The sequence below is a fragment of the Arachis ipaensis genome, chromosome B4 (genome assembly GCF_059453495.1).
Source record: "Arachis ipaensis isolate K30076 ecotype BB chromosome B4, ASM5945349v1, whole genome shotgun sequence".
NCBI lineage: Eukaryota > Viridiplantae > Streptophyta > Magnoliopsida > Fabales > Fabaceae > Arachis > Arachis ipaensis.
Genome location: NC_142439.1, coordinates 143,313,746 through 143,446,268, shown reverse-complemented (window position 1 = coordinate 143,446,268; position 132,523 = coordinate 143,313,746). Strand labels below are relative to the sequence as shown.

Genomic DNA, 132,523 nt, shown 5'->3' with positions numbered 1-132,523 from the left:
TAGCCTTATCTTAAAAGCTATGGGTTCACTTTTTACACCAAAAAATACACTTTTAAAGAGTAACATATTTATCAGATTTCAGATGCGCTTTAAAAGTGTTGTCTAACGTATGTCAAGTCAAATATCCAACATTTAATAAAAAAATTTTCAATTTTCAACAAATGATCACATACAAACACTTAGCCAAATAAAATAAAAACATAAAACCCCACCTTAATTTTTTCCTTCTTCGCGCCACCCCCAACCCAGAGAAGACTCTGCGCCATCACCACTCACTGTAACATCCCTAATTTCTAACCTTAAATTCCAAAATCCCTAAATTAACTCAGAAAAATCTAATTCCCAAAATTCCTAACCCTAACAGCCGCAACCTCACCCTCCTTCAACGTAACAAACAAAAGCAGCCACTGTAGAGAGAAGATGGATCGGGAGAAGAAGAGAGGAGAGGAAAGGCCTGCCCAGCCGTCACCACCGCAGCGCCGCTGCAGCTATTGCCACCTTCAGAGCTGCGGAAAGTCGTCCTCCCTGCCGTCGAATGCCGCCGTCGTGTCGCACATGAGAGAGAGAGAGAGAGAGAGAGAGACAAATTCGAGAGGAGCTACCCATGATCGCTGCCGTCGAAGCCAGGCTCGTCGCCGTCACCACCCACGAAGCTGCGAGGAGCCGCTGTCGTGCTCGTGTCGCTGTGCGCCGTCAAGCTTCCCTCACCCTGAGCCGTCGATCTATCGCCACCGCTACAAGGGCTTGTCGCTGGAGCCACGACTGTCACTGAGCATCTGTCGCCGCTGCCGTTCAAGCCGCTGCTGCCGTCGATTTGGAGTTGCTGCGATTGGAGCCACTAGCGGGGGTGAGTTGCTACTGCCCTGTTGCCGTCGTAATCATATTCAACGTCCACTGCCCTGAGCTGTTTCTGCCCTTGAGTTTGTTGAGTTCGGATTCCTTGTGCTACTGTAACTGTCATTACTGCTGCGGGAACCAACATTTCTGTTTGGCTGTTGCTGTAAGATAGATGTATTCTTTTCTTTTTTTATTTCTTTATTTATTACGCCTTAAATATGATTATGAGTATTCCTTGTGGTTGAAATTTTTTATGATTGATGCATTAAAAGAAAAAAAACCACAGTATATTTATTGTTATTTCCAACATTTTTGTTAAGAATCAGACATTCAGACCATATTAACTAGTCCTGCTCAGGTTCATTTTCACTAGATTGTGTCTTGTTTAGTAAGTTGTGTTGTAGCTTGTTCAGTTCATATATTATAAAATATTAATCAGTTTGCTAATTTTTTCAGAAAGTAATCAAAACTGTTTATTGATATAAAACCAGGTTCCTAAACCACTTAATCAAGTTGTTTCTCTAGTTGAACAAGATTCCAACCATCAGAGTGAGAGCCAGAATCTAAATCCTGATGAACAAAACCGTTTTTATTCTGTTGATGAATTTGAGGTTCGTATTATGGAGCCAGAATCTAAATCTGTTAGTATTTTTTTAGTGAAAAATTCCAAAACTTTAATGGTTGGGCTTTAATGTGAAAATCTATTATAATGTTGGATCAATAATAGATCATAAACTATTAATGATGAAAGTAATCTAAAAAAAATAAGAACTAAATCTTGTAATATTTATGTGAGTTTTTACTATTAATATATTTGTGGCACATGAATTATATGAGAGTATAAATTTATAAAGTATTAAAATTTTATAAAAAAATATTTTTATTTTGAATAAAAATAACTATTAAACAGTATTGTTGACGTTATTATTATTTTTGTTCTTGTTATTATTGATATTATTATTATTATTATTAAAAGATAAATTTTTGAAAATTAGTAATTTTTAGTAGTTTTGTTCATCTTTTGGTGAATATAAATACTAAATTATGTTTAATAGATAAATTTTATTAATATATTTATTAATTGTTGCAGTAATTAATGAATATTAAATAAAATAAATTTAAATTATTTTTTTGTTTTTTTAATATTAACGTTTTTTTTATATAAAATCAAGTCAACTTTAATAATAAAATGAACAAAATATTCTGTGATGTAAAAATTAAAAAATGTTTAAAGATTATGAGACTTAATTCAATTGACCAAATAAAACCCTAAATAATTATATAGTGGGCCATTTTCATTGAGTGACACATACATATAGAACACTCAACACTCAACAGTGACGACTGACGACACAAAAATAAAGAATTATTTTCGTACTTTTATATTTGTTACTAAATCATTCACGATTTATATATTAATGAATTGTGTAATTTTGCAAGAAAATCGTAACAACAAATAGTACGGTTCATGACTCACGAAAATTTTGAGTGCAAATGGTAATGATTTATGTGTGCAAAAATTTAATAAATATAAGTATAAACTATATGTTTATTATGTACAAAATTTCTATAAATATAGGTACAAATTATTATTGATTAAGTACTGATAAAAAATGATAATACTCGTTAGTCATATAGAATTGTTCTTATTAAAAATTTTCATAATAGTTTTATTGATAAGATTTACTTTTTTACTTTGTGAATCTATTAAAACTGGCATCCGTAAATCTTGAATTCATAATGTCATATCTTCTATAATTTACTTAAATACACAAGTTGAAAATCAATCATTTCAGATTGTCTTAAAATTGAATTCACTATTAAACTTTTTTTTCTCTTAATATTTATATAAAACGTGGTCCTTGTATAAAATTTTAAAGAAATAAATATAAAATTTACAAAACTACCACAATTTGTAAAGTAAATTTGTTAATTTTTATCAATATTTAAGCTTTTTTAAGATATTAATTTGTTAATTTTTATTTAACTAAAAATTTTTTGTTTTTTAATTTGTATATATATATATATAAGTTTTAAAACTAAAGAAGAAATGGGCATTGGCAACCACGAAACGTAAAAATATAAAACAAAAAGAGTCACTTGTATTTTCTAAGGATATTCATGTAAAATGATAAAAGATATTTTAATCATAATAGTGTATAAAATACTTTTGTATCAAATTATAGACAAATTTTTAATTTTTTTTTAGATTTTTTTTATTACATAAAAGCAATTTAAGAATAATATATAATTATTGAATTGATTTTATTCAAATATAAAAAAAATCTTATAAATTATTTTTTGTAATATCATTTTTGATATGACAATTACATAAAAGAGAGACAATAATATCGATAATATATTATAAAATTATAATGGACCAAAAATTTATAGTGTATTTAATTATAAAAATTATTAATTAAAAAATTATAAATTATTAATTACTTAAAAGGTATAATACTGTTATTAAATATATGATACGGATATCAAAATAAAATGATAGCTGAAATTAAATAAATTAAGATAAAAAAGTGAGGTAAATTTTTTTCTTTTAAGAATCTAAAATTAAACGAAAAACTGAGTATTTTTTTACAAAAAAATAACATCTAAGATACACAATATAATTATCAGAACATAATTCTATAAGTTATTACTAATATTTTACATAATAGTATAAATGTTAAATATGTTATTATTAAAAGAACAAACAATTTTTCTTAAAATAGATATAGAGATAAATATATAAAAACTAATTTGATAAGTACAAAAACTTGAATGTATGATAATAAATTGATTAAGTAAAAAATATTAGAGAGCTAAATAATTAAGATATATACCCATTACATAATAAAAAATTAATACATATAAAGTTACTAAATTACATAATATTTTTTATTTTCTTAGACATATATCCCATATGTAGACATAGTTCTTTAAAATTTTTAGATGGCCGAAACCACTACTGTCTCCTACATGTTATTATAAAAGATAAAAACAGAATAAAATTAATAAAAATTGAAATTCACATTTTGTATTTAATTAAAACTCAAATAAAATTACATATCTACAAACATATAAATTTAAACCATGAATTTTGTTTAATCACCAAAAAAACCATGAATTTTGTTTTCGAAAAAAATAACTTATATATAACCTTCTAATATGGCATTTCAGTATAAATTTTTTATATTTTAAATTTTAAAATAACAAATAATTATAATAAAAAATTTATAAAAGTCTAACCAGATTTATACGGTGTAATTCTAAAAATATTAAGACATAGCATTAGTAAAATTATTATTTCTCTTTTAATAATAACAATAATATAAATAATAACAAGAACAAAAATAATAATAACTATGATAATATCAATAATACTGTTTAATAGTTATTTTTATTCAAAATAAAAATATTTTTTTATAAAATTTTAACACTTTATAAATTTATACTCTCATATAATTCATGCCACAAATATATTAATAGTAAGAACTCACATAAATATTACATGATTTAATTCTTATTTTTTTTAGATTACTTTTATCATTAATAGTTCATGATCTTTTATTGATTTAACATTATAATAGATTTTCACACTAAAACCCAATCATTAAAGTTTTGAAATTATTCACTCAAAAAATACTAACAGATTTTTTTTATTTTAAAAAAAGTCCCACATTATACGAAGAACCCAAGGACGAGGTGGTGGCGGATGAAAAGGGAGGAACAAAGAAGCTTCCTAAGACGGGTAGGAGAAGAGGCAAAGTGGGATGGAAATGGAAGTGCGGAAGAGATGTGGAGGGAAATGGTAGAAGTTATTAGAAGAACAGCAAAAGAAAGCTTTGGTGAATCTAAAGGAATAGGACCAAGAGACAAGGAGTCCTGGTGGTGGAATGCCAGTGTACAAGAAAAGATAAAGATAAAAAGGGAGTGCTTTAAAGAGTGGTCTTTATGCCGCAACGCATATAACTGGGAAAAATATAAGGCAGCTAAGAAAGAGACAAAAGTGGCTGTAAGTGAAGCAAGAACAAGAGCATATGAGGGTCTCTACCAGTCTTTGGGCACAAAAGAAGGAGAAAAAGGTATATATAGAATCGCAAAGAGCTGTGAAAGAAGAATGAGAGGTTTTGATCAGGTTAAGTGCATAAAGGATAAGGATGGAGAGGTGTTGGCTCAAGAGGAGAAGATTAAGGAAAGGTAGAAGAGCTACTTCTACGAGTTATTTAATGAGGGACAGAAGACTCTTCCGAGCCTTGGTCGATTAGGCACAAGGGAAGAAGATCAAAACTTTGACTACTATCGAAGAATTCGAGACTTCGAGGTAAAAGAGGCTCTAAAGCAGATGAAAAATGGCAGGGCAATAGGACCTGATAATATCCCGATTGAGGTTTGGAAGGGTCTTGGAGAAAAAGGCATCAACTGGTTAACCAAGCTTTCTAATGAGATTTTAAGGTCAAAACAAACCAAGCAAACAGTTCAACTCTTGGGGGACTAATCCTTTCCAAATCGTCTTGGTGAAGCTATAGCTTGCTATGTCCTCCAGAAGTGTTTTCGCCTGCAACACCTGCACAAACGAGTTAGTAGAAAATACACCTTGTTTGTCGAACTTCTAGACAACTATATCCTCTCTTTCAACAGCTAGTTTAATCGGTCTCAAAGTATCATGTAACTGATTCACTAGATCCAACTCCCATTAGAATAGCTCACGTCTCCATTGGAAATTTCAAATCCATTCAAACCCATCCCAGAAACTACAATCCCCTAAAAGATCCTTTTTGGGCTGAAACCGAGAATAGCCTTGGAAACCTATCCTTCAAAGGTCCACACCTGAGCCAGATATCTTCCCAAAAGTGAATTCGTCTGCCATCACCAACCTCCATAGACAAGCCAGTTATCATCTTGTCTCTTATATGTTGCTCCTTAATCTGCAGCTGACAGATGTCCTTCCATAGACCCCCTTTAGAAGGTAACGTTTGGGAAGATAAAAGCTTATTAGGAGAGAAATTATTACACGAGCAAACCACCTTCTTCGATAGTGGGCACTCCTCTTTAGAGAATCTCCACCACCACTTAAACAGGAGTGCTGTATTCCGAACCATCGCATTTCCAACTCCTAGCCCCCCTAATTTTTTTGGGGCCTGGACTACATCCCAACTAACCAAAGCCATCCCATTCTTACAGTCCTCCTTACTCCACAGGAACCTTCTTTGTAATGAAATCAATTTCTCTGCAGCCGCTTTCGGCATCTTGTATAAGCTTAAATAATATACGGGAAGGCTGCAGAGTACTGCTTTTATGAGTACCAATTTTTCCGCTTTGTTGAGTATCTTAGCTTTTCACAAACTGAGCTTCTCCTCCACTTTATCTATAACTGGCTTCCAAGTCTTAACCAACCTCGGATTGGCTCCTAAAGGGATTCCAAGGTAACGGACTGGGAGAGTTGCCTCCTTACACCCCAACAGACTGCACGTACATTGAATCCACTGTTGGTCACAGTTGATTGGGATCAAGCTGAATTTATCGAAATTGATGGCTAATTTCGACATCAGATCAAAACATCGTAGAAGCCTCTTATAATTCTTGATAGTCTCCTCCTCCGGTGGACAGAACAACACAGTGTCATCAGCAAACTGGAGATGTGACAATTCTATATTGTCTCTCCCAACAAACAGAGGGGTTATCCGCTTGTTCCTGACTGCCTCGCCAATAATTCTATGTAAGACATCAACTACAAGCACAAACAAGAATGGGGATAGCGGATCACCTTGCCTCAGGCCTCTTTCCATCTTGAATGGCCTCGTTGGCGAACCATTTATCAACACCGACATAGAGGTTGTGCCGATACACTCCATAACCCACTCCCGCCACCGTCGCCCGAAACCCATCTTCTGCAACACAATGTCTACAAAACTCCATTTGACCCTATCATATGCCTTTTGGAAGTCAAGTTTGATTATTGCCGCTTCCTTCTTCTTCCTTTTAAGCCAATGTACCGTTTCACATGCAATAAGAGCTCCATCATGTATTTTCCGCCTTTTGACAAACGCACTCTGAGTCTCTCCAACTAGACCTGGCATAACAGCTCTTATCCTCCTGACCAGAACCTTTGAAATCACCTTATATACACAGCCAACCATACTAATTGGTCGAAGGTCCTTTATCTCCTTAGCTCCAATGAACTTAGGTGCCAACGCAACCCAAGTTGTATTAGAGTCCTTCAGTAATCTGGATGTTTGAAAGAATCCCAACACAGCTGTCGTGAACTCAGCTCCAATCTCGTCCCAGCACTTCTTGATGAAGTTCATATTGTACCCGTCGCTACCTGGAGCCCTAGATGATTCACAATCCCACACTGCCTCTCTAATCTCCTTAACCGACAGCATCACCTCTAAAGCCTCAGCATCCTCTCTAGCTATCACCTCCACCAGACCATCCCTAAATCCCACTGAAGGAGACTTCTCCTGATGATATAGATTCTTGTAAAAATCTCGGATGGCGACTTTTATTCTAGCTTTATTTCTTACCAACCTCCCATTAATAACCAAAGCATCAATCATGTTGTTCCTCCTCCTTGGTGAAGCTATATTGTGGAAGTACCTGGTATTTCTGTCCATGTCTTTCGCAAGACGGGAACGTGACATCTGTTTTCAGTGCAATTCTTTTTTCACATACCACTTCTCACAGCAAGTCACTAGCGCCTTTCTTCTAGCCTCCACTGTTCCATCATATATTCCATTACTTACCATGTCATCTATCTTCTTGATCTCTTCCTCAAACTTCATGATTTTCCTATCCATGTCACCAAAATTGTATATGTGCCATCTCCCTAGAGGAACCGTTAACGCCTTCAATTTATCTATGAAGTTCATCTCCCCTAATCCCCTCCATTCCTCTTTAAACATTCTTAGGAAGCCTTCATGTGTGAACCACGAGTCTAGGCTTCGGAACGGTCTAGGACCATATTCCAACCTTGTATCTTCAACTATCATCGGACAAAGATCTGACAAACCTCTTGGCCCTCCTCTTAGTCGAATCTCAGGAAACTCCTCAACCCATTCCAGACTAACCATCACTCTATCAATCCGACTGCAAGAGCGTCCTCTGAACCAAGTAAACTTACGGTCATAAAGCGGCAGGTCCACCAAGTTCATTTCTTGTATCCAATTCCCGAACTCTTCAGCAGATGCTGATAAGCTAGTAGTACCTTCTCTTTCCTCCGCTTGTACAATTTCATTAAAATCTCCCATAAAACAACAAGGGCGTAGCTCAACTCCTCCCACACAGCAAGTTTTTCATCTCTAGTATGAGCACCATAAACCAATACAAAAGCACAATTGAAATTATTCTTTAATATCATCCCTTCCGCACACAACCATCTCTCTCCTTTATAGCAATTATTCAACTTAAAAGTCATATCATCCCACATTAATAACAACCCACCCGATGCACCATCAGACTCAACATAATCCCACCCAACGTTATCACATCCCCAGATATTTGCTACATCAAACTTTGTCATTACTTGCCTTTTAGTCTCAATCAGACCTAGCATGTGAAGTCTAAACTTTTTCTTTAGGTCTTTAATCATTCTCAACTTTCTATCTCCCCTCAACCCCCTAACGTTTCATGAACTAAAGATCATTTTAAAGGATTAATACACACCTTTTTGTTATTCTTAGGTCTGCTCCGTCTTACTTTCGCCTTTAGTTTCGCCAATTTTCTTTTTTGAGCAATTTCTTCATTTTGCGCTTGAAGGATGGCCATGATATCATCTTCTTCGTTGTACAAGATTGCACTAGACTCCACTGCTACTTTCCATGTCCTCTTGTTTTCCAACAACTACTCTTCCAAAGTTGTACTCTGATTGTCATCGACTTCCTCCTCATTTTCTGCTCTGTAATTCCCTGTTAGCATCTCTGCAGCTTCATTCTCACCCTGCACTAGCTTCCTCTGACCTATCTTCGATCCACAGCCTCCATATCCAGCCACAGTAACAACGTCTTCCTTGTCAATCCGGCTTTGGTTCTCAGCTGCCCTTCTTGCCCTGTTCTCCCCTTTTGATCCGTTTTCCCCATCTATATCCCCGTAATTCCCGTCATCGCTTACATCCCCAATAACACCCTCCTCACCTCCGACAGCTTCCTCATGGCCTTGACCTCTACCCACCCGGAGCTCAGTGTTCTCACCCTCGTCAACCACTCTAAACCCTCCAACCTCCAGTACCGTCGGTACCATCACATGCTCCTCAAACCCCAAAGTCTCCGACTCACGGCTTTCATCATACACAGCCTTCCCACCCACAACCTTAGTATTCACCGTATCTGGCTACAACTGGTTAGTTTCAATTTGGTTTGTTACCTCGTGGTTCCCACCGTTCCACTCTCGGTCACCTCCTCCATCGCCATATCCCCCATTCACAAACTGCTCGACGACAGCCCCATTGTCCTTCATCATCCCAGCGCAAGATTGTAAGGGTGCAGCTTCTCGGTTCACGTTGCCTTGGAGGCAACCCGCACGGCATGCTCCAGGTTGGCACGCACTCCTCCCCTGGGACTGATCAGCGCCGTCACCTCCACGGATCATTCCTGGAGCTGTTACGTCTTGGGCTGGCCGGGTATCCTTCCTTTTCCTGCTTTCCACCCGACCCGGTTTCCGCTGGACCGGCCCAGCCAGCATGGATACCTCAACATTCATCCTGCTTTGGTCCGCTGAACGGCTTAGGCCCAAGGGCAATCCGTAGCCCAAAATGTATTTGAAAGTGGTATTGGCCACTTATTTTTGCTATTGTTATTATTTACTTTTTCCTTGCTTATAGCCCCTTATAGTCCACATTGTAGTTTTTCAATAATCAAAGATACCATTCTATCAGAATCTTCATAATTGCTCATCATGACACCCCTCGCAGAATCAGCTCTCTCTTCATTGGCATCATAATTTGCGTTTGGCGTTTCCAAATTTAAATGATCCTGATTTAAATCATCATAAAGCCACTCATTCAAAATACTTTCTGTAATTACCAATCCGTCCTTGGCTTCTTCGTCCTCCCGAGTCACTAACATCACCAGTTCTTCCGTCGGATCTCTGTTTTCTGGTAGGAATACTTTTATAATACCAATGTTCAGATTTACATTACACTACCAGAAACACGGTAGTTTATCACAGGAAAATACTCACGAACAAAAAGCAGTGGCAAATTTTTATGATCGTTGTAATCACTTGCAACGTTTTGCTTTTCCGTGGCTAAATTATGCGAAGGTTTCCCACGTTCTTGTTTGTTTGTGGTCAATTTGAACTGGACTCTCTCAATTGCCACAGACACAATGCTCACCGTGGCGAAATCAAACGATGTCTACTTTCAAATTATGCGCTTATAGTGTTTCCTTCCATCCCTTTCAAAAATTTTATATACAGTTTCTACTTTTTTTCAAATTTAAACCTTAATAATAAATTTCAATTTTTAAGGGTGCAGACTTATCTAGTTTGTCGATCATTTTTTTTTCTCTTCTTTCCAGCCATTTTCAATTGATAAGATATGCATTAGTTGGAATAATATAAAAAGAGTACATACTTATAACTCTAATGAATTGAGAATGAATGTTAAAAGTATAAAATTCATAATAAAAAAAGTACATTTTTTTGTCCCTAATTCACAATATGTATTAATTTTTCTAAATTTTATTTTTCTATTTTTTTATATTTTTTATTAATTTAATAAAAAAATCCAACATAAGTTAACGTAGGTTTATTTTTGAAATAGTTACAAAAATTTAATATATTTTTCTCCGGCAATCTTTTTTTATTTTTTTAAATGCGAGTCAAAATTCATAATCCTAATTAGTATGTACCGTCTTTGAAATACGATATATAATTATAATTTTATATTTTTTTATTATAGTTAACTATTAATTTAAATTAAAAATCTCAATTACTTGACTGAAATAAATTCAAATGAACGTTTACAATAACATAAGTGAAATTTTGGGCGGAAAAAAATAACTTTCATTTAGCACCAAAGTAAAGCTCACTCACTAGAAAATCGGAAGAACTCTCTCACAGGTTCAAACTATTGTTCAGTTTCTCTGTATCCTTAGTAAATTCAGCATTGAGTAACCGAAGATGCATTAATTGAAATAGTATAAAAAGAGTACATACTTATTACTTTAATTAATTGAGAATGAATGTTAAAAGTATATATAAAATTCTTGATAAAAAATAGTACATTTTTTTGTCTCTAATTCATAATATGCATTAGTTTTCTTTTTTATTTTTTTATTATCTTTTTATTAATTTAGTAAAAAAAATATCCAACATAAATTAACGTAGGTTTATTTTTGAAACAGTAATTAGTATGTACCGTCTTTAAAATATGGTATATATTATAATTCTATATTTTTTTATTATAGTTAACTATTAATTTAAATTAAAAATCTCAATTACTTGACTGAAATAAATTCAAATGAACTTTTACAATAATACAAGTGAAATTTTGGGTGGAAAACTTAAAAGTAATTTTCACTTAGCACCAAAATAAAGCCCACTCACTTGGAAAATCGGAAGAATTCCCTCACAGGTTTAGACTATTGTTCAATTTCTCTGTATCCTTAGTAAATTCAGCGTTGAGTCGCCCAAAGAAGGTCCCAAAATAGCATAAATCAAGATTTTACGGGCAATCTTAAATCACAAAAAAGATTGGAAGGAACCTAAGCAGCCCATTTTTATGTTTATCTAATATTCTCTCTTTGCTGGATCTTTACTCTTTTTTTTATTTAAAAGACTATTTTTTTTTACCATTCACTAACTCTTTTTCAATATTCCTGTGTAGGAACTAGATCTGCGTGTATCAATGCTGCAACTTTGACTCTTGTCGATGTTGGGATCCCCATGCATGTTTGTGTTTTCTTTTAAACCGTTAAACTTTTGATTTAGCTTTGTAGCTTTGTAATTATTGAAACTTGTATGAATATGGATAAATTTGAACTAGGTAAAAGACATTGCTGGAGGTCCTGATGCCAACGTTGAATAGAGTTGCACTTCTTCATGTTAATTCTTTTTTGGCATCATTTTTTTTATATTTCTTTTTTGGCATCATTTTGTTCTTCATGGCCTATTAATTTCTTAGTTTGATTACTGATCTCTGTCTTTCTTAGCAAATTTTATTGGAGCACACAAAATAACTGGAGTATCGACAGAATGTATAATTCAGTAGCTGAAGTTACATTTTTTGCATGTGGGTTGTATGTGTAACAAGAAATGCAGAGATTAATAAATTTATTTTGTCTTGGTACTTTTAGGCTTTCAACATTTTGTATCATTTTAGCAAAGTCTGATATTTATTTTGTAACAGTTATATTTGAATATTTTTTTAACATTAAACCCATGTAATCCAGGATATTTGCTTTTCAATACTAAGTATTAGTTAATTTCATATTTTTATATTATGGATATTACGTATAGGAATGTTATTATTATTATTATTATTATTATTATTATTATTATATCTGATAAAATTTTATATTAGGGAGCATTTTTATTATAATGTTTTTTTTAATTTAACCTTTATTGTTAGCCACGGAAAAAAGTGTGGCAAAAAAGTCCGATCTGGCCAATTTTGCCATGGGTAAAGTGTGGCAGAAACAATTATTTCATTATGCATCTTTTTATTTTGTCACGGAAAAGAGCGTGTCTAAACGTACTAAAGTTGTGGCTAACAAAATGTCTCCACAGGTGTTAAGACTGTGGCTAATGAAGTAAAAAGCGTGGCTAATTAAAAACGCGTCGCCCTCTTTAGCCACGGATGTTTATTTGTTACCAAAGCGTAATTGCCACAGTTTTTTTAGAGTTTAGCCACGAATTTTTTCATGGTTAAATCCTTTATTTTTGGTAGTGTTATGACCTACCCGATTTTACGGATGTCGAATACAGCGACGCAGGTCTAACCCTATTTATATATTTGAATGTATAATTAACATCTACAATTTTTTTAATAATTTAAAAAGAAGATTTCGACAACCTTCTTAATAAAAAAAATGATTATTTGTCATTAAAGATGAAACCACTTTATAAAATAATTATTAACTCATATCTACAATTATAAATATTCTAACACTTTTTAAAATATTCTTAAAATTTCAATTTATAAAATATTTATCTAAAATTCTTACTAACTTAATCATAGAAGTTTTTTACAGGTACCCCATCAACCTCTTTAAAAAAATTCGAATAGCAACCCTTTGCTGAACCTAACGTTCAGGCATAAATCTATTCGTTTTAGATAAACCTCATAATAATCCTCAAAATTATTGTTGAAAGATGATTTTTTTTATAGGAGTTAAAAGATGATGATGAACAAATAGACTTTGTTTTATGGTTTTTTTAACGTTCAGATATAAATTTTTATTTTTTAAATAATTATTAATTTAATTAATTTATAAATAAAACTACTAATTACTTTTGCCAATGCATTAGGTTATAGTCAAAGTTATACACATGTTGTCACTGTCTTGACACATATAATAGGCAGGTTAGACAGCTCAATCTATTAGAGATCATAGAACCTGTCAAGTGTCAATAGTATAAGAGCTTTAATTTGCAATAGGATTGACTTGACTTAATTATGTGAATACCATTTGCACTTTAACTAATTAGGGAGAATAGAAAATTAGTTCCAAAGATCAAGAGAGAAATTTAATAGTACTATCTCGGGTATATATATGATCAAGAAGTTTGCACGGTACATATTAATTATTGAAACAATCTATGTAATTTTTTTTTTGTAAAGAGTACATGCTTTTCATAGAAAACATTGAACCTATATATTTAAAAAGTTAGTCAGAAAAATTCAGAGAAAGAGGAATGTAAGAATTCAAAACCGTGAACACATTTGAAAATTCAACTACTTCACCTATCTATTGGTCAAAACTCAAAACCATTCTAGTTAGTAGTTACCATAAACAAACAAATTAAATCCGCGTTGCAATTAGTAAATAGTATATGCATGCAAAAAAATATATAGAAGGACAACATTAATTCAACCAACTAATTTAGAAATTAGTCAATAATTGAAAATAAATTAATATAAAAAATATAAAACTAAAAATAATAAACATATCGAAAATTTAAGGGAAAAAAAATCCTTAAAAATGAAATAAAATAAAATAAATTTATAATATAAAATTTAAAATTTAGAATTTATAATTAAGTTCTTGGATTTAAGATAATTGGAGGCGGTAAATGGTAGTGGGTAGTCGACAGTGACTAGAGGGGAGGAGCGGCAACCACTGGTGGTGGGTGGATGGTGGTTAAAATTATTGTGGTATATATGATTTTAAAAAATGATCATCATAGCTTATATATTCTATATTCATGATTTAAACTGTATGTGGTATAAGTATAGATGCCACTCTGATAAAGTTGTCAGTTTCATCTTTTTGTAAAGACGTTTTTCATTTTGTGGTTGTTATTGATTTAAAAGCGTATTACTAAAAGTGTTGCTTAAAGAGAAAGTGTTACCCTTAATCGTTAACTAAGCTCTGATACCAATTTTTTATTTTCGACTTTTCTTTTAATTCTTTTTTCAAAATTTCTACTGACTCTTCATATTTTGTTTCGAATAAGTTTATAATTTGTATAGATTCAATTGGTAGTGCTTTATTCAAAGGATTTTGATAAAAATAATTTGCAACTTTGTAATCTAAAATATTAATCATTTCCACAATTTCTCTTGTATTTATTATATGATTATTTATTACTAATCCTTGATGTATATTTATAATTCTGATTTCGTACTTATAGTTTTTTTTTAATTCTGTTCTAATTTCTATCATTATAATATTCTTTTTTACATGGATTATTATATATAAAATCTGTTTATCTTTTTCTTTAATATAATTTCTCAAATCCTCAAGAACTTCTTTTATTTCTACACTTTCTCTTGTTTCTAAATATCTTTCTAATTTTTCAATTTCATTCTTCATTTTTTCTTTCAACAGCTTTAATTCTTTTAAATCGTAATATGGTTTTCCAGGCATTTATAAATTTCTTAAATTTAATTCCAACTTGTTTATGTTTATTCTTATTTCTATCCTTTTTATTATAAGATCATCAATTTCGATCTGAAGATTATTTAATTCTCTTTTATACTCCTCTATTTTACTTTTTAATTTTCTCGCCCTTTTCCTTTTTATTTTATTTTCTGATTTTTCAATCTTTTTATGCTTTATCATAATTCCTAAAAATAGTTTTGTTTAACATTATTTATTTTAGAATTTCTGCAAACTCTATCATCGATTCATCACTATTTTCTAGAGATTCTATTAATTTTTCTAGCTCTTCAACTTCTCTTTTCAACTTGTTATAGATTATTTTTAGAGCTTCAAATGCTCTTTGATTTATTTCAGAAAACTGCAAATAATTCAAACGATTCTCTCTTTCAAAAAGCTCTTGTTTCTTATCTTGATAAGTTACATATATTTCTTCTTTATTTATTGTCATAATTTAGTATTTAGGTTTCATTTAATTTTTTGACCTTTTTTGTTAATTCTTTTATTTCAGAATTTTCTTCTTTAATCTTTAACTTAGATAAACTTAAAGGACTATTAATTTTAGATTCTCTTATTTGAAAATTCGATGAAACCGATTTTCCTGATGGTTCTTTTAATAATAGAACTGGGTTTTCAATAGCTTTATATTTTGGTATTTCTGTTTTTACAATTTTCTGAAATAATTCATCGACATAAATTCTTTCTCTATTTTTAAATATTATACTATGATGGCTATTTGTTAAAGCATAATTTATTGCATATGTAATTGAAAATGGTTCATCATCTTGTTCCATTAGATTATTTCTGTGAAATTTATAAGCCAAACTTATAGATTTTCCAAGATTTTCAGTTGATAAAGGTATATCATATCCAAGATGGGCATTAAATTTAACATTTACATTTGCCAAATTTTCATGAACAATTCCAATTATTTGATCTATTGGGTCATCAGTAATTCTTTTGTCACAGATTGCTAAACTTATTGGTGAATTAATTCCTTTCATATATGTAGATTTGATTAAGACTTGTATGGTACTAATATGAATCCATCCAATTTTAGATCTTTTTTGTTGATCCTTAATTTTCTCAATCTGTTTACTCAATTCTTCATCATTTATCAAAACTATTTCAAGTTCTTCATTGGCAGATTTTATCTTTATAGGGCTTCAAGTTGAATTTTTCCATAGTATATTATATTTTTTCTATTAAAAACTTCTTTTAAAAGACTTTGTTTATTAAAATTTTCATTTGATTTAAGATTTAATTCTGTTTTTAGAACAGCCTGTTTTTCATTATCTAATAAAGCAGTTAATCTATAATAATCAGATTCTTCCATTAATTCTAAACTTTCTAAATAATTCATGACTAAAAGACTAGGACGAAGATATACCTTTCTGGAGAAAAACTTTCTTTATTTAGTATATTTTACATAAGGTATTTTTATCTCCAGATGGGAGATTGTAGATACTAACTCCAGAGGGGAGTTTAGAACTATTTTTCCTAAGGGGATTCTTTGTCAGACTACAAAATCGCCTCGGCAGCTTCCTCCTTGCTCTCCTAGCATATGAGTACTCTTAGCCTTCTGCTTTCTGTTTTCTGATGATTTCTACAATTGCCTAAGCAACCTATTTATAATAGTTGGGTCTGATGGACAATTCCCATCCTTACCCTTCTTATGACGTCATTACTTACGTCATTGTTTATTATCTTGCACCAGCTACATTTTATGACCTAAGCGCTTACGTCATTATGCAATAATGTTGAGGGATGCTTCAGATGCACTGTCCTCTTCTTTTATCATGTGGGCTTCAGATGCACTGTCCTCTTCTTTTATCATGTGGGTTGATTCCGTTTCATTATTGCTTTCTTCAGATATTTCTGAGGCACATAGCTGGCACTTGTGGTCTTCTCTATCTTTTATCAAATAGCAGAGATTCCTCTTTATCCCTTCAGGGAGCTTTTCTAAGAGTCCAGATAAATTATAGAATGCTGATTAAAATTCCACCAAGAGTCTCATCTCTTTTTCTTCAATTTCATTTCTTTTACTGGACACAAGCAGAGTATTTCTACTTTTGTAATTAATCCTTGTGTGAGATTCCTTCGTTATTTTTTGAGTCCTTTCAAAGACCCTTGCTAATGTGCTGGCTCTTCCTTCATGACTGTAAATTGTTAAATCTTGAATTCGATCAATTGGTTGAAAATTTTCTGGAAAGACAGACATGAATATTACTTGGTGTGCTGGAACCAAGCATTCTTCTTCTTCATTAAAAATAGGTTGACTGTTTGTAAATTTTAGGGATACATCCCTTGGATTTACATTGTCAATCATATTTTTAAATCTCTTTAATACATCAACGAATCCTGCAGGAAACTCACTAATAATTTTTAGATCATTAAAAATTAAGATTGTATCAATTAATCCATACTGGAAAAACTGATAAGTGTCAGATGGGGAAGCATCTGGAAAGATAACCAGCTTTGTTAGCTGTTCTTTGGCAATAGGATAATATCCCAAAATTTTCCTTTTTTCTTCAGTCCAATTCAGGACTATATTAAGGGTTTCTCTGAGATTTGATCTACAGACCCTTTTATTTTCCTTGATCTCAGCCCTTGTAGGAATGTTTCTTATTATTCATGTTCTCTAGGTTTGAATTGGAGCTTTATCTGCTCTTTTTAGGGTTTGCTCTGGATGAAGAGCTTCATATTCCCTGAAGGATTCCTTTGCCTCTTCCAGTGTTAAAAATCCTCCTTTATAAATTATCCTTGATTGATGTGTGAATGGTGCTGCTTTTTCCCAGGCATCATATACTCCTTTCATGGGGCCATTATAAATTACATAATATTTTTTATCTTGGGTGGATTTTTTAATAATTTCAGCAATTGTTATATTTTCTGAAATTTTTTCTTCATCTATTTTGTCTACCATGCTTAGCTGGCTGAACTCTGATGGTTTCGCTTGTTGTGTTGATTTCATTGCTTCAATGGCCTTCTTGAGAGATTGGATCTGTGTCCTTATTTGCTGACAATGCTTGCATTTTTCAAGTTCTTGCTCATATTTTTGAATTTCTTGATCTAATACGTTGTAGACGAACTCCATTCTCTTGTTAATGTATCTGCAATAACATTTTTGTCACCCTTAATATATTCAATCTTTATTGGATATTGTAACAAAAATAATTGCCATCTTACCAATCGTCCATGATTATAATCAACTTTTAAATTATATCGTATGAAACCTGTTAGGTAACTTGAATCTGTCCTTAATGTAAATTCTCTGGGTAGTAAATCAATTTTTCATTTTTTAAGAGATTTAATTGCTGCTAGAGTTTCCTTTTCATGAGTAGTATATCTCTGTTCTGTTGGAATAAAAGTCTCTGAAATATACCTGCAAAGTAATTCCTTTAGGGAATATTTAGAATCTAGTGATTCTTTTTCTTGTTCCAAACTTTTTATAGCTTTCTTAGCTTTTAGACATCCTGACCAGGTTATGTCTGAAGCATCTGTTTCCACTATTAAGTAGTCGTTTTCTTCTGGAATATAAAGTTCTGGAAGTTTTTCACATAATTCTTTAACTCTTTGAATTTGCATACTATCTTTTTCTTCCCATTTCCATTCTTTTTTAGTACTTATTTTTGGAAATAAGCTTTTAGTGTATTCTGTTATATTCTTTAAACATTCTTGATCAGAAATATAATTTATACACCCTAAAAATCTTTGTAATTGTTTTCTATCTTCTATTTTATTAGGAAATAAATTTACCTTTTCTAAAACGTTTGGTTGAAGTTTTAGCTTTCCTTGAGTGGATAGAATTAATCCAAGAAACTCTATTTCTTGTTTTGCTATTCTTGCTTTCTTTTTGCTAAGAACTAATCCTTTTTCTTTATTTACATCTTTCTAAAACTATTAATAATTTTTGAAGATGATCTTCTTTATCCTGTTTTGTAAAAATTAGTATATCATCAATGTAAACTAAAACAAATTCATTTAACTCTTTTAGATTTTCTTCCATAAATCTTTGATAAATACCTGGGGCTTGTTTTAATCCGAATGGTAATACATTCCATTCATAGAGCAACACACTTGTTGATTCTTTTGTTGGGCAAGTAAAAGTAGTTAATTTCTTTGTTTCTTCATCTAAACGAAGTTGCCAATATCCTGATTTTGCATCAAGAGATGAAAACCAAGTTGCTCCTTTGATTTTTTCTAAAATAGAATCTTTTCTTGGAAGTTTATGAGCATCACCAATAGTTGCTTCATTCATCTTCTTATAATTAATTACCATTCTTCGTTTTCCCCTTTTAATTTCATTATTGTTTTCGACATAAAAGGCTGGAGTCGCATGAGAACTTTTACTTAATCTTATAATTCCTTTTTCCAAAAGATCTTTACATTCTAATGAGAACTCTTCTCTATCTCTTGCGGAATAAGGAATTTTATTTGGAACATTTATTTCTTTTGTAGGATCTTTTAATTTAATGCTTACTAATTCTTTATTTGTATTTTTAATATCTAAAGGATTTTCAGCGCAAATTTCATCCAAAAGTTCTTCTATTTTTATTTCAAGATTATTTTTTGGAATATTTATCTGAAAATATAAATTTAAATAACATGTTTCTAATATAGAAAATATTTTAAATTTAAAATCTTATCTATAGTAGTAGTTGGTATTTTTATACGTTTTGATTTTTGATTTATTGAAGAGTCGTGTGGAGCTTTTAAAACTATATATGTTAATTATTGAATGAATGGATGATATAGTTTTAAAAAGTTATTTCCTATGATAAAATTCATTCCAGAATCTAACATATATATAGATGGAACAATAAACCTATAATTTTGAATAAATATTTCAGTCATCTCTGCTTTTTGGTCAATTTTATATATTGATTTGTCAGCTATTTTAACTCTTAATGGTTTCTTTAATTTTTTTCAATCAAGTTTTATGTTTGTACTAGCAAAGCATTGTGTTGCTCCAATATTTATGAAATCATTTATAAACTTTTCTGTTACTTTTATAGTAATAAATGTGGCATTATTGCTAAGTCTCTGAGTCTGTTTCTGAGACATATTCAAAAATATAGTCTAAGCTATCATCTGATTCTTCTAATGGTTCCATGAAACAAGACTTAGCAATTTCTATTTGTTTGGTGAGGTCATTTTTATCCTTCTTTTTTGGACATTCATTTGCATAATGTCCTTCTTCCTGACAATACCAACACTTACAATTTTCTTTTTTATTTGGGCAATAGTCATTTTTTTGTCTTTTGTTTTTATTGTTATTTCTTTTTCTAAAATACCTCTTTTTTCTTCAGTTTGGATAGTATTTTCTTTTTCTAAATTGATATTTTCTTTTTCTTTGAAAATTTTTATTAAGACCATATTTTTGAGGTATATCTTCATTATCCTAACAGCAAATTCTAATTATTTTTTTAAATCTTTTTTGAGTCGTTTCTTGCATACAACGTTCTTTTATTTCCTCTCTTATTGCAGAGGTAGCTCCGCCAAAATTATTTTCAATTGTCCCTCTATTTATTTCTCTTATAAATCTTCCCATTATAAATTCATTAGCAGGATATGGAAGTTTTGTTATATACATACTAAGATAATGGTCTTTATCTTCTTCTTTTAATTTATAATAATGTATTCTATATTCACATATATAAGATTCCACGTTACATAAATCATATATCTGAATATTAGCTAAATGATTTTTTGCTTCTTGATATTCTTTATTATAGACTTCTTGTCTATGATCTATAATATTTTTTTCAAAAAATTCTTTATATAGAATCATCATTATATGCAATATCTTATCATAAACTGTTGTTTTGTTGCTAATTCTTCTATTATTTGGTTTTCTATTGATGTCATATAATCTCTTATAGTTCCTTTAGTATAAAACCCTATATAATTCCAGATATCTCTTCCAAACAATTCACTAAGTTTTGGATTAGTAAAGGCTTCTAATAAGAAGGAATTCAACCAGTTTTCGAAAATTTCTTTTTCATTCTTTTTACAGTCTAAATCGAGCATTCTTTCTCCTTCCATTTCCTGGATTTTAGGAACGTATTTTGATGGTATATTTGTGTACTTTGAATCTTTATTTATAAATTCCTTTTTAAAAGCATAATTTTCAAAACCTGTTTCCCATTTAAATTGAGATTGATTATCCTTAGATGTTCCAGCTTTATTTTTTACTTGTATTGGAATTGCTGGTTCATCACTTGAATAATCTAGGATGTGTTCTTCATTTTCTATATTTTCAGAATTTACTAATTTTTCTTCTATTTGAAATTCTTGTTCCATAATATTATTTTCTTGAGCCATTTTTAATTGTTTAAAAAGCATTGTAACTTCTTCTAATTTACTTTTTTTCATTAGGTAACGCTTTTCTTATAAAAAGCTATGGTTTTAAGTGTTTTGTAGTAAAAAGTGTGGCTTTACAATGTATGGTTTAGGTTTTGCCACGTAGGCGTTTTTAACAAAGGTTGTTTTAGGATTTTTATTTGAGTGGTGGCTATAAGTATAATGTGTTAGATAGAAAAAATGATAACCGTGACAAAAAATTGTGATAGTAGATAAAAAAAAAAAGAAATGTAATTATATAGAGTTATTGTCACGAATTCATGATGAAATAGGTCACGGTAAAAAAATAGTAACTTAAAGTTAAAAAATAATAACTATAAATCTAAAATCACGATTTTCACTTACTATAATTAAAACGTAAGGTTTAGAATTTAGAGTGATTAGAGACCGTTAAGAATGATGGATGGTGACAAGCAGTGGTCGAGCTTAACTAGGGCAATAACTAGGAGAATGGGGTCATGGCTCCCAAATTTTTTATAAAAAAATTAGTAGTAATTTTAAAAAAAATAAAGAGTAGTTCAGTTAGCTCAAATATTTTATTATAATTTAAGGTACCCAACTATAATTTAATTTCTATCTCATATTTTTATTGCATAATAATTTTTAGAGTTGATCTTTATTGGCTTCACAACATATCTAACAAAAAAAGCTGCTTTACTTCTCATTATAAACATAAGTTTTGCTTCTCATTCTAAAATTAGGTATTCTTTATTTATTTAATTTAATATTATTTATATATTATTGTTTATTTAATTTAATTTTTCATATGATAAAAAATATTAGAATATTCAATAAATATATATATTATTATATTTGTATAAATTGATGAAAAAAATCAATAAATATTATAAATTTTAATATTTATCCTTTTAATTTTTTTTTTACATATTTTACATGATATATATTCAAATTTTTATACAAAATAATGATGAAAAATCAAAGAATTGATACATTTTTTAAGAAGAAGACTAATATTCAAAAAGGAGAATATATAACTTCTATAATATCAACACTTATAAATAATTTTTTTACTTTAATAAATCACAAACAAAGTGAGATACAACCTTCAAAAATTCAAAAAGTTACATTAGATGAGTTTAACTTTAAATTTTTATATTAAATTTTTGGCCTCCCAAAATTTTGTTTTAATGTCCGCTACTGGTGACAAGTGGTTGGCAAGGGAGGGAAGACGATCACTAGTGGTGGGCGAATGGTGGTGGTGGTTAAAATTATTGTGGTATATATGTATAGGGAAAAAAGAGTAGAATTGAGAAGGGTAAAAATGTGATTTAAAAAATCGTAAAAAAATAAGTTTATGTTGTGAAATAAAAGATATATATATATATATATATATATATATATATATATATATATATATATATATATATATATATAATAGAGATGTATAAATAGAAGACTTTAGTATTAAAATAATTAGCTCAATAATAATTTATATATATATAATAATATTATATGTTGTAATGTATATATATATATATACAAAGATAGAAAGAAGTATTAAAAATAAAGAGAGAGAGAATCGCATTTGTTTATTGTTACAATCTCAATATAATAAAGATGATTAATATTGCTATTAATATTATATGTAAAGAGTAATAGAAAATAGAATTTAAAATACTTATAAAATAAAAGAAGAGAAAGAATTGTAGTAGAAATATAAGGAGAAGAGTATTTGATTGCAGCATAAAAGAGAGAAGTGATTTTATTATTACTTGCTTGTGTATGAAAAGAAAGGGAGAATGGTATTTTTTTTGTTGTGTTACATTTCCTCCTATTTATAGACTTATGGAAGGAAGATTGTCAACCTTCATTTATTTCATTCTCTTTTGAGAATGTAAACTTTATATAGGAAATGGGCATCACGTCCCATTTCTATCACAACAGTTTATTTGTTTGTTATTTAAAATCTTAAAATTGACTAATTCTTAATAGGATGTTGACTCCATAATTGCGTTGATGCATGCATGCAGCTTGGGTTTATTGTAGGGTTCCAGATCCACAGTAAAAATGGTCCACATAATTAGCCTTGACTACTGAGATGACTCTAGTATTGACCAATAAAAGAACAAAGAGAAAAAATTGAACTTGTTTCCATGAGGACCATGACACGGAAAATCTAGTAGCGGAATGAATTGAACTTTAATTTACTGTAGGATTGGATGCTAAAAGAAAGAGGAAGCAAAAGTAATATGAAATTATAAACTATTAGTCTATTATTACTTTATTAGCACTTAAACCAAAACGCACTTCACGTTTGCACTTTATTTTTTGCTATATTCGCATAGTTTCTACTTTCACAAACTCTCTCTCCGTGTCCTTTAATATTATTTTATATTATCATAGCATTTTATTTATTTCTTTTTGAAAAATATTATTGTAATATCATCTTTTAATTTAATTAGGTTGACACTTATTTTAATATCTATCAAAAATTTAATTTTAATGTTTTATCTGTAATATTCTATCGCACAAAATTTTACATTATAATTATGAATCAACAATGGTAACGAAGCATTAGGACATTTAAAAAAAATATACATATAAAATTATAGAAGAATAATATTATAATTAAGAGTTTGTAAAAAAAAATTTAACATCATCAGCTGCTAATCACACACGAACACATTAAAACAATAAATATCATATACATAAGCAGATATATAAATTTAAGTGAAGATACATAATAGTCACTAGTTTCGACCCGCAAAAAAAATATCGACTAAAATTATACATTATTAGAGACAATACAATATATAAACTTATTTCTCTAAATAAAAGCCTCTAAGAAGAATTTAAATTATACAACAATATACTTTTAAAAGGGGAGAGAATATACTTTTAAAAGGGGAGAGAATTTCTAGTGCCAAAATAACAACAGCGGAAAAGAATCCGAAAATTCCCAATAGGATAAGAGTTCTAAATAAAAACTACATAAAGAAATATAAACCCTCTAAACGATCCTGATCTCCAACTTTACAAGAATCCAAGTCTAGGATCTTAACTAATCCATACAAGATTAAATTTGTTAAGGTAAAAATACTTTAATCCACTACTAGCTCATCCACTCCCAACATTTATCTTCATTGTTCTCAGACTCTATATTTCTAATAGAATGTAAACATAAGCAAGCAATCATACCAAATAATTATAAATAAGAACATTTAGAACAAGTAATACAATTAGTAGTTAAACAAAATTATCAAATTGACAAACCAAAATAATTATGTACACCCAAGCAATGGCAAATAAATGTACATGATACTTGTCTGTCCTACTAGCCATGAGCTCACGTGTTGATTAAATTTCAGACCCAACACATCTGGTAGCTAACCCGGACATTATCACTCTGTCGTGCATCCTTAGGAGGAACACACACACACACACACATATGATTAACAAGAAGGGAATCTTCAACCTAATTCGTTCCACCACAATCAGAAACTGAATCGAAGGAAATTTTCAACCTTCTATCCAATCTCCGAATGTAACAAGAGAGAATTCTCAACCTCAACCTCAACTTGTCTATCCGTGAGCAGGCAAAGCCACTATCCTCACCGTAGGCGCGACGAAACACCATTCCCATAGCATCAATAACACAAGCGAAACGAAACCCACGTTCTTGCCAATTAATAATCATATCTCATAATCACGCAAGAGGGACAAAACCTACGTCCTTGCCAATCGGTCATTATATCACATTTACAACCATAATCTTAATTTTAACCAATTTCAGAAGATACAACTCATTATAACCCCATTCATTTATTAAAGTAATCAACCTCATAAATTCGTGAGCGGGACAAAGTCACTGACTTCACCGTGGGCGAGACGAACCACCATCTCCATAACATTTATATCTCGCTTAAGAATTTTTCATCTGGTAATTATCCAGTTCAGTCCATTATACTCACCTCTAATACATTCAAAGCTTTTAAAATAGTTCTCAAATTCTATACAGAGGTTACAAGGAGTTATAAGCTCACCGGAAAGGTTTAACAGTTCAAAAACAACATTTTTAAAAAATCAGCACAATCATGTGTATGTGGGCTTCGTGCGTACGCACAAAAGTGAAAGGATACGTAAAATCAACAATTAATCATCTCAAATCCAACTTCACATACTATCTATAAGGATTTCAACCTCAACAGATACACCACAACACATCAATACATATCAAGAGATATAACTCAATATCACTCACGGCTTCTGGCCCATAATTCATTCAACATTCAAATCATCATTCAATTTCATACATTCATACTAAACCATTAACATCAACAACATCAATTCAACAATATCTTAAGGTCAACTAGTCTAGGTTTTCACATAACATTATATAGTGATTATCCAAAACCGAAATTCATACGTTAGTTGACGTCGGTTCCAACCTCTTGAACCTTTATCTCCGGCCAAACCAAGCCTCAATCAATTCCTCACAAATTCAAACTTCAACCAACTCTATTCAATCTAATTTCATTCAAATTTCACATTATTCATACTAAATATTTCACACAAATTAGAAAAAATAGGGGAAAAGAATTTTCTTACCTTATTTCATATGAACATGGGTCAAAATCTCGCTAGAATGTGACCTTGAGTTTTCCCTAAAGCATCTAAATCACAAATTCAACACCCACGCTACCTAAAACGTAAAATTAGTAAAGAATAAAGGATGAGGTAGAGTTCTCATGATTACTCACCGCAAAAGTGGTATAGAAACGTATAATGAGATGAGAGGAACACATAGCTACAAACAAATCGTCGATCGGAGCTCCAGTTTATGAAAAAAGTGAATTTAAAGAAGAGGGTGAATAGTATTTGGAGTTTCTCTTTTTCTCTTTTCTCGAGTTCTCTATCTCTCTTTTGTCAAATGTGGATGAAATTGAAAATGGAGTTACTTTTAGGACTAGTTAAGTGAGGAACATTTTTGTCCTTTCGCCTATTGGCCGACTTAGGATCAAAATTTTAAAAATATACGTTCTGCTTTTGTATTTTAAATATTTTTCCGGTTATTTTTACATTTTTATTTTTTTCATACACAGTATCAGACAGACCTAAATGTGTAAATTAATTATAATGTCGGTATGCAATTTTTTATAATTAATTATATTTTTTACTCTAAATAATTTTTTAAGTTTAAATTTTATCTGTAAATTTTTAAATTATAAAATTTAAATTTTTAATCCAAATCGAACGATTTTAAATTCTCTTAACTCAATTTTAATTATATAATTAACTAATAAATTTTTCAAATTTAATAATATTAATATAAAATAATTTTATAAATACATCTAACTATATAATGATATATTAATAAAATAAATTATTTTTTATATTGGCGATATGAATGATTATAATGATGCGATTATCTAAAACATTTTATATTGCGTCTAAAATAAACTCATCTTTAGATTCTAGTATAATTTCCAATTTATTATGTCGACTCTTTTTTAACCCTTTTTTTTTTCCCACAACACTCACTTTTTATTCGGTATTTCTTAGATATTAGTAAGCCTAAAATGTTTAATTTAAATTACACCAAAAAAAATTCCTTTTGAAACTGAGGGGCCAGAACGTGTTAACGGGGGTCACTAAATTTTCAGGTCTCGGAGTACGGTAGTGGACCAACGGCATCTGACAATGCAGTAATATAAAAAGCAATATATCGTATTATTTAATTTTTGGTGCACTATATATATTGTATTTCATAAAAAAGCCATAATTGTAATATTTTTGTTATGAAAATATAATAAAGTAAAATATTAAAATCACATTAAAATTATATATATAATTTAAATATAAATCAAATAAATATAATAAATTTATTAGTTAATAATCCTATATATATTAACATTGGTTATGTAATTATTTAAATTAATTTAGTAGTTAATTCACTAATTTACTTAAACAAGTGTTAGAGGTTCCAATAATATCTTATACGTATAGGTGTATAGCAATTTATTGGCCAGCGACAAATTCTTAAATAGAGTTTTCATTCGTAATGAATTATTAGTCCTTAACTTGTCGGATTGGAAAATACCGTGTGAAATAAAAAAAAAAGTTTAACATTGGTTATGTTTCCTTTTAATACTTTGTAGTATACTCATCACTGCTAATAAAATTATTTTTTTGGCGGTCATTTATTTTGCTTTTAACAATAAAAATAGTTATTTATATATTTACTAACAATTAGATATTAGTCGTTTTATGTTTTTTTACTAAATAATTTTAATGACAATTATACATTTTTCAACTTTGTTAATGACTACAAAAAGTATATAATTATTATAAAAACATAAATTAAATAAAATATATAATGATTGCTATCTTATTGCTACTAAAAGTAATTTTTGTTGTAGTGATAAAATAAATACTTGTTGACTGTTTTGGGAGAATTCTTTCTTTGAATTCACATTTATTTATTTTTCTTGATTATTATTCTATAAATATATAATGTTTCATTCTTAAGAAGCTAAATATAAATAAATAAATAAAAATAATTCAAAATAAAAGAAATAAAACTAGCTAGTTAGGATATGTATTATATATTAATATTAGAGAAAAAGATAAATATATTTTTGACCTTTTGATTCGTAGATATTTAAGTTATCGAGGATTTGAAAATACATTTAAGTTTCTGATTTTTTCAAAATTTAAATATATTGATCCCTTATATTCACTTGGGTCTGTTAGACTCAACAGAAAAATAAAATGTGACTCCCGTTGTGCTGACTTGGTTGATACGGATGCACATGTGGAAGAGTTTTTAAAATTGGTCAAATTTGATTCAGAGATCAATATGTCCAGATTTTGAAGATATCAGAGACTTAAATATATTTTTAAATTCTCGAGAACTTAAATGTTAAAAAAAATCGGGATGAATTTATTCTTTTCTCTTAATATTAACTAACTAGAAAGAGCGAGTGTGAAAAAAGAAATAACTAATAATCACTTTTAATTAGATAACTGGTTAGAGATGAGATTGATTTTTTTTTTTTTTTGGTTAGGAGTATGCTAAATATAATATTTAAAATTCATATACGCAAAACTAACTTTTATTACTTTAAGAATAAAGAAAATTTTTCCCGTTCATCAAACTCACTACACACGGTTGATCTAATGTAGAAAGATGAATAATAGACAAGAATATAAAGTCACATGGCTCTAAAATGAAATAATTCCTCTCAATAAATAATTCCCTATATATATAGCTTATAAGTGTGTTGAGTAACTTACGTATTATTAGTTATTCATTCATACAAAAAAAAATATATATATATATATAAGAGAAAAAGGAAGAAGAAAATTCCAATTTCCAAATTCCGAGAATCATTTGAGAAACATGGGGATCCCACACTTTCTTGCAATACCATACCCAATACTAGGACACATGAATCCCCTTCTTCAATTCTGCCATGTTCTAGCCAAAAACCATGGTTGCAAAATCACCTTCTTAAGCTCTGATGAACACTTCAACAAGCTGAAGAAAGCAGCAAGTAGTTCAGGCATGGAGTCAGAGATGATGAGGTTGGTGTCCCTGCCAGATGGTGTGGACCCTAATGATGATAGAAGTGACCAAGGCAAGGTTATACTGACCACAAGAACCACCATGGTTGACATGCTTCCAAAGCTCATAGAAGATGTGAATGCCATGGATTGTGATAACAAGATCACTTGTGTTATTGTCACTAAGAACATGGGTTGGGCCTTGCAAGTTGCTCTCAATTTGGGTATCAAAGGTGCTCTCTTCTGGCCTGCTTCTGCAACTGCTTTGGCCTCTTTTGATTCTATGCAAACCCTCATTCATCAGGGAATCATAGATTCTCAAACTGGTAAGATATATATCTTGTAACTTCTAATTACTAATTAATTTGTGTTGGTTGAATGGTCAATTTATTTGTTCATTTAAGCAAGTGTCGAGATTTCAAATTCGTTGAGGATACTATATTGTGGCAACCAAAAAAACCTTCTAATTAGTAATATGTTTGCTTGTTATTTGTTAGTCCCTTTCATAGTTTCATATAATTAGAAAGCATTCATAAGTGGTCACAAGCTATCTTTTTTTCTCAAAGTGTGTTTGATGGGTCTGTAATTATGGAATCACTTATTTAAATTTTTAATTAAGTTCATAATAAATAAAGAGAAAAGTATAGGATACCAACATATTATCTGTTAATTTATTGTTAACAATAATTAATTATTATATTTTAAACACATATATAAAGAGACACATCCACAAAATATATCTATAAAGACACTTTTATTAAACACAGCTATAAAAAGACATTTTTATTAGACACTTCCATTAAACACAATTATAAATAAGAGTTGGCAGAAGTTGACAGAAATACTGTTAGTAACATAGCGGGATTTATATATATTTTATAACGACACTTAGATTTCCACATAAAACTTTAATATGTGTATATATGTCACATGCAATTGTGATAAGTGTATGTAGGGTCTAATAGAGAATATACTTATATTGGTTTAATTGAAAATTATTATTATCAGGCCTACCAAGCAAAGAACATAAGGAGATTCATCTTTCTTCAAATCTACCAAAGATGGACCCATCAGCCATGCCATGGTACTGTTTAGACAACACTTTCTTCTTCCTTCACATGAAGCAAGAGATTCAAACTCTGAATCAAGCACAATGGTGGCTTTGTAACACAACTTCTCATCTTGAACCCGGAGCACTTTCTATTTCACCAAAGGTCCTACCAATTGGTCCATTGATGGCAGATCAAACCACAAGTTCATCATCATCATCATCATCATTGATCTTAAAAGAAGATGAAACATGTCTAGAATGGTTGGATCAACAACAACCTCGATCCGTTGTGTATGTTTCGTTTGGTAGCATGGTATCTATTAAGCCGAACCAATTCAAAGAACTAGCTCTTGGACTTGATCTTCTTAACAAGCCTTTTCTTTGGGTTGTAAGAAATGGAATTAATGGTTGCAAAAACAATAATGGAAATTATGGGCTATACCCAGATGAATTTCATGGAAGTAAAGGTAAGATTGTTAATTGGGCACCCCAGAAAAAAGTTCTAAACCACCCTGCCATAGCTTGTTTTGTTAGTCATTGCGGTTGGAATTCGACCATTGAAGGTGTTTATAGTGGTGTTCCTTTCTTGTGTTGGCCTTTTGTGAGTGACCAATTGATGAACAAGATTTACATTTGTGATGTGTGGAAGGTTGGGATTGGATTTGAGAAGGGATTGATTTTGAGGGAAGAGATAAAGAAGAAGGTGGAGATGTTACTTGGAGATGAAGGAATCAATGAGAGGTGTTTGAGACTCAAGGAGATTGTGATCAAGAACAAGCAAGAAGGTCAGAAGAATCTCAATGAGTTTATCAATTGGGCCAAGGAGTGAGTATAGTTATGTATTAGTATAAATAAAAATTGAGATGAAAAAAATTGGGAATTTTTAAAGTTATGTATTTTTATATTAATGAAAAAATAAATGGTAGTGAAATTGTAATTGGTTAGTGTGGTTTTATTATATATTAAATTTATGTTATATATGTACTCTATAAAATGAGAATTTACATTTATTAAGAGTGAATACCTACCCGATCCCTAACAATTATCTCAAACGGATAACGAGGCCAAAAAAAAAACACTCAATTCGGTCCCTGATATTTTTTTTTTGGATTGATTAGTTCCTGTGCAATAAAAAATAGCATTGACTTTTTTTTGGCACAGGGGCCTTGTTGTCCTTTCGAGATAATTGTTAGGGACGGGGTTAAATTTTTTTTTTTTTTAAGAATCTCGTTGTCTTTCGAAATAATTGTTAGGGGCTATTTTAGATTTTTCTCCATTTATATTAATGATTTGTGTTGATGTATAGTTTTATCAGAGTTGTTATTATTTAGTGATTTTTTTTCCATCAGTGAATAGTATAGACACTATCTCTAGGTGTAAAATGTACAGAGTATGTAAAAAAATAAAGTCACAAATAAATTTTTTAAAATTTATGTTTTAAAAAGATTAGTTACTGAAAAAAAATGAAGTCCTCTATCATAATAGATGTGGACAAGATACGTTCAAATTAAAATATTTTATCTTGATCATAGGAGTTAATCTATTAATAATTTTAAAGATTAATTTATTCAAAATATAAATTTTCAGACTTATTTGTCTCTTTATTCCTAAACAAAAAAAAATTCCTTAAATAATTGATTACTTTTTATTATTATCTTTAGTGTATATAGTACCAAGCGCACAGAATAAAAAATCATTGATGCATGCATAATGGACGAGAGTTGAGACATTATTTGCACCAAGTTGTTTTCCAAGTTAGACCCAAGAAAATAATTTTGATATTCCACTCTTTTTAATTTAAGATTTATATTTTATCCTAATTATTTTATACTAATTACAATAGCTATACCTTACAATGTTTACATCATCTTATATTTTCATATCAATATGTTAAATTTGTCATGACGGGTAACATCTTAATTTAGTCCATTTAACATACACTATATAAATATAAGAATATATAATTAGACGGAAAAAACTAAAATTTGTTTTTTATAATGTTTTCTCATATATATTATATTAAAAAAATTCTAATTTAACTGATTTCAAGATCTAATTCAAAAGGTAAATAAAGATTATCGGATATAAGTGATGAAGACCTTTGAGGCTGGGAATCAAAAAAGGATTTCGTTAACCATAATCTATATTATTTGTTGCCATGCTCTTTGCTGGTTTGGAACTTATTCAATTCTTATTTGATCGATTCATTTCACATGATGAATAAAAGTAATAAGAAGAAGACAATCTTCTTGTGTTTTATTTGGTATAGTCTTTCTTAAGGGTATTTAATTTATTATATGGTCAAAATAATTTTAGTCATCAGCAACTAGTTCCACTTCTTGTCTTTCCACCAAAGTTCCCGTTTTAGAATATAATAGTGATAGTGATAGTGATTATTATGTGTAAGACATGTAGAATAATAATAATATATCGTTAAATTATCATTGTTGCTTCTTCTTCTCCGATATATATATATATATATATCCGGCGGCTAGTGTTTAATTTCCACAGTTGTCGCAATGCAATTAATATGGTTGCATCAAAGGACAAATAAAAAATATGAGATCAGAGTGTTAATTTCTATATCATAGTCTAACTTTGTTTTGGTCTTGGTCTTTTCTTTCTTTTTAGTCGTTGAAGGGCATTTCAAATTTAATCGAAGATGTTAATTGTTTGCATCCACACATCTTTTGGTAACAAATTACAGAGAAAGTCTACGGGCCAACAGTTTTATTAAAAGGTAAAAATTCATGTGCAGTCGATTTCACGTGAAGTTGATAGCTGAGAGTCGTTAGATAAAAATTTAGTCAAATCAGTCAAACCATCTAACGGCTCTCAACTATCAACTTCACGTGAAGTCGACTGCTTTAATAATCTCATGTGAGTTGTTAAAACAAGAGTCGGTTGAATTTATGAAAAAAAAAAAAGTAGAGATAGCTTTTATTTTTTCTTTCACAAATGAAGGTTGCCTGAAAAGTTGTTGCAAAGTTGATGGGAAATAAAGGCGTTAGGGTAACACATTTGTGGTTCTATTATTGCCTCCAATGATGATAACTTTTCCTTTATTTTGGAGGAGCAGCTTTGAGAGAAAAGAAGTATTGGAACTGAAATTGATTGTACTTAAACCTTAAAAATTAGCTCGTTAAATAAGAGATATTTTATGTTTATAAACTATCTAGAGATTTTATTTTTAATAAATGTGAGATTTGTATTAAGAAGATTATAAGAGTGTAAGTAAATTGGTTGTTTTATATGTTTTGACCTAGAAACATGATTATATTGCAACAACAAACCATCTCTTTTGGACTAGCAGAACTTTCTCATATGAGACAATGCAAGATTATGGATCAAGATGAGTGATTTAATAAAGTGATAAAATAAAATGTTAATTATTTTTAAATTAAGACAGTGAAACTCATATATGATGAGAGTTATAAATTAGTAATTAATATTTTGCTTTATCACTTTAGCAATTTTTTTACTTTATCTAAATTTCAAAATTACATATATTTTCTCTATTTGTCAAGTACAACCTACAAATTAACACCCCAAAAAGATGAAATTAACATATGCATGAGTGCATCACATCAAGAGAAAAACATATCTCTACTGCTTTTCTTTCTTTTTGCTTATTGGTCATTACTACTTTTTTTTCTGATTTAACCCACACTACTTTTTTTTGTTGTCCATGGTATTCCTTGGTCAGGTCAAGGACTAATCCGTCGTAATCTGAGTTCTATTTAAAAATCTGCCGCTGACTAATGGATTACTGCATATACAAGATGGACTCACACTACTCTTTTTTTTTTTACTAGCTATAATCTCTAGTTTGATTTGGGCTTTGGTTTTAGCCTCCAAACCCAACATAAGCCCATTTGTACGAATTTTTATTTTATCTCCATCTATTTTTGTTGTGGTTTCAACTTTTTACGAATGAATTACTAAACAAAAACAGGGCAACTTGTCCAAAGACAACAAAAAAAAAAAAAAACAGGGCAATGGTATACCCAATATAATTTTTCATACATGACCAAAAATACTTATTGTTGTAGTTCTTGTCTCACATAAACCATTAAATATTATGAAATAATGGATGAAATATATACTTAATTACTTACTTTGAGCTAATCTACAAATGTTTAATTAGAGGCCGTCCACGTGAATTAAGTAAGCTACATAGCAATAAGTCGTTAAGTTACATTCACTCCACAAAAAAATTGATCGAAATGGTTGAAAACAAGAAACAATCCCAAGCGAATAAAAAATTGAGTCATGACAGCAAAATAAACCTTATAGGAATTTTTCCAAATGGCCAAGAACGAAGTATTGGTAATATACATATACTCGAAGCGGCATTAGATTATTTTTTAATTTTAAATTTTAAATTTCCCTTGGTAATATACATTTTAAATTTTAACTCTAAATTTTTTAGAAAATGAGTGTTAAAAATAATTTCATAATAAAAAGTTAACTAATATTAATTAATTAAAAGCTTTTTATACTTATTTTATTAATAATTATGCCACAAACGATAAGTACTTTAAATTTTAATATACTTAAATTCAAGTTCTTAGTTTCCAACTAAGAATTGTTGAGAAGGCGGGTAAGCCAAGTGTTATAGTACAAGTGAAAAAGGACAGTAGTGCAAAGGTAAAACCCAATAGATGAAACAAATGAAAAAAACCACAAAAATAATATAATAACGATAATGAGATTTGAATACATCGCCATTTATGTTAGTTTTGTCTCGTATTATTAATCTAACTTTTTTATTTATTAAAATTATTAAATATAAAATTAATAAAAATAATAAATACTTTACGTTCTAATAAATATATATAGACGAGGATACTAACAAAATGTTTTTTTTTTTAAGGAAAAAAAAGGATGTTTCACTTAATCAGTTAATCCTAATATATTGTTATTTGACTATTTTTAAAGCCTTGAGAAACAAATTAAACACCAATAATTGATATGAATTTTTATATAAATTGTTGACTAATTTTTTGTAACATAAAATGTACGTATGTATATATGCTATCTAAGGAAGTTTTATAATCTATGATGCACGGACACTGACACGGACACGGATACGACACGACATGGGATATCCCGACACGCGAATTTTAAAATCTAATAAGACACGGGGACACGCATACATATAAAATATAAAGTATTTTTTAAATAAATTGTAATAATATTTTGATATTTTATTGATATTAAATTATAATTAATTATTTTAATTATTTTAAATGTCTTATTTTAATTATATCAAGTATTTAAAATATTTTTTATTTTAGTAAATAATAATATATACTATATCTAAATTTATTTTAAAAATATATGTTAAGAATAAGACTGGACACGCTGACACGTGATGGTATTTAGGTGTGTCTAAGTGTGTCTGGAGAAGAATTTTTTTGCTTTTTATTAAGACACGGTTGGACACAGTAGACACGCGTGTCCGACGAGTGTCAGTGAGTGTCGTGTCCGAAATGTGTCCGACACGCGGACACGACAACTCAACTCAACGAAGTGTCCGTGCTTCATAGTTTATAATATATATGAGAAATTTTTTGGAGTTTTTAATTTTTAGTATTTTTTATTATTTTTTAGTTAGTATAAATATTAAATTATTTTTAATAAATAAATTTTATTAATTTGTGTGTAAACTATAAAAAATATGGATACAAATTATATTAATTTATATGTGTAAAATTTTAATAAATATTAGTGCAAACTATATACTTTTTGTATACAACACGTCTGTAAATATGAATGTAAATTATTACTGACAAAAGATGATATTTGCCTATCATATAGCATTGATATATATATAAGTGAAGAAACCCTATAGCCTTGCTCATGGTAAGTGGGAAAAAAAAAATTACAAGAGCAACAAAATGAGTGAAAAAGCACATGTTTTAGCTATACCATATCCAGCACAAGGTCATGTGATTCCTCTAATGGAACTTTCACATGAGCTTATCAAACATGGAATCAAAGTCACATTTGTGAACACTCATTTTGTTCACAACCAAATCATGAAATCTTTAGGAGAAAAAACTGCATTTGTGGGTAACAATAATGAGATTGAACTAGTCTCAATCCCAGATGGATTAGACGATGTTGATAATAGAAATGATCTGGGAAAATTGACTCAATCAATTTTTGAGGTAATGCCTAAGAAGTTGGAAATGCTCATAGAAGATATCAACAAGAAATGTGAGAGCAACAAAATAACTTGTTTGGTGGCAGATGAAACCTTTGGATGGGCACTTGAAGTTGCAAAGAACATGGGAATAAAAGCAGTTGCATTTTGGCCTGCATCAGCTTCAATATTGGCCTTGCAATTCAACATCCAAAAGCTTCTTGATGATGGACTCATTGACAATGATGGTGAGAATTTTCATCATTAGCACTAAACATTTTATATATATATACCTGCAATAATTTGTTAAGAAGTAGGTAACAATATTTGTAATTGAATTTTCCCATCTTATATAATTAATTAATGAACCTTAGGTTGCATTTGTTCATCTCTTATAATAGTTATTGTAAAAATTGTTATATGTTATATGATTTATCAATTTATGTTACATATTTCAGGAGAACCTATAAAAGATGAGACAATTAAGTTGTCACCAATGATGCCTCCTATGAGGACCAAAGAATTTGTTTGGGCATATTTGGGTGACAAGACCACAGAAAAAATTGTTTTTCACTATATGAAAGGGAACAATAAAAGTGTGAAATTTGCAGATAAAATCATTTGCAACACAACTTATGAGCATGAGTCTACAACACTTGATTTTGTCCCACAAATCATACCAATAGGTCCACTTCTAGCAACAAATTATGTTGGATCCATAGCTGGGAATTTTTGGCAAGAAGACTCAACTTGTTTGAATTGGCTTGATCAACAAGAAACCAATTCAGTAATTTATGTTGCTTTTGGAAGTTTCACTGTCTTTGATCACATTCAATTACAGGAACTTGCATTTGGACTTGAACTATCTAATAGACCTTTTCTATTGGTTATAAGGCCAGATATCAACAATGGAGAAAACCAATCTTTTCTTGAAGAATTTGAAGAAAGAGTGCGAAATCGCGGAAAAGTGATTCAATGGGCACCTCAACAGAAAGTTCTTAGCCATCCTTCGATTGCTTGTTTCATAAGTCATTGCGGATGGAACTCTACAATGGAAGCTACAACAAAAGGAGTATCATTTCTATGTTGGCCTTACTTTGCTGACCAATTTTTCAATCAAACATTAATATGTGATGTTTGGAAAGTTGGATTGAGACTTGATCCAGTTGGTGGAATCATTACTAGAGAAGAAATAATGTATAAGATCAAGAAACTGCTTCAAGGTGAAGAATTTAAAGTAAGGGCTATAGAATTAAGAAACATGGCCATCAATAATATTAAAGAAGGTGGTAGATCAAGCAAAAACTTGAATGATTTTGTTGACTGGATAAAAGCATGAACAGATATGTGCTATACTGCTCTATATATATGCTTAAGTAAATAAGTGTTCTTATGACATAATTTGTGTGATTAAGTTTGTTTGTTGTGAACTCAAGAAAGCATATAGTGTATTGTACTCATTATATTCTTTCTCCTCCTTCTGATACATACTCTAATACTTAGTAATTATAATGAAAACTTGGGAACATGAATTGGTGGTTTTCTTATTTGTATTTGGTGGAAGGATATATAGATATGAATGAAAATTCACATGCAATTGTGTTTGTATGTAAAGATATTTAAGAATAGTTAAATGATTATTTAATCAAATAATATAACCATTTTTAACTATATTAACTATGTATGAAGACAACACACATGAGTATTTATAAATTAATTCATCAATTTATTAATATGATCCAATTATCAACTAGAGGATTTGTGAACTATTATAGCTATATTACTTAATCTTTAGAGTAATGCTATCGAAATAATAATACAAAGTTATCATAATTAATTTAATATTAATAATTTTATACAAATAATATTTAAAATTATATGTTTATTACATTTAAATTTATTTATTTATTTTAATAATAATTAATAAATAACAAATAAAAAAATTGGGTTATTCGCATTAATTTTAATTTTATTCTCTACCAAGTATTTTTTATATATGTTGGTATATAATGTTTTAATTATAATAAATTTAGAGTTAATAATTAAAATGGTCTCTGAATTTTGATTATTATTGGCTCAATTTAGCTCTCCAATTTTTAATTGATCTAAATTGTACTCTAAAATTTTAAGGCGTGACTCAAGTTGGCCTTCCATCCACTTTTGTTACCGAAAAGATCGACGTGACACGATCAAACGAAGTTGTTTAATTTTACTGTTTACGCCTAAATGGTGTTTTATTCCCTCTTCTTCTTCTTTCTCCTTAATGTCTGAACTTTTCAATACCCCATTGCCATCATCCTCAATCATACCTTCTCATACGCCTAAATGGTATTGTTTTATTCACTCTTCTTCTTCTTTCTCCTTAATGTCTGAACTTTTCAACACCCCATTGTCATCATCCTCAATCATACCTTCTCAATCCCACCATCTTTACCACTATCACCACTACCTCTTAGTATAAGATCGATAAAAAAAATTCAACATAAGGCCAATAATAAAGTTTTTAAATTTTTATTATTATCTATTATTTTTATCATTATTTTAATTATTCTAAAACTATTTTGTAAAAAATTAAATTAAATTCTTAAAATAGTTATTTACTCAAATAGTCAAATATTTATAATATTAAAAACTAAGAGGAGTAAGAAAAAGGTTCCATTTGTAAATTTTTCCAATGAAAACTAATAGATAGAAACCTGCAGGTTATCTAAATGCAAGTTGGCCTTAATTTTGATTAATAGTTTCCTCTTTCTATTTTAAGATATAAGTCGTTTTCTCTATTTAAGAGTCAAATTTTACTATTTTTTTCTTTTTTGTCTTAATATGGAATTAAATTTTATTCGTAACATAAAGACAAAATATATACACAAGAAAATTTTGATAGTATATAGATAATAGTATTTGATTCGACGGTGAATGACGAAATGAAAAATTAAATTATTATAATATGTCAACATTCAAGCATCATCATAGCCATCATCCAAGTGGGTATGTATATAAATTTTTTTCAACGCGTCACCTTTTGATAAAAATACTAAAAATATTTTTTTATAAAAATATTTTATTTAAAGTATAATTTATTTATTTAATTACATTTTAAATAAAAATAACACTTTTATAACATATTAAAATATAAGGATAAACTACTAAATTGGTCCCGTACGTTTGGACGTAATCCTATTTTGGTTCTTAAGGTTTAAAGTGTCCTATTTGAATCTAAAAAAGTTTTATTTAGCTTCAATTTAGTCCCACCATGATGTCAAAGTTAAATAATTAACGAAATGTCCTACATTACAAGATCGATAATCTGGAGAATAAATACAAGCTGCAAAGCACAAAATCAACTGTAAATGCATTAATACATTTATTTATCTTTCTCCTTAGTTTTATAGAAAATGTTTCATTTAAATTGTAAAAAAATTATAAATAAATGTATTGATACATCCACGATTGATTTTGTACCTCTGGAGCTTGTACTTATTCTCCAGATTATCGATCTTGTTCTTATACTGCTGTCATGTAGGACATTTCGTTAATTATTTAACTTTGACCTCACGGTGGAACTAAATTGAAGCTAAATAAAACTTTTTTGGATTTAAATAGAACATAGCAGAATTACGCCTAAACGTAGAGGATCAATTTAATACTTTACCCAAAATTTAATCTTACAATCTATTATCTAAGGACAAAAAAAATAGTATTTTTATATAAAAATAATTATAAAATCTTCGATTATTAGAATATTTATCTTTAAATAATTAATTCTAAAAGAGTGACCATTTAATAATAAGTTGGAAAAAAGTGATATATCAATAATTGTGCCCATATAAAACCTACTAATGAGAAGCAATGATAATGCAATTGACTTCTAACCTTTTTTCTCGTGGAATTTAAAATTTAAAGAGAGGCAAGAAAATGTGTGAAGCACATATTTTGGTTATACCATTTCCAGCACAAGGCCATGTAATTCCTCTCATGAAACTTTCACATCAACTTGTGAAGCATGGAATCAAAGTCACATTTGTGAACATTGACTTTGTTCACAATCAAATCATGAAATCTTCTCTAGGAGAAGGAGTAGCAGATCATAATAATAATAATAAAGATGCAATGATTGAACTAGTTTCAATCCCAGATGGGTTAGAGGATGGTGACAATAGAAGTCTTCTGCTTGGAAAGTTGACAGAATCAACATGTAAGGTCATGCCTAAGAAGTTGGAAATGCTCATAGAAGATATCAACAAATCTAATAATAACAATAATAATAATAATGGAAATAAAATCAGTTGTTTGGTGATTGATGAAAACTTTGGATGGGGAATTGAAGTTGCAAAGAAGATGGGAATAAGAGCAGTTGCATTTTGGCCTGCATCAGCTTCATTATTGGCCTTGCATTTCAACATCCAAAAGCTTCTTGATGATGGACTCATTGTTGCCAATGATGGTGAGAATTCACACAATTTGTTTTAACATTTTTCATGCCTTAAATTAATTATTATTTCTTACATGATATAGGGAATAGATTTGTATTTAATTAGACTTGGGGAGTGCTAGTGGAACAATGAAAATTTTGAACAACATGAACAACCATCAATCAAATGAAAATACACTACATCCTAATTTAATGCTACTAATTAAATTTACTCTTTTAACCCTATTAATTTACATTGTCTACACATTGTTTAAAAATTTTGTTGGTTACCTATACTTTTCTATTAGACTTTGTTTCTCATGATAGAATTGTTTACATGTTATGAATAATAAGGTGATGGGTAATTAAGAAATTTGTCAAACCCAATTGTCATTGATGATTAGAAAATTTTATCATGCATGTAGAGTTAATCTTTTGAGTGTATATATATAGAGTGGATACTCAAGCTTTTATGGAGTAGATCATCATAAAAGTCCTCCCATCCTAAACTTCTCTCTAAATAATAAATGAATAAAAATTTTTGAGCTAGTAATTTTTAGTATTTTTTGTTATTGTTTGACTAACATAAATACTAAATTGTCTTTAATAAATAAATTTTACTAATTCATATGTATAAATTTAAAAAATATGAATGTAAATAACTGTATTTATTTATTTATGTGTGCAAATTCTGACAAATATAGATGCAAACTAAATTTTTTTGTGTGTAAAATTCTTATAAATATAAATATAATAAATTATTGTTGACCAAAAATAATAATATTTATTAGCTATATAACATTGCTCATAAATAAATTCAAAAGATAAATATATAATCAATGGCTCAAAATCTAAAACAAGGAAATCCTTTTCTTTTTAATTTAATAATTAGAAGGATATATATTTAGAGCCATGTTATCATGTAACTCTATTTCTTTAACTTCTTATTTTAAAAAACAAGTATATTATTTTAAAAAGAAGAAAAGGGATATTCAAGATGATGAATAAAGAGAAAAAATTGTTTTCTTTTATTACATTTTAGGAACACCTGCAAAAGATGAGGCAATTCAATTGGGACCAATGATGCCTATTAAGACAAGAGAGTTTCCATGGGCATGCTTGGGTGACAAGAACACACAACATACAGTTTTCAATCTTACAAAAAGGAATAATATATCTGTGAAGCTTGCAGATTGGATTATTTGCAACACTAATTATGATTATGAGCCAGCAACATTTGACTTTGCTCCACAAATAATACCAATAGGTCCACTTCTAGCAACTAATAACCATGTTGGTAGCTTTTGGCCAGAAGACTCATCTTGTTTGAATTGGCTTGATCAACAAGAAACCAATTCAGTAATCTATGTTGCTTTTGGAAGTGTCACTATCTTTGATCATTCTCAATTGCAAGAACTTGCACTTGGACTTGAACTATCCAATAGGCCTTTTCTATTGGTTATAAGGGCAGATATCAACAATGGAAAAAACCAATCTTTTCTTAAAGAATTTGAAGAAAGAGTTTTCCCTTTTGGAAAAGTGGTTCAATGGGCACCTCAAGAGAAAGTTTTGAGTCATCCTTCAATTGCTTGCTTCATAAGTCATTGTGGTTGGAACTCTACTATGGAAGGTGTAGTAAATGGTGTTCCATTTTTATGCTGGCCTTATTTTGCTGACCAATTCTTTAATCAAACATTAATTTGTGATGTTTGGAAGGTTGGATTGAGACTTGTTCCAATGGATGGAATTATAATAACTAGGGAAGAAATAGCATGCAAGATACAAAAACTGTTTCATGAGGGAGAATTTAAAGTAATGGCTATGGAGAGAAAAAATTCAACCATCAATAGTATTAAAGAAGGGGGTAGTTCAAATAGAAACTTTAATAGATTTGTTGAATGGATAAAAGCATATAACTATTAATTAGTTATGTGTTATATATATGCTCAAGTAAAATAAGCATATATATTAGTGGTGCTTCAATTCAACTTAGAAAGTGTGTCTTTAATTTGTGATATAATTTGTGTGACTTAAGAGTATATGTGACTTTAGTTGTACTTAAAGTTGTTTGTAAACTAGTTGACTATCCTGGCTAGTACTTTTGTAACTTATTGTTTCAATTTTTAAACCTATGAAATGGATGAATAACTAGAACTATGACTACAATTTTTTTTTTTTTATGTATTGAAATGACACTAATATTAGTGCAGTTTTAAAGAAGAAAAACACCTGAATAAAGTAAATTGACGGATAAGTTTATGATAAGAAATTATTTATATCCTAATGATTATAGAAATTTAAATGATGAAACGATTTTATTCTTTTTTCTTTTTTCGGGTCCAGTTTCATCTTAACATACACATATTCTCCTCCTCGTTTTTTTATCAGTTCTACTTCTATATAATTATTTTCTAATCATAGTTAGGATTTGAATTCATACACTTTTTAAACAAGATATACATAAATGTTTTTTTTTTGTATTAAAACGGAACTAAAATCCAAAGAAGAGAAAACTAATTACAAATAAGGCGGGATAAAGTAGCCCCTCTAATATCCTCCAAGAGGATAACAACTAAATCTGCAAGGAGGATTATCCCAAAACAAAAAATTCTCCTCTAACTGTATACTCATTTTTTTTAGACAATCAGCATTTCTATTACCTTCTCTATACGTATGTACAAAAAGATCTCTGCAGTTTCTTCTTTTCATTTCAGAAAATTTTCTTACATAAATGTTATTAGGCCAGTCTTGCGAAGCAAGAGTTTTTTGTTTTTGTCATATAGATTTTGTTTGGTCATATTCTTGTTTTTTAAAAGATCATCTTATCAAAAAATTGAGGTGGGCTACTCAAATCTTTGAAAGATATAGATTGGGTTGTTTGCAAGACAAATTTTGACCATGAGACTACTGCATGTGCTGGGCTCCTCCTCATCAAAGCACACCAATAGGTCCACTTCTAGCAACCCATCTTCTAACTTTGGGTCACAAATTCACAATACTTTAAGTTGCTTAAACTTTCTATCAAAGAAGAACTTGGATTAACAACCTTGAGTTGGTCCAATTATCAGCTTACTTGTTCACTTAAGTAAATGTTGAGAATTATTGAGAGTTCAAATTTCAGATTTTAGATTGTAACTCTTAAATAAAGTTCAAATCAACGACAAATCAGTTTTTAATCTGTCAAACTAAAAAATACCGCAGATAATAAAAATACTTAAATTACTAATCTGCTATTAAAAAAATTTCCTGAACAAAAAAAGGAAGAACTTTTTTCTTTAAGCATAAATTTTAAATCTAATATGAGATAAAAAAAAATAGATAGCTACATTAATAATGTATCAGTATCACAACATAATGTATTAAGGATAATAAATATCTCATGTCATAAAATCACTCATCCCAAAAGTTTAAGCTGTTGGGATTCACTGAGAATTGAACTCTTGACTTCTCGGATTTAAAACTTGACTTCTCGGATTTAAAACTCTAATACCATGTCAATATGTCATAATACCACTCATTCCAAAAACTTATACTGATAAAAAAAGGTAACACTAATAGTTATATCTTTAATATTTCCTAAATCTCCATTGTACACATTATACAAACATTTCATTAACTCCCCATACTTTTCCATAAAAAAATATTATTTAATGTTGGATTAACGAAGAAATTCTCCGTACATTTGTTAATTTACCGAATTTGCCTTTCCGTCTTACCCTTTCGCACTCTCTCTCTTTCGACACAGTCTCATGGTTTTCATTGCTCTCTGATTTTTCCTTTTCTCTCTTTTTGACTGCGATGATATCTCTTCTCACACTTCGAACCTAAACCAAATCAAGCATTGTTCCTCTTGTTGCATCTAATCTGATTTAGGGTTTCAGCATTTCCCAATCCCCACCATCAACCTCTCCCCGATCTCCATTCAGATCTTCTCACGCATTCAACGGTTTCATCTCTCTCTCTCTCTCTAACAATTTTTTTTTTATTTTGTATTCTTCAGTTTGTTTTTCCCCCTTGATTCTGATTTCGATTGTGTTGTGTTGTTTCCTTCAATTTTGTTTTTTAGGACAATTATTTGGTCATCGCAAATTTTTTTTATATGCTTGGATGCGTCTTGGTTGAAGCTGTGGTATGTGGAGTCTGAAATGCTATGTTCTACTTTGAGTCAAAGTGCTATAAAACTGAATCAAGTAGAATAAAAAATAGAGGGGAAAAAACCTTTTTTTTTTGTTCGAATTAGATTAATCAAAATAGATAGATGCTGTTGTTCATGTATGTTGATTGGTTTTGATTCTGATGTTTGTGATTCGTGGTGGCGTCATCTTTAATGACACTCTGATTAAATTACTCAATCCGTATTTGCTTGGAATTTCGCAATGGAAATCTTCAGTTAGGGCTCATGTTTCATTTGCGATTTGTCAATCATGTGTTTTGTTCAATGTTGATTCTGGTGTGCTTGTTTGATTATTTAGGAAATTTGTAGCTGAAAATAAAAATTAGACTCAATCAATTTACAGTTGCTTGGTAGAGTAACAAAATATGAGGATAAATATAGATGCTTCATTTTTGTACCAAAATGCTGATTTGTCTCTGGTTCCCACCTATGTAACCAAACATACCCTTTTTAATGGGGTTAAAAAAGGTTAGTAAAAGCTGATGCAAGATATTTGCTTTGTTTTAGAGCAATTTACTGGAATGGAGCATTATGAATTTTCTGTTACTGGAGTTGTATCTCACTTTTCCAGAGAATATACTGTCCTAGTAACTGTATTTTACTGTTCCAGATGATCCAGTCCCTCACAACTTCATTACTTTTATCTCGATTACATTGTGTTTCTAAATATACAAAGATTAAATTATTTCGTGGTAGAGTTATACTTTCAAAGTACTTAATATATACATGATTGAGCGAAGTAATGCTGTTATACTGTATACTTCAATTCGAGAGATTATTATACAGTCTTTTGGAATCCTTCAGTTGTTTATGTTTTATTGTTCATTGTAGTGAATGATCATTAATTAATTTACTCCATTTTTTAATTGCAGCTTGCAACTGTAAATGGCATTTGAGGAGGTTTTGAAGGCTGTCTTCCCGTTACTGGATGGCGCTGACCTTGCTTCTTGTATGGCTGTCTCTAAGCAGTGGAGAGACATAGCTAGCGATGATTACTTATGGAAATGTCTTTGTTCCACAAGATGGCCTTCAATGTGCAAGCGTCCTAACCCTCCATCTGTAACGTACTATAAGTTATATCAAACTTTTTGTAGGCGCCAGCACCGAAGAACTCTCCTCCCACCAAGAATTTCTTTCGATGATTTAGAGTTCTTCATTGACATTTGGGCTGAAACCACATTGCTCTTCTCAGAAGTGGTCCCCGGCTCTGTCCTTCAACCCGGGTTTAAGATTCCACCATCTGGAGTATGTGACTTGCTCAAGTTTCACCTGGAGGGTTCTGAGTACAAGATGACATTACCTGTTGAGCCTCGATTTACCATCCCTGCAGGACAAAATCAGAATGTAAGTGTCTCTGTGATGGTTGGTCGAAAGGATTCGAATAAGATTGCTCGCATCATAAACAAGTCCATGTTCGATTACATTGATCGGTCTTCATACAGAGCCTTGGCGTTCGACTACCTAGACATATCCCCTGTCTACCCTTTTCTATCCGGCATCCGGGCATGGATCTCGTTGCTGTTCATGGAAGATGGGAATGAAGAGGTTATTGATGTATTTGGGATCCAAATGGATTTCTGTGATGTGGCAAACTCAAAGGAAGAAGTCCTTTGGCTATTGGACATGCTTGATTGGAAGTGAGCGTTTATCAGTGTGATGTCCAATATTGCAACAGAAATTGAACATCATTGCTGTATGCTAATTTCTTGTCTATTGTTGATATGGGTGCCTTGCATGGATTGCCGTGTTTATATCCACTTTCTAAGTATGTTTTAGTATGTATATCCTTAACACAGTTAATTGTCGTCAAATAAAAAACTATAAGACTATATTTGATTCACTCACTGACAAGGGTACGAAGTTGAGCTAATTTTTAACGTATAATGAGTTCGAATTTTCTAAAGTGAGATGTCTATATTGGAATTAGGGCTCCAAGTTAGTCAAGGCAGTTCGAGTTTGACTAGTTAATAATTTGATGTTAATAATTTGATAAGCTAAATTCGTGAGTTCATGAGCCACGTTTGAGTCTGAAATTGAGCTTATAAATTAAATGAGTTGAGTTTGAGTTTGGATAACAATTGATTAGTTCGTGATTTGATTTGATTATATATATTAAACTATTAATACACATATCTTATATGTATTTAATCTATTTATTGTAGGTTGAATGGATGATGAAGTAGAACGCAACAAATCTAATTAAATTATTCACGATAGAAGAGAATAAGAGAAATGCATGTATATATTAATGTTCTCAATTATTTAAAATTTTATAGTCATTTTTTATATATAATTTTAATTTAGGACATAAATAAAAACTTTATAATTAATAGAAGACAATATAAAAATTGATCTTTTTTAATTTTTTTAATATATATAAATTATAAGTTATTGATATAAAATTATAAATTATGTTTTTGTTATTTTGCCACTGAGTTTTTTGTGAGCTGAACTTGAACTCAAAAAATAAGTTCAATTATTAATGAGTCGAGTCGTGAGTCAAGCTTAATTTTGTGAATAGCTCAGTTCAGCTCGACGCACTTTCCGTCTTAATTGAAATTGATTTGGTTTGTAAATTTTATGGATTTATTTTATAATTAATTGCAAATCACTTTATTTTTTTAGAGGATATTATTAGAATTATTTAGTATTTTAAAAATATATCAGGTCGTTCATTATACTCGAATCAGAAAAAAAAGGAATGAAATATCGTATAAAATCAAAGAATTAGACTGAGAAATGGCCTAGTAAATGATACACAACGCAAATTAAATGAGAGACACCTTGAATTTATTTATTTATTTGTAGTGTGGTATTCAAAGGTGATGGAGTAGAATATAGATATAGAATATACTTGATGACAGTAATTAACAACATTACATTATACTTAGGTAATGAATTGAAGAGGGCACTAAAAGTTGGTTGCGGCCTGAAAACTTTGTCCAAGTCGCCAATTGGGAGGAGCAACATTACTAAACGTCAACGTTTTGCCATCACTTGTTGTAACCATAAAAGACAATGCTTGTCCAGCCAATGGAGTACCAGTTTGCCAATTTTGCCCCCAATTACGTGTCATAGGAATCCATGCACGTGCGGTTGAACCTGATATTTTAACATTTGTAACATCACCAGCATTTGCAACATTAAAAACCAACACTAGCAACCAATGAGGGTTACCCTTCAACTCAAACCTGACACCACCATGTTTAATGCACGGAGTGCGCCTATAACGAACTGGGATTATCCCTGCTTTGTAGTTTGCTATTGTTGTGAACATTTTCATGGACAAATCGAAGTGCTTTTGTGGAGGGTTACACCATGGTGGACGACCTTTTTCGTTAGTTGGAGGACAAAAATTTGTTGCTGTTACTTTGATTGTTCCTGCACCCTTAATACACCATTGTGGATCATTCACACATTGGATCTCAAAACATGCACCACATGTTAGTCCACGGTTGAATAGAGCAGTGCTTAGTGCTGTGTTTGCAAGTCCATACCCTTGTTCAAATAAATTCCCATATCCACATGCACCATCTGGATAATCACAAAATCAAAACTTATTTATCACCGGAAAAGTCTAGGGCCAACAACTTTTGTGTTTTCTGGCCAACACTTAACTATCAAAACAAAAGTGAGTGATCGTCCACCGTTACATGTAATCTCACACCATTAAAAATACTATTGATGGCCAATTGATGATTACAAAACACCAAATTTGCTGGCCCCTAACATTCCTCTTTATCACCCCATGTGGTAAAGTTTTTACTTAAGTAGTTTATCACAGTTAATTTTTAAAAGATAAATGTCTAAAAATTGTAGTATTTATATTCGATAAATTAACCTAAAAATAATTTTTAACAAACACAAGTGATAATAAATGTATTTAATAAAATAATTTTTAAAAATTGAATAAGGCCATGTAGACATAAATATAAAATTAAATTTGAATATTTATTAAATATAAGCTAACTTTAAAAAGTACTTAATTTTATGCTTTTAAAAGCATTTTTAACTTTAATTATAAGTTTAAACGTGTGATTTTTTTTATTTAGCAAATACAAAATAAAGTATTTATTAAATTTTACCAAAAATAAAGCCTAAATATTACATGCATGTATGATGCATGCACATGAATCATGATAGTATGCTAATGATTGAGTAGCATGGTATAAAAGTGTGATTGCAATAATCCAACGTTGTAGTTACTTACTCATGGTTTCTCCACCTCGTATGTCACCATAGAATGTTGCATGAGCATCATACCAATTACCATCAATGGCACCTGAAATGGCTAAGGAATACATGAAAATGACCAAAGGAACCAAACAACGAGACGTAGCCATAGCCATACTCATAAACATATATGCCTCTTTTATAATAGAATGAAAACTATATATACGATGATATGATTATAATAAAATTAACGGTTTAATTTGTGTTGTGAATTAAGGCTATTAGTATTTCTTATAGGAGAATCAAGATAATATTTAAACCACAAATTAGATTTGTGAGAGGTTTTAGAAGTATATGATTTTTGTATGAATTACAGGCGGAATATATAGAGTTTGTTTGGGTGAGTTTTTAAAAAAAATATCTTTTTTTGATTTATTTTTTTTAGAAGATTTTATGTAAAAAGTAATTGTATGTTTGGATATTTTATACAAATTTTTTTTATTTATTAATTATATTTGGGTATAATAATATAAAAGTACTTTTTGTGTATTTATTATATAAAAAACATCTTTTTTTTGTAAAGAAAAAAGATCTTTTAAAAAAAGATGTAAATTATAGCTTCTCAAAAAAGATTTTTTTTTATTTTTCTAGTGCTTTCATTTTTATTACTAAAAATTTACCAAACACGCTAAAAAATAAAAAAAGATCTTTTTTATTGAAAAAATCTTTTTTTTATCAAAATAATAGCGCTCAAACAAGCACATAAAATGTAAGTTCCGTACTTTGAGGAGAAAATAATATTACAAAAGTAAAATTATTAAATTATAGAAAATATTCTATTTAAGTAAAGTATTTTATAGATATATCATATAGGATTATAAAAAATTTGAAAAAGATATAAAATATTTAATTTTATATATGACAAAAGCATTAACAGATTAGTGCGTCTAGTAGAACTTGCCATTTACATAAGATTCGTAATAATCTAAAATAATAAAAGAAAATAATTGGTCATTAATAGATTAGAGAAACCTAAGTTGATAGCTATGCATATGTGATAAGATCTTAGTAAGGCATGAGGTCTCAAGTTTCTCGGAATTGAATTAATTTGAATAACATTTGATTCCTTTCCAGTTTCCATTCTTTTCCATTTATGTTGAAATGAGGCATATCCTTTGGCCAATTTTGGTACTTTAAACACGACAAACCAGAGTTAATTTGTTGCAATGTCCAAGGCAAATTTCTTTTGTAAGAGTGAAGACCTCATTTTACATTTGGTAAATAAAAAGTGCTTGTACTTCTAGTTTTTAAAAGTTAAAAATATTTTTAATAACATTTAAGAAGATATTTTAAAATTAACTTGTAATTATCAAAAATTAAAAAATCTAATACTTTTAAAAAGTTATTTTTAGTTTGATTTATTAAACAAAAATATTAGAATTCTTATAAAGCTATCTTTTAAAATTAATTTTGATACGTTATACTCAAAAAATAAAAACTTTATCAAAGGAAACCTAATTATAGGAGTGGCAAACGGACTTAAATCTGCTGGGTCAGCCCATGTAACCCGTCAAAAAAGGCGGGTCGAATTAAAAAATTGAGACTGCCACACGTCAAAAGTCCGCTTAACCCGCACCGCTTAAACCGTGGGCTTTGGCGGGTGGGACGGACTTTTTCGCCGGGCTTAGAATTTTATTGAAGATGTTCTAATTTAGTATTTTGGATTATATTTTACGTTTGATTGATTATGTTCTAAATTTGTAGATGTTTAATTATATATTTTGGACAATATTTATTTTATTTTGAATAATATTAATTTTATTATTTTGTTTCAAAAAACTTAGTTTAAAATTATGTTTATTACATATTTATAATTATAAAGTCTTTCATGTTTATTAATTTAAAAATTATAAATTTACTAAAATGATTGTAAAATTATATATATTATTTAATATATTTTTTAATAATTTATATTATTTAATATTTAATAATAAAAAAATAAAATTTGTGCGAACTTAGCCCGCCAGCCCCGCTTAACAGCGGGGGAGTGAAATTTCAAAACCACCTCATCTTGACCAAAAAAAAAAAAAAAGACCGCCTCAATAACGCAGGGCGGGGCGGGCTTTTGGCGGGATGGAACTGACTTCCCCGCTTGCCACCCCTACTAATTCTATACAAGATTCAAACCTTTCACTATTTTTGTATCATAGTAATCTGTGTAAGTATAATAGTTGAATACATTAATACAAGACATCAAGTTAATGAATTGACATAAACCAATAAATAGTAAAAGAAGAAAGTGTTATTGGACAGTGATGTGGCTCTTATGTCTAAAATGTCTTTCTGAATAAACGGACAGAGTGAATTTTCCTTAAAAGTAGGAAAAAACATTATCACACAAGAAATTTCTGAACAATAATAATGAATAATTTAAATCATGTAGTGCCAGACATGTTATCTAGCAATGTAGTTTCCCACAGCTCCAACCAAATTAAGCTCTCTTTTTTCCTGGTACTCATGGTACTATTACCAAAAGAGGCTACATGGACCACAACAAACTCAGTTAGACAAATGATGTACAAAGTTCGGAGAGAGAGAGAGAGAGAGAGTGCGTGCACTTACCGTGTCGACGCTGACTGGTTTGCCATCCTCGGCAATTATCTCAGTTATTGTTCCAGATTGATCAGCCTGGGAAGCAAAGAATGAGGAGACAGAAGAATTTAAGAGTTTTGGTTATATTGGACTACATGAGTTTATGTATATATCTATGTAGAATTATATTAATCTATATAATGATTCAACAAATCTCCAGAATAAATGAGAAGCCAAACAATGATAATATTATTATTAAACACATTAGAAGAATAAAATATTCCTTCCATTTCAAAATAATCATCAATTTGAACAAAGTCATCAATTGTCCTGAACTCTTGATACACTAATTTTTCCACTTTGTTTAAATTGACAGTTATTTTGAAACAGAGCTATAAAGGGACAACACAAATACCTCAATTTCATTCATCAGTTTCATAGCCTCAACAATGCAAACAACCTGCCCTTTCTGCACCTTATCTCCCACCTGAAAGATCAAGAATGAAATGAGGCTACCAATTATGTAAACATGGTAATAATTAGTTCTAAATCTAGTAGTCTATTTGTATAATGGGCTAATGGCACCTTGAAAGAAGTGCAATATCTAAATCACATTTGTTTATACAGTCATGTTGACACATACCTTGACAAATGGCGGTTCACCAGGTGCTGGACTACGATAAAAGGTCCCAGCCATTGGACATTTCAGGGGTGGATGAGATGACCTGCTTGCTTTTGCAGGTGGTGGTAAGGCAGGTGCTGCTTTGGAAGGCGCAGCGCTTGCAGGAGCAACAGCAGCAGCAGCTGGTGGCGGTGGTGAAGGCATAGAAGGATATGTAGGATAAGGAAAAGACACCGGAGCTACCATGGCCGGTGGAGGCTCCAAAGCTTCCTTTTTCCTTATCATGAGCTCGCAGTCGGCCTGCTTAAGTTGTAGCTCAACGATATCTCTAGAATCCACAAGTCTTCCCATGAAAATAATATTATATAAGTATTTAGAAATATTGCAAAGCCTAATGTTCATAAGAGAACAAAAATGTCAACATACGAGTCTACACAGCATGTGGCGTATAGTCTTACTTTACAAGGTCTGAAACTTGATTCATGAATGCAGACATGGAAGCTGGATCTGCAAAAGTGCTTGGCCCAGAAGGTTTCCTGTTTTCGTCGTCTTTCTCTTTTGATGAAGCAGGTATAGGTCCATTGACAAGTGCAGGTGCAGAGTTTGAAGAATTTTCAAGAGTAACAACCTACAATATGCAAAGCAGCATTGGTGCTAATCGTAATTCAATCTTATATAAGAACTAATTTGCACAGATGGATTAGCACCCTCTTGTGACAATTTTCATTCGAACAGAAACTTGATCTGAACTGACCTCTTTAGGCTGTGCTTGACACTTCAAGGCAGAAAATTTCTTCGTATTAAGGCACTGCATGACATGGCATTAACAATTGAGTATTTAAATAATCAGGAGGAAAAGTATAGATACAAAACCTCTGACACTAGTTTATTGTAGTATTGAATGATTAAAAGAAAAAAATAAAACATAAAAAGTAAAAAAGCTGAAAATACTTTGGTGTATACCATTTCTTCAGTTTTAAGCACATTAGAAACTCATCACTAAACTATGTCTGTAGTGACCTATGTGCTTTCATTCACAAATGCAATCCACGTCCATCAAATATAATTGAAATAGTGTAATTCTAGTGCTAAAAAAAGAATGAAAAAAAAAAAAGCGGAACTATATTATACACATTACATAAGCATAAAAATTAATAGAAATCTACATCACAAATGTGCATATTAGAAATGTAAACCCAATAATGATGGGAAGCTTCATGATATAATGCTTTCAAATACAGGAAATAGTCTTAGCAGAAACATTTATCACCTACTAACAGAACTGTATCCTTGCATTACATATTGTTATGATTCTTTAGGTCTACAGTTTCCAAATGTGAGAGTAAGCCTTTTATGCTTAGCAATAAATTATGTGTCAAAATAAACTAGCTATATTGATATTCCTATTCCTTCATGAACATTCAGACACCTGATTTAAAGGATCATAACAATATGTCAAAATATGTTAAAAGCTTCACCCTTTAACCTTTTATATCAAAGAAAAGTTAGTTACCTTTTTTAATTTCCAAAAGTAAAGGAGTCTCAATGTGGAAAAGACACTGATAATGGGTCACACTAATTTATGCCAAACACAATAGAATTGCTAAAATGAGAACATAGACAACAAGTAACAACTGATAAATGCTAAAAAAGAAACAAGTTAACTGCACGGCACCCAAATTTCTTAATTCAGCCAATAAACTTGAAAACTATCTCTTCTTACCTTCAAATCAAGGCTTCAAACCTTCACTATTGAAATTGAAGGTGATAGAATATAATCAAAATTGAACATTCTATAGCTACATTTTCAGCTTCAAAACCATAGAATCAAAATCTCAAACATGTAATCTACATAAACCAGGCACGACAAAGGAGCAAAAAACAATCACATTTGGAATCAGAACAAATCACACATACCTGAACCCCAATTGAGTTTGAATCACAAACCAAAGATCCAAATGACTGGGATTTCTTCAATTCCAACCCAGCCACGTGCATGTTCCGTTGGGTGGTCTGAGAGTTCAATCCCAAATGTGAAAAAGAGAGACACTTGGGACAAGGGATAGTGAAAGACGCCATTTTGAACAAACCCCACAAATCAAAAACCGATTTTTTTTTAGCTGCTGAGCTCAAATGACAGTGTGATCTAGCGAAGTGGGTGAGCGAGAATATAAGGATTCTTTGTGGCGATGAGGTCGAAGAAGGAATGGAGAATGGTGTGCGAGGAAATGGAGAAAAGCTTGCAATGAATGATGGAAACTACGAAGGAGGAACACTGGTTTTAACAGTGTGTGGCTTTGGTTTCGATGATTCCAATGAAAAGGGAAGAAAACATCAGCGTCACGGTTTCAACTTTCAACTAACTTGGAACAATAAAATCCTACCTTTGCTAGCTCACTGGCTTTCGCATTTGTCGTCTCTTTTTCTTAGAGAAAGCTAGAAATCGCTAGCTTAAATTTTTATTTAATACTATCAAAAGAATTCATTAATTTCCTTAATCAAGTAGTAAAGAAAAGAGAGAACTAAAGAGACGTATCTTTATTTATACTAGTTTAATTATTGCTCATGGTGTTATTTAATTGATTTAGTTAACTTTTAATTTAAACATATTATTAAATATATTTAAGTAAGAATAATACTATATATCTAAGTCTTTTTGTTAACTAAATTTAATTAAATTAGTCTAATATAATAAAATCAATTATAACTAGCACTATTCTAATTTTCTAAGTCTTATTATTTAATTTAATTAGACTTAATTTATAAAAAAATTTAAATATATAATAATAATAGTATCAATTTATCATGCATCAAGTAACACCCATTACATTATATTATTGGTGAATTTTATGATATTTTTGTTGTGCTATTTAAATGGTTTAATTTTTTTTAAATATAAAATAAAATATTTAAAATAAAAAATTATTTTAAAATTTATCAAATATTATCTATTTATTTTTTTAATAATTTAGGCACAATATTAAAAACACTATAGCATTCACCTATATTATTTTCCATTTTTTATATGATGTTACATGTTAGATACATAGCTTTCACGTATCTATGTCTTTATAATACTTGGACAGAATCATTATCCAATTAATAACTAGGTTAAATGTATGCTAAAATTAATTATTAAAATAATAATTATTATAAAAATATATATTAAAAATAAATTAAATTATATATATTATATATATACGATCATTAATTTTTATAATGATTTTAGTATTAAATAATATTTTTTATAGCTAATAAATATTTTATATTGATCTCAGTAGTGTTTTTTCAAAATATTCTGACTATAACATATAATACTTTTTTTTTGGGTCAAACATAGTGTTTAATAAAAGAGTAAAGTATTATTTTTGTCTCCAATGTTTGGGGTAAATTTTATTTGTGTCCCTAACGTTTAAATCGTCCTATTTGTATCCCTAATATTTAAATCATGGCGCTTTAGTTTGAGTTTTAAAAATCTCTTCTTGAAGTTAGAATACAAATGTCTCGAATAAAATCGACGATCTACTCCAAAAAATAGCTCATCAAATGTTGAAACTAATTCCTACAACATTTACATAATTCACTTTTCTAGGAACATAATTGAATCTAAACATAAATAGTGGGTATAATATTAAAATCGAACACATTCAAGTGAGAATGAATACATCTAAGTGAGAATAATTGAAAAATATAATCTGATTTATTAGTATAATTGACAGTAGGATAACATTGAATCACTTTTATAAACATTAAGGATACAAATAGGACGATTTAAATGTTAGAAACACAAATAGAACTTACCCCAAACGTTAAGGACAAAAACGATACTTTACTCTTAATAAAAAAATAAATTTACACTAATCACGTAAAACAATTTTACCAAATTATCTAATATTATATTGTCACGAAATATTCTTTTCAATAATGTTTTTGCTATTAAGTAGAATTGGTGAGGCCTAAAATTGTGAACACAAGCCCAATTGTAAATACCAATTACCAAAGTGGGTCAAATACTCGAACAGAGAAAAAAAAAATAACAGAAAGTTAGGTACAATAATGAAAGGAAAACCCTAACTAACCCAATTTTGATTCATATAAATACGAATCTGAAAGAAAGGAAGAAACTTTGTTGATGCCACACACTCTGATTCGGCCATGGCAACTTCGAGGACAGTGAAGGATGTCTCTCCTCACGAGTTTGTTAAAGCTTACGCTTCTCACCTTAAGCGTTCTGGCAAGGTAAATCACACTTTTCGCTTTCTAGTTCCTAATCTACTAACAAAAACGAAACATATTTTATGCCACTTAATGGGGTCCTCGAAAGTCCTGATTTTGCTTCTTGTTATTCTCCAAAGAGTCCTTTTTTTTCTTTTTATTTCTCCAATTTTCAGTTCCTTTTTTTAGTCATTTTATTCTGGGAGAAAAAAATCTGCTTTTGTCGATAATAATTACTGCTAATGTCACTTTCAAAATCTCTCAAGACTCCTTTTTAACAAATTATGTGCTTAAATTGCACATTATCTTATAACGATGTTAGTTGAACTTAGGATGTGTACTGTGGATAACTTTGATTGGTGTAGCTGAAACTTTTGGATGTGTAATTATCCATAAGGCCTTTTATTCTCCTAGACAGAATGATCCAATTTGTGGTGCTTCTATGATGGTCAATTAACTTAATGTAGTTGCCAAAAGCATATTTTTGTTTAGATAATCCTTTTATATGTGTTGGATTGCTAGTTTAATTTAGACAATCACTCCTGTGTTTCCTCATAGAATTTTTGTATCTTGCTCTTGAACATGTACAGATGGAGCTTCCTGAATGGACAGATCTTGTAAAAACTGCTAGGTTTAAAGAGCTTGCTCCCTATGATCCTGATTGGTACTTTATTAGAGCAGGTAAGGTTCCTAGTGTACTTGATTGTACATGTGCTAGTATGAGTTTTTGTGTTTGCCTATACTGTTTCATAAACCCTGCTTTTTTTACATAGTTTTAGATTGATTTAGTTCAATTTTCATTACAGCTTCTATGGCAAGAAAGATCTATCTGAGAGGCGGTCTTGGTGTTGGTGCTTTCAAGAGGATTTATGGTGGTAGCCAGAGGAATGGAAGCCGCCCCCCACATTTCTGCGAGAGCAGTGGTGCTATTGCTAGACACATTTTGCAACAGCTGGAAAGCATGACCATTATTGAGGTTGATCCTAAAGGGTAAGTTGTGTTGCGATGCAACAGTCTGCCTCAACACTTCATTTTTTTATGTTATTTCTTCATTAAACACAAAAGAACATAAGAATGAACATATGCTTTTTGTATTTCAGGGGTAGGAGAATAACTTCAAACGGACGGAGGGATCTTGACCAAGTTGCTGGGAGAATTGTGGTTGCTCCTTGAGATGGTTGCTCCTTGAGAATGGCATCATACTATTGAGAACAGATGGTGGCCCTCTACTAGGATTTAATTTTGCTCTGGAGACAATATCTTTTTTTTTTTTTTCACCTGTCTGTATCCATTCTAGTTTGGAAGTTTTTGGTGAGGCTTTTGTTTAAAATTACCGAGTTATCCCGTGTAAGACCGAAACAGATGGAGTTATTTTGATTAAAAGAGTTGTGCATTTTGGTTTAATTTTGAAGGAATATATTACAAAAATTGGATCTTGAACTGGAGTATCAGAAGTTTGAGAAAAGAACAAAATAAATAGTAAATTTGATTGAATATCCGTGACTATCAAATTGCTCTTAAATCTATAAAGAAAAATTAAATGTCCCGAGTGTATGGTGTTGTAGTGAAATCCGTTATCATTTCTCAAATGGGAATTGATGATGATGATTCATCTTGAACTTTTATTTCCTTAAAAAAGGTTGGAGGCATATATATCAATTTAACACTGTACAAAGATAACTACAATACAGTGGACCAAGGCCAAATCAATAGGATGACTGAAAAGAATGCAACTACATTGGTTGCGCTCCGTGAAGAAAATTGAATATTGTTCACAGGACGACTGAAAAGAACACATTCAGTTATTATTATTATTAACAAAATAAAATTTGCAGATTTATGGACTCAAATCGCTCGAATAGGATAAGCTACACTTGATCTTTTTGTGGTGTGGTATGTGAAACTGGGGCTCTTTAGGTATTGTTGGATTCTTCACAGACCTTGTACAAGGCAAAACAAACTAATGTCAGAGATACATTCAAATGAGTTTTTTCGATTGTATGTCTCTTTAGATTGCTAAATCATCATAGGACTATATCAACCCTTACCTCCTTGGAATAAAAGGCCTATCAAAATAAGGCATCGGTTGTGCTTTTGGAACAAGCTCCCTCCTTAACCTTTTGATTTCTTCTTCTTCTGCCATCTGTAGTTACATACAAAGAACCATCATTTAACGAAAGGAGTTAGTTATGTCAATGGTAGATTAGCACAGGAGTTATCTGAATAGTAATAGGAGTACCTTTTGTTGCCTCTCCTTCTCCAATTTGTACTGCTCTATCAAACTCAATTTTTCTGCAACCTAAATTGTTCATGAATGGTTCAACATTTATCAAACAGTGTTCTATTGTCTACCGATTTGTATTTTTCTAAAAATGAAAGATGCTCGCAGTAGCGACAAATCTATGAAATATGGATCCAGCATTTACAATGATGCTGCTCATGACACAATATTACACTTAATGAAGCAAAATTAAACAAATGAAAATAAGAAGAGTTGGTACCTGATGATCAAACTCAGCACGATCCATTGCCCGCACATCACTGTGAAGCTGCAGGTCAATCGGCTGTGTGATTTCTTTGACAGGAGGCTTTACCAAACACTGAAATATTAGCACAGAAGATAGTTGAGTAACTCAATACAGGCTATAGCAAATGCAAGCATGTCACTGAAATGGAAAAAGTATGAGTTGTGAACTGAACACAAGATTTTGAGAGCAAAATGGCCACCACCTCAGGTTCATCTGTTGTCCATGGAAGCCCTTGGGCTATTGGTATCCTTTGCTTCTCTTCCTCTGTCATCATTTCATGTATCTTCTTCACAAATTCTTCCTCTTTCACCTTCCCTCTTTCCTGCATTGAATTACAATATCCATGTCATTATCCAATTCAAAAATCAATGGAAAAATGATTCAATCAATCAATTTGTTGCATCAGAATAGGCATTACCTCAGTTCTTAGCTTGAATGGTTTTTGGCTGGTGACTTTCAGCTGCTGCTTCTTCTTCCACCTGCTTCCCCCAAAGGTGCTAGTTGATTCCAAACTCTGAAAAAGCAAATCCATTCAATTCAAATTTAGAAAACCCTCATTTTAATCAAATCTTCATTTTTTGCTCCAGAAAAGGTAACCAACCAGAAGACTTACATTTCTTCTGCTTCTTCTACCTCCATTAGAAGTCCTGTTAGATACACTGCAGTTTGAATAAAAAGTATAACAAACATCAACACAAACAAATACATACTATTATTAAATAAGTAGTATAACATAGATACATATATATCATTTTGCACACACATCTATATATCATTTATATATCAAACAAGAATTTTGGAATTGTAGTTGTCAGTTATTGTCAAACCTTCCACGGCTGCTATCCCATGAAGACGAAACTGAAGCCTTCGGATTCAAGCCAAGGCTCTCGGATGTGAGAATCGCCTGTGGCGGGCAAAATGAAGAACAACCAGACACTTCCTGAGTTCTTTCAGTTGCATCATTAGGAAGTGGCAACCCTGGCAGTGCCCATCTCATAACCTTTCTCTTCACCTTATTCTCCTCTTTCTCTCGTGGCTCCTGTTCTTCCGCCAGCGCCGCCTCGGCCATTTGATCCTGATCCTGATCCTGATCTTTCTTTCCAGTGGTGGAAACAGTTAGAAGCTTCTCAAATGCCTTGACCAAATGCATCACCTTGCCAGGCCCAGCTTCAGGAACACTCTTCCTTGCTTCGTCCATCAACTTCTCCCTCCTCCTCTTCACAGCCAAATCAACAACACTCCCCAATCCACCACAATCCTCTCCTATGGCTTCTTCTTGTTGTCGTTGTTCTTCTTCGATGATCTCTCTCTCAATCTCAGCAGCTCCATCTTCTTGATCTTGCCCTTGTTCTTGTGCTTGCTTGTTCTTGAAGAACTCTTCCTGTGACTTCCTGAGATTCTGGTAAGCCACACAGAGACACTTGTTGTTCTTGTTGCTCTCTTTGCACTTGCAAAACGACAGCGTTGAGTTTGAACCCTTATCACCATCGCCACCACTCCCCTCGAACTTCTTGTTCTTATTCTTCTTTGCAACAACGAACTTCCTCTGCCTGATCTTGTTCTTCTGAACGGAATTCACGGAATTCACAACACCCTCCTTTGCTGCTGAGGATTGTGGCTTCCTCTGTGACTTGGAACACGATTTCTTCACAACAGGTGAAGGAGAAGGAGAAGAAGAAGAACCACAAGGATTGGATAAGGGTTTGGAAAATGGAGTGGTATTACTGTTAGGGTTGACATTTTCGGAATATTTGGAGGGTTCTTGATTCTTTGATCGGAAACCCTTGGCTGGAGTGGTTATTGGTGCGGCGGGATTATTGGTGGCTGTATCCATCGGAAAATCCACCGGAGAAGGAAGGGGTGGATTAGGGTTTAGGGTTAGGGTTGGGCGATGCAGGAAGAAGAAAATAGAGAGAGTAGTTCGTGAAATCTGTGCGTTGTGAATGTTTGTTTGTTTGGTGTTTTGTGAAGTGAAGAAGAAGAGAAACAAAAGATTGGAACGTTGAACGCAAGGCTCTCTTTGTTAACGGCTAGTTTTCCATTTTCTTTGCCAATTATTATTCATGTCATTCATATGATTTTTTTTTCCTAAAAAAAATATATGGTAAAAGAAATATATGAATTTAGTCAATTTACAAAGCAATATTGCATTACAAGTGCAAAGTTTTCAAAAAATTATCCATTAATATTGATTTATTAGACAGATAATATCATTCATACAACAAATATTCTTAATATTCGTATAAAAATATGAATATTATTAATTGCTAAAAAAAATCGATCTTAAGATAATGTCTATTATGAAAAGTATAAATATAACGAAATTATTAATAAATTATGCAATTTAGCCGGTAAAGCATTAAGATGAGAGAACAAAATAAAATTAAAAAGATCACTTTTTATTTATTTTTTGGTTTTTTAATTTATACACAAGACAATATTTGAACTCCTTATATTTGTTTAAGTAGACTAATAAGAAGTACAAAGTGAAGAATCTTTCCAAGCAAACAAGCTACATTCCTATCCAGAAGTAAGTATAGAATCTCAAAAAAATGATTAAGAGACACAGACTCTCATTTATCTTTGCCAAAAACTTGTGTTGGTTTTTATTTTTTTATTTTTAATAAGAGTAAAGTATCGTTTTTATCCTTACGTTTGGGGTAAGTCCTATTTGTGTCTCTAACGTTTAAATCGTCATATTTGTATCCTTAACGTTTATAAAAGTGATTCAATATTATCTTACTATCAATTATACTAACAAATCAGATTATATTTTTCAATTATTCTCACTTGGATGTATTCATTCTCAATTAGGTCTCACTTGAATGTGTTCGATTTTAATATTATACCCACTATTTGTGTTTAGATTCAATTATGTCCTTAGAAAAGTGAATTATATAAATGTAGGAATTAGTTTCAACATTTGATGAGCTATTTTTCGGAGTAGATCATCAAATCTATCCCAGACATTTGTATTCTAACTTCAAGAAGAGATTTTTAAAACTCAAACTAAAGCGTTTATGATGTGTAATTGATGGCAGGATAACATCGAATCACTTTTACAAACGTTAGGGATACAAATAGGACGATTTAAACGTTAAGGACACAAATAGAATTTATCCCTTAGAACAAAAACGATACTTTATTCTTTTAATAATAAAGATTACAAAGCTAATTTGATGTTTGTTTGGGTATATAGTTTTTGAAGACATTTTACACTATCAGCATTTTTTCCCCTTCCTGCCTCTCTAGTGTGGACTTGGACCATACATGCCCAATTTACTAAATAGTTGGTGATGAAGCAAGCTTATGTAGGCCTTTGGGACTTAGACCAAGAAAAAAGGGCCTTAAGTCTAAGCTAATTAGGTGATAATCATACAAATTTTCTGAACTTTTAGGCTTCATTTGTGGTCCAATTGCATATGATTACATTAATTAAGCCATGAATGTGGTCAATGGCCTAACACTTGTTGAAAATGTGAGACAAGTCCATAGATTTTATGTTTGGTCCATTACCAAATCTATCCAACAATAAAAATATCTCTGTTTATTATAAAAAGAAAAAAAGTTATATAAAAACCACGAGAATTTAGAAATGTTATAAAGACATTTCACTAAAATTGGCACATAATTTTGTATATCTTTTTCAAAGAAAAACAAAGAAAGTGGCAATAAGGAATATAAAGAATGCATTTTTCTGTTATTAAGAAAAAATAGAAAATTCATTCACTAAGACTGTTCAAACTTCAAAGATATTTTTTTTCTAAGATTTTTGTTATCGAGAAAATTGGTAATATTTTTTCTTCTTTTGTAGCTTCAATTGCACTCAAATATTTATTTCCTAACTTCTGAAGCAAAGTCCATTCTTAGATTTGAAGATTGCACCATCTACTTTAATAGCAAAGGAAGTACTATAATCATTTTGGTCAATACCTAAACGCACATGAAAAATTCTGCTCCTCTTCTCCCTCTCAATAATTATATTCAGAATTTGATGATTTAAAAACTGTTACTTTAGAATGAAATAGAAAGGAAAAGAACAAATTACAACCTATTCATATATTATTATTATAATCTTTAATTTTATAAAGGAAAAGAAAAGGACATGATATTTTGTTAAGCATTGTTTGTATAAGTGACAAATTTTCAATCACTAAATATAATTGATGGAATAGCCAAATGAAAATAATCCAAGGACTTGTATCATGTCACTAATGAATGCTTTTCATTGATTTGCCTTTAATCCTATTTCTAGAGGTATCTAAGAATATTCTTATTATTATTTTTTTTATAACATTTTTTAATTAGATAGGTTAATAATTAATTTGTTGTGAATCGAAATTTTATTTAAGTTTTTTTTGTTGATAAATAAATTATTATATATATAAGATAAAATAAAAAAAATTTATAATTATTTAACTAAATGAGTAAACTGATTATTCAATCCATTTAAAATGTTATACATGTGTGTCTTAATTTATATTTTAAAAGAAATAAAATTTGAGAGAAAATTGTGGTTAATGTAATATTTACAAGAAAATAGGCTCAACAAAATATGGATATATTTCTTGTTATGTTGAAAGAGGGGGAAATAAGACCGGTGAATATAATTCTACAAACCATTTATAATTATGCAATTTGTGATTTTTTTTTTTTTGGTGTCTTTGATGCATTTTTACACAAAAAAAAAAAAGATCCCTATGTAATTTATTTGAATGGTCAAACTCAAACCCCTTTCTACCAAAAAACAAAAAAAGTGGTCTTTCATTTCATTTCCCATCCCATCCCATACACCACAAAAGTTCTTATGATTAATTTTCCTTCTCATTTTTTGGCAATTTGATATTTTGATTTGTATTTTTTTTTTATATTATATTTGCTTTTTCCACATTTTACGAGAGACTTAAAACTTGAGATCTTTACTTGAATCTCACATTAGGTAAATCTAATGATGCATTTTCCATTATTCCTTCATTCCCTTGCTTAAGGTACAACCTTTTATTGCATATGCTTTATGCTTATGGTTCCAATTAATACAATATAATATTCAAAATCGGAATTCTAAAGTTACGTACAACTCAAAAGAGAGAAACAAAAAGATTATAGAAGTTATTAACCATCAAAGTTTCAACAATTTAAAAAGTGGAGAAATCACATGAAAGGGAATTTTATTCTGACAATAATAATATTAAGTTAAATAGAAATGAATATATAGAATAAATAGTGAAACATGATGGGAGGTTCTTCTTGGAAGGTGGCAAATGGCAAAATCGTTATTATTATTTTTTTTTTCATTTTTTGTGATGCTTGAAATTGAAGTTGACACTCAGAAAAAAAAATAAAAAATAAAAAAAACGCGTGGAACGCGCGAAGAAGCTGTAAACCCATATTTGCCAGTTGCATTACAGTTACAATATGCAAAGTAAACAATCAAATCCATGGGCTTTTCCGTAAACTCATCTAAATTTCCATATTTGCCCGTTCCCTATGACTAACAAAAAATAATATCATCATATGATTTATTTGCATAATTATATTAAACTTCTTTTCTATGAAAATTTTGGTTAAACATGTATTTAAGAATGTAATTCTAAATTTCTAATATTTGCTTTGTGTATACTTTTATTTCATTCATCAATTACAATACTATGAAATATTCTATGATGTTATATGCTATAATTTTTTTTTTATCAAAGATAGAGAAATTTAAAATTGCGATTTTTTAGGTAAATATGGTGAGACTATGTTATTTGAATTATATAATTCATTGGTTATATGCTACAAAATAATTTTGTTCACAAATATTTTAAAATGAATGGCATGCTTTATATATTTATTGTATAACTTGTAAGATATTAAAATGTTCGTATGTAAATATATAATAATATAATATAACTAAAATAATAATCCTAAAGTGTTCTACGTGAATCAAATATTGAGAATTGAATATTCAAATTCATCAAATTATATATTATATATTCAACACATTACACATGCATAAAAGGTACTTACATAATAATACTATGCACATTTTAATAATTCCAAAGATTTATTAAATTATAAGTAGTTGTTATATTAGCGAATGAGTAATAGCTTAAATGACATAGTTTCCCATACTCAATTAAGAGGTTGCAGGTTCGAGTCTCCTATCTTTGGTAAAAAAAAAAGTAGTTGTTATATTACACATAGTGATAAACATAAAAAAAAAAAATACATTTTTTTCACACCAAACAAAATAAAATATGATCCCATATCAGAAATAAATCATAGAATATATGTTCTATGTTCTAACTTCTAACTAACAAAAAATTACAGCAAAATAGAGAAAGGTTCTTGGCACCGACCGGGAAGCATGTCCTTTTTGGTAATAACACATTGGGGTCCCAGAGCCCAGATTTTCGTTGGGTATATATAAGCTTTCTCATGCTCTTCACTTCTTACACATCACCACAAAAATCGTTCTTTTTTCTTCTTCTTCCTCTTCTGCTCTGTTTCTTAGTCAAAAGGGTCCATCATTCATCTCTCAAGGTAAAATCTTGATGCCCCATTTGGTGTTTTCCTTGTGTCTTATGCCAAAGTTCGTTTTTTTATGCCCCTTCTTGTTGGATTACACATTCTTCGTTTGAAAGTTCTGTTTTTTCGTTACGTGTATGTGTGATTCTTATGTTTTGATTGGTGGGTTTATGTTTTTCACTGAAATACTTAGATCTGTTTCTGCTATATTCAGTTATCTATGTTGTTCTGTTGTTCAATTTTTGAGCTTGATTCAAATGTATCGTATGTTATTTGTCGGTGGTTTTGTGTTGTGAATTTGGTTTAAGGAAAATTAACAATGGATCTGTTGGAATTCGAGGTGGTTTGCATTGAATTCAGTAATCAAGTGCATTTAGCTCATGATTCTTCAGTTGTAGCTAGATCTGCTTTTTCTTTATTCATGCTAATTGCTTAAGCTTTACTATCAAATCACCAAGCATTCAAATTTGCATGCGTGTGTTAGATCTGGATTCTTTCATGTCATCACTTTCAAGTTTCCTCTTTTATGTGGATCTTCTCTACTCATGCTTGATCTGGTTTCTGTCTTCTTAATTTTGGTATTTACTGATCCGAATCATTGCATTTTTTAACTTCTAGCTAATTTTACGTAACATGTTATGTTGTTCATTTTTCTGTCTATTCTTAAAACAAAGGCAATCTACAATTTGAAATCACTTGTTGTTTCTGCTTAAGATTGTTAAAAATGAAGATAATCTCAGATTTCATGGAACCTCCATGATGTGAAGTTATTGATAATTGGCTTATTCTTCATGTGACTTGTTCCTAAACTTATTAAGTCTTGCACTCTTTTAAGGCATAAGCATTAAGCATGTTGTTGTCCATGTTTGTTACAGTTGAAAAGTTTTCAATAGAGTCTGTATTATGCTGCATTAGTAGAACTAGATGTGAAATGATTGCTATGAAAATTGTTAATGGCTTCTTTGGCTTGATTATGATCTTACTGATCTGTTTCGCAATCGTTATGTGGTTAGGCAATTTAGAAAGAAAGAATGGTGAAGATTTGCTGCATTGGTGCTGGATATGTTGGGGGTCCTACAATGGCAGTCATTGCACTGAAGTGCCCATCCATTGAAGTCGCTGTTGTCGATATCTCCAAACCCCGTATTGCAGCCTGGAATAGCGACCAGCTTCCCATCTATGAGCCCGGCCTTGATGCAGTTGTGAAGGAATGCCGCGGCAGGAACCTCTTCTTTAGCACTGATGTTGAAAAGCATGTGTTTGAGGCTGACATTGTGTTTGTCTCCGTCAACACCCCAACGAAAACTCAGGGTCTTGGAGCCGGCAAAGCAGCCGATTTGACCTATTGGGAGAGCGCTGCTCGCATGATTGCTGATGTCTCAAAGTCAGACAAAATCGTTGTTGAGAAATCCACTGTCCCTGTCAAGACTGCTGAGGCTATAGAGAAAATTTTGACTCACAATAGCAAGGGAATCAAGTTCCAGATCCTGTCAAACCCGGAATTCCTTGCTGAGGGAACTGCAATCGAAGACCTTTTCAAGCCAGACCGTGTCCTTATCGGTGGCCGGGAGACCCCAGAAGGCCAGAAAGCTCTCCAAACATTGAAGGAAGTTTATGCTCACTGGGTCCCTGAAGAGAGAATCCTAACCACTAACCTGTGGTCTGCTGAGCTGTCTAAGCTTGCTGCCAATGCCTTCTTGGCGCAGAGGATTTCATCTGTTAATGCAATGTCGGCGCTTTGCGAGGCTACCGGGGCAAATATCCAGCAGGTGTCCTTTGCTGTCGGTACTGACACAAGAATTGGACCCAAGTTCCTCAATGCCAGTGTTGGATTTGGTGGATCCTGCTTCCAGAAGGATATCCTGAACCTTGTCTACATCTGCGAGTGCAACGGCCTTCCTGAGGTGGCCGAGTACTGGAAGCAAGTCATCAAGATCAATGATTACCAGAAGAGCCGGTTCGTGAACCGTGTAGTCTCATCCATGTTCAACACTGTCTCAAGCAAGAAGGTTGCCATTCTTGGATTCGCCTTCAAGAAAGATACCGGTGACACAAGGGAGACCCCGGCCATTGACGTGTGCAAGGGGCTACTTGGCGACAAGGCCAACCTAAGCATATATGATCCACAGGTAACCGAGGACCAAATCCAGAGGGATCTGTCGATGAACAAGTTCGATTGGGACCATCCGATCCACTTGCAGCCGACTAGTCCTTCTACCGTGAAGAAAGTGAGTGTGGTTTGGGATGCATATGAAGCCACAAAGGATGCACATGGAATCTGCATTCTTACTGAGTGGGATGAGTTCAAGACCCTTGATTACCAGAGGATCTATGAGAACATGCAGAAGCCAGCATTTGTTTTTGATGGAAGAAACATTGTTGATGCTGATAAGTTGCGTGATATTGGATTCATTGTTTACTCAATTGGTAAGCCACTTGATGCTTGGCTCAAGGACATGCCTGCTGTGGTGGCATAGGAACAAACAAGATCATTGATCAAGTTTTACAAACACTGCAATATGGGTTAAATTTGAGGATTCTTTATTATTTTTTGTAAGATCTATTTTCCTTTTTTGGTTCTTTACACCTCCTTTGCTTTTTACCCATAGTAGTTGACATAAAAAGAGGTATAAATTATGGGAAAGTAGGAGGATCTATGTTTATTTTACAGATGTTTTGCTTTGTACTCCTATTCATTTCTACTGCTTTGGCTGTTATGAATGTAATAGGATTATCATAACTTGTTTTTGTTTTGATTAATTAGTCTGCTTCTATTATCAAATTTTCTTTTGAAACAAAAAGTTCAACCTATCAAAGTGGAGTATCAATATAAAAGTACTAGACAGATAAAATAAATTAATTTTTAATCATCTTTGACAATGCTATTAACAATCTAAAAGATTAAATATTATTTTACTCTTTGTAACTCCTAATCAATTTGTTGACTATTTTTGTAATATTTGTTCCATAATTCTTAAAAATTGTTATTTCTTTTCAAACAAGTACTCTAAATGATAGTAAAAAAATTAATCAACTATCTGTTATGTTTTTTGTTTTTTCTTTCTTACAAGTGCACCTGTCTAAATCTCAAAATGTTGCTTAATTGAATCTGAAATACACCATGGTTTATTATAGGGACACAACTAAGTACATTACACCTATCAAGTAAACTCACAACCAATAAACAAGTGGTAATCATTCTCTGTATCCTGTTTACATAAAACATAAATAGTATCATTTTTATCAATGACACTAAATTTACTTAATCTCTCTTTAGCATTGACTTTGTTCACTAACACAAATTAGGTGAACAACTCAATTCGTAGTGGGATCAAACCCTTCCAAATAGAACTAGAAAAATTGTAACTTGTAATATCTTTCGGTAATAGTTTAACCTGCAAAACCTGCACAAATAAAGTAGTAAAATAGACTCCTAATTTATCAAATTTCCACATTAGTTGGTCCTCTCTTCCATGTGTTAATATGACTCATTGAAGGACTACGTGTAGTTGATTAACTAACTCCAACTACCATTAGAATAATTGTCTTCTCCATTGAAAATTCTATATCCACTCTAATCCATCCCAGAACCCACAATCTCCTGTTACTGATCCGCTTTAGTTTGAAACTGAGAAAAGCCTTGAAAAGACTAACTTCAGCATACTACATAGTAGTCAATTATCTTCCTAAAAGCAAATTCTTTTACCTTCTCCTACTTTTAAAGATAATCCTCTGATCATATTGTCTCTCACCTGTTGCTCCTTTATCTGTAACTGGCATATATCCTTCCATGAGCCTCTTTTCTATGGCACAGGTTGACAAGAGAGAACAATGTTTGGATTCAAATCATTATAGGAGCGTACAATTTTCTTCTATAATGGATAATCTTCTTTTGAAAATCTCCACCACACTTGAATAAGAGAGCTGTATTTCGAATGACTGTATCACCCACTCCGAGACCTCCTAGCTTTTTTGGGGCTTGGATAATATCCCAACTCACCAATGGTAACACATGATTGTCATCCTCCTTACTCCACAAGAACTTTCTCTGCAAGAAAATTAACTTCTATATCACTGCTCTGGGTATCTTATATAAGATGAGGTAATAAACTGTCACACTATTCAGCAGAGATTTGATGAGGACCAATTTATCAGTTTTATTAAGCGTTTTTGTTTTTCACAAGCTGACTTCTCTTCAACTTTATCTATTATCAGTTTTCAAGTCTTGACTAACCTCGGATTCGCTCCCAAAAAAAGCTAAGATATTTAACTAGCAACGAAGCTTTTTTACACTCCAACAATCTACACATCCTTCGTGACTACTCCTACTCACAATTAATCGAAATCAAACTAGATTTATCAAAATTAATGCTCAGGCCAGACATCAGCTCAAAGCACCGCAAGAGTCGCTTGTAGTTTTTGATAGATATCTCTTCCTGAGAGCAGAATAGTATGGTATCGTCCGCGAATTGCAAATGAGACAATGCAACATTGTCCTACCCAACCAACAGAGAAGCAATCCTGCCATTTCTAACTGTCCCTCCTACCATCCTATGGAGGACATCAACAACAAGAACAAATAGGAATGGAAAAAGAGAATCGCCCTGTCGTAAGCCTCATTCCATCTTAAACGATCTAGATGGTGAGCTATTTATCAGAATCGACATTGATGTTGTGCAAACACATTCCTTAATCCACCCTCTCTAATTTTGCCCAAATCTCATCTTCTGAAGTACAATATCCACAAAGCTCCACCTTACTCTATCATAGGCTTTTTGAAAATCCAACTTAATTATCGCCGAGCTCTTCTTTTTCATCTTTAGCCACTGCACAGTTTCACACGCAATCAAAGACCCGTCATGGATTTTTCTTCCTTTCACAAAAGCACTTTGAGTCTCCCTAACCAATCCTGGCATTACCATCCTCATTCTCTGAACTAACACCTTCAATATGACCTTATACACACATCCTACCATGTTTATCGGCCGAATATCCTTAATCTCCTCAGCTCCAACAAACTTTGGAGCCAAAGCCACCCATGTGACATTAGAATCCCTTGGGAGAGTAGCAGACTGAAAGAAATCCATGACAGCTGTAGTGAAGTCTGACCCGATATCTCTTCAACACTTCTTAATGAAGTTTATATTGTACCCATCACAACCAGGAGTCTTAGACGACTCACAATCTCATACTGCATCCTTTATCTCATCAACCGATGACATCCTCTCCGATTCTGCAACCTCCTCATCCGGAATCCGATTAACTAGTCCATCCTGAAAACCTATCAATGGCGACACTTCCTGATGATACAAGCTTTTGTAAAAGTCCCGGATAACAATCTTGATTCTGACTTGATTTCTCATCAATCTTTCATTTATTACTAAAGCATCAAGCCGATTGCTCCTTCTTCTTGCTAAGGCTAAGTTATGGAAATATCTAGTATTCTTGTCCATGTGCTTAGCATGCCAAGACCTTGACATCTGCTTCCAATGTAGTTCCTTCCTAATGTACCATTTCTTACCGCAGCTAACAAGGGCCCTTCTTCTTGCTTCCAATATTCCTTGATAAGCCCCATCACTAACCAACTCATCTACTTTCCTGATTTCATCCTCCAGTTTCTAAATCCTCAACTCCATATCACTAAAATTCTCCTTATGCCATCTACTCAAAGGTATCGTCAACGCCTTTAACTTTTCAGTAAAATGAATGTCCCCTAAACCTCGCCATTCCTCCTTCACCATTCGGAGAAATCCTTCATGTGTAAACCAAGAGTCTAAACTTTGGAACGGCCTCGTACCCCCTTTCATTCTACTATTTTCCATTAACAGCGAACAATAATCAGATAAACCTCTTGGGCCACCTCTAAGCTATGTCTCAGAAAACTTCTCGACCCATTTCAAGCTCACCAACATTCTATCAATTCGACTGGATGATTGATCCCTGAACCACGTAAACTTATGGTCATTCAATTCTATATCCACTAATTCCATATCCTGTATCTGTGTTTTAAAGTTTTCTGATGTTGCTGTTAACACACTAGCCCCCTTCCTTTCTTCCAATTGCACAACCACATTGAAGTAACTCATGTAGCAAAGAGGAACTTGACACACTCCCGATAAAAAACTCAACTCTTCCCACACAGCAAATTTCTCCTCTCTTGTATGCACACCATACACCAAGCAAACTGCACAATAAAAATTATTGTTTGTCAATTTTTCTTTTATACACAACCATCTCTCCCCTTTGTAACAATTACTCAACCTAAACATCATATCATCTCACATTATTAATAAACCTCCGGAAGCACTTTTCGATCCCACAAATTCCTAACCTACTGCATCATTATCCCAAATTTGCACTACATTAAACTTAGTAATCACCGCCTTCTTTGTCTCTATCAATCCTAACATATTCACATTATTTTTACACTAATTTTTTTTTTAACATTCTCCACTTTCTAACACTCCCTAAGACCTTCACATGCCACGAACTAAAAATTATTTAAAAATTTTATTACACACCTTATTCGAGTTTTTGGGGCGGCTCCTTCTTGCTTTCTCTTTCTGTTTTGCTTGCCTTCTTTTTGTGTCAATACTTCATTCTGAGCTTTGAGAATAGCCATAATGTCTTCATCCTCGTCATATAAAATAGCTCTTGATTCGGCCACAGATCCCATCCAGCCCTGTTTTTAGCCATATCTTTATCTCAATTTCCTTCGTACTCATCTTAATTAGTTTCACCGTCTGCATCTTGCTCTGACTCCTCCGAATCTTCCAAGTTCCTTACAGACCCTTCATCCTCTAATCCAGTTTTTTCCACCACTGTATTCTCATCCTCGAAATCTGAATCATGCATTGCATCATCTTTCATTAAACATATGCCAACATGCTACATACCACTCCCGTCCAAACTAGCATGTATATCATTTACTACACTTGGTGGAATGTTTTTTTTTTTTTTGCTGTGCTGTTCGGACAATTTTCTGCACCGCCAATCTCCTTCCCGGCTTGATTCTACTTGTCGGGTGCATTAGGGGCTTCACGCTCCTCCCTACCCTCCACGCCATCAAACTCAGCGCAGACATTATCACCTCCACCGCCAGCAGCGGTCTTCCACGCTGCTTCCAGATCTGCCTCGTCAATGCTGTTCACCATGGCATCAATCCCTTCGCGAACTTCATGATCAGCCACGCCCCTCTCTTCACTGTCGTCCGCAGTAGCCAACAAGGAGGCCCTTTTAAAACGCACCACACAACCACTTCGCCGCCGCACCCCTCTAACATATTGGGCCTTATATGCTTCAACCCCAGCCCTAATTAAACTTTTATTCAACACCAAATCAGTCCCTTCTTTCCATTTATCGCTATATATCAAAGACTTCGTTCTTTCAGAGATTGTTTCGTTACTAATTATTTGAGATCCCATAAATTTCGCACTCACTATAATTGTCGGGTACACCATATAATTAGCCGTTCGCGTTTTTCAAAAAATCCTCATGCCACTCATCCAAATTCTAACGGAAATTCCCTTTCTATCCTTATCATGCTCTGTCTCCCGTAACCCGTGTGGCATCATCACCACTGCATCCCATCCCAACTCCAACGGTTCCCTCTAAACTCCTAGTTCTTCGCTTCTATGGTGTTCCAAGACAATTCTCCCTTTCTTGTTCACCTTAATATTCTTTTCTTAAATTCTTTTCTGTTTTTCATCAGGAAACTCCCTGGTATCTTCATCGTACGTAGCAATTTTTCTCCGGATATCAATCCCCTCCTATGCTTAGTCTCACCCACAAGATCTCTTTACTCCTTAATTGCAGTCCATTAATCTCGTCGATTGCCTTTAATACCCCTCATTTCGTAGTATACCTGATAAAAGTAAACAGATGACCTTTAATACCAGGATATGTTTCTTTTTTTTGAATTTTAGGTAAGTTCGCTGCATTCCCCACGAACTCCATAATATTAGTAGAGTTCTCCTAACCCCGGATTCTGACGGACTCAAATTTGTAAACTTTACAATGGTCAATGACAACCATCATCATCGTCTTCAGAGTACATATAATAAGTAGTATCTTTTTGGGGAAATAATGTTTTTTTAATTTATAATAGAAAAAAAATCCTTTTTAAGTATGGTTTATTCATGTGTATCTGTGTATTTCTAGAGACGATGATAGTGGTTGCCATTGCCGCCGGCGAGGAAGAAGTCATGCTTGTTGTCTATGTATTTTTGTGTACTCCTATGTACTCTTGGGCTAAGTTTGTTTCTAGGGACAGAACACTGAGACAGGAACACAAAGACCCAAAATCATGTTTGACAGATGAGACATGTACAGAGACATTGTGTCCAAAGATACTGAATTAGTGTATTTTGTGTCCATCTTGACAGGAAGGACACAGAGACACAACTTATTTTTTATTTTTCTTTCATTATTCTTGTTAATTTTTTATAATTATATTTTTTTATTATTATATTTTTCTTCTCAAATTTTTTGAATGAAAAAAAATGATATTTCATAATTTGTTCTAGTTTATCACCAAATAGAATACAAGAATACAAAATTTTGTGTCTCTATCCTTTGTGTCTTGTTCCTTGTCTTATCCTGGTCTCACATCCAAACGTGGCCCTAGAGACGACGATAATGGTTTAAGAATTTGAACTTCGTTCTCAGCAATTATTTATGGGAATTTGGAGTGAAGTTTGTCGGGAGGTGCGGCAAACTTATTAAGGGTGAGCATGGGTAGCGAGTACACGATTATCCGTCAGAACCAATTAAATTGGTTCGGGAATCAACGGGTAATCGAGTCCGACCCGAACGAAACTAATGCCTCTCTCTAGTAATTGGTTCGGATAACGGTTTTGGGGGTGCGGAACCCAAACCAACCCGTGGACCCGACCATATATTAATGAAATAAAAAAATTTTTAATAAAAAAAAACTTGACAAGTGAATTTTTACCTATCATTAATCCATCATACAATAATATACATATATGCTTTTTACCATAGTGGTTAAAACCGGATTAAATTAATCGATTCGACCCAAAAATCAATAAATTAAATTTTAAATTGATTTAATCTAGTATTTTGACCGTTTAAATAAAAGAATCGATCAAAATCAATGAGAATCGATATAAACCAGACAAAATTAGTTAGAACTGGTTACAATTAATAAAAATTTTTTTTCTTAAATTTAAATTTGGGTCTTCTTACGAGGAGGAGTGTTAGGAAGTCAGCAAATTTTATGATTTGTTGTCATTAATTAATTATTATTAGTGTTTTAATTATGTGAGATTTCATCTAATAGTATAAAATTACTTACTTTTCTTTCGCTCGTTAAGTGCCGACCAAATTTTATTATGAATGCAGCTGAGCTACTTTTCATTACATTTATCATTTATTTTAAATATATAATATATACAAATTAAATTATATTTATAAAATTTATATTTATTATTATAATTTAAATGGTTCAACCAATAATATATGATAGTAAAGTTGATATATAAGAATCATTAGATGATTTAACTAAATTTTTATCTAACGACTTTTCGATATCAATTTTACGTGAAGTCGATTTCCCCTTAATTTTCACCGATTAAACCAATAAATTAATAAACTAGTAGTAGTTCTATCACCGATTCGTTTTTGAGAATTATGCTTATTACTGATGATCTTGATCATGGGAAATGCTTCCTAACGTGTTTTCTAGACAACCATTTTCTACATGTTTATGTTTTCGTCCTCCATAACCAAACCCCTTACCCCTTTCTATTCTTATGCAAACGAAATTGAAATCCCTAATCATAACAAAATCCTTAGCATCATCATAGCCATAGCCATGGACTACACCACTTGGCCTGAATTTCAGCATGCCCAAACCCAAACCCCAACACTACCCTCTTCATCTTCATTATATTCATACTCATACCCTCCTCTTCCATCTTCATCATCGTACACCGCCAATTTCGTCCCTTACCCTCAAAACCCTAACCCTCCTTCTTCAATTCCTCCCAACACTGTTTTAGAACCTGTGGTCAACCCTCCGGGTGTTGATTCCTATGTTCCTCCATTGCCATTGCCAACAACCCAAGTTGTTGGTGGTCCTGAACAACTTCTTCCCCAAAATTACTCATACACCCAAACCCAAACCCAAATTGTGGGTAATGACCCTAATTCGTTGGTGGCTTCTTCTGGGTACTACTATGATCCCAATGCTCAAAATTGGGGTGATACTGCTGGAGGAGCTGTTATACAATATGGTTCTGACCCTCTTGCTTATGGAGATGTAAGTGGGTATCTCTTTTCTGCGTAAAAGTTTCAATTTTTGTGATTTTCTGTTCTTTGGTTAGTGTATTTTTTGGTAAATGACAATGGTTGTAGAAGGAAAGTTATCGGTAGTGGTGGAAACGAAATGTGATTATTGTGATACTTCATTGTCAAGCAATTTGAAATTTGAGTTAGCAATTTAAGAAGAAAAACAAAATGATTGTGATTGTGATAAAGGGATTGATGGTGTTTTGGAATGCTGTGGAAATGGTGGGAAATGTTTGTTCAGGAATCATAGAATTCCATTTGATGTTCAAAATGAAATTGAATACATCAGCTATGATGTCCTCGTTTGATGGCATTTCTGAAAGTGATTAGGTTGCAGATTATCTATTGAAATTTTATTGTAATGTATGCTTCATGGAAAGAGAAGAGAACGATGATACTGTGGAATTGTGAAATTCAGCGATAGAATGCAATGGGAAGTAGTTATATGTGTGCAACTATGCATATCATTGTTAATTGCATTGTGTATTATTATTGGTTTGAATGTAGAGATAATGCATACAACCCATTTCAGGTGATCTCTATGGCATCAAATGGCACAGAACAGTTGGCTGTTGCAAATACTAATCCCGCTGCATGGTGGACCAATACAGCTATGCAAGTTCAAGCACAACCTCTTGGCAATAATAAATGGAAGCAGCTGCTGAAGAAGAAACCTAAAACTGTGAATGTTCAACCTGCATATTGCGAAGTTTGCAAGATAGATTGCACCAGCAAAGAGGTATTGGATCAACATAAATTAGGAAAGAAGCACAAGAAGAACGTAGAGAAACTAAGAGAATTATTAAGACCACCCCAGCCACAAGTCCATCCACCGGCCGATGGGTCATCTAATCCGGTTATAGGGCCACAATTGTGGAATAAGTGTAAGAGGAAATCAATTGAAACTCCAGAGAATCTGGAGAAAAAGAAGAAGAAAGTTCTCGAAGGAGGAGCAGCGGCCGCAGCAGTTAAAGTATGTTCTATATGTAATGTGGTATGTAATAGTGAAACAGTTTATAATTTCCACCTTCGCGGACAAAAGCATGCTGCCATGTTGAAGAAAGCATCTGAAAATATACTATCCAATGGAAAATGAATTTTTGTTAGTTACTCACTGGAACATTACTTGTCTTTCTTGTGACATTATTTTACAGCGTATTCAGCATTTGAGCAATAGCCTAAAGTTTTATAGAGGTTGATCAAATACTTTGCCTTCATTGTTTGAACTATATAATCTGGAAGGTCATAATCTTTTACTGCCATTGTATATTCATCAGTAGAGCCAAATGAATAATACTTGCATGGCAATGTAAAAAGAATGTGAAAACAAAGAAAAATGATCTTAAATTTATTTAACTAAGGCCAAATTTACTGCTTCTCTTTTTAGGAAAATCAGCATCTTCTGTCCTTTTACACTTCTTTCCTGGATTCCACTGCTAGCTTGAAAGAACAAACTGGACTAGCAATATATGAGCCGGCATATCATATTCTCTTTTCTCTTCTGGTTTGTTGCTGTAGTTTGAAAACTTATGAGCAAAGTTAAACTGGATTAAGTATTGTGAACCTTTAATCCTTTCTGCAACTAAGTTGAATTAGAAGAAAATGCACTTTTACACATGATGCTGTAACTGAGAGAGTAGACCCACAGACCAAAAAGAATAGAAAAGAAAAAAGCATGAGCATTGAGTAGACACCAATTTCCCTATCATCATATCATATTCTCTCAACCATATGTAGGCATCTTTTTTCTCCAACCTCGAGATTCCACACGTCAAAAAATTATTGCCAATTTCTGTTTATCTCATCTTATTGGTATTAGTTAGCAATATGATTAAAAAACTGTTATTTTGCATTGTGTAAATCTCTAAATTGAAAAGAAACTTTTCCCTTTTAGATTAATTTTGATATAAACCACAAATAGCATAATGATTAATTTTGATAAAAACCAAAACATCATAATTTTTAAATAAATAAAAAAACCACTCATAATTTTTAAAATACTAAATGAACAAGTTATCAATTCTTAAATTATTAGACTAATTTGATTGAATTTAGTTAATAAAATAAATTAGTAATGTAGCGTTATCCAGTTTATTTATAACACTAGTTTTTTTATAAAAAAAAAGTTATTAGAGAGAATAAGAAGATATGTAGTATTATTAATTATTGGAATTGACCTAAATACCCAAATAAGGCAATGAGTGAGTGAATGACTAAAATGTCCTTATGTCCCCCCCAAAACACCTTTACACTACACCACCTCAGTCCTCAGAGAATCAGTGTCACAGCCACCTTCTGAAGCTGAAGCTGGAGGTCTCTTACTCACAACACTGAATGGCCTCTCCCTACTACAACCACCACCACCACCACCATCACCAACCTCCTCCTCCTCCTCCTCCTCCTTCTTGCACTCATTGCTGCTGCAACCCCCCCACAGCCACCTACACCTACACTTGCTGCACCACCTCACCACCACCCCCACCACCACAACCACAAGATCACCTTCTCCAAGCCATTTCTTCACTCCTCTCTCATCAACAACAACCACCCCACCACCACCCCACTATCATTCCCCACTACCGCTCCCATTTCCCCAAATCCCATAACAACATCCTCACTCACCAACCTCAACCTCAACCTCAACCTCATTCCTCCATCTCTTCTCTCCTCCACCGCATCGAGTCCCTCGAATCCTCCCTCACTCACCACTCCCTCTCTTCCTCTTCTTCTTCATCACTCTCTCTCCGACATGCTGCAGCGCGTGTCATCCAAACCCATTTCCGCTCCTACCTCGTTCGCAGATCGAGAACCCTAAGGGGCCTCAAGCGCCTCGCTCTCATCAAGTCTACCTTCACTTCCCTCGAATCCTCCCTTTCCCACAATACCCACTTCGATTTTGTTGCTCTCTCCCACAAAGTTGTCAACTTGCTTCTCCAGCTCGATTCCATTGAGGTAAACCAATCTTGGGTCTTCTTTCTGTGTTCTCTTTTTTTTTTTTTTTTGGTTAATAGTTCCCCCTTTTATGTTAATAGTAGGGATAGATTAAGATTATTGATTTTGTTGTTCTTGAAGGGTTGTGATCCGATGATTGTGGATGGGAAGAGATCAATTAGTAGGGATTTGGTTCAGTTTCTGGATTCAATCGAAGGGGTAGCAGTGAAGAAGCATACACGTTGTGTCAAGGCTGCAAAGAGCGGCAGGGGTTGTCAGAGAGTGAACAAACCTAGAGATTCAGGTGATGATGATGAGAGGAGGAAGCTCTTGCAGAATTTGAGGGGCAGGGTTGAGAGAATTAGCAGATTGTGTAAGCTTTCCGAAACCAATGAAGGAGATTTAGAGCATGATCATGGTGATGGTGTTGGTGGTAACTATGATTATAATTACGATGATGCTGATGGTTATGGTGATGGAGTTGCCAATGTTGTAGTGCCACCTAAGAAAAATGGAGTCTTTGTTGTTCAGAAACAAGGAGTCCAACCTAGGGTGAAGAAAAGTGTGAAGTTTGCAGAGAATGGGAAGATCTGTGAGGTGTATAGCGGCAGCAGTGCTTCTTACGAACCGGATCTAAGTGAAGATGTGGCTTGCTTGGATGGAAGTTCATCTAGTGATTATGACCAAGGAGAGGTTTTTGAGATTGTTGGTAATGCAGCTGAAGATGTCGCCGTGGATTCTTCTCAGGGTGCTGAGGATGATGAAGAAGAAGCAGCCTTGGTGGAAAATGGAGGACCGTCACGTAGCAGTGATGATGGCAGAAGGAACCCTAATATAAGGGGGATAAAAAATAATGGCAGAAATGTAGTGAATCAGGGGCACCAAGAGAGAATTCTGTTCTCTGCTCCAATGCCTGTTAAGATGGAAAATAAAGCTGAGTTGATGAAGAGTAAAGGTGTGAGTTTTTTTACGTGAAAGGTAACAAACAACTTGATCATGTTAGAGCCGTAAATCCAATTTGAGTGTGTACTTGTTTAATTTGTATTCTAGATTATTTGATTAGACCCAGATTGTTAGAGCTCATTTCGTTTTTGTGTAAACGATTTTTGGTTCTGTAAATGGACATGTGATGTTCAACGTCAATTTTTTTAGTTATGTAGTTTATTTAATATTATCAGTTGTTTTCTAAGGTATTCTCTTCTTTCTCAATGTTAGTGGCAGTGACATGATTCCTTCCTATTTCAAACAGGAATGGTGATTTATGCCCAAGTTTCCGATTGAGCATAAAGGGGAACTGAGTGATGAGAATGCAATTGATATTCATATAGAAATAGAATTGAACTGAACCTAAGCATGCATTTGTTTGAAAGCAAAACTGATTGTGCAGCAGCTTGGCCTAATATTTGAACTAAATGCATTATAGGTTTGGTACTTTTTCCTGGCATTATATTTCATAATGATTTCTCAGTCATAATATTATTTTGAGATTAGTAGGAATACATGGCAGGTGAAAGATACAAAGAAAATTGATCAAGGTGATGTGGTTTTATTCTTGGTTGTTTCATCCTCACAAGTTATGATTTATGACTTTATGAATGCCAATCATTTTCTTATGCGCTCGTCCTTATGAGTAACTAATACAGTTGAGTTACCAATACTCTGTCTCCATCTATTGTTCATGAAGCAAATGATAAATTAATTGTTCAAGTTAAATGGAAAATGGAACTTTCAATAGTAATAAAATTATAATTTTAGTGACAAACCAACTAATGATTTACTCATTCTAACAACTCATCAATGGTTTCACAATTATTAATAGTGAAGATTACTACCTCAACTTTATAATCACATACATAAACTTAGATACTATAGAATTCTCAAAAGATTTGCACTTCCAAAGGCAAGTAATCACACATGTCTGATGTGTCCTCTTGTCAGCAGAAAATAAGAGCCATCCTCGGAACCTGCAATAATTCCAATAGTGATGGGGTAAATACAGCATACTATCAATAATCACACTACGGTTGGGAATGTTTTAACATACAATGATAATTCATCATGATTTTTCCAAACATGTTTTGGGAAAAAAATCATCAATTGATGCAATCTGAAATGGGATCATGCTATAGGTCTATAGCTATAAGCAACCATGTATTTGACTGATTAGTGAGTACTGAGTACAATTACAAAAGACATATGAACACAAAATTCTCTTTTAGTAACCAAATCACTTAAACCCTAATCCTAAAACCTCTTCTAGGAACCAAACAAGAACTACATTCCACACATTACATAGCACATACACCCAAAAGAATAATAATTTTATATAAACAACACCAGATAATAATAAAAACTTTCAAAAAGGCACTAAATTGAGCAACAATTATTCCAAATTTATCCAGAACCAACACTAGTAAGACTCACATAGTAAGAACCCAATCAAACACCATAAAATCGAAAACCCGCGAATATTCCCAAGAAAAGCAGCAAAATTGAATTAATACAGGTTGGGATTACATACCCGTAGTGGACTAGGGTTTAAGCAGGCGTTTTAGGGTTTTGGAGCTCCATGACGCTCCTGAGTGGAGGGGCGTATAGAGAGTACACAACGGACTGTCGTTTTGCAACCTCGAGCTGAGACTTTCCGTCGGAGAAAGCAGTGGAAATGGAAGATGCGTCGGAGAGGGCGCGGTTGTCGCGAAACGCATCGATGGTGCGTCGTTTCATGTATTCCCTAATGTTATAATCTGGGAAGGTTCGAGCTACTCGTATCAGCGAACGGAAAAGAGAGAGAATTTCTTGTCGTGAAGGTGCCACACTCATCGCCACACACTCTCTTTCTCTCTCTCTCTAGCTCAGCTTTCTCTCTCTAGTTTTTCTTTCTCTCTCTGTGGGGAAGAAGGAGATAGCGTGGAAGTGTAGAGCTGCTGTAGAAAAAAACCCAAAAGAAAAGTTTTGGGTCCAAAACAATTATTGACCCAAATTATTTTAAGCCCCAGACAATTTTTTTTTAAAAAAATTACCAAAGGGTTTGTGAACCAAAAAGAGAATTTAGAAGCTGAAAATAGTAAAATACAAATACCTCTCAATTGACAACCAAAAAAAATACCTCTCAATTGTTAATTATTTTTTAATTATGTTATGTCTATAAAAAATTAGTCATTAATTAATTATATATAAATATATATTTGGCATTTGTAAATATATATTTGGTGTTTATAACTGATTTAGTGATTTTTTTTTGTTTAACTAGTAATATTTTTTTATATATATGGTCAAGTTTGGTAGCTTTATGCTTATTGCTCCTAAATTGGAGAGGCCTAAATTTGGCACTATGTGGCTTATTCAGCTACTATCCATCTTCTTATGTACATGTTTTATAAACACACAAAATTCACGTTACACCAAGTATTAAAACTACACTTTTTATCTTTTTATATTGGGTTAATAGTAATATTTTTCATAATTATGAATGATTGAAGTGTTAATCTCAAATATGACATCGTTTAATTTAGAATATAAAAATCGGATCCTTCAATTTTAGTTTCAAAAAAATTAAAAATCTTAAATACAAAAATTAAACTCTCTTATTTTATTTTTTTATAATTTTAAAAAAATATCAAAAATTATAATATTAATATATCACTTATCTCACTCTCATATGAAAAAAAAAAAAAAAAGGATTGTAAATTTGTAACAAATTAGTGCATGACGCATGTGATAGAGTTGTTGCATTCCATTTACTGTTGTAGGCAGTAAGTAACCCCAAGATTCCACTTGCACAAAAATGAATAATCCCAAAATTGTTAACCATTACATTCTCCTACATAATGCTATCCACATAATCCCTAAAGATAGGGGGGAAAACAATCTAAATTTGGCTCCAAAGATTATAATCATCATGCTTCCTACTCCCTAATCTCAAGGTCAAACCACCCACCTCATACCTCTCTCTTTCTCTCTCTATCACCAACACGCTTTTGAGTTTTGAGTCATAAGGTTTTTCCATTTTCTTTTTTATTTTTCCCATAAAATTATAAAAATGTCCCGGAAAACGAAATTATAGATCGGACCAATGAAAAGGCCACCCACAACAATCTGAGAATAATTAATTAAAAATAAATAAAAAAAACGAAGTAAACAGAAACTAAGAAATCAATCAACCAGCAAAACGAAAGAAAAAAGAAAAATAATTAAAAAAAAACACACCACAGATTTTCTCTCTCTTCCCTTTTCTCTTTCTCTCTTTCTCTCTCTCTCTCTCTCTCTCTGTTCTTTGATCCATGGGAGAGGAACTTCAACCTCATCGACAGAACCCAACACAGAAGAAGAAAACGAACCTCCCCCTTGATTATTGATTCTTCACCATCGATTCAAGGGATCGATTTGGCAACAAATACCCCCAAAACCCCCCAATGCGGTCTTCTAGAAGACCTCATAAGGAGAAGAAGAAGAAGAAAAACCCGAACTTTTCAGATTCCACCACTACCCAGATTGGGGAAGCCCCGATCCGAACCCGATCTCTCGTTCGCGGAACAGATTACATGCTTTGGCGCATTTGGGTCCTGCGGCGTTGGATCTGATGCTGTGGCGCGTTTTGACGCCATCTCAAACGGTGTCGTTTTCGTCTCTTCCTCTTTCTTCTTCTTTCGTTATTGTTTCTGCTTCTGCTTCTGCGTTTTGGCGAGGGTGTAGTAGGGTTGGTGCTGTGGTGGGGCTGCATCAGCATAGAGGACGATGCAGCTTCACTTCTCGCCTAGCATGAGAAGCATCACGATATCGAGCAGCAATGGGTTCAGTGCATTGATGAAGATCAAGGTCGCGGCTCGCCACATCTCTTATCGAACCCTTTTCCACACAATACTCATACTCGCATTCTTGTTGCCCTTTGTCTTCATTCTCACGGCTCTTGTCACCCTTGAAGGTGTCAACAAGTGCTCCTCATTTGGTACCCCTTTTAATCCTAAATCCCACCTTATTCTTATATTTCATACATTCTTAATGTTGTTTTTGTTTAGTTTGTTTTGTTTTTAATATAGATGTAGATCTTGATTTTGAGGTTTACCTGTGTTGATATATGTGTTGTCTTAATTTAATATATTGAGGGATGGATCATGGATTTAATTTGAATAAAAAAACGGTTGCCAAATATGCGGATTTAGCTCCTCTAAGGTGCACACATTCATAGAAGTTAGAGAGGGGTTAAGCATACTTGGATCAAATAAGTGATTTAGGATTTGGTTTCCTTGGATGATGGATTTATTTCAGGTTGTGTTTGGATTAAGGTTATTTTAGGTTCTGAATAGCTTGGAATGAAAATGTTCATGGAAAAAAAGAGTTGCCAAATATGCGGATTTGGATCGTTTGAAGTGCACAAATTGATCAAGTGAGTCAGTGAGGGGCTAAGCATCCTCGGATGAAATAAGTGATTTAGGATTTTGTTTCTTTTTGTAAGCAAGTGATATTTTGGGATGCTAGTTTATTTATTGAAGGTACTAGATAGTTCACGAGTGCCCCTTTGATTTAGGATCTGAAGCTGAAGTGTGGTCAGTTGATTTTTGCCATTTAGGCATTTCATATGGAGGGAATTTTTCTCCCACTTTGAATATTGATGAAATCTGTAGTGAGGTGTTGATTCTGTCATGTGAGGAATTAATATTTCCTTGTGTGTTTTTTTAGCTGAAAAACCACTAATGAATGAAAACATTGTGGGGCAATATTTGCCGTGTTTAGTCTCTGGTATTTCATGTTTGTCAGTTAGGTGATTATAGATGTTCATTATTTTCTGGTAATTTTAGAATGCTTATTTTTTCAATGTTTTGTGCTCCAGATTGTTTAGGTAGGCGGTTGGGACCAAGGCTTCTTGGTAGGGTTGATGATTCAGGGGTAATAAATTTTATCATCATGACTTCTAAAGATTTTATTAAGGCACTACTATCTGAACTCTCATGGTGATAATATTTATGGTTCTGCAGAGACTGGTTAGAGATTTTTACAAGATTCTTAACGAAGTTAAGACTGGGGAAATCCCACCTGATCTAAACCTGCCAGATTCTTTTGATCAATTGGTTGCTGATATGAAGAACAATCAATACGATGCCAATACTTTTGCATTTATGTTAAGGGGAATGGTAAGCTGCTTGTTACATTAACATAAAGTATGTCTTTCTTGGTTATGTTTAATATATACATAAGACGTTAACAAAGTGTAGGGTTCAAGGCACAGGATCTTTTAAGAGGGGTGTTACTTTTTAGATATGATGAGGTGTGAGGGTTTGGAAACTTGTTTCATGTATTATTTTGTTTGTTCTTACCTTATGTATGGAGGATCTCTTGTCCTCCTTGATCTTTTTACTATCCTCCTTTTCTTAATAAAATTTCCTCTAGGACACTTGAAAAAGACAAAAAAATTAGACTTCCTGTCATTTAATTATGAAGAAGTTAAAATTCAATGACGTGCTGTTTTCATATTAAGGTTTATACTTTATCTTATAATAATAATTGGGATGTTTTTTCCATTCTTTTTCTAACATGTGATGGTGCTCCTAAATATTTATTTGTATGCAGTTGGCAAAAATTTGTTGACCTAATTTGTCATTACTGTTTTGTAATGATGTCATTTTGCAACCTTAACTACACATGAATGATATTCATTTATGCATCTCTATCAGGAGTTCAAAAAACTATATGCGCATATCCAATATTGGTGTGTGATTTTTGCTGGGGATCTCTGCATCTTTAATTTATCTCAAATAGCTCAGTCACATTTGTTTATGTTAAATTGCTAGATATCACAGTCCTTATGCTGAAATTTATAATAAATGACATTTATATTGATTTTTTGTCACAATGTAATGCTTTTTGAGACAGATGGAGAAATTTGAGAGAGAAATCAGAGAGTCTAAATTTGCAGAGCTAATGAATAAGCATTTTGCAGCAAGTTCTATCCCTAAAGGGATCCATTGTCTCTCTTTGCGTTTGACTGATGAATATTCATCAAATGCCCATGCACGCAAGCAACTGCCTCCTCCGGAGTTGCTTCCTTTATTGTCCGACAACTCTTACCACCATTTTATTCTGTCAACTGATAACATCTTGGCTGCTTCAGTAGTTGTCACTTCTACTGTCCAGTCGTCTCTGAATCCCGAGAAGATAGTCTTCCATGTGATTACTGATAAGAAAACTTATGCGGGTATGCACTCTTGGTTTGCACTAAATCCTGCCAACCCTGCTATAGTCGAAGTCAAAGGTGTTCACCAATTCGAGTGGTTGACTAGAGAAAACATTCCAGTACTTGAAGCTGTAGAAAATCAAAATGGGATCAGGAATTACTATCATGGGAACCATGTTGCTGGAGCAAATCTCAGTGACACCAATCCGCGTAAATTTGCATCTAAACTGCAGGCTAGAAGTCCAAAATACATATCTTTGCTCAACCATCTGCGCATATACTTACCAGAGGTAAGTTGTATTGAACAATTATCCCCTTTTTTATTTTCTTTTTCTATCTTCCTATCTATCCTTCTAATTGTTCAGGAAACTTTCAACTTTTTATGTAAAGTTTTTATGTAGAATATAATATATATTTTATGAGAATGAAAGATAAAGAAGTGATAAATCGACTATAGAAATGATTGTATGCTTGATCACTCCCAATTGAATATTTATATTTAAAATTTTGCATCGTCAGTTTATGAGAATGTAATATTGATGAACTGAATTAGTTGTGGGAAAAGTGCTTCTGGGGACAGAATGCCACTTTTTTACGCAAATTAAGTACATGAAGTAAGCATTGAAACCATCAACTGAAAAATAAAAATGATGTAGAATAATTTGAAGTGAAATGTTGGTCTATCCTGCATTCCTACCCAAACAAGTTTGTGGGAATTTCTAGATGATAAAGTAAGAACATAAACCATGAAACTGTGGAGGGATGTGGACTGTTCCCACTCATACCTGCTAGTATTGCTTGGCAAGTAGTAATTGTTAATTGGACTTGTGAAGCATTTACATTGCTTTCATCAGCATTTACAGCTAAAGATTGCCAATTTTTACTCAAAACATTTGAAGATTGAGAAAACGTTCTTATTCTTGTCTCTTTTCTTTCAAAAACATAAATTGTTTTTCAATAGACTTGTGCTGATTATGTTTGTGTGTCAATCAGCTTTTCCCAAACCTCGATAAGGTGGTCTTTTTGGATGATGATGTGGTGATTCAGCGTGACTTGTCTCCACTTTGGGAAATTGACTTACAGGGAAAAGTTAACGGAGCTGTGGAAACTTGCAGAGGTGATGATGAGTGGGTAATGTCTAAGCATTTCAGAAACTACTTCAATTTTTCCCATCCCCTCATTGCGAAGAATTTGGATCCTGATGAGTGTGCATGGGCTTATGGGATGAATATCTTTGATTTGCGTGCATGGAGAAAGACAAATATAAGAGAGACATATCATTCTTGGCTGCGAGAGGTAGAAATCCATATTCCTCTAGCTAATACAACCTCAGTTTATCTAAGTTTAATTTCTTTTCATTAGTTTAAAAGTCATACTAAATTTGTGCATTTTAAATTAATGCTGTGTGGCATGAAATCGAGTGGCTTAAACATTGTGTCTAAATTGTTAAGTTAGAACATAGATGACCTTTTTCCTTATTTGGCTTTTTTGCCTTTACATCACTGATCAAAACTATGTGCCAACATGCAACCCTTCTCAAACATTTACCAAGGTTCTACCCTAATGTTCAGTGTGGCATTTTTTCCACGTTAAGGTGGATAGGCTCAAGCCAACGCAGAGTGAATGTGAAAAACTAAAATTGAAAAAATGCCTTGCTGCCGAATAGGGGAAGTACTTATGCAAAATAGTTTGAGAGGTGTGGCATATTGGTAATGGTTTCGATGGTTCTTTTGGTCTTCAAATTTTCTTTTTTTCCAAGTAAGATATTATTAAAAGTTTCCCTATGACAGAATCTGAAGTCAAACCTGACAATGTGGAAGCTTGGAACACTGCCCCCTGCTTTGATCGCATTTAAAGGTCATGTTCACCCGATTGATCCGTCTTGGCACATGCTAGGCTTGGGTTATCAGAACAATACCAATGTTGAGCATGTTAAAAAGGCTGCTGTCATTCACTATAATGGCCAGTCAAAACCATGGTTGCAAATTGGCTTTGAACATCTACGGCCGTTCTGGACCAAGTATGTCAATTATTCAAATGATTTTGTTAGGAACTGTCATATCCTGGAATCGTAATTCGTCGATAAGGAGCAATATGGTTTGTGTACAAAAGTGAAATATGAATGGGGCAAGTAATACAGGTTTCATCGAAAATTTTTGCAGCTTGAGATTTTCTTCAAGATAGAGTTTTGAGAAGACAAAATAGAAACATTTGGCTAAGAGAGCGAAACCTATCAAAAACATTATTTTGGGTGGGATTGCTGCCACCACCCCCTACCATTTTTGCAGATACAAATTTCCATCCCTGCTGCATTGGCCTTTGAATCAGTTTCGAGTTGTGAACTTGTGACATAGACATGCGTACTCTATTTTTTGTTGGTGAAAAGGATACTATTATTGGTCTTCTATGGGATTATATATAGCAAAAGATCCCATAGTTGAAAATTGCAGAATAAACTGAATGCTGGAGAAGATTAAAAGAAAAAAGGTCAGAGGCTGGTTTCATCAAATAGTTGGTGTTGAAAACAAAAGAAGTGCTATTAGGACAGTTAATTTGTGAGCCCTCCTCCAACCCAATTAGTGTTAGCCTTTTTCCCCTTCATTTTTTTAGTTTCTTAATTTTTGTTAGTACAAATTTTTACCCTTCACCTATTTTGTGATTTGATAATCATGATGATGGTGGAAAATTCTAGAATTAGTTCTTGAGATGATGATGATGGCTTTGATAAGGATCCATTGAATTGGGGAACTGTCTGTAGGATATATATTGTTATTCGTTGTGTACGATTACCAGACATTGGAAATGTGCAGAAAATTCTTTATTCCTCTTCTACTTCCTTTGCAAATTTCAATTCCTTGATCATAATCTTTCTCTCTTCATTTTGGTACCTTCTTGTTCTCACAATTTTGTTGCTCTTCATAATGGTTCAAATGTCAAAGACACATAACGAGTAAGGGTAAAAGGAAGATTGTTGTTTTTATAATAAAAAAATCAAAAGAACAAAAAAGCATATGTTCTTTACAAATTTAATGAAAATCTTTACGCTTCCTCCAAAAGGAAATCTTGAAGCAACAATTGAGTTGTTTCCGTGTGCTTTTAAAGTCATAAGTTTAAGTCGTGAAAACAGTTACTGATGTAATTATCAGGTTAGGTTATATATATTCCACTCTTTAGATGTGGTCTTTTCTCAAACTCTGCATTTCAAGTATTTGAAATTTAAAGGTAATTTTATTCGGGCATCTTCTAGCGATAGCAGCTCTATATACTAACATATGGTAGTTCGACATTGGAATGTTCAATTCGATCTTATTAAGCGTGGAGCTAACAGTGTTGCTGATTCGCTTGCCAAAGCTGGTGCAAGGATAGAAGAGATTACCTGGTGTGGTTAGAGATTAGAGACTGACGCTAGACCATCTCTTCTAGAGAGACATTGCTAAAGTTTTTTAGCTTTCTTTCTCTTATCGTCTTTTGATTCTTGTTTAATTTATCCAGACACCAACAAAATATGATAGAAAAAGCTTGGGCATTTTCTAGTTGTAAAATTTAAGAAGCTACAATTATATTGGTTAAAAATAAAGTGAGTAATACGGAGAAAAAAGAAAAATCTTAATACCATATCTTTTGTGGGTGGAATTAAAGACAATGCTTTTTTCTTTTGTCAGATGGATTAGACAATCCCCAATTCTAGGTATCTCAAATGGATTAGACAACTTCTAATTCTAGGTACAACACACATCCACACACTCTTCACATACTTACCAATATTTTTTCTCCTCAATTGCAGTTGGTAGGAGTTGAATCCAAAACCTTTGAGATAGAGAAGGAACGAAATGTCGTATGAGTTAAGGTTTATTGGCGTGACAATGCTTAAATCGCCCTTGGTGCAAGTGTAGGTGCCTTTGTTTTGTTTTGTTTTGTTTTGATTTTAGGTCAATAATAGTGGCTGATTTGTCACAATCAGTTGTTAATTATGTCAATTAGTTTTCAATATCCCATTTTTAATTTTTCCTATATGATGACTTTGCTTATAGCTTTGCTTTTCTCTTTCTTTTATTCTTGTCTCCATTTGTGATGACTATAAAGTATAAACTCATGGAAGAAGAGGTCTTCTTTTTTCCCCCTCCACATGTATTTCAAGTTTCAACCTTATTACTATTAAAATTTATAAGTATGAAAGTGAAATAATAATAGAAAATTAATTGACTGGCTTAAAAAATATAATCAGGGGATAACAAATAATTAATAACTCATTTGTGATACTGACATCAAATAATAATAGCACCGTTACATATATTTATATCTATACTTTTATATTATATATTATGAAAAGGATTTATGCTAATTTTTTCAAATACTCTTCATTATATATAATCTATAAAAAAATTTCCAAATTATAAATCACCTAGCATATCAACTAACTCTATTTCTATTATCAACTAGTGGTCATGTTGGTAGAGAGATTCTTTCTGGTAGAGATTGTACTATCTTGAATTGACATGGTTGAAATTTTAAATAATTATAAAATAAAATATGAGAGAATAATCTTGTATTCTTGTGCATTGTCTTGCTAAGTTGGTGATGACATGAATTCCATTTACAACTATTCTGATGTATTATTATTATTCATAGCACCCAACAGCAAAATTTCATCTCACTGAGTCTGTGATCTCTTCAAAGTGCATGAAGGATCTTATATCTTGAGACTTTGGGAATAAAATATTATTATGGACCTTACATTTTATTAGGGCCCCTTTTTCCATTTTTCTACTTTGGAATTTCATAATTTATCAATAATTTGGCTTAGTGATTAAAAATTAACAAGTGCTACATAGTTGTGCCCCCCTTTAATAAAGAATTTATTCTTCCGAAAATCTTAGAATAAAGTGATAAATAAATTTTTTAAATTTATATTTTGAATAGATTAATCTTCAAAAAATATTAAAAAAATATTTTATAATAATAAACGTAAATAAATTAATTTAAATTAAGATTTTTTATTTTAATTAGAGGAATTAATTTAAAAATAATGTGTTCATATTTATTATTTTAAAAAATTTTATTAATATTTTTTTAAAAAAAATATTCTATACAAAATATAAATTTTCAGAAATTTATTCATCACCTTACTCAAAATCTTAATATAAACCATATCAACAGTTTTCCGGACTTCGAAAACTTGAAATTCCAATTTCACAAGAATTTTTGTTATAAAGATTAAACATGCATGATTCTCGTAAATCAATTTTTTATTAAAAAAATTGCATGGGCTCCACACTAATTAACTCTACCCTGATTGAAATATGTCTCGTATTGATTCAATGAATATTAGTAAAATAGTTACATAATATTTTTCAGGAAGAACCTCCATAAATCATGATAGATGATATTTATAAAATGAAAAATGATAATTGCGTATTTTAAATAGGTGTTTAGTTCTTATATACTTATTTAAACACCAATCTAAATACACAACTATCATAATATAATTATGATCAAGTAAGAAGTCAAAATAAATTTCTAAATTTTAATTAATTAGTTAAATTAGTCTCCCAAATTTATACTCAATTAAATCAGTCCTTCATATTCGTCCTCATATTTTTCACTTATTTGTGGAGAATTTATTTATATTTAGAAAAAATTTTTAAACTCTACAAACTATGGTTACATTTTAAATTTATTATCATATTTTAAATCCTCACAAATAAAGCGAAATCAATGAAAAACAAACAAATTCAACAAATAAAGAATATATATATATATATATATATATATATATATATATATATATAAGAATTGTAGGCTAAAAATATATTTAGTAAAAAATTGAAAAAAAAATTTGATTGAATAAATTTAAAAAAATCAATTTAACTAACAAATAAAATACAAAAGACTATTTTATCCTTTGTCTTCCATATGAATGATCATTTCTCATAAATACTATGTAATGGACCACAAGAAATAATGTAGGATCAATGTGGTATATGAAGAATCTGTTTGATGCTGTACATTTGTAACTCTTATCTTGTAATAGGTCCCACATATTGTACAGAATTTAGAGTGTCAGCTATCATGAGATAAGGACTATTGTCTATTATTGTCCCAAAGGCCAAAGGGTTTGTCATAATTTCAAGTTTTATCATTTCATCTTTATTTGTTTGTAATAACATTGGCTGCTTTCTAACACTGTTTTTGTGTCCTTGCATTGGACTAGTCTTTTGTACACATTCACATTTCTAATATCTTACACAATATATCAAATTAGATTCTCCATATGCTCAGGGGTGAGAATAGATTCTCACATGTCAAAATTTTATTATGTGATCATTTTAATTATTAATCAAGAAAATAAATAAAAAATTTAATTATTTTATTAGTCTCTATAATTTTATCAAAATTTTAATTAAGTTTTTATATTTTTTTTAATTTTTTACACTATTTTTAATTTTGTAATTAAATTATTTTTATATAAAAAATATTAAAATTAACTGAATATTTTTTTCAAAATACATACGATCAAAGATCTAGGTAGGTTTTTAATTATGAATACCTTCAATTTGCAAAAAAATATTCAGTAAACTCTAACATTTTTTATACTATAAATAACCTAATTATAAAATTAAAAATAATATAAGAACTCAATTAAAAAAATATATATAAAGACCTAATTGAAAATTTAATAAAACTACAAGGACCAATAAAATGATTAAACCTAAATAAAATAATACCTATGCAATATCTAATTTATAGTAAAATTTGATATTACTTGTAGGAAAATAATTAAACTAAGTTAGACCAAGCTTATAACTTATTATAGGTGCCAATGAGGTATAGCTCAAATGGCATAATCTCCCCATACTCAATTAAGAGATTACGGATTCGAATCTCCTATCAGCCTGACCTTAGCCTGATTTAAGGCCTATAATTTTAAATAAGTTTTAAATTGTGACCTAAGATTCAAAATTTAAAAGAAAACAAAAATGTTTAAAATGTCAAATAAACATTATAGACCGGTGGTAATTATGTGTGCTACATATTGAAAGGTCCAAAAATTGAAAATTCACAATCCATTCCTCCTATGTTTGTACAAAATAATTATGTTTATATTATTAGATTTTAATAAGTCCAAGCCGGCCTAAATTGGCCTAATAGGCTTCTTAACAAACCTAAATATAAAGCTAATTAGGCTAATAAATAATTTGAATATGATTTTAACTTTTAGAAGGTTAAACCTAGCTAGACCCCAGATCCCAATAAGCTAAATGATCTATTTTCCAACCCTAACCATATCAGAAGATTAATTTCATTAATCATATATTAAATTCATAATCCTATATCTATTTATCTATCTCATCTCAATAGTTATAAGAATAATATTATATATCCAAATATTTTTGTTAATTAAATTTTATTAAATTAGTTTAATATTAACAAAAATTAATTATAAATAATATTATTTCAAATTTTATTATTTAATTTGATTAAACTTAATTTATAAAAAAATTAAATGTATATAACATTACTCTAATTATAATATTCACATAAATACATAATATCTATACATCTCATGTTAAAAGGGCATTATTGAATGAACAATTTATACATTATATTTTTTTTCCTTTGAAAGAAATAACTGAGATGTTCCAATTATAAATAGAACGTTTTATGTTTTTTTTCGTTAAATTATCTAAAGTTTGACTAAATGGACCAGATACGTATTTGGTGCATTGGGAAGTCAAATTTGAGTTTTAAAAAAATGGTAACCGATAAGGGTTCCTAACATTCAAATCATTCAAGAACTTGAGTTTAGATATTGGTAAATCTAATCATGCTTAATTGCTTATGTGCAAAATGATCCTTTTTCTATACAAAAAATAATCCATTAAATTAATAGCACAAACAATATGTAGTGGTAACGTCAAGTTACAATTGCTACATAATCATGCGGCAATTCTATATTTTTATATATACTTTTTGTCTAAAAAATTATTAAATGGATTAACAAGTAACAACCTAGTTTTTTTTTTTATAGTATTTTTCGGTTTGACAGGTCAAGAAATAATCTATTACAGATCTGAGTTCTATTTAAAGATTTATCGCTGATTAATGGATTGTTACATATACAAAATAGAATTTAAACCTTAAATACTTACTTAAGTAGACGAATGAGATAACTATCCGATCAATTTAAATTGGTTCAATTTAGGTTTATTTATACTAAAAGTGGCACATACATGTTTGTACTACAAGTAAATATGAACAAAAATGTTATGAAAAGAAGGAAAAAGTTAAGGAAATGCTATTAAATGTTCAGGTTTAAATCACTCTCAGCTGCGTTGCCTTTTCATGGGGATACCCATTATTGAGAAAATTTATTTATAGTAGTATTTTTATATTTTATAGCCATCACAAACATTTTGTTATATGAAAAGGAATAGTTAAAACTTGAAAAGACACCAGACTAGTTAAGATTTTTCTTTTCAGCTAAATGTAAGGACTTTAAAATTGATATCATCTAATATACTTTTTCCCTTTATTGTCCTATTTACAATTTACAATATATGTATATAAAGTTTTAATGTAAAATATTTTATATAGTACATATAATTAATTAATTATCACCGTTTCTAGTTCTATCAGAAAATTAAATAGTGGTCCAGTGACATAATTTTTGAGATTATTATACTAAAAATTGAATACTTAATAATTTCACTATATACAATTGAGCAAAATTAAGAGCCTAATTTTCATGTATCATTCAATCAAATTTATTCTATTTGATAACGTTCAAATAGAGCATGTGATCTACATAATTAGATGGTCACCCAATTGAACTTTAATGTTAGAAAATAATTTGGATTATTTTACAAAACTAAAATACCAAAAAAACGTTATTTTGACGAAATAAATAAAATAATTATTCCCATACCAAAGATTGTTAAAACTTTTCTAGATTGACATACAAAATTCAATCTCATAAAAATTAATGATATGACTCAGTTTGGAAATGAAACATTTGACCGTTCATTAATTATTAATTCCAAAATTATACGATATCTATTTTTTCTATTTATGTCTCAACAATAAACCACACAAAATCTTATTTGATCTTGTTAGATTATGTTCATGAAATATGTAATGATATGATACTAACTAACTTCTCCATTTTCATTTTCATTTTCATTTTCAATTTCCATTTCCACAGCCATCGGAAGGGACAAGGAGACATTTGACCATGGATTTATTATAAGACTTTGAAAACTCCGAAGCAGCCTCGTTCCTTGTTCTTGTTAACAAAAAAATTCACCTTTTTTTTCTTCTCAAATTTTAATGCTACTGTATTAATTATTAATATTATTAATTATAATTATTGTTGCACAAAATAAAACACAAGGCACACACTTTTTCTCAAAGAAAAGAAAGCATCCACTTTCTCTTCTTCTTCTTCCACCTGGTTCTTCTGAAAACAAAGTTTTTGTGAGTGCCTCAATTATCATCATCACCCAGATCAGTGCCGTAAGACCCTACTCATAAGCAACCATAAAGTCTTCAACTTTCAGGTTTTCTTATACCCTTTGTTGTTCTGTTCTGTTGTTCTAATCCTGACCCAGTTGAAAAATTGAAACTTTGATATGATTTTTTTAGTTTGATGCATACCCTTTTGGGGATTGGATCTATTTTTTTCTTTTTTTGCTATAACTGTTTTTGGATTCCTTCCTGTTGAATTTTTTCATGATGCTTTTCCCTTTTGAGCTTAGTTGTTGGATTTCAATCATTTTATTCTGTTTTATCTTCATTTATTTGTTTTTCTCCCTTGGATGGACCCTGCTCAATTATTGCTAATTTTTCTTCATTCATATTCTTATGCTTTGATTTTTTTATTATTTGTTTTGAACCTTCAAATTTTACTTATTTTATCTTAGTATGAGTGGTTTCCTGTATCAGATTCTGCATGTTTTGTGGTTGTGGATATGTCCCTGAGAGAACTCTCACTCAAACTTTATTTTTCCCCCTTTTGTGTCAGATTTTGCAGAGCACTCATAGACTCTTGAGTGAAATCCTGGTTATATTCATGAGTGGAACAACTCAATTGAAGTGATTCACTTAAAAGTTTCTTACCCTAGTCTCTGAGGTACTCACAACTGAAGCTATTGGATTTTTCTAGTTTCAACAAAGTTCCTTAGATCTCTTGGTCATGGCTGGGAATCAAGATCAGTTGGAGATCAAGTTTAGGTTAATTGATGGTTCTGATATTGGCCCCAAAAGTTTTCCTGCTGCCACTAGTATTGCAACATTGAAAGAAAGTATTGTTGCTCAGTGGCCAAAAGGTCAGTGTTGCGTTGTTATCTTTTTTCAAATTTTTTCGGTATTCCTGATATTATCTAACTTATCAATGGTGAGAACTGAGAAATTGTTGTACAAAGGAGGGATCAACCTGCAGATTCTTGTGTATAGATATATTGAACACACCTGTGTACTAATCTTTCATTTTGATCACTTCCTTTTATTAAAGGTAGCTTACCTTCAGAAATTATTGGAAGCTTTGAGTTACACATCATTCACTTCATAGAAAGGGGTTCTGTTGGAGTTCATGATTTGTGAAAAAGAACACATGTTTTAGGCTCTCATTTTCAGTATGTAACAATAAAACGTTGAAAATCATTTTGTATATATGCCTTGTTCAGTAGTTTCTTCTTAAAGTTTGTTTGTTCTTAACCTTATCCAATGATGTCTTGCTTGTTTCATTTAGCATTAGTACCTTTTGATTTGCCACTTACAAGGAGACATTTATATGCTATCTATTTCACTAAATTTATACACTGGCGTTTTCTCAAAAACTTTAATTGTTCTTATTATTATGTAGTAATTTTTCAAGTGTATATCTGTAGCTATTAGCTAAGTGTCCGTGCCATTGTTTACTGCGTATCTCGTTTGATGTGAGTACATTTTTATATACTACCTCTGAGATCCATGCTTACCAGTTCTGTACTGGCTCAAACTTGCTTGTAGATAAGATATGATGAAAGTTATTTGCTCTAGAATAATACCGAAGCATTAAATTTCATTTTTCTGTCATACATGCAAATGTTTATATTCTTGGTTCAATATATTATGGACTAGACGCTAAACTTTTTGCCGGACCTTTAATTGATGTGTGGAATCTGTTGTGTTTCTGTTTTTAAGATAAGGAGAACGGACCAAGGACGGTAAAAGATGTGAAGCTAATTAGTGCAGGAAAAATATTGGAGAACAACAAAACAGTTGGGGAATGCCAGAGCCCATTATGCGATGCACCCGATACAGTTACAACGATGCATGTGGTTGTGCAACCACCAACTATGGAAAAAGGTATAATATTTGTTTCGAGGCATTGGCATAAGCTACTTGTATAGATGTCTGTTTTACTAATTAACTGCTTCACCAAAATGATATGCTTTAATTTCCTTTTAATTGGAGCCGGTGGAACATGCTGTTATGTTTTTTCTTGTTGATGGACATAGCTTATTTTGGGATTTTTTACTTGTCTCTTATCACTTCATGTATGTAATTCTTTAGCTGGTAAATATTTTTGGGTTACCAAAAGTGAGATATCATTCTATGACTTAATTATCTTAGAGAAGCCATCACTTTGTGTTTGCATTAACAATTATATTATACCCCACTTTGCTACGACTATGTTTGGTCGAAGGTAAAAAGTAGGGTGAAGATTTTTATTGGTGAGAATGATGAGTAACACATGAAACTCACCCTATCAATTTTCACCTCATTTTTGTTCTCCAACCAAACAACTCTGGTGCCAAATGCTATTTAAATGGATCAAACTGCTGCTGTTCTGTTTGAGGAATTGTTAATTGATTTCATATTGGTGCCTTCTTCATTCACTTATTTCTGGTTACATCTTTTATGAAAATTAATTTTGGTGCTTTACCTAATACCTTAAATCCTAAACTCTCCACCCTCTTATACTTAATTGTTTTTTCATCTCCTGTGACAGATAAGAAACCACCAAATGACGAAAAGCAACAGAAATGTGTTTGTGTTATTTTATAGCATCCAGGTTCAACAGAAGATGTCATCTTTCTTAGGTGGTTAATTAGGACATATGCTTCATCATTACATATAATCTATGTGTGACTTTCAGAGATTTACAAATTCTTTGGTTGAATGTTTTGTTCTTACCACAGATAAAGAGTACTCAACTTGGCGACTATCGCAAAGCTACTTGTTCCAAGACTTGTCTGCATGCGGCCGACCGGCCGTAAATTTCTTACACAGTTTTCATAGGAGATGGTTTTGTATTTTTGTTGCTGGTCTCAGCATATAGGTGTTGCCTCACTCAGTCACTTGGTATAGTTGTTGATTGAAAATGAACACTCTCTACCAGCTTGTCATCGTGTCCCACACATATATATATTTTGAAATTCTTCTTTTGATGCCTGTGTCTGATGCAAAAGAAAAAATGAAAAAAAAGAAAAAGAAAAATTCAAACTTGAACTTGTTGAATATTTGAATGTGCTTTTTAATTTGGTACTCTTGTATAGCAGTTGAGACAGAAATAGTGCTTTTACTACTACAGTACTAATCCTAAAAAATATGGTGGTTTGAAGCTTGATTCCCCTTGGCCTTCAACTCTAGGGTGTTTGGTTGAGGGAGAAAAACAGGATGAAAATCTCTATTTATAAATTCCATGTATAATAGCACACGTGGAAATGGAATGGAGAGGCTTATGACTTATGAGGTGTTGCATTTGTTTTGCAATTTGTTTTTTTAGGAAGGAAAAGCTTAAGTTCTGACTACTTAAAAGATGTTTTTTTTAGAAGATGATATTATGAATTGTTAAATAGTTTGAATATATTTAATTGAATTATCTATCGGATTACAATAATATTTTTACATGAAAATATTATCTTTGTATAAAAATGTCTTTGTGGAATATAGTTCCCTTGAGAGAGTGGAGAGGATTAGAGGAAGGATAGTTTAATGAGATTACAATCTCGTTGATCCTTATTATTGAAATGTTGAAATATCATTTTTAGCCCATATCTTATTAATATATTAATAATATTTTATTATTTTAATAATAAATAGTTTGAAAACTGTTATCTTTTTTCCTTTCCTTTTGTTTACAAAATAGAATAGGTGTACTTTTTTTCTAAAAGGAATAAACAGATGTATTCTAAAGTTAAATAATTGATGTGTTTATGCACCAAAAGGACGAATTGGGAATTGAGATAATATATAATGGTGAAAAAGCATATATTGATATTTTTACATGAAATTGTTAGTTGAAAATTATTAAATAATTTGATATATTCGACTAAATTGTATCTAATGTCTTTCGACTATCAATTTTATATAAAAACAACTACATCACAATCTTTTACTATAGATAATACGTAGCCATTGATTTATGACTACTAACTGGATATGGAAAGTAACTAAATTTCTACAACTGGTTTGAAAGTAACTGAATACTAGGGGTGTTTATGGTCTGGTCCACTCCGAAGACCCGACCTGGTGTCGAACTTTTTAGGAGCTAATTTGGTGTGATTTCATCGGGTCTACGGCCGGGTAAGGGTCTCAAAAATAGACCCGGTCATTATTTCGGATCGGATCTGGGCCATAGCTCGAGTCACCTGAATTCGGTCCAGTGGCCTGGTCATCATACACAATTAGTATTTTGTGTTATTAGTGATGGACGATGGCTGTTCTTATGTGAAATTTAAGTATTGTAAACCTTAATATTTTGTGTTATTAGTCATTATAAGACTATAAGTTAATGTTTTATGTTTAAAATGCATAAGACTCTAGACTAATGCATAATATTGTGTTATTTATATTGATTTAAATATTTTCTGTTATTAGACAATATTAGTATTGATTGTGGTTGTGCTTTAGTTGTAGGGAAGGGTTGGTTCTTGTTATATTTTTCTAAGTGAATTTTACCATATCAAATAATGGTTGGAGTCTTGGAAATTTAAATATTTTCACATGTTAGCTTACAAGAAGGTAATGTTAACGGACCGGTTTCGTCCGGTTTTCACACAATTTTTACCCGGTATAATTGTGATCCAAAAGTGTGTATGTTTCATCGGGTTTAGAGCCGGATTCGGATCTAACAAATAGGCCCGATATATATTTCGGGTCGGAACTGAATCACATCAAACTCGATTTCACCCGATACATGAACACTCCTACTGAATACGTAGATTCAAGAGTTTTGGAATGATCTCAAACACATATTTTACCGAAGTGACTTGTTTCGCGTAGCAGAACTTTAAGAAGAGATGTTTGCCTTTGATGTAGGGAGATGCATATTTCACTAAACTCAAAGGAAGAGCTATTTATAACTAACATCTCAACTCAATATAAAAACTCTCAACTAAACCTAACAGAAACAGAACTAACTAACCAAATGATGCCATCTGTCAAAGCTAATAACAAATTATGACTTCTCCTAAGCTATTAACAAACACTTCTAAATACTAGCACTATATATTAACAAGAAAAATATTAGGTAGTCATTAAAATATATTATTTTTTATTACGATTTAATCATCAATTCAATTCTTTTAATTTAATAATTTAATAATATATTTTATTTTATACTTTTAAATATTAATAATTAATTAATATAAGAAAAAATTGCATTTTTATTTATGTCTGAAATGTCGCTAATACATGAGAAAACCTAACTACATATAGAAGACATTAACAATTATTACAACTAACATTTATTATCTAACTACTCTAACTATTAACTAACATAATTACTTTACCATTAGCTGTCAAATTGACTTTAGTAGATTTGGTCATTTTGTATAAGCTGAATTGAAATGATTTTATTACTAATATAGACTAATGAAGTAAAGTGGTTTGATACACTCTCACAAGTTGGACGATAAAAAATATCTAAAACACCAAGTTTGGACAGATTGAAGTGAAAAGAATGAGGAGATAGTGATTTAGTGAAGATGTCAATCAATTGTCTTGAGGAAGACATAGGAAGAAATTTCATCACTTCAGTTTGAACGTTTTGTCTTACTAAATGACAACCAGCTTTTAAATATTTGGTACGTTTATGAAAAATCGAGTTAGCCGCAATATGAAGTGCACTTTGATTATCATAATAAAGAATCGGAGGCCATCAGTGGAAATATGAAAGAACTGCAGCATGTTTAACAACCATTGAAGTTCACATGTTGAGTTGGCAAGGGCACATATTCAGTCTCGGTAGAAGAGAGAGCAACCGTGATTTGTTTCTTGGTTTTTTTAGAAAATGAGGGACTCTCCCAAAAAAAAAAACAATAGCTTGTTAACAACCGACACCCAACCCAATCAGAATCATTAAAGCCAGAAATTTGAAATGCACAATCTCTGAAAAAAAGGCCTTTTCACGGGCTGCCTTTCAAATACCGTAAGACATGAGTGGCAGCTTGAAAATATGCTCGAGTTGGAGAAGCTATAAATTGACTCAATTGTTGAGTAACATACATAATTGTCAGGTCAAGTGGTAGTTAGATAAATGAGGCGACCAACCAGTCAACAACAGTAAGCAAAAGGATCAGATAGAAGAAGACTATTATCTTGGTACAATCTGGTAGCACTGTCCATAGGCATTGAAACTGGTTTCGAACCCAATAAATCAGAATCTTCTAAGAGATCAAAGCAATAGTTTATTTGAGATAGAGAAATGCCTTTCTTAGATTGAACAACTTCAATGCCTACAAAATATTTCAAGGTGCCTAAATCTTTGATTCTAAAATATTGATGTAAAATTCATTTAATTATAGTCAATTCAGAGATAGAATTTTCAGTAAGAACAATATCATCAACATAAACCAAAAGGATAAATATTCTAACACCAATAATTTTAACAAACAGACTATAATCAAAAAGGGTCTGTTGGTATCCATGAGAGAGCAATAGGTAGGAGAGTTTTTCATACCACATACGACTTGATTGACGTAAGCCATATAAAAATTTTAACAATTTGCAGATTCGACCAATTAGGTGCAATACTATGGGGGAGAGTCATATAGACATCTTTTTAATAAATCTTCATGCAAGAAGGCATTATTGATATTTAGTTGATGTATTAGCCAATGCTTAATTGATGCCAAGGCCAAAACCAATCTGATGGTTGTAGGTTTAACAAGAAGAAAAAAATGTTTCCAAGAAATCGATTACTTCGGTCTGAGTGAATCTTTTTGCGACAAGACGGACTTTGTACTGATCGATGGAATCATCTGGTTTGCATTTGATTCGATATACCCATCGACAGCCAATAGGCTTTATTCTAGCAGGACAATCAATAAGAATACAAGTTTTGTTCAACTCAAGAGTATCAAGTTCATCTTTCATAGCACTATGCCAATTTGAGTGTTATTAGCTTCTTGGAAGAACTTTGGTTCAACCTCAAAATACAAAGACAGTAAAGTGGTGATGAAAAGGTCACAGAGAAGACAAAGACATGATAAAGGAGAGAGGATACTTACACATTGAGGAAGAAGAATTTGCATAGGTAAGAGAAGAATTGCATAAATAGTCGGTGAGGTGAATGGGTGGCCGACGGTCACGGTGGCTACGGCGGATAAGAGGAGCTAGTGAAGTTGATGACGGTGAAATGAAGGAAGAGAGCTTAATTGAAAAATTGGAAGATTTGGAAGAAGAGGAGGTAGGAGGAGTGATTGGCACTATGAATTTTGAAGACTTGGTACGATGGTGTTCGAAGATTGAGGTGAGGACGACAGAGACATGTTGTTAATTGGAAGACTAATTTGGCCCACGTGAGTATTTGAATTATGTGTGGACTGAGGTGTGAAAATTGGGCTTGGTGGGTTTATAAGTGAGATGTTTTTGTTAATAAAAAAAAAAAACATTTCATAAAAAATACGTTTCCGGATCTTTTAAGACATAAATAATATATTTTTTAATTTTATTTTTAAAACCAATAAAAAACAGCCCTTTTAATTTTTGATCACATTTTGAGTGATTTATCATAAGAGTGGAAACCATGGTTCTGAAAACCGAACCGGACCGGCCGGTTCAACCGGAAAAACCGGGAACCGGTCACCTAACCGGTTCGGGTAAAATCAAAAACCGTCTGGCAGAAAACCGGTGAAAAAACCGGTCGAACCGGCGGTTAACCGGTGAACCGAGAGAACCAGCCGGTTTTTTACGGTTTATTGGTTTGAAAATATAATCCTAAACGGCGTCGTTTTGCTCTTAAAAAATAAAAATAAAAATAAAAAAATAAAACCCAACAAATCCCTAACCCTATCAGAGCCCCCAGCCGTTGTGCGTCCCTACCCCTCTCTCTTCTCTCCCACTCTCACATTCAAATCCCTAACCCTATCAGAGCCCCCAGCCGCCGCCACTCTTCTCTTCCTCAACGTCTCTGTGCTCGTCGCGAAGCCACTCACCTCACCTCCTCAACCCTAATTTCCTCTTCTAACTTCCTCCAACAAACTCCACCGTCACTACCACAATTGACGCCGAATCGGAGCTTCTGTCAGCGAAACTGCCACCGTCGCGGATCGAAGCAGCTTCCAGCGGCGTCGTCATCTTGAACTCTGAACTCTGAAGCTTCCGGCATCGCGAACGTCTACTCAGCCCTGTTCTTCTCGCCGTCGCCAACGTGTTTGTTCTCCTCGCCGTTGCCAACGTGCTTGTTCCCCTCGCCGTCGCCAACGTGCTTGTTCTCCTCGCCGTCGTTCCAGTGCCTCCAGAAGCTTCCTTCCTCCAACAACAAGTTCACCTACAACTGCGACAACCACACCTTCAACTTCCTCGTCTATAATGGCTTCATTCGGTTTCTCTATTTTTCTCTCTAGATCTGTTTCCTCTGATTCAATTTTGTGTATATATGTATACATTTTTGTGTAAATTGTGTTGTTTTGAATTTGATTTGTTTTGTTTGAATGGTGCAGTACTGAAATTGATATGGTTTTGAAACTTTAATTAAAATAAAAAAAAAAGAAACTGATGATCCTCTTCTAGCTCACTGTCACCACGGTCGTTCCTCCCTCGCCGTGTCTCCAGTAAGCCGCTGCTTCTTTAGTTTCAATTTCTAAGATTCTGGCTTCTGAGTTGATTTTTTGTACTAGATTCTGAATTGGGATTGTGTTCTGAGTTGGGTTGTTCTAAGTTGGGTTGTTCCTTAATGTGAGTCTGAATTTAATTTGAATTGTTTCACTTAGTTTTTCTGATTCTGGATTTGGAGGTTGAGTTGTCTGTAACTCTGTATTTTGAGTTTTTGTTGTTGAAAAGCATTGAATTTGTTGAATCTAGTTAGGGTTTGGTTAGTTATAAGAGGCTTGTTGCATAATAAGAAATTTCATCAATGTGTTATTCAATTGAATTGTATATTGGCAGCCCAAAAAGGGATAATTGGATTGTATAAGAGAATTGATGTTGAATAATTAGCCTTGGCTTGACAATGTTGCCTGCAAGATCTTTAATTTTTTGCAGCTTGAATGAAAATTCTGCCTCAGTTAGTTGTTTTAAAGTTATCAATAAATTTAACTCAATCTGAATATTATCAATGAACTTTTCATCTTCAATTTTTATTATATCTTAAATTCTATTAAAATTTTTTTACTTAAAAATTCATGAATTTTAATGAATTTAAATATATAAAATTATATATTAAATTTTTAATAATTTTATTTAATATTTAATTAAACCGATTGAACCCTAGTTAGACTCCGGTTGAACCACTGAATCAGTGAACCAGTCGTCTCACCGGTTCATTGACCGGTCTGGTTCTCGCAACAAACATAGCACAAATATCCAAATACTTTTATCAGTTTATGTCATTGTAATTGAGTAGATGATTGAATAAAATTTTAAATGGAGTTTGAAAATTTAATATGGAAAAGGGAATCTTATTGATTAAAAAGACTGTACGATTAATGGCATAAGACCAAAAAAATGAAACTAAATGCAATTGAAATATAAGGACACGAGTTATATTTAAAATATATCGATGTTTACGTTTTATTTTTATATTTTATCTAAATTAAAAAATATATTTTATTTGTAATTTTTTTTTAACCCCATCTTAAAAGTTAATCACCCGAGGACATGCTAGTGAGATACCAAGATTTATGCATGTTTCTGACCAAACCAATAAAATTTAGAGAGATACTAAGATTTATGCATGATTTTGGGTCAAATTTTTTACAACTTTAAAACTTATATCCAGAGACCACGATTTACGCATACAAATATAAAGCATAAATCGTGTTTTTCAACTGGCTTTTATATTTTTCTATTTAAAATAAGTATTTTTCTCATGATTTATATTAAAAAATTAAAGAATAAAATTATAGAGCATTCAGATTTAAGATAATTTAGTAGTATCCAATTTCAAACAGTTTAATAAAGTAAATTAACTTTTTATAATGTACAGCCGTTTGTATAGAAAAAATATAGGAATGAAATATAATTATTTTAAAAATATTATAATTGAATAAAATTAATTATTTTTTATTTATTTATGTAATTTGTCCAAAAAATATATACATAAAATTAAGTGCAAACGTCATTTCTCTTTACATTTATTGCAAACATTTTTACAAGGGTTTAATATATACAATGCACTAAAGAAAACTAGGAGCACTTAAAGATATATGTAGCTGCAAAAGGCACGAGGAAGTTTAATATGTTGTTCTTCAAATATTAAAAAATTGTCTTGAAAAGCGGGGAGGTAGACTACGCTACTAATGTGAACGGGAAAACATTACTCGTAGATGATTTATCTTTCTGAGGCTTGGTAAAAGAAAGCTCCCGGGAAGAGGTTGAGGAAGAGGATGCTACTGCGTCTATTACGATTGTGTCTCCCTGCTTAAATTTTTCTACAAGAATGCCCTTGGCAAGTTCATCCTCCACTTTCTTCTGAATTACTCGCTTCACCGGCCATGCACCATAGTTCAGGTCACGCCCCCAGCGACCAAGAAGTTTTAAAGCATCTTCCATCACCTGGATTTTCATCCCTTTATCTTGTTCCATCTTCCGTGAGAGATCATTAAGCTGTCACAAGAGAAACCAAAACGACAACTAGTTAAATGCAATTATTAAAGTAATGATAAGTGGTTCAGAGTTAATAGATGAATACTTAAGAAATTAATTGGTAATATTTCTATAAATAACATGATTCTTGTATCATATAAAACAATAACTTTAATACATATTTATAGCGTAATGGATACCTTTAACTTAACAATGCTAATTATTTGGTCAGCGTCAAGAGGCTGGAAAACAACAGATTCATCAACTCGATTTATGAGCTCAGGTTGTTGAAGCTCGGATATTGCTTTCTCTTTGAGCTCTTGGTATGACAGCTTATTCGTTATATTATCGGCGTCTTCCAGGACGAGCTTTGACCCAGCATTTGAGGTCATAATGATGACAGTATTGGTGAAGTTGACCAAGCGACCTGCTGCGTCCTTTATTTTACCTTCATCCAAGATGGGAAGCAAGACTTCGTCTAGAAGCTCCGGATGTGCCTTCTCGATCTCATCAAACAGAATAACGGAATACGGTCTGCGTCGAACGGCTTCAGTGAGCAGCCCTCCTTCTTCAGGTGGAGACCCTATCAAGCGTGATACTGCCTGCTTTTCCTTGTACGCACTCATATCGAAGCGCACCAATGCTTCCTCTGTGTTGAACAACAAATAAGCAAGTGCCTTAGCTAGCTTGGTCTTTCCAACTCCCATGGGTCCCATAAACATGAAGCTTGCTGTGGGACGCTTTTGATTTCCAAGACCTACTCTTGAGCGTTGCACCGCTTTAACTACCGCCTCCACAGCATGCCCTTGTCCTACCACTCGCTTACGCAGCTCCTCCTCCAAATGCAACAGCTTCTCCTCCTCTGACTGTTTCAGCTTCCACTCGGGTATTTTGGTCTTTTTGCTGACAATTGCAACAATATTGTCGTCTGTTACTTCATCGATGCTGCTCTCCAGACTCAGTTTCTCCGTTTCTGACTCCGGGATCAACTTGCTCTTATCACTCCCAACATGTTTAGAAACCGTTTGCAAATTCACTACTTTCGCAGAAGCTGTATCATCAATCAGTTCAATAGCTGCAATTTCCAAATTCCAAGTGGCTAGCAATTACTCGTTTCACATGTCAAGTTAACAAGACAAACGAAAGACAGAGATACCAAAAATTAAAGAAGAATGCTAGGAGCTAGTAATTTTTGTGATTTGTAGCCATCAAATGGCTATTATAATAGTTTTAATGGTGTGAGATTGGTGTAAGATTTTATTCAATGGCTCATTTTTTTTAGTGGTTACGTACTGGCCAGAATTTAACAAAGTTGCCGGACTCCTAAACTTTTCCAATAAGCTAAGATAAAAAGTGTTTAATTACCTTTGGCAGGTAAAAAATTTCCAATTATGTGTTGATCTGATAGCAGTGCAGCTTTCTTAAGTGCACGTTTAGAAATGCGGACTCGGTGATGCTGCTCATATTTTGGTCGCAATCCCTCTAATATCGAAATGGTTTCTTCAATAGAGGGTTCGTCAACATAAACCGGAGAAAAGGAACGAGCTAATGTGGGATCTTTCTCAATGTGCTTATGATACTCGTCCATTGTTGTCGCTCCTATACACCGCAGCTCTCCCCGAGAAATACTTCTCCTTAACACATCTGTCAAGAGTGTGTGTGTGTCAGCTCTTCCACTTTAAAATTAATTTATTGAAATTTATTTTTAAAGTCATTGATAAATCAACCTAAAATTAATTTTTAATAAGTATAAATAATAATTATATTTAATAAAATAATTGTAAAATTTAAATAGACTATAATAATTATAAATATAATAATAAATTTAAATATTTATTATTAATATTAGGTGAAAACTTAATTGTAAAATTTTACCTAAATTTTCACCTTAATATTATGTAACTGTTAAAATTAGCCATCGTGTATTTATATATAAATATATATATTATTTAATTTTTTTAATATATATTTTATATTAGTAATTAAATTTTAATAGTTAATTTTAGTGAACACCTATCATAATTGTTATTAATATATATTTATATATTTATATTAAAATTTTTCAATTTTAATAACTACAAGCTAACTTCAAAAAATATATTTTTAGATATTTTTAAAAATATCTCAAATTTTTAAAGCTATAATTATATATACATAATTTTTTATTTATCAAAATACAAAACAAAATATTTATATTTTAAAAATAAAAAATAATTTTTTAAAATGTTTTACCAAACCAATTTGAGAAATTATTATAGTAAATATTTTGAATAGTACAGGACTATAGCTGTTAAAATATAAAAAATAAAATAAGATTTTCAGTTTAAATTTCTAATATATTTATTTTAAAAAAAATCATTAGTTCATATCAATAGTGCATTGGTTAAAACCAATAAAAATAATCCAAACTAGAAAAGATTTTAAACTTGTTACCTTCCGCAACAATCTTGTGGATGTCATCAACGAAAAGCATAATCTCGCCGTTAGATTTAGTTACTTCGTCGATAATGGCATTCATCCCTTGCTCAAACTTTTTTGGTTCAGCGTCAAGTGCACCCACATCTAGGGATATAAGCTGGAAAGTGAAAAAGGTTTATCACATCACCAATGTATAGTGAGTAGTACATTAATAAAATTTTATTTTTATGTTCTACCAGTCTCAGTATAAAAATTAAAAAAAAGATATTATACAGATAACTGGTAGTATATTATCACATTATTAAAAATAATTAATTTTTAAATTTATTATTTAAAAAATTATCTAAATTTATTAATCTAATTAAATGATTGTAAAAAATTCTTTATATTAAGAGCATACTCTTGTTAATAATTCAAGTTTTAATTTTTAAAATGCCTATTAAAAAATGGAAGGTTTAAAAATGTTCATTTTTAATATTAAGATGACATAATTATTTTTTTAATTATTTTACGTATACACAAAAAATTAGTCACCAATTATTAGTCATTATATATATAAATTAATATTTGGCATCTCATAAAAAAAATTTCGCTATACTATTATAAACAAGTTTAGTTATTAATCTATTGTAGGTTTGATTATTTTATTATGATAGGTTTAATTATTTTGATAATTAATTATTTAATTTGAATTAATAGTATAAATATACATAAATATATTAGGACTCATTTCACAGCTATGTTTTACTATGTATGTAACATTTTTGTTATTTTTTTTATAACACTCTTAGTTTAATTGTGATAGTTAGATTACTTAGATACTCATTAATTATATATGTTAATTAAATTAAAGATAATTTTACATATCGATACAATTTTAAATAATATAAAAAATCACTAATAATTTTTTTAATGTGTTAGCAGAGATTGGAAGGGAAGGTGGCAACGAGGCTGTCTGGGAACAATTGAGAGTCGTAGCATTTTGCAAGGAGAGTTGTTTGCTATTTGGAGAGGCTTTCTTTTAGCATGGGACTCGGGACAAAGAGACATTATATGTGAGACAGACTGTGTGGAGGCTTTTACTATTGTCAATAATTTACAAGATTGCTCTGGGTTTATTGATCCTTTGGTGTTAAAAATCCGAAATATCATGTCTTGGAAATGGCGTGCTGATCTTCGGTTGATCTTGAGAGATGCAAATACAGTAGCAGACATCATGGCAAAGACTGCAATGAGGACTATTTCTCCCCAAGTGGAGCTTCCATTGCCTTGGAAGGAGTTTGAGAGTAATATTCAGCGGGACTGCTGCAGTTTCTTGTTTTTTTTTCTTTCTTAATTTTTGTTTATTTTCTTTTAAGTCACCAAAAAAAATGAAAAAGAATAAATAATCCACGCTCCTCTTCATTCCCACTTTCATCTCATTATTCAAGAACGGAGTAAATATTTGTACAAAACACATACCCGTTTATCCAAGAAAATATCATCTCCCTCAGCAATTCTCCAAGCGATTCTGTTTCAAAGTCAGAGTTAGGTACGTACACAGGTCAACTGCAATATAAGGAATACTTAAATAAAAACGGAAGGGAAATAATGGTAAGGGTTTTTGAAAAATTAAGTAATTTTTTTGTTTCAGACATTATTTTTCAATACGACAGGTTAAGAACTAATTTGTCGCATATAATTTTATTTAAGATTTTGTTATTAGTCAATTAATTATTGTATGTACAAAACAAAATTTAAACTTCCAATATTTATTTAAACGAACTATTGAATTAACTATTAGATCAACTAAAATTGGTTAGGTAAATTAAGTAATAATGCTTGATTTTTATTAAAGAAAAAACTAATTAACCAGCTGTTTAAACACTAAGAGGTAAAAATGCCTTAAAATTAAATCAAATAATAGAAATATTTGGTAAAAAAAATCAAAAATAAAATTTGTCTTATTTATCATTTATTAATTATTATTAGAATTAATAAATAGGGTAAAAAACGTATATGTGCCAAGGAAGGTTTAAAATTACCCAAATCAGCCAAATAAAATTCTGATATATCAATCCACCAAAGAACAAATATATGTAATTCGAATCAATACAATTCGAATTAGTTTTCAACGTAATTCGAATTGATGTAACTCGAATTATTGACTAATAACGTTCCTAAGTAATTCGAATCAATATGCATCGATTTAATGAAGCGTAGTTCGAATTAAGTCAATTCGAATTACTAGCATCACCTGCATGAAGAGGGAGTTCGAATCTACTTGATTCGAATTAGTATTGGTTGCTTACTTAGGGTAATTCGAATTGATATGATTCGAATTATATATATATAGTGTGAATGAACTTGATTCGAATTACTATGAAGCAGAGGTCTATATATATGATGTGTACGTGAGTTGCTCTCAATAGAGGGGTTAGATGGCTAGTGAAGATAGTTTTCTAGTGTTAGTTCACCACAGAGGATCGATCAAGAGAAACAAACTCGATCCGGTGTGAAGTTCACCGATAAGGATCCTCTCTGTATTATCGTGAGGCCTACGACGAGCTATGATGACCTTGTTAGCTCTGTACTTCTGAAACTTAGTCTGGATGGTCTGAAAAGGGTTAAGAAGTTTTTCTATCGCATTCCAACGACGGTGCTCCAAGATACCGTGAAGTATGACTGTTTCACGATCGGGAGTGATGAGGACTTGCAGGTCATGTATCATTGTCGCTGGCAGTTTCCCGAGGTGAGCACACCAGAGCTGTTGGTAAAGTTGGTTGATGTGGTATCCAGCTCGGGGGGTTCGAACCGGAATACACACACTTTAGCCGCGGTGGCCGGTTCTAGCTCGAGACCTGCCGTTGCTTCTTCCTCCGTCCCTGCGTATGAGCCACCGACCCAGCCTGTCGCCTCCCCTTCGTTCGCTGTTGACCTCAGCGGCAATGTCGGCGACGAGGTTGGTACAGGGGAACATCTTCCGACCTCAGTACATTGTGCTACACCAGCTGGTGTTGGAAACGAATTGTTTGATGATCCAGATGACGATGATGTTGAGCCGGATCTGATTGCTGACGACAGTGGCGATGATCTCGGAGTGAGTGACCCGAGAGGGGCTGCAGGTGGATCTAGTTTTGGGACACAGCAGTACCCATCCCATTTTTCATCATTGGACCTGGATGCCATGAGGCATTATGGGCTTTCTGGGCAGGCTGCTGGATTTGGCGCTAGAGATGTGGACGGGTCTGCTGGTATGACAGAGTTCCAGGTTGGTCAGCAGTTTCAGGATAAAGATGAGGCTTTGTTGAGTGTGAAGACTTACAGCATCCGCCGAGGGGTACAGTACAAGGTAGTTGAGTCTGACTATCACCGATATGTGGGAAAGTGTTCTGAGTTTGGGAATGGGTGCACATGGTTGATTCGGTTGAGTCTCCGGCAGTGCAAGGGAGTCTGGGAAGTGAAACGGTACAACGGACTGCATACGTGTCTCGCCACCTCTATCTCCAGCGACCATAGGAGTTTGGATTATCATGTGATAGCGACATTCATTATGCCAATGGTGAGGGCTGATGCATCCATCAACATCAAGGTGCTCCTAAATGCCACGGCCGCACACTTTGGATTCAGGCCGACGTACAGGAGGGTCTGGATGGCGAAGCAGAAGGCTGTTGCCGTCATCTATGGTGACTGGGATGAGTCGTACAACGAGCTCCCTAGGTGGGTGTTAGGAGTCCAGTTGACCATGCCTGGTTCAGTAGCAGTCCTTCGGACATGCCCTATTCGAGTTGGGGGATAGTTGGACGAGCAAGTCCGCCATGAGCGGGCCTAACACCCCCCACTGCAGCCCCTCCTCCATCGGCATGATCACCACGACTAGGCATATCCTGTCTAGGAGCAGCCCCCTCCTCCTGCCTCCACGTCCTCCTCGTCGACCACCGCCCCTACCGGTCTCATCACCCTCCTCCATAGCCTGGTCCAGCCATCTCCACTCACGCTGGCTATGACGTGTCCCGACTCGAGCTCTCCTCTCAACTCGACGCCTGTCAGGAACGTCGTCAACTCGGTCCATATCTGGAACTCGGCTGGCACCCCTCTGTGTCGCCTCAACCGGAATAGGAATACCTCTCGGATCCCCCAAGTACATCTCAGGTGACAAGAACCTCTTTTCATGCTGATGCCACCAGGCAAGAACTCATGTGAGGGTCCCGGGTTAGCAACAATGTCGAACCGTAACACGTGGTCCGCACGTGTCTCCCAGTGAAGGTGCCAATGCTGTAAATGGGACGGGAACCAACGGTCACCACCTCTCCCGTCCTTCGACATCAAGAAGTCGATGTTCAGGGCGGGATGCAGGGGAGGCTGTACGCTGCCGAACTGCGGTAACACTCTATCAACCTGATGCCACTCAACCACCACAAAATATATCAGGGAGGTCACACACCGCCATAACATCGTATGCCGAGGCTCCAAGACCTCCGGATGGACAACCTGGAGGACGTCGAGTGTGCTATAGGGCATCCATATAAACTGAAAAAAGCAAATCAAATCCATTTGACGAACTCGTTAAACCGTATAAACTGAAAGAAGCATTAACTATACATATGAGATTAGCGTACTTACATCCCGAGCCTGTAACAAGTTGATCTTCAGTCGAGCCATCTGTACCCGAGGTCCCTTCTCGCTAATCCCAGGATTGTAACCTGACCACCTACGTAGGAAATTAAACATGGTACTGCGGTCATTAATGATTCTAAAAGGCATAAAATTGCATGAGAAATTGACAATAATTAAACTAAAGATAAATAGTACAATACGATAGTGGTACCTCGAGGCAAGGGGCCAGCTAAACGCATCATACCCAGCAGGCCTAAAACCAGGAAAACGCCAAAAGATCCATGACTGAAGTAATTGTAACGGCCCAGCTAACTTCACTACATGTCTGTTGGCCACTCGGCACATGCAACAATACAACTATGCTAGTGCCGCCGACCCCCAGCTATAGCCACCCATCTCCTCAAGCCTAGCCACAAACGGTAACCATCTGATGTGTATACGATTGCCTGACTTGTCTGCAAACAGCTGGGTGCCTAACAACATCATGATATAGGCTCGGGCAAAGCGCCTCACCGTCTCCTCATCTGCCCCTTCGGGGCACTCTCCAAAAGTCTCCTGGAACCAGGTGCAGTTCACTGCGAACTTCTGTATCTGGTTCGCGGGAGGTAACACACCTAGCAACTCATGGAACCACTGCCAAGCTGGCCTGCCACCCTCTATGTATACATGAAAGTCTGTTAGGAAACCACTGACGTAACGTCCATCTACTGGTAACCCCAACTGGTACGCAACGTCCTGAAGTGTGATCGTGCACTCTCCGAATGGCATGTGGAACATGTGCGTCTCCGGACGCCACCGCTCCACGAAGGCACTCACAAGGGGCTCGTCCAATATGAACCATCTGTCGTTCAGTCTCGCAAGATGGTATAATCCGGCCATCTGTAAGTACGGAACGTACCTATCATCCAGTCGCATCCCCTGCTGCCGCCGCATGCTCGATATGCAACGCCGGGGCTGCGCATTACATGGACCGCATAATTAGAAATGATTTACAATACCACTAACAGATAAAACTCACAACGTAAACAACTAAAATATACCACTAGCAATAACAGATATAGTCAACCACTAACAGAATTTCTTACGAAAACCGCAAACATAAACCTTTTCTGGAAAACACATGCACAAAATAATGGTGGTAAACCACTAGCAAAACCACATACTAAAACCGCATACAAAAATCACTAACATAATCCACACGCAAATCCACTTACGAAAATCACATGCAAAACCACTCAATTAACCACCATCAATACCACCATCCTAAACCGCTAACATAAACCACCATAAACCGCTAACATAAACCACTTACATAAACCACCATCAAAACCGCAAACAAAACCACTAGAAGAAACCGCATGCAATACCACTAGCCCAACCCACTAACATAAACAGCCAATAAAACCGCATGCAAATCAGCTAACATAAACCACTATCAATACCGCTATCATAAATCACTAACATAAACCAATATCATAAACCACTATCAAAAACCACTAACCTCGTCGTTGATCACCCCGGCGATATGAGCAACTCCATCCAGTCGACAGCTTTCCCGGATCGTCCCCCATCGCCTGACTTTGCCGCTCCACTCTTTCTCGGACCGATTCTGGGTCGTTTTCTCTGGGATTTGGTGGGGTTTGAGAATGGAAAAGTGATTCGAATGACCTTGGTTCGAACTCCTTATATAAGCAACTCCCACGTAATTCGAATGAACTCGTTTCGAATTACTACTAGTTTGCAAAATTGAGTAATTCGAATCAACTTGATTCGAACTAACTTAAAAGCACGATTCCCTACTAATTCGAATTGAATCAATTCGAATTATAAGTTTATAATTCGTTACATATTGATTCAAATTACGTGTTGCCAATTGTTTCGAGTAATTCAAGTTATATCAATTCGAATTACGTTGAAAACTAATTCGAATTGTATTGATTCGAATTACATATATTTATTCTTTGGTGGATTGATGTATCAGAATTTCGTTTGGCTGATTTGAGTAATTTTAAACCCCCTTGGCACATATACGTTTTTTACCCTAATAAATATTAAATAAGATAAGTTTAATATTTTTTTTTTTGTCTTTCTACCGTTACTCATCAAATAAGTACTAATAAATACTAAGAGAAAAATTACAACAAAACTCAAACTTCTAACCTTAAAAATGAAGGCATATGTTGTAAAGACAAAACACAAGGGAAAAAATTGTAGCAAGGAAGAAAACAGTTACCAAAAACAAATAAAGCAAGGAAGAAGACATAAGACTTGAATCTTACCCTGCAGCAATTGCAGTTTTTCCAACACCATGCTCACCAATAAGCACAGGATTGTTCTTAGTTCTCCTCGAGAGGATCTGTATGCAACTCTGAATTTCATTTTGTCTTCCTACGACTGGATCAAGTTTTTTATCTTTGGCCAACTTTGTTAAATCTTTCCCATATTTCTCTAAGGCTGATGAAGAATCCATGCTTCCTTCCTCACAGCAGGTTCTATAAAAGTCAGGCTTCATAATGATTAATTTTCAAATTTACAATTATTTACATCAAGAAGACTTCGGATTACCTTTTATGTTCTGATCCTTTGCGATTGGTTATAGCTTTTCCTCATGTAAGGTTCTTCTGCCCCAGTTCACCGAATTTTCTCCATGTAAACAAAGACTTCGTATAATAATAAGTCGTTGTCGTTATATTTTAATTTGTTGCCACTAGAAATTCATTTCCATTAGCAAAATTCACGGGTTTTGTTACATTCTTAATTTCTCGAAGTCTTCTCTTTTCTCTGTATATACTATGCAAGTATTTTTATATTATTTCTTTAGTTACAACTATGCAAGTTTTAAGAAATATGTAGGTCTATCTTTGGTTCGGAAAACAACAAGAACAAGAACGTAGGTTTTGTTATTTTATATATATATTGAGACTATACAACTGTCCTTTTTTTAACTTGGACACATCTACATGGTCTTTCTTAATTATACAGGTCTTCTTGTGTTAAGTGAATGTGGTTATGTCCTCCTGTCTGATTATGACATGTATGTGAATTAGTATTAATTAACATAGCCACTGGCAAATTATCATACTAAGTTTAAGTAGAATAAGAGCAAAAACTTTGTTCTTCTCACTACCACATTTTTATTTATGGTCAAGTCAACCAACATTATTTCTTGAAAACTTCTGTTACAATGCTCATCAATTATTTTATAAAGATGTCGATGTTTATACTTTATATACATATATATGTTAATTTGCAGCATATTTGTTTAGAAATTAAGATATTAAATTAATATTATAATTTTTTTATAATAATCTTTCCATAATTTAAATATAAGTCACTCTCTCTAATATGTTTAAAAACTATATAGATTAGGATGATTGAGGTAACACGCCTCGTCATCAGCAAACGGACAATAGGCCTGTTGCCAAACGGCTCTATGTCACTAACGTGTTATCCAAGTTAGTCCCTATAAGATAGAGAGTATAAAAAATAGTTAAAATAGAAAGAAGAGCTAGTACTTAAATTTGTCATTAAAAGATAATTTGTTATCTAATGAACTTTATAAGAGAGACAATAAAAAATCTTGACAATGTGTACAATGAATTTTGAATTTGGTCCAATAGGCCAATTAAAAAAAAACTCAAACAATTATTTCAAAAAATTAATATTCTAACCCTAATTTACCAAAGGAATTTATTCAAACACCATCTTTTTTCCCTCCAAACCGTCTGCTACCTGACAAATGAATTTTTGCCGGTATAGAAATTATCAAATGATCAATCGTAGTATAGTCTAAACCGACGCAAAATCCTTCATCAAACAAATCTACAATCTATATCCGAGAGTACTTGTCTCCCGAGTCGTTCTCCCTTGGAATTGCCAAAGTATGCATCTTATTGATTTAGTAAGCCTTGTTGGAATTCTTTGAAGGTTTTAGCAAAGCAATGAGAAACAAACAATCAATTATCAAAAGACTTGGCTTAGGGTTGGCATTAGAAATTCTATCCTTATAGTCCATTCAATGTTGACAACAATTAAGCCTTGCTTCATTTAGTTAACCCCTAGGTATAGAGGGAAGTCAAATGAAAGCAATCAACTTGAGTCACAAGTCCTAGCTTCACCTTATGTGAACCTAGCTTTAGTGCACTCCAAGCCAACTAGCAATCCCTAATTCTCAATCAACTATTGATACAACTATTCAACTTCTTCCAAGGACCAAACCCTATGCCAAGTGTGAAAATTCTACTCCATAGCTAGTGTTGTCATTTTATCAAACATGTGATGAGCAAGAAGGAAAGTCATAGTAAAATGAGAAGAAAAGTTGAATTGAAAGTATTGCAACACAAAGATCTAACAACAAGTCTCAAAGAGTAGCAATGGAAATCAAATTCTCAAAATAGGAATGAAATCCAAAATTACAAAGTTGAATCCTAGATCTATGAGAGTGGATCAATTACATCTACTACTTGAAACTAGAGAAGGAAATCTATGACATGAACAAAGTGGAGTGAGAATTGTAATGGATCTCACCAAAAAGTCATTGAAAATTCAGAAATTGGATGAGGATGAACCCTAGTGAAGCTTGGAATCTCCCTCTTCTTCTCCCAAAAAAGTGTAACTAACTCTCCTCTCTCACCAAAATATCTAGATCTAGAAAATGAACTAACTAAGTGTCCTTAACCCTTGTTCCTTTGGTCTTCTTAAGCTTTTCCCGCCAAGGTGTTTCTCCAAGAGTGGGATTCTTAACTGCCTCCACGCCTAAGTCACGTGACTTCTTAAAAAATCATATTCGCAAATCGGCGCGCACGCGCAAGGTACGCGCACGCGCCGTTGAGACGTCTTGTAATGTGCGCGGAGGCGTGATGTACGCGTGCGCGCCCATGAAGATCCTGGCTTAGCCGCTTCTCAAGCCGGCTCTTGGCTTTGGCTCCACGTTGCCTTATCCGCGCGGGCGCGCAAGGCGCGCGCACGCGCCTATGCGGAAATTTCCAAAGCTTAATCCTCATGCTTCCTTCCTTTGTACCCGTCTTCCTCCTCTCTTTCGGTCCATTCCTACTCTATATCCTGAAACCACTTAACACACAAGTCACGGCATCGAATGGCATCAAGAGAAGATTAGAAATGTATCTATTTTAGTGCAAAATGAGCATGTTTTCACTCATGAGGCGGAACTAGGAGAGGAATGCAAAATCTTGTATTTTCATATAGAAAGTGTGTGGAATCATTGATAAAACCCCTGAAATCAGTACAAGATAAACCCTCAAATTGGGGTTTGTCACTACCTCACCCTCATCAATCATCCCATCTTTCCAGCATTAGAAGCTCCTTCACCGGCCATCAAATAACCATCTACGTAGTTATTAAAATAATCATCTGACTACCTAGTGAAACAATCATCCAACATTTGTTAATTATATATACTTAAACTGAATCTAATAAAATAATCATCCAATTAAGAATTAAAATAACCATCTATATACCAAGTGAATTGAACATCCAACATCTAAATTCGTCCATTAATGTATATACCTTAAAGACGTAAAGGGAGCGAAATTCAAGAAAGCCAAGTTGGCAGAATCCAGGGTGTGCAGCGTTGAACAATTGCTGATTGCGCGGTAACCGGACGTGGCCGCGGCGACGAGGAAGAAAGGAAGGCCTGCGGAGGGATCCAATCTTCTTTGGTCAGCCTGAACCTCTCTTTATGAGCAATGGGGAAGAAAGGAAGGCCGTGGTCTGGGCAGCGGTGGCAGCGTAGCGTCGGGCCACGGTCTGAGCACGAGCTTCGCGAGTGACGCAAACTGCGCGACAGTGTTGCTCGGGCGTTCGCGGTGCGCATAGCGGTCTAATTTGTTGTGAAGGTCTTCAAGGCGTTGGGCGGCCGATTTTTGTGATGTAGATGAAGTAGTAGCGTTGCCGGTCGGTGTGGGCAGTTCAAAGTCCTTGGTGACTTCCGGAGGTTTGAGGCATCTCTTGGTCGGAATGATATCACCATCGACCGGTATTGAGGTTCGCCTATCTTTAGTCTCCCGGTTGACGCCGGCTTTCGCAACTAATGCCGTCACTAAAGCGGGGAATGGTAGATTTCCCTTGGCATGAATGTGCCCCATGGATTGGCGGATGGCATGCGGAACGTTGACCGGTTTCTCGGTCAAGATGCACCATATCAATAAGGCAAGCTCGGCGGTGATGGATGACCCATGTGTGCTCGGGAGCACGTAGTGAGCTAGAATTTGGGCCCATGCCGTGGCTTCTTGAGTGAGGTGGCGGACATCTAAACCCTTGGGTCTTCGCTTTATGGTCCCCCGAATCCAATATGCGTCGGGTAAAGCAATGACGCGGAGGATCGCACTCCAATCGAATGCGCGGTCAACGCATGTAGCTAAGACTTCTTGGTAGGCGTCATATGCATCCGGTGATGGTGCAATCCCAAGGACTTCTCGGATGGTTTCCACTGTGACCGACACTTGTTTTCGGCGCACAAATATGGATGTGAGAAGAGGTGAGTGGAAGTTGGAGTAGAATTCCACCACCCATGAGAGATTGGCCTCCGTTGTTTGCCTCAAGAGGAACCTCCATTGCCTTCGGTCAATTTGTGGCATCACAATCGGACTGAGGTGGGCCGGTAAGACTAGGAGGGGTTCCGGATGGTAGTTCCTTTCAATCATTCTGGAGTAAACAAGTTCGCAGTAACGGTTGGGAAACTTGTTTGAATCCTTAGGAGGGTTGTCTTTCTCTAGAACGTCAACGGGGCCCTTGGTCTTCTTCAGGAGGGGCCTGGCCGTTAGTTCTTGGCGCGCTTTATTGGAAGCTGGCTTCTTGGGGCCTTTCCCGTTGTCCTTTTTGATGACCATCCTGTGGAAGCAAGAAAGGGAAGATATCAAACGCAAAGAAGTGGAGGTACATGAGCTCTATGTAATGAAAAGTTATGCCATAAAATATGGGTATCTTTGTTACATGACAGCTGCAACATGTAACTAAGATAATGTGTGAAGAGCAAGGCAAATTATTTTCATGTAGTGCAAGGGTAGTTTAAGCATGCAAGGAAGAGGCATGAGAAGCATACACCCTTAGGGACCATAAATGGGAGGCAAGCTAAGAAAATGAGAAAGAATGGTTTGTGGAAAGTGGGGATGCACTCAAAAGTGATTGATGAGAGGCAAGGTAGTCACAATGAGTCCAAAATTCAAGTGTGCCTTTCATCGAACACTTGGTGTGCATCTTTCAAGTAGTGTGTGATTATGTGAAAATGAGAGCAATGTAACTTTCCACAATCCATTATTAATGATTATAGTGCATATTGATTGCAAGAAAATAAAGCAACACCATTCATCTATGCATGTAAGTTAGTTTGAGACCCAAATGCTCATGAAGAATTGGATTGAGAGAGAAGAGAGGGCAAAGACATCCCAAGGGAGCAACTAGAGAAGGAGGGAAGAGAGAAGAAAAAGAAGAAAGAAGCTACCTAAAAGGTGGTGCAACTAAATGAGAGATTAATGGACTAAGAGGGGGCCTAGTATAATACCTTGTGAGATGGAGAAGGATATGGGAGAAGAAGAGAAGTGGAATGAGAATGAAGGGGTGAGTGTGCCCCTTTTTGTTCAAAGAAGGCGTCGATCACCGGCGCGTGCGCGCGCGGTGCGCGCTCGCGCAGGGATTAAGGTGACTAGGGGCGCGCGCGCGCGCACATGTCGCGTGCGCGCCTATGCGCTTGGGCTGGCAGCACAGGAGAGGCACAGGGGTGGCATAACTCTTTGGACGAAGTACCAGAGATGCTTCAGCGCTCTTTGGCGCGCGCGCGCACAGTGCGCGCGCGCGTCCTCGTGGTTGTGCCCCAGGCATGAGAGGGGCCTGGAGGGGGCTCAACTCTCTGTGAAATGGCCCAGAGAGGAGTGCAGAATAAAAGGGCGCGTACACGGCTGCGGCGCGCGCGCGCAATTTGTGCTCGTCTTGCATGGACGCGTGCGCGCCAGGTGCGTGCACGCGGCAAAGGTGCTGGGCCTGTGGCTTAGTGTAGGCTTGAGAGTGGCTTAACTCTCTGTAGGATGTACTAGGGGGGCAGCAAGGCAATCGGCGCGGATGCGCACAGTGCGCTTGCGCGTCGATTGGCAGATTTCGCCCATGTGCGCGGACGCGCCATGCTCGCGTGCGCGCGAGCTTCCTATGCTTCAGGCATAGCCCTGGCATGGTGTGGGCGCAACTCTCGGATAAATGTATGGAGGGCTATGATTCGCAATCCACGCATCCGCGCACGGTGCGCGTCCGCGTAGATGATCGTTGAGTGCCAGAATGGCGCGTACGCGCCAGGTGCGCGCATGCGCAGAAGGGTGGTTTTTTCTAAATTTGCAAGTGTTTACACCACTTTTGGCATTTCAAACCCCCCCCCATACAGCCACTTAAGCACTATAGCAGGGCATTTTACTTGGTAAACTATCAATGAAGTCAACAAATGAAGGGGAGTGTCTATGTACAAACATGAAGTCAAGTGTCTATGTACAAATCCCAAAAGAAGATCTTACCATGGTGGGGTGTCTCCCACCTAGCACTTTTGTTTAACGTCCTTAAGTTGGACTTTCAGTAGCTTATAGTGTTTATTCAAGAGTTGCATCCCTCAAGAGGAACACTTCAACTTCCTTGGCGTTCTTTCTTTGCTCACCATGATACAATTTGAGACGGTGCCCGTTTACCTTGAAGATGTTCGGGCTCGATGGGTGGCGCAAGTGGTAGACTCCATAAGGTTCTACTTTCTCCACTTGGTAGGGCACATCCCACCTTGATCTAAGCTTTCCGGGTAGTAGTCTCAACCTTGAATTGTAGAGAAGGACTAGGTCACCGGGTCCGAATTCCCTTCTCCTAATGTTCTTGTCATGGATGGCTTTCAATTTTTCCTTATAAAGTCTGGAGTTGTCGTAAGCTTCCAATCTCATACATTCTAATTCAGCCAATTGAAGCTTTCTCTCTACTCCGGCCCCACCCAAGCTCATATTACACTCCTTTACGGCCCAATAAGCTTTGTGTTCAATTTCCACCGGTAGGTGACATGCTTTGCCATATACAAGCCGGAAGGGGCTCATGCCAATGGGTGTCTTGTAAGCCGTTCGATAGGCCCACAGTGCATCGGAGAGTTTGATGCTCCAATCTTTCCTATTTGGCTTTACAATCCTTTCTAACACATGCTTGATTTCCCGGTTAGAGACTTCGGCTTGGCCGTTTGTCTGAGGGTGGTAAGCTGTGGCGACTTTGTGGATGATGCCATATTTTCTCATGAGGCCGTCTATTCTTTTGTTGCAAAAGTGGGATCCTTGGTCACTTATGATTGCTCTTGGGGCGCCAAAGCGACAAATGATATTGTTCCTCACAAAAGAATACACAACATTAGCGTCATCCGTTCGGGTGGGGATTGCCTCCACCCATTTTGACACATAATCGACGGCTAACAAGATGTAAAGAAAGCCATTGGAATTTGGAAATGGTCCCATGAAGTCGATTCCCCATACGTCAAAGATTTCGCAGAAAAGCATATTTTGTTGGGGAATTTCATCCTTCTTGGAAATATCTCCAAACCTAATACATTGGGGACAAGATTTGCAATAGAGAGAAGCATCTTTGAGAAGAGTTGGCCACCAAAATCCGCAATCAAGGATTTTTCTTGCCGTTCTTTGGGGTCCGTAGTGACCACCTCCTTCGGAAGCATGGCAAGCGTCCAAGATTGCTTGGAATTCGGTTTGAGGTATGCACCGTCGCATTATTTGGTCCGCTCCACACCTCCACAAATAGGGATCATCCCAAATATAGTATTTGGATTCGCTTTTCAGCTTATCCTTTTTGTTTTTGTCGAGATTAGAAGGGAAAGTGTGTGAAACCAAATAGTTTGCTATTGGGGCGTACCAAGGAACCACTTCCGAGATTGCATGCAAGGCATCTAAAGGAAAGGAATCATTGATAGGAGTGGTGTCGCCTTTTGTGTGTTCGAGGCGACTTAAATGGTCCGCCACTAGGTTTTGGGAACCGCTCCTATCTTTGATTTCCAAGTCAAATTCTTGTAATAAGAGCACCCAACGAATTAATCTCGGTTTTGATTCCTTTTTTGCCAACAAGTACTTTAGTGCCACGTGATCCGAGTACACTACTACCTTGGAACCAAGAAGATAGGCTCGGAACTTGTCCAAAGCAAAAACAATAGCTAGGAGTTCCTTTTCGGTAGTAGTGTAGTTGGATTAGGCTCCGTCTAATGTTTTGGAAGCATAGGCTATGACATAGGGAGTCTTACCCTCGCGTTGTGCTAACGCGGCTCCTATCGCATAATTCGAAGCATCACACATGATTTCAAAGGGTTGAGTCCAATTGGGTCCTCGTACAATAGGGGCTTGTGTCAATGCTACCTTGAGTGTGTCATATGCTTCCATACATTCCTTGCTCATCTCAAATTCAGTGTCTTTTTGTAGTAATCGAGAGAGAGGTAAGGCCACCTTGCTAAAGTCCTTGATGAATCTCCGGTAGAATCCTGCATGTCCAAGAAAAGAACGGACTTCCCTCTCGGAGGAGGGGTAAGGTAAACTGGATATGACACTTATCTTTGCCGGATCTACGGAGATGCCTTCCTTTGATACTATGTGTCCCAAAACAATGCCTTGTTTGACCATGAAATGACATTTTTCAAAATTTAAGACAAGGTTTGTTTTGGTGCATCTTTCTAAGACTTTTTCAAGGTTACCTAAGCAATGCTCAAATGACTCACCATACACATTAAAATCATCCATGAAAACTTCCATCGATTGCTCTAGAAAGTCCGCAAATAGGCTCATCATGCATCTTTGAAACGTTGCCGGTGCATTGCATAGGCCAAATGGCATACGCTTGTAAGCATACGTTCCAAAGGGGCAAGTAAATGTGGTTTTTTCTTGGTCTTCTAGAGCAATATGAATTTGGAAGTATCCGGAGTAACCATCAAGAAAACAATAGTATGATTTACCGGCTAACCGATCAAGCATTTGATCGATAAATGGTAGTGGAAAGTGATCTTTTCTTGTGGCCGCATTCAATCTTCGGTAGTCTATGCATACTCTCCAAGAATTCTGCACTCTTGTTGCTATAAGTTCACCACTTTCGTTTTTGATTGTTGTCACTCCGGACTTCTTTGGTACTACTTGGACCGGGCTTACCCATTTACTATCCGAGATAGGATAGATGATGTCCGCTTCAAGTAGCTTAGTGACTTCTTTCTTTACCACCTTAAGAATGGTTGGGTTAAGTCTCCTTTGAGGTTGTCGGACCGGTCTTGCTCCTTCTTCAAGAAATATGCGGTGCTCGCATACTTGGGGGCTTATTCCCACTAGATCCGCCAAACTTCACCCAATTGCCCTTTTGTTTTTCCTCAATACATTTAGCAATTTTTCTTCTTGTTGAGGAGTTAACTCTTGTGCAATTATCACGGGTAGCTTTTGGGCTTCATCAAGGTATGAATACCTTAAGTGAGGTGGTAGTGGCTTCAATTCCATCTTCTTGTCATTCCTTGAAGTTTGAGTCTCCGGATGGCTTGTATGATGTGTGGTATTTAGTTCGCTTGACTCTTCATTTGCTTCTTTGACCATGCACTTCTCATCTAATCTTGCAAGATGCACTTCGGCCACTATGTTATCGATTGGGTCACACCGAAATAGAGAGTGGTTCTCCGGTGGATGCTTCATTGCTTCTTCTAGGCTAAAGCTTACAATTCTTCCATCAATTTCAAATGAGTAGTTCCCCGAGTAGGCATCAAGCTTAAATCTAGAAGTTCTCAAGAAGGGCCTTCCAAGTAGGATAGAGGATGCTCTCTCGGTTTCGCTTGACGGCATTTCAAGGACATAGAAGTCAATCGGAAACACCAACCTTTTTATATTCACCAATACATCTTTCGCAACACCCGCTACGGTTATTATGCTTTTATCCGCTAGGACAAATCTTGCCGTCGACCTTTTTAGTGGGGGCAAGTTCAATACCCGATAAACGGAGAGCGGCATGATGCTAACGCATGCTCCGAGGTCACACATACAATCTCTAAATTGAACTCCATTGACAGTGCAAGTGACCATACAAGGGCCCGGGTCATCACACTTCTCCGGTAATGTTCCCATCAAAGCGGAAATAGAACTCCCCAATGGGATGGTTTCCAATTCAAGAATTCTATCCTTGTTTATGCATAAATCCTTGAGGAATTTGGCATATCTAGGAACTTGATGGATGGCATCAAAGAGGGGGATGGTTACCTCAACTTTCTTGAACATTTCTACCATTTTGGGGTCGAGTTCCATGCGCTTTTTAGCTTTCTTTGCAAGTGTTGGAAATGGAAGTGGTTGAGCAATTTCTTCTTCCAAGGTTCTTTTGGCCTTGGTTGTCTCCCTTGTTGGTTGGGCTTCATCTTCAACTATGGCTTGTGGTGTCTCCTCTTCCGCTACCTCTTCTATATCTATTCTCTCTTCCTCTTGGCCGGTTGTGATAGGACTTGGGTCCTTTGCTTCCTTTTCTTTTAGTTGTGTACCGGATCTAAGGGTGATGGCATTGATGCCCCCTTTTGGGTTTGGTTGAGGTTGAGAGGGAATGACACTTGGGATTGGGGGTTGAGGAGTGGGAGTCGATGGTGTGTCCATACGTGCAAGAAGAGCTTGTAGTGTAGAGGTGAGGCCGGTGAGGCCGGAAGCAAGTGTGTTTTGTAATTCCTTTTGGCTTTGGATAATGGTCCGGAGTGTTTCGTCTTGATTGGAGGGGGTGGTTGCATATGTGAGTTGAGGAGTTTGTGATTGGTTGGGTGGTGGTCTTTGATGTGGTGGTTGATATGTTTGGTAGTTTCTTTGTGGATTTTGTTGATTGTATGGTTGATTTTGGAAGTTGTATGGTCGGTTTTGTGAGAAATTTTGCGAGTTGTTATTCCATCTTTGACCTCCTCCATTGTTGTTGTTATCTCTATTCCCTTGTTGATGATTGTCTTTCCAATTTTGATTATTGTGTCCACTTCCTTGGTTGTAGCCTCCTCCTTGATAAGGGTGTCCTTGGTTAGGATTATCTCCTTGGTAGTACCCTTGATTAGGGCGGTCATAGAAATTATGGGTGGCCGCCAAAGTATTATCTTCTTGAAGGCTTGGGCACTCATCCGTGTGGTGAGAGTAGCAAGAGCAAATGCCACATACTCTTTGAGGGACCAATTGTTGGTTGTGTTGTTGAGGTGGTGGAGGGTGTTGTTGATATGATTGAGGTTGTTGTGGTTGTTGTTGGTTCAATTGGAGTTACCTCAAGACGGATGTCATCTCATTCAAGGATTGAGTTAGAGCGGTGGCTTCACTACTAGTTGATACCTCGTTCACGGTCCTTGGACGGTTGACTCTTCGCCTCATATGTTGATTGGATTCGGCTAAGTCAATAATAAGTTGCCATGCCTCCTCCGCGGTTTTATATTTGGACAAAGAACCATTGCTAGAAGTGTCCAAGAGGGTTCTATCTTGCTCCCGCATCCCTTGACATATGTATCCAAGCAATACTTGAGTGTCGATCATGTGATTAGGGCATGCATCTAGTAGTTTGTGAAACCGTTCCCAATACTCATAGAGTGGTTCCGTCTCACCTTGCACAATACAAGACATTTCCTTCCTTAGCCTATCCATCTTTTTCGGGGGCAAGAATTTATCCAAGAATCCCCTTCTAAGTAGGTCCCAATCGGAGGTAACTTCACTAGAGAGAGTGTAGAACCATTCTTTGGCCTTGTCCTCAAGAGAGAAAGGGAAAGCAAACAACCATATAGCAACTTCATCGGACCCTTCCCGTCTAGTAGTCGAGCATATGCGATGGAAGTCCTTGAGATGTCGAATAGGGTCTTGTGCGGGAAGCCCGTGAAACTTGGGTAGGAGATTGATCAAAGCGGTCTTCAATTCAAAGTTCGCATTCAAATTGGGGTGAGTTACATGAAGGGGTTGAAGGACATAATCCGGTGCACCCGCTTCCTTGATGGTGACTCTCCTTGGAGCGTCCATGGTATTAGTACCTAAAACAAAAGAAGAGTTGTTAGTGAGAATGATGGGAGTATGATTAATGCCTTCTTTGAGTGACGGTTCAATGTTCACTTCTAGTAAGGTGGTTGAGGTGGTGAAAACCTCTTCACCCTTTCCAAATCTTAGCCGCCTCCGAGCTTGTCTAATATGAAACAAAGTTCGTTCTATTTCCGGATCAAAAGGGGCTAAGCTCGGATTCGGTTGTGAACGCGTCATGCAATGAAGGGGAAATGGAATTCATTGTAGCGATGTGGAGTTAGTCAATTGAGAAATTTACAATGAAGTGCAACTATGTACATATATACATGCTTAATCCAAAACAATAACATGGCACACTAAGCAAAATCCCCGGCAACGGCGCCATTTTGACAAATGAATTTTTGCCGGTATAGAAATTATCAAATGATCAATCGTAGTATAGTCTAAACCGACGCAAAATCCTTCATCAAACAAATCTACAATCTATATCCGAGAGTACTTGTCTCCCGAGTCGTTCTCCCTTGGAATTGCCAAAGTATGCATCTTATTGATTTAGTAAGCCTTGTTGGAATTCTTTGAAGGTTTTAGCAAAGCAATGAGAAACAAACAATCAATTATCAAAAGACTTGGCTTAGGGTTGGCATTAGAAATTCTATCCTTATAGTCCATTCAATGTTGACAACAATTAAGCCTTGCTTCATTTAGTTAACCCCTAGGTATAGAGGGAAGTCAAATGAAAGCAATCAACTTGAGTCACAAGTCCTAGCTTCACCTTATGTGAACCTAGCTTTAGTGCACTCCAAGCCAACTAGCAATCCCTAATTCTCAATCAACTATTGATACAACTATTCAACTTCTTCCAAGGACCAAACCCTATGCCAAGTGTGAAAATTCTACTCCATAGCTAGTGTTGTCATTTTATCAAACATGTGATGAGCAAGAAGGAAAGTCATAGTAAAATGAGAAGAAAAGTTGAATTGAAAGTATTGCAACACAAAGATCTAACAACAAGTCTCAAAGAGTAGCAATGGAAATCAAATTCTCAAAATAGGAATGAAATCCAAAATTACAAAGTTGAATCCTAGATCTATGAGAGTGGATCAATTACATCTACTACTTGAAACTAGAGAAGGAAATCTATGACATGAACAAAGTGGAGTGAGAATTGTAATGGATCTCACCAAAAAGTCATTGAAAATTCAGAAATTGGATGAGGATGAACCCTAGTGAAGCTTGGAATCTCCCTCTTCTTCTCCCAAAAAAGTGTAACTAACTCTCCTCTCTCACCAAAATATCTAGATCTAGAAAATGAACTAACTAAGTGTCCTTAACCCTTGTTCCTTTGGTCTTCTTAAGCTTTTCCCGCCAAGGTGTTTCTCCAAGAGTGGGATTCTTAACTGCCTCCACGCCTAAGTCACGTGACTTCTTAAAAAATCATATTCGCAAATCGGCGCGCACGCGCAAGGTACGCGCACGCGCCGTTGAGACGTCTTGTAATGTGCGCGGAGGCGTGATGTACGCGTGCGCACCCATGAAGATCCTGGCTTAGCCGCTTCTCAAGCCGGCTCTTGGCTTTGGCTCCACGTTGCCTTATCCACGCGGGCGCGCAAGGCGCGCGCACGCGCCTATGCGGAAATTTCCAAAGCTTAATCCTCATGCTTCCTTCCTTTGTACCCGTCTTCTTCCTCTCTTTCGGTCCATTCCTACTCTATATCCTGAAACCACTTAACACACAAGTCACGGCATCGAATGGCATCAAGAGAAGATTAGAAAAGTATCTATTTTAGTGCAAAATGAGCATGTTTTCACTCATGAGGCGGAACTAGGAGAGGAATGCAAAATCTTGTATTTTCATATAGAAAGTGTGTGGAATCATTGATAAAACCCCTGAAATCAGTACAAGATAAACCCTCAAATTGGGGTTTGTCACTACCTCACCCTCATCAATCATCCCATCTTTCCAGCATTAGAAGCTCCTTCACCGGCCATCAAATAACCATCTACGTAGTTATTAAATAATCATCTGACTACCTAGTGAAACAATCATCCAACATTTGTTAATTATATATACTTAAACTGAATCTAATAAAATAATCATCCAATTAAGAATTAAAATAACCATCTATATACCAAGTGAATTGAACATCCAACATCTAAATTCGTCCATTAATGTATATACCTTAAAGACGTAAAGGGAGCGAAATTCAAGAAAGCCAAGTTGGCAGAATCCAGGGTGTGCAGCGTTGAACAATTGCTGATTGCGCGGTAACCGGACGTGGCCGCGGCGACGAGGAAGAAAGGAAGGCCTGCGGAGGGATCCAATCTTCTTTGGTCAGCCTGAACCTCTCTTTATGAGCAATGGGGAAGAAAGGAAGGCCGTGGTCTGGGCAGCGGTGGCAGCGTAGCGTCGGGCCACGGTCTGAGCACGAGCTTCGCGAGTGACGCAAACTGCGCGACAGTGTTGCTCGGGCGTTCGCGGTGCGCACAGAGGCGTCAGCTGGAGCTATATGGACGACGGCAGCTGCTGATGGTGGCGGCGCGGCACCGATGAGACAGGAAGAGATTGGGCGAGAAGGAAGTCAAATCACATAGGGGAGAGGGAGGCCGTTTTTGCGTGTGTACGTAACTGTTGCAAATCCTTATTTATTTTGAATTTCAAATTGAAAATTATTCATAATTAATTAACTTAATTATCATTTAATGTTAATTTTAATTTTATCCCTATTGTATACATTATACACTAAATTCATTGACTTTCCATACTTTCTCTTATATATAAATTAGTTTCTACCGAATTTTTTTTAAAATTATATTAATTCTTAAAAGATACAACTATAAATTAAACCAATTCTTCCATCAGCTTTAGATGACGATGACATGTTATGTTAGGTGTTATATGGCATGATAATATGACTGGTTAATAACATACGTCACAAAATGATAAATTGTCGGGTCATGTCATATTAAGATACAATCAATTATTTTGTAACAAAATAATACTACACATCTAAGTCCTTTTATTAACTAAGTCTAACTAAGTTAGTCGAATATAACAAAAATCTATGACTAGCATTATTCAAAGTCTCAATGTTTAACTTAGTTGATTTGATTCATAAAAAAATTTAAATGTATAATATTACTCTTTATAACATATGGCATTAACCTGCCATGTTATCATGTTACGTATGTAGTACTTAACGTGATATGTTCTCATCTAACTGACAAAAAAATTGATTTGACTTACAGTTATATTTTTAGGGACTAATATAATAAAAAAATCTTTTAAAAATTAATTTAAAAATAAATTATTTTTCAAAAACAAATTTGAGTTTTAACCAAGAAATGCAGGAAATGTCAGGAAAATGCCAACTTGTACAAGGCTTCGGCAGGGGAATTAAGCTCGATGCTGGCTTTCCGACCCTTTCGCTCAATGAGGAGTCGACCTCTTGCAGCCATTCCTGGTAGGCCTTGGGCAAGTCAAGTATCTGATAGTAGCCATCGACTACTACACTAAATGGGTAGAAGCGGAGCCACTAGCAAGCATATCGGCAGCAAGTTGTCGGAAATGCTTGTGGAGACAGGAGATCACCAGATTTGGAATTCCTGAAACCATGATATCAGATAATGGGACACAGTTCACAGACAAAAAGTTCGGAGAGTTCCTCTCCGGATTAGGAGTTAAGCAGAAGTTCTCCTCGGTAGAGCACCCATTGAGTAATAGTCAGGTAGAAGCAGCAAATAAAATCATCCTCAAAGGGTTGAAGAAGAGACTCGATCAGAAAAATGGCTCGTGGGCAAACGATCTAGCCTCGGTCTTGTAGTTTTATAGGACAATACCCCAGTCCTCTACCGGAAAAACGCCTTTCTGGCTTACCAATGGAGTAGACGCGGTGATTCCAGTTGAAATAGGGGAGCCGAGTCCAAGGTTGCTCCTCGGCGGTGGTGAAGAAGCAGTAGAGAAAGACCTGATTGATGAGACAAGGGAGATGACCCATTTGTCGGAAATGGCATTGAAACAGAGAATAGCATTGCGATACAATAGGAAAGTGCTAGGCAGGAGTTTCGAGAAAGGCGACCTCGTATTACGGTGCAATGATATCAGGCTACCGACCCCAGCAGAAGGAAAACTGGTGGCGAACTGGGAGAGCCCATAAAGAGTAAAGGAGGTTCTCGGAAGAGGCGCTTACAAGTTGGAGAGGCTAGACGGAAGCGAAGTTCCGATAACGTGGAACGTGGCAAATCTGAAAAGGTTCTACTCGTGATATGCGCCCTACTGACTTCCTGGTCCCCTATCCCAGTATTTTTATTTTTATTTTAATTCACATGCTTTGTATGTCTTGCCCCTATTGCATGTTTAATTCACATGTTTTGAGTGTGTTTCCTCTTATGCGTATTTCATTCAATTGTTGTTTTTGTCATTAACATGACTAACTACCACTGACCCAACGGCACTTCGGGACTGATCACCCTGGGAGCCAAAGGGATCACAAGTACCCAACAAATAACGGCTAAAGATTTAAAATCCAAGCGAAAACACGACAAGCAAAATAACCAACGGATTCAAGTGAATGAAAACGGTTAAAAGGATAGGTGCAATAACGGCTAAACGATTTAAAAGCCAAGTGAGAACGCGACAAACAAAATAACCAACGCATTCAAGTGAATGAAAACGGCCTAACGATAACCATTAATGACAAAATAAGCCAGTTCTAGGAAAACTACAAGTCCAAAAGACTAATTACAAGACAAGGTCCACGTCGGCCCAGTTAAAGAGAAAACAAGAGTACAATCCCAATGGAAGAAATTACAAGTTACTTTCTCATGATATCGACTATCTTGCCATCTTGGATAGTCTTGAAAGCCCCGATTGCAGAGGTGTCGAAGTCGGGAGACAACAGCTTGACTTGCGCTTTGATCGCCTCCTCAGTACCTCCAATCACCTCGTGAGCATTTTTGACAGTTTCCTTGTTCTTCTTTTTGAGGTCGGCGACCTTCGCCTTCAGGCCTGTGAGTTCAATCTTGGCAGTATCTGCCGACATGATGGCTTCAGCCATCTTTTTCTCTAGATCAGCAACCATGGCCTCCGCTGCTGTCGCCCGACCCAAAAACGGCACTAAGCTGGCTCTCTAGCGTCATTTCCTAGTCAAAAATGCGGGCCACCGTCCCATCAGAAGCCTTCAATTTTTCCTCTATCTCCACCAACTTAGTCTTGGTAATTTCCATCTCAACTTTCAAATCACCAATTTTTCGTAGTGTCGAGCTGTACTTGCCATCCAGCACCCCAGCCTGGGCCAAAACGAGTTCTGCCTTCCTCGCAATGGTTGCAGCATGGAGCATGCAACGATAAACCCACCTAGCCTGAGAGGTCAAGTCACCACCATGGAAAAAGTCCTCGGTTCCTGGTAAAAGCTAGGAATCAATGAATCCCCCAGCATCGAAGTTCTTCTCCATCACAGTGAGCGCCCCCTCTAGGCTAGATGTTGTCTTCCTCTTCTTAGGATTCTCCACGATGGTCAGGTCGGGACCCACCTCATCCTCAGGTATCTCCTCAGATTGGAGGGTCATGCCAGCACTAGGGCCAACGTTTTCCTGAGGAGGCGGTCGCGATTGAACCTCGGAAGTTGGGGAAGGCGAAGCCACGGCCGAAGGAGTTTCCGAGTTGTCGCTACTATTCCCCGGAAGGAACTGAGCCATTAAGTTACTGATACCCACTTGCTCGATAGCCATGGACACTGAAACAAGGAAGTAAAACCCAAGCGTTACGGACCACAAGTTAAACAAGTATACAAGTCAGAATAAAAGGAGATCATAAAAGCGGGACAACCGGACGACTTACCTACATAACTTCTACCCGTCTCACGGTCACCCATCAACAGATGGGGGTTGAGATTATTTT

At 33.7% G+C, this 132,523-nt stretch overlaps 17 protein-coding genes across 23 annotated transcripts; 11 read left to right on the top strand and 6 right to left on the bottom strand.

The window, feature by feature from the left end:
• Nucleotides 1-7,481: 7,481 nt before the first annotated feature.
• On the bottom strand, nucleotides 7,482-8,081 carry LOC148569499 (uncharacterized). The gene has a single exon (XM_088485089.1). It carries the CDS (start codon nucleotides 8,079-8,081, stop codon nucleotides 7,482-7,484), a length of 600 nt encoding a protein of 199 aa, XP_088341215.1.
• A 20,413-nt stretch (nucleotides 8,082-28,494) lies between these two features.
• LOC107635394 (UDP-glycosyltransferase 83A1) lies at nucleotides 28,495-30,737 on the top strand. Its single transcript, XM_016338865.3, has 2 exons — nucleotides 28,495-29,092; nucleotides 29,775-30,737. The coding sequence occupies exons 1-2, from the start codon at nucleotides 28,603-28,605 to the stop codon at nucleotides 30,644-30,646; spliced, it is 1,362 nt and encodes a 453-aa protein (XP_016194351.1). The 5' UTR covers nucleotides 28,495-28,602; the 3' UTR covers nucleotides 30,647-30,737.
• Nucleotides 30,738-35,720: 4,983 nt separating this feature from the next.
• Nucleotides 35,721-37,307, top strand: LOC107637325 (UDP-glycosyltransferase 83A1-like). Its single transcript, XM_016340754.3, has 2 exons — nucleotides 35,721-36,216; nucleotides 36,427-37,307. Exons 1-2 carry the CDS (start codon nucleotides 35,721-35,723, stop codon nucleotides 37,305-37,307), a joined length of 1,377 nt encoding a protein of 458 aa, XP_016196240.1.
• Nucleotides 37,308-39,883: 2,576 nt separating this feature from the next.
• LOC107637324 (UDP-glycosyltransferase 83A1-like) lies at nucleotides 39,884-42,302 on the top strand. The gene is made up of 2 exons (XM_016340753.3): nucleotides 39,884-40,412; nucleotides 41,422-42,302. Exons 1-2 carry the CDS (start codon nucleotides 39,884-39,886, stop codon nucleotides 42,300-42,302), a joined length of 1,410 nt encoding a protein of 469 aa, XP_016196239.1.
• Nucleotides 42,303-44,055: 1,753 nt separating this feature from the next.
• Nucleotides 44,056-46,397, top strand: LOC107635389 (F-box family protein). Of its 2 annotated transcripts, none has more exons than XM_016338861.3 (2): nucleotides 44,056-44,325; nucleotides 45,426-46,397. In XM_016338861.3, the coding sequence occupies exon 2, from the start codon at nucleotides 45,439-45,441 to the stop codon at nucleotides 46,192-46,194; it is 756 nt and encodes a 251-aa protein (XP_016194347.1). In that variant the 5' UTR covers nucleotides 44,056-44,325; nucleotides 45,426-45,438; the 3' UTR covers nucleotides 46,195-46,397. The 2 variants fall into 2 exon arrangements, with proteins under 2 accessions (XP_016194347.1, XP_088339297.1); XM_088483171.1 differs by lacking the exon at nucleotides 44,056-44,325 and adding an exon at nucleotides 44,340-44,508.
• A 1,067-nt stretch (nucleotides 46,398-47,464) lies between these two features.
• Nucleotides 47,465-49,057, bottom strand: LOC107637323 (expansin-A22-like). The gene is made up of 2 exons (XM_016340752.3): nucleotides 48,764-49,057; nucleotides 47,465-48,087 (listed from the first exon to the last, which is right to left on the bottom strand). The coding sequence occupies exons 1-2, from the start codon at nucleotides 48,912-48,914 to the stop codon at nucleotides 47,465-47,467; spliced, it is 774 nt and encodes a 257-aa protein (XP_016196238.2). The 5' UTR covers nucleotides 48,915-49,057.
• Nucleotides 49,058-50,922: 1,865 nt separating this feature from the next.
• LOC107635388 (biotin carboxyl carrier protein of acetyl-CoA carboxylase 1, chloroplastic) lies at nucleotides 50,923-54,447 on the bottom strand. Its single transcript, XM_016338860.3, has 7 exons — nucleotides 53,858-54,447; nucleotides 52,695-52,748; nucleotides 52,399-52,568; nucleotides 51,962-52,283; nucleotides 51,734-51,805; nucleotides 51,349-51,414; nucleotides 50,923-51,265 (listed from the first exon to the last, which is right to left on the bottom strand). Exons 1-7 carry the CDS (start codon nucleotides 54,017-54,019, stop codon nucleotides 51,242-51,244), a joined length of 870 nt encoding a protein of 289 aa, XP_016194346.1. The 5' UTR covers nucleotides 54,020-54,447; the 3' UTR covers nucleotides 50,923-51,241.
• Nucleotides 54,448-55,983: 1,536 nt separating this feature from the next.
• On the top strand, nucleotides 55,984-57,559 carry LOC107635387 (small ribosomal subunit protein eS19z). The gene is made up of 4 exons (XM_016338859.3): nucleotides 55,984-56,179; nucleotides 56,746-56,836; nucleotides 56,962-57,145; nucleotides 57,256-57,559. Exons 1-4 carry the CDS (start codon nucleotides 56,096-56,098, stop codon nucleotides 57,326-57,328), a joined length of 432 nt encoding a protein of 143 aa, XP_016194345.1. The 5' UTR covers nucleotides 55,984-56,095; the 3' UTR covers nucleotides 57,329-57,559.
• Nucleotides 57,560-57,775: 216 nt separating this feature from the next.
• Nucleotides 57,776-60,646, bottom strand: LOC107635386 (microtubule-destabilizing protein 60). Its single transcript, XM_016338858.3, has 8 exons — nucleotides 59,511-60,646; nucleotides 59,297-59,342; nucleotides 59,102-59,197; nucleotides 58,886-59,005; nucleotides 58,657-58,755; nucleotides 58,395-58,454; nucleotides 58,204-58,298; nucleotides 57,776-58,095 (listed from the first exon to the last, which is right to left on the bottom strand). The coding sequence occupies exons 1-8, from the start codon at nucleotides 60,515-60,517 to the stop codon at nucleotides 57,993-57,995; spliced, it is 1,626 nt and encodes a 541-aa protein (XP_016194344.1). The 5' UTR covers nucleotides 60,518-60,646; the 3' UTR covers nucleotides 57,776-57,992.
• Nucleotides 60,647-65,074: 4,428 nt separating this feature from the next.
• Nucleotides 65,075-67,956, top strand: LOC107635385 (UDP-glucose 6-dehydrogenase 1). The gene is made up of 2 exons (XM_016338857.3): nucleotides 65,075-65,211; nucleotides 66,210-67,956. Exon 2 carries the CDS (start codon nucleotides 66,228-66,230, stop codon nucleotides 67,671-67,673), a length of 1,446 nt encoding a protein of 481 aa, XP_016194343.1. The 5' UTR covers nucleotides 65,075-65,211; nucleotides 66,210-66,227; the 3' UTR covers nucleotides 67,674-67,956.
• A 6,855-nt stretch (nucleotides 67,957-74,811) lies between these two features.
• Nucleotides 74,812-76,724, top strand: LOC107635384 (uncharacterized). Its single transcript, XM_016338855.3, has 2 exons — nucleotides 74,812-75,478; nucleotides 76,040-76,724. The coding sequence occupies exons 1-2, from the start codon at nucleotides 74,918-74,920 to the stop codon at nucleotides 76,601-76,603; spliced, it is 1,125 nt and encodes a 374-aa protein (XP_016194341.1). The 5' UTR covers nucleotides 74,812-74,917; the 3' UTR covers nucleotides 76,604-76,724.
• A 944-nt stretch (nucleotides 76,725-77,668) lies between these two features.
• LOC107635382 (calmodulin-binding protein-like protein) lies at nucleotides 77,669-79,869 on the top strand. Of its 2 annotated transcripts, none has more exons than XR_015881139.1 (3): nucleotides 77,669-78,459; nucleotides 78,580-79,552; nucleotides 79,660-79,707. XR_015881139.1 is itself a non-coding variant. In XM_088485397.1 (3 exons), the coding sequence occupies exons 1-2, from the start codon at nucleotides 77,842-77,844 to the stop codon at nucleotides 79,411-79,413; spliced, it is 1,452 nt and encodes a 483-aa protein (XP_088341523.1). In that variant the 5' UTR covers nucleotides 77,763-77,841; the 3' UTR covers nucleotides 79,414-79,416; nucleotides 79,688-79,869. The 2 variants fall into 2 exon arrangements, 1 of the variants encoding a protein (XP_088341523.1); XM_088485397.1 differs by having other exon boundaries at nucleotides 77,763-78,459; nucleotides 78,580-79,416; nucleotides 79,688-79,869.
• Nucleotides 79,870-80,187: 318 nt separating this feature from the next.
• LOC107635383 (LYR family of Fe/S cluster biogenesis protein) lies at nucleotides 80,188-81,362 on the bottom strand. Its single transcript, XM_021122058.2, has 2 exons — nucleotides 80,960-81,362; nucleotides 80,188-80,402 (listed from the first exon to the last, which is right to left on the bottom strand). Exon 1 carries the CDS (start codon nucleotides 81,259-81,261, stop codon nucleotides 80,977-80,979), a length of 285 nt encoding a protein of 94 aa, XP_020977717.1. The 5' UTR covers nucleotides 81,262-81,362; the 3' UTR covers nucleotides 80,188-80,402; nucleotides 80,960-80,976.
• A 1,237-nt stretch (nucleotides 81,363-82,599) lies between these two features.
• LOC107635381 (putative galacturonosyltransferase 14) lies at nucleotides 82,600-88,474 on the top strand. The gene is made up of 6 exons (XM_016338852.3): nucleotides 82,600-83,386; nucleotides 84,269-84,324; nucleotides 84,414-84,569; nucleotides 85,309-85,899; nucleotides 86,603-86,905; nucleotides 87,400-88,474. Exons 1-6 carry the CDS (start codon nucleotides 83,176-83,178, stop codon nucleotides 87,682-87,684), a joined length of 1,602 nt encoding a protein of 533 aa, XP_016194338.1. The 5' UTR covers nucleotides 82,600-83,175; the 3' UTR covers nucleotides 87,685-88,474.
• A 6,408-nt stretch (nucleotides 88,475-94,882) lies between these two features.
• On the top strand, nucleotides 94,883-98,163 carry LOC107635379 (membrane-anchored ubiquitin-fold protein 2). The gene is made up of 5 exons (XM_016338851.3): nucleotides 94,883-95,166; nucleotides 95,631-95,934; nucleotides 96,791-96,955; nucleotides 97,602-97,692; nucleotides 97,792-98,163. Exons 2-4 carry the CDS (start codon nucleotides 95,802-95,804, stop codon nucleotides 97,655-97,657), a joined length of 354 nt encoding a protein of 117 aa, XP_016194337.1. The 5' UTR covers nucleotides 94,883-95,166; nucleotides 95,631-95,801; the 3' UTR covers nucleotides 97,658-97,692; nucleotides 97,792-98,163.
• Nucleotides 98,164-105,142: 6,979 nt separating this feature from the next.
• On the bottom strand, nucleotides 105,143-115,514 carry LOC107635378 (chaperone protein ClpB3, chloroplastic). 5 transcript variants are annotated; one of them, XM_088483040.1, is made up of 11 exons: nucleotides 115,202-115,353; nucleotides 114,916-115,111; nucleotides 114,138-114,259; nucleotides 112,848-113,590; nucleotides 112,643-112,730; nucleotides 112,464-112,549; nucleotides 109,502-109,550; nucleotides 108,056-108,197; nucleotides 106,988-107,266; nucleotides 105,823-106,697; nucleotides 105,143-105,643 (listed from the first exon to the last, which is right to left on the bottom strand). In XM_088483040.1, the coding sequence occupies exons 4-11, from the start codon at nucleotides 112,979-112,981 to the stop codon at nucleotides 105,326-105,328; spliced, it is 1,971 nt and encodes a 656-aa protein (XP_088339166.1). In that variant the 5' UTR covers nucleotides 112,982-113,590; nucleotides 114,138-114,259; nucleotides 114,916-115,111; nucleotides 115,202-115,353; the 3' UTR covers nucleotides 105,143-105,325. The 5 variants fall into 5 exon arrangements, with proteins under 5 accessions (XP_088339166.1, XP_088339163.1, XP_088339164.1 ...); XM_088483037.1 differs by lacking the exons at nucleotides 112,848-113,590; nucleotides 114,138-114,259 and having other exon boundaries at nucleotides 114,916-115,128; nucleotides 115,202-115,333; XM_088483038.1 differs by lacking the exons at nucleotides 112,848-113,590; nucleotides 114,138-114,259 and having other exon boundaries at nucleotides 115,202-115,303.
• A 14,543-nt stretch (nucleotides 115,515-130,057) lies between these two features.
• On the top strand, nucleotides 130,058-130,781 carry LOC110271626 (uncharacterized). Its single transcript, XM_021122642.1, has 3 exons — nucleotides 130,058-130,108; nucleotides 130,209-130,352; nucleotides 130,449-130,781. Exons 1-3 carry the CDS (start codon nucleotides 130,058-130,060, stop codon nucleotides 130,779-130,781), a joined length of 528 nt encoding a protein of 175 aa, XP_020978301.1.
• The last annotated feature ends 1,742 nt before the right edge of the window (nucleotides 130,782-132,523 follow it).

What these genes read in the sequence shown, in the direction of transcription:
- LOC110271626 (XM_021122642.1), top strand. Translation starts at nt 130,058, where the DNA reads ATGAGGAGTCGACCTCTTGCAGCCATTCCTGGTAGGCCTTGGGCAAGT. An exon ending in GTAGGCCTTGGGCAAGTCAA is followed by an intron (nt 130,109 to 130,208) that starts GTATCTGATAGT and finishes TTGTGGAGACAG; the next exon opens with GAGATCACCAGATTTGGAAT. An exon ending in ACCCATTGAGTAATAGTCAG is followed by an intron (nt 130,353 to 130,448) that starts GTAGAAGCAGCA and finishes TCGGTCTTGTAG; the next exon opens with TTTTATAGGACAATACCCCA.
- LOC148569499 (XM_088485089.1), bottom strand. Translation starts at nt 8,081, where the DNA reads ATGGGAGATTTTAATGAAATTGTACAAGCGGAGGAAAGAGAAGGTACT.
- LOC107635379 (XM_016338851.3), top strand. Translation starts at nt 95,802, where the DNA reads ATGGCTGGGAATCAAGATCAGTTGGAGATCAAGTTTAGGTTAATTGAT. An exon ending in TGTTGCTCAGTGGCCAAAAG is followed by an intron (nt 95,935 to 96,790) that starts GTCAGTGTTGCG and finishes TCTGTTTTTAAG; the next exon opens with ATAAGGAGAACGGACCAAGG. An exon ending in ACCACCAACTATGGAAAAAG is followed by an intron (nt 96,956 to 97,601) that starts GTATAATATTTG and finishes CTCCTGTGACAG; the next exon opens with ATAAGAAACCACCAAATGAC.
- LOC107635381 (XM_016338852.3), top strand. Translation starts at nt 83,176, where the DNA reads ATGCAGCTTCACTTCTCGCCTAGCATGAGAAGCATCACGATATCGAGC. An exon ending in TGCGCATATACTTACCAGAG is followed by an intron (nt 85,900 to 86,602) that starts GTAAGTTGTATT and finishes TGTGTCAATCAG; the next exon opens with CTTTTCCCAAACCTCGATAA. An exon ending in ATCATTCTTGGCTGCGAGAG is followed by an intron (nt 86,906 to 87,399) that starts GTAGAAATCCAT and finishes TCCCTATGACAG; the next exon opens with AATCTGAAGTCAAACCTGAC.
- LOC107635378 (XM_088483037.1), bottom strand. Translation starts at nt 115,106, where the DNA reads ATGGATTCTTCATCAGCCTTAGAGAAATATGGGAAAGATTTAACAAAG. An exon ending in CGGCATACGATGTTATGGCG is followed by an intron (nt 109,551 to 112,463) that starts GTGTGTGACCTC and finishes ACTTTGAAACAG; the next exon opens with AATCGCTTGGAGAATTGCTG. An exon ending in AAATTTTTTACCTGCCAAAG is followed by an intron (nt 106,698 to 106,987) that starts GTAATTAAACAC and finishes TGGAAATTGCAG; the next exon opens with CTATTGAACTGATTGATGAT.
- LOC107635394 (XM_016338865.3), top strand. Translation starts at nt 28,603, where the DNA reads ATGGGGATCCCACACTTTCTTGCAATACCATACCCAATACTAGGACAC. An exon ending in AATCATAGATTCTCAAACTG is followed by an intron (nt 29,093 to 29,774) that starts GTAAGATATATA and finishes TATTATTATCAG; the next exon opens with GCCTACCAAGCAAAGAACAT.
- LOC107635388 (XM_016338860.3), bottom strand. Translation starts at nt 54,019, where the DNA reads ATGGCGTCTTTCACTATCCCTTGTCCCAAGTGTCTCTCTTTTTCACAT. An exon ending in GTCAAGCACAGCCTAAAGAG is followed by an intron (nt 52,569 to 52,694) that starts GTCAGTTCAGAT and finishes TGCATATTGTAG; the next exon opens with GTTGTTACTCTTGAAAATTC. An exon ending in AACCAGTCAGCGTCGACACG is followed by an intron (nt 51,266 to 51,348) that starts GTAAGTGCACGC and finishes TGGTCCATGTAG; the next exon opens with CCTCTTTTGGTAATAGTACC.
- LOC107635385 (XM_016338857.3), top strand. Translation starts at nt 66,228, where the DNA reads ATGGTGAAGATTTGCTGCATTGGTGCTGGATATGTTGGGGGTCCTACA.
- LOC107635386 (XM_016338858.3), bottom strand. Translation starts at nt 60,517, where the DNA reads ATGGATACAGCCACCAATAATCCCGCCGCACCAATAACCACTCCAGCC. An exon ending in TGGGATAGCAGCCGTGGAAG is followed by an intron (nt 59,343 to 59,510) that starts GTTTGACAATAA and finishes TTCAAACTGCAG; the next exon opens with TGTATCTAACAGGACTTCTA. An exon ending in GTAGAAGAAGCAGAAGAAAT is followed by an intron (nt 59,198 to 59,296) that starts GTAAGTCTTCTG and finishes TTGCTTTTTCAG; the next exon opens with AGTTTGGAATCAACTAGCAC.
- LOC107635387 (XM_016338859.3), top strand. Translation starts at nt 56,096, where the DNA reads ATGGCAACTTCGAGGACAGTGAAGGATGTCTCTCCTCACGAGTTTGTT. An exon ending in TTGGTACTTTATTAGAGCAG is followed by an intron (nt 56,837 to 56,961) that starts GTAAGGTTCCTA and finishes TTTTCATTACAG; the next exon opens with CTTCTATGGCAAGAAAGATC. An exon ending in ATTGAGGTTGATCCTAAAGG is followed by an intron (nt 57,146 to 57,255) that starts GTAAGTTGTGTT and finishes TTTGTATTTCAG; the next exon opens with GGGTAGGAGAATAACTTCAA.
- LOC107635382 (XM_088485397.1), top strand. Translation starts at nt 77,842, where the DNA reads ATGGCCTCTCCCTACTACAACCACCACCACCACCACCATCACCAACCT. An exon ending in TCCAGCTCGATTCCATTGAG is followed by an intron (nt 78,460 to 78,579) that starts GTAAACCAATCT and finishes TTGTTCTTGAAG; the next exon opens with GGTTGTGATCCGATGATTGT.
- LOC107637323 (XM_016340752.3), bottom strand. Translation starts at nt 48,914, where the DNA reads ATGTTTATGAGTATGGCTATGGCTACGTCTCGTTGTTTGGTTCCTTTG. An exon ending in ACGAGGTGGAGAAACCATGA is followed by an intron (nt 48,088 to 48,763) that starts GTAAGTAACTAC and finishes GTGATTATCCAG; the next exon opens with ATGGTGCATGTGGATATGGG.
- LOC107635389 (XM_016338861.3), top strand. Translation starts at nt 45,439, where the DNA reads ATGGCATTTGAGGAGGTTTTGAAGGCTGTCTTCCCGTTACTGGATGGC.
- LOC107637324 (XM_016340753.3), top strand. Translation starts at nt 39,884, where the DNA reads ATGTGTGAAGCACATATTTTGGTTATACCATTTCCAGCACAAGGCCAT. An exon ending in ACTCATTGTTGCCAATGATG is followed by an intron (nt 40,413 to 41,421) that starts GTGAGAATTCAC and finishes ATTACATTTTAG; the next exon opens with GAACACCTGCAAAAGATGAG.
- LOC107635384 (XM_016338855.3), top strand. Translation starts at nt 74,918, where the DNA reads ATGTTTATGTTTTCGTCCTCCATAACCAAACCCCTTACCCCTTTCTAT. An exon ending in ACCCTCTTGCTTATGGAGAT is followed by an intron (nt 75,479 to 76,039) that starts GTAAGTGGGTAT and finishes AACCCATTTCAG; the next exon opens with GTGATCTCTATGGCATCAAA.
- LOC107637325 (XM_016340754.3), top strand. Translation starts at nt 35,721, where the DNA reads ATGAGTGAAAAAGCACATGTTTTAGCTATACCATATCCAGCACAAGGT. An exon ending in TGGACTCATTGACAATGATG is followed by an intron (nt 36,217 to 36,426) that starts GTGAGAATTTTC and finishes TACATATTTCAG; the next exon opens with GAGAACCTATAAAAGATGAG.
- LOC107635383 (XM_021122058.2), bottom strand. Translation starts at nt 81,261, where the DNA reads ATGAGTGTGGCACCTTCACGACAAGAAATTCTCTCTCTTTTCCGTTCG.